The 121,896-nt window shown below is 39.0% G+C and overlaps 1 long non-coding RNA gene across 6 annotated transcripts; it reads right to left on the bottom strand.

Annotated features, from left to right (window-relative positions):
• Positions 1 to 22,346: 22,346 nt before the first annotated feature.
• On the bottom strand, positions 22,347 to 84,693 carry LOC140625341 (uncharacterized). Of its 6 annotated transcripts, none has more exons than XR_012024698.1 (8): positions 84,421 to 84,693; positions 82,543 to 82,686; positions 51,816 to 51,938; positions 49,850 to 49,979; positions 48,878 to 49,064; positions 48,471 to 48,701; positions 25,057 to 25,247; positions 22,347 to 23,902 (listed from the first exon to the last, which is right to left on the bottom strand). It is a non-coding gene; the product is annotated as an uncharacterized lncRNA (long non-coding RNA). The 6 variants fall into 6 exon arrangements; XR_012024697.1 differs by lacking the exons at positions 22,347 to 23,902; positions 25,057 to 25,247 and adding exons at positions 45,578 to 45,617; positions 46,869 to 46,970; XR_012024700.1 differs by lacking the exons at positions 22,347 to 23,902; positions 25,057 to 25,247 and adding an exon at positions 83,370 to 83,478 and having other exon boundaries at positions 48,264 to 48,701.
• Between the last annotated feature and the right edge of the window lie 37,203 nt (positions 84,694 to 121,896).

Below are 121,896 nucleotides of genomic sequence, written 5' to 3'. Positions count from 1 at the left end.
GAAATACTGATAAAATGATGAGGTGCTGCCCACACCCCGCTGAGAATTCAAACACAATATGGTGTTTGCGCTGGATTCTATTCCGAAAGCCTAAAAACTCTATTCTTGGAACATTTCTTTCCCCAATAGTTTTGCATAGGGGATTGTGCGCGTGTATTGTTCCTGTTTAAGACCCAGCTTCTCTCTCTCTCTCTCTCTCTCTCTCTCTCTCTCTCCTCTGTCTATCTCAGCTCTGACTGCCCTACCTAGGCAGCCCCTCTTCCGACGTACCTTCTGTTCTAGGACCCTGTTGACCGGTCCTCATAGAACTTACTATCTGCAATCATCTTACTGCTCTGTGGCTTTAATGACCATTTATGTCCTGACAAGTCCAAAAATTATAGCTCTAGTGACTTCTCCCCTGAACAGATCGTATTTAAGCGACCACCTGACTGTCCCCACGTCTGCCCTGCTCGTCTTGCACACTCTCCCACTACAATGACGGCCTCTGCATCCTTTCGGCTGTTTCGGCCAGATCTTTGGAGCGTCCTGTCTTCTCTCCTGCTCCCACGCTCCACACCTGTGCCCCCAGCAAATCCCACCGGCCCTGCCTTCAAGGCCTGTCTGAGCTCTGCCCACTTCTGCAATCCCTAGTCCCACGTGTCCTCCCGGCCTGTTGCCTGGACTCCTGCCATGGCCTCATGCCTCTCCTTCCATCTACGATCAGTCCATCCTCCCATGGCCCTTGGGTCCTGCCCAGCAGGCTTCCCTCCCAGCCTCCTCCATTCTTGGGCTTTGGCTCCTTCTTCCCGCTGACCTCCCTGCTCTTGCCCCCAGACCTTGGTGCTGTTCTGTCTACAATGCTTTGCCCCAGATCTGCTCCCTGTTGTTTTCGAGCACTCGTTCAAGTGTTCAGACCCTTGGAGGATCTTGCCTGACTGCAAATCTCCTTGGCCCTCACATTCCCAGGCCCCTTGCAGCTTATTCTAACATATTCATAATTCCTAGGTAATTCTGACACTTAGCCCTTTGGAGATAGTCTTTAAGACCCCGTTGGCACACCTTCCAGGATCCACCAGGCCCTGGTTTTCTGCTCAGTGGTACTGATGACCCGCTAGGAAGACCCCCTGGCACCACCACATTCTGGCGCACAGAGGGGGGAGGGGGCTCAGTCTTGCCTGAGAACAGACTCATGGTGCTCTGCTACCATCTCGGCAGGACAGCAAGGTACTGTCACTGAGTGGGGCAGGTGAGCTTCCGAAGGGAGCTGCTCCCGGTCCCTCATGCCCTGCTTAGACATGCCCTGAGGGAGCCTTGTGTCACATCTCACACCAGTGTGCCTCTGGCATTTGAGCCGCTGCTGAGGACTGAGAGTTTGTGGGACATTGTGCAGCACTCCTGCAGGTACCAGCTTCCTTGGCTTCCTTGGCTGGCCCGGAGGCTGCGAGCTGCAGGGGGGCAGGTGGGGAATGCTCACATGCTGCAGAGCCCCCCCGCCCCACCCTCACCCCCCCACCCCCGGCTTCTGTCTTGGGTCTTTCTTTTCTAGTGGCCACCTGGAGGGGCTGGAATGCACAACCTGTAAGAGGTTCGATGGTTCATGAGCCAAACTCCATGTAATATGTCACAAGATCCCGTGGTTAAATTTTTCTCCCTTCCTGTCCTGGTTATCTATTGCTGAGTAATATGCAATCTTAATGGTTCAAAATAATAACAGTCATTTATTTTTCCCTTGAATTCGTAATTTGGCCAGAGATTGTTGGGAACGACCTGTCTCTGCTCCCCTGGGCCTTGAGGATCCGCTGTTAGGATTGGTTGCTCACATGGCTGGCCAGGTGGTGCCGGCTCTCGGCTGGGAGGCCCAGTTCCTCTCCACGTGGGACTCTCCACGGGATGGCCTGAGGTTCCGCAGCCCAGCCAGGCGTCCAGGAGCAAGCATTCCAAGAGCCAGGAGGTGGAAGTTGCCCATCACTTAAGCGCTGGGCCTAGAAACTTGTTCTTGTAACTTCTGCTACGTTCTCTTGGTCAAAGAGTCCCAGACCCATCCGGATTCATGAGAAGGGATGTAGATTCCAGCTCACAGTGGAGGAATGTCAGAGAAGTTGTGGCTATTTTTGGTCTGCCATAGTTTTTTCTTTGATGAATCGTTCCGAGGCAGTAAATCATAAGGCTTTGCATGAGACCAATGAATGGGCGGTGCTTTTTGTGAAGCTACAGCCAGCTGGTGAAGCATCCCCTTGAATCTCATCTCCTTCTCTGCCTGCCTCATCTTCTCTCCTTCCCCCTGAGGTGTGTCTCACTCTCAGGGACAGTGTCAGTCATAAGCTTTTGCTTCGGGTTCTGTTCCGAGTTGGATGGGACCCAGTATAAGTCACGTACTTTATACTTTACTTTTTAACCCTATTTCTTGTTTATCTCCCTTGCTAGCGTATAAGCTGCTTCGAGCAGAGTGTGTGTGCATGTATGTTCTTGTCGGGTTGTATTCTTAGAATGTTGGGCAGTGTCTGGCTCATTGAAGATACTCAATAAATAGTAGTTGAACAAATGAATGTTTATCTAAATGTTCTCTGTCTCTCCCACCAGCACGTAATCTGCACAAGGGCGAGGACACTGCCATCTGTCTCAACGCTGTTTCCCCAGCTCCAAAAAGAGGCAATGGCACATATTAACTTTCAATAAATATTTTTAAATGAATACATGAACAAAGCCAGGAGAAAGCACTACCTAGACTGTTCTTGAGGGAAGCATAGTCATAAACCAGGGCATGTATGCAGAAATCACCAGAAAAGCCCAGGATACTTCAGAAGGATCCTTCCTGGATCATCACACTTGGAAGAGGATGGTTCCTTTGGAACTTTCATGGGATCTCTGGGATGTTATTACACAAACATTTCAAAACCGGATTTTAATGGTCTTTAGAAAAGAAGAGCAAAGATCTAGCCCCTGTGGTCCATGACCCCATGACCCCTCAAGTGCAGTGGCCTATTGGGGCTGGACATCTCTCCCCCATGTCCTGGGCATGCCTGTATATCTTCCTGGAACGTGTATTCCTAAGAGTATTACCTTGATCTTACCCACCCTGTTTTAGTTGTTTTGAGTTGCCCCTTGGTGAGTTTTGTATGAAGGTTTGTTTCTTTCCTTTTCCATCCACTTTAATCAAAGTCAACTTTTTCTTTAAAAGGGAGGGCTTATATGTCAGATAGAGTTAAGTCTTTGTGATATGTATCAGTCAGGGCATGGGTAGAAAACGGGGATCCTCCAACTGAGATCCTTCAAAGAGAGTTTAGATACCAGGGGGGGTTTACAGAATTTCCGTACGCGGGGAGCTTCGCAAGCCCAACAGCTGGAGCTGGTGGTCTGTTCTCCCCTGTCAACTGAGGTGCCTTAGGCAAAAGTGCCGATAAAGGCCCGCGTGTCACAGATCACAATATTTCAGTTATAACTCAAGAGAACATGCGGTTGGGTAAAATCTGCTCTGTCTTCCTACCTCAATGAATAGGGTACTCAGGTAATGCCTCAGAAGGCGGAGTCTGCCTGTAGAGTTCTTGTCCTCTTCTGAGTCACCGACCATAGTGCCAGAACATGCGGTGAGGGACAGCCAGCCAGGGCCTCCTCCCCCCCTTTGGCCTTCCTCCAGCTCTGTGCCCGCAGCAAACACCTTTGCCAGCTCACGTACACCCCCGCCCCACCCCCCCAGCCCATGCACAGGGGCTCTGTTCACAGTTGCACAGACTCAGAGCCCCCCCACCCACCCCGAGACACAGGTGAGGCTACGACCCGCACAGACCCAGGAAGCTGACTCGGCTTTCTGGGGGTGGGGGATTCCAGGGTCTGAGTGTAAGCACATTCTACAAGTGGGACCTCAGTGCATCAGGGCCTCCGGTGCCTGAGTCCACCAGTAACGGCAGAGCTGCACCAACTCTGGGTGTGGAGGGAGGAGGAGGCTCTGTAGACTGTGCTGCCCTTGAGCAGAAATGACCTTTCTGGAGACACAGGCCAATGCAGATAACCGTGCAGGAAGGGAGCAGAGGGACCTCTCCTCCTGCTGATGACAGAGGTCCACTGGCTACCCCCCAGCTAGACTGTGGAGGGCTTGGGAGTCACGGTGATGGAGTTTCCCCAGGCCAGGGAGCAGCCTGGGAAGTGCACAGAGTCAGTCTGGAGGGGGAGACACAGGTGCCAGGCACAGGTTGCACTGGCCAACAACGCAGACCAAGATCTCTGACCTTGGAAGAAGGAAGAAGGTCGCAGTGCCCATGGCCTGACACTGACTGGGCCTCAGGGAAAGTCCCGAGGGGAGTCTGGGATCTGTTTTACCCTTTGATCTTCATGCTTTTCAAGAGTTGAGCCCTTTGAAGCCCCAGGGAGGTGGGGAGAGGAACCCAGGGGGTTAGCTACCGCATCAGAGGACCACGCATCAGGCATCAGAGGACGTGCTCTCTTGGTTCAGCCTTTGAAACAGTCGCTTGTAAGGTATTGGCCACATCACTTCATTTTATTTGTAAGAACACGTGTGGCTGCTTAGCACAGGTAATCATTCCTCCCACCTGATGCTTCTGTGCAACTGCTCCATGCGAGGGGCTGCGCCAAGTGCAGTCACAGCCTGTGCCCCGTGTGTGTGTGTGTGGAGGAGGGGGGGGCAGGTGGTCTCCAAGTGGGAGACTCAGCCTGCAGGCTCAGGGCTCTGAGCTTTCATCTCTTGGCATCTCTCCCCTTTCCCTCTTTCCTCCCCCCTCCATCTTCTCACTTCCTGGGGCAGTAAGCAAAAGTCAGATGGACTCAGAAGGAAGGGGAACTGCTCTGTGTGAGAGGCAGCAGGGAGAGAATGGAAGGGAGATGGGAAAACGGGGGGGGGGGGGGGGGTAGGGGGGCATGTGAGGCCCTTGGCAATGTTGTACCCAGTGGAGCGGATGGAGCTCCAGGGGAAGGGGAGGCGACAGACCGGGAAGCAGGGAGCAGAGAGCAAGTAGAGAGGTAAACAAAGGACTGGCTCATCTCCTCCTCAGCATTCGGGTTTTGAGTACCTTTTCCTTGTCCATTCAGGCCCCGTTTAAATGACTGAGCTCCTGCTCTGTGTGTTGAGGTCTCTGATGGGCACTGATGCTTGCAGTGCCTCCCCCCCCCCAAGTATTCCTGGGGTCTCTGCAGGATAATTTTCTGTAGGCTGCTTCAAACAAGCCTTCTTTCTTCAGGCCTAAGGCGAGGAGAGGGAGGCACTTACCCTGGGCACCAAAACACTCAGTAACCAAGACAAATAATATCTTTAATGTGGTAATCTTAAAAAAAAAAAAAAATCAAAATTGATGCCCCCGAATCCACGATGAGTAAAACCTTAAGAATTCAAACAAAGGGGAAAAAAAATCAATGTCCAACGGTTGCAACAAAAGAACAGCTCTGTTCCCCTCCATAATGAAGCTCCTCTGGTTCCTGATAATTAGAGACCCAGGAAGAGGGGTGGGGAGAGGCTGCCAGGGCAGCTGCAACTTCGGGAGGTGCAGGCCTTACAGAGCAGCTGGGCTGAGCCCGGGATGCGCTCCGGTGGACTCTGGGGCAGGGTCGTGCTGCCATCTCGTGGCCGCATGTGATAGACGCCGCCCTGCGCTGAGCATCTCTTGGGTGTGGATCATCGTTCAACCTGGAAAGGGCAAAAAGATAGACGAATATCAAAGATCATTGACAAATGTCAAAACCTCTCCGGATCAACAAGCCTCTGGAGTTGTATTTAAGTTCAACCTATTGTGTGGCGTCTGTTTTTTTTCCCCCTTTTGTTAAATTAAAAATTGAACTCCTAAGTTTAAGAAGGGTGCAGGGTGCTGGGTGTGGATGATGGAGCAGCAGAGCAGAGGACTGGTCCCCGGAGAGAGCTCTTCTGGAGTCTGAGTAGGAGAGGATTCGTCTACTGTCCCATTTTATTAAAAACAAACGCAAACAACAGAGAAGTCTGGGGAGAGTTGTAGAGAGTGAGCCATTTGCCGAAAGTAACCTGACTGGTTGGCAGGAGAGTTGGACCTAGAATTCATTTGGGTGCACTTCCCGTGGGATGCTGGTTCCCGTGCACCTTAGAGAAAACTTGTCCCTACACTGCCGAGACAGACATCATAAAGCTCTTCCTCTAAGGTCTTTGTGGGAGGACTCATTGGAGCATATTTCAAAAATGGGTGAGGGAAGGGAGTCAGCTGCATTTCTGCCAGTAGTTAACTTCAGCTTGACTTAAATCAGTCGGTTCTGCTAAGAAACATACCCCAAGGGTACCCCAAAGTTAAGATGATCTAAAATTTATGATTCGTGTTTGCGATTTATTTAACCAACCTTTGAAAAAGAGAAGCGATAACTTACCCCCTGTCCTTGAGCCAATGGCTGTGTCATTTCCCCCCCAACTCCCCCACCCTGCCCTTTTTTTTTTTTTTTTTTTGGTAACTGAGCTGCTCCCCATTTCAAGCCTCAAACAGACCTTGGCTTCAGGGAATTACCACTAGTCCCTCCTCCTCCTAATCTCTTGAAAATGACTTCATTTTTCTGGATGTAGGGCATTAAGTGTTCCCCAACAGCACTTCTTTTTTAGTGGTTCTTGTTTAAGATAAAATGATAAACTCTGATAAAGCAAAAGAAAAAAAAAAGGCTGATTAAGGATTTAGTTGCATACACATTTAATATGTAACATATTCAATTTTTATCATGAAGATTTTCAAACATGCACAAATATAGAGCCTGTAGTGAACCCCAAATATCTATCAGCCAGTTTACCAACGTTAGCATCACTCACTTAGCAAGATCCTGCTGTGTTTACTTCCTCTTCCTTCTTCCAATTTTATTTTTGAGGGATTTAAACAGATCTCAGACATTCCACTCTTAATACGTTATTAGGAATTCCTCAAAAATATGAACTTTTTCGTACCACAGTGCCATTGCAACACCTAAGACAATTAACAATAATTCCTGAGTAGCATCCAAAATTCAGTCCATAGTTGAATTTCCTCAAAGGACTCAGAAGTATGTTTTCTGTTGCTTTGTTCAAGTCTTGATTCAAACAAGGCCCAATCATTACAATCGATTGTTATGTGTCTTTCTAAAAGAAGATTTATTTGAGAAAGAGCGAGAATGAGCGGGGGAGGGGCAGAGGGACAAGCAGACTCCTTACGGAGTGGGGAGCCTGCCACAGGGCTCTATCCTAGGACCCTGATCGTGACCTGAGCTGAAATCAGAGACTTAACTGACTGAGCCACCCAGGCATCCCACCATTGTTATGTGTTTTAAGTCTTTTTTAGTATGGACAGTCCTCTCCCCTACCCCCTGCCATGAGCTATGAAAACCAAGTCAGGTGTCCTGAAGAATGTTCTCCACTCCGCATTTCTGTTTGGCCCCTTGTGGCACCATACGGCTCCTTCCATTCTGCATCATAATTCCTGTGAATGCGTGTTAGCTCTAGAGGATTGATTATATTCAGGTTCTATTTTTTCCCCTTTCCCTCCATTTTTGCAAGAATACCATAGGTGGGCTGTGTCCATCACGCAGCAGACATCAGGAGGCTCAGAATGTCTGGGTATTTCAGTGATGGTGTGCATAGGCATTTTCCCAAAATTGTACTTAAAGAAATATTTCAAACAGAATTCTGAAAGAATAATACAACCCAGACACTTTTCATCTGGTTTCATACGTGGTGACATCAGCTGTTAAATTGTTGCCTTATTTGCTTTATCTCTTCTCTCTTCTTCCCTGAGTGACTTCATCATCTCCAACAAATCTAACAGTGATGCAGCAATATTATCCTGTATATAGTCTACTTTACAGTTTCTCCAATTATTTCCATGGTATTTTTTGTAGCTTTTTTTCTAATTTAGCATCCAGTCAAGGCTCATGTTTGCATTTAGCTCTCTTGTGTCCTCAGTCTCCTTCACCAAGTCCCTTGCCTTTTGTTTTCAGAGCGTTGCCATTTTTGAGGTGCCCAGGCCAATAAGGTTCTATCATCTTATAGAATTCCATTTGATGAAACTCAGGTTTTGCAAGAACAATCGCATGGGTGACGTTGCATCCTTCCCGTTGCCTCAGATCTGAAGGCACAAAGTGTCTGCGCTATTACTAATGAGGCCAAGGTTAACCTCCTAATTAGGTTTGTTAGCCAGCGTTGTCTAGAGAAACAGAACCAATGGCAGGCATATACATATATATGTATAATATATATCATACAAATATGTATGAATATTTCACATTTATAAGTTCATATATAATTTTATGTGTTTATATAAATAAACACACAAAAAGGAATAGGCTCAAGCAGTTGTAATAGGCTCAAGCAGGAGACCCAGGACTGCCAGTGGTATAGTTCCAGTGCAAGTTCGAAGGCCCGAGCCAGGAGAGTTGACGATAGAGGTTACAATCCAAAAACCAGCAGGAATGAGACCCAAGATGAGACCATTTTTCAGTTCTGATCTGAATTGCGGGAATAGCCCAGTGTCCCAGCTCAACAGTCAGGTTGACAGAGCTCCTCCCTACTTGAGGGAAGGTCGTCAGCCTTTTCTGTTCTGGGCAGGCCTTCGTTGGAAGAGGACAATTTGCTTTGGTTAGTCTACCAATTCAGATATTAATCTCATCCAAAAACACTTTTGTAGACACACCCAAAATAATGTTTGACCAAGTATCCGGGCACCCTGTAGCCCAGTCAAGTTAACATAAAGCTAACCACCACAAGGTGTTTACCCTGTACAGATGCCTTTCCCTCGTGGGAATGGATGAGGATTCCATGTGGTGATACTCTGTGACTGAATATCCTTCCCACAAGGTTTCACCTAATGGATTTCGAGACTGCTAAAAGGTGGTGTAGAGTGCTTGGGATGATTGAAGAGATTGAGGTAACTTCCTTGAATGTCAAGAATTTCCTGCACAATTTGGTTTAAGGTTAAGGTTCAGATTAGAACATAAGGGTCAGAGATGTATGTGAATCCGAGAGGAAGCAACAGTGTAAGGCCAGGCGAGGGCAGGCACAGGGCAGTCCTGACCGGCCACGGGCACTCATGTAAACCTAGTCAGGAAAAATCGGGGGGGAATTTCCCAGTTTACCCACTGGACTCTCCCCAAAGGCAAGGAACCTTGGTGAAGAAGGTAGGACGGGGTGGTAACCCTGTCAGAAAGAATCTGGGGTGGTGTATGCAGCTCTTCTTACCTTAGGGAACTTTGGGAGCATTCCAGGAGAAAAGACTATCTCACTCTGTTGCATGATGACATCTTATAAGGCCTGCTTCTGGACTTCCCATATCGGACATCCCATGCATGGAGCTGGTGGACAGGGCAGATACTAGGGCAGGGAGGTAGGGCCAGGAACCACCCCCTGACCTTGTTGTAATCACTCATTGGCACTTTTATGGAGCACCAACCCTGCAACCGTGCCTGGGGGGTAGGAAGCACCAGCCGTGTGACCTTGCAGCAGGAGTCTCTTCTTTTACAAAAGAACCTTCCTTCCATGATTCCTCTTCTCATCTGAAGCTTTGTTGTTTTACTGTTGTTATAAGTCACTGTGTAGGATGTTTATCCCACCAATGTCACTTAGCACATCACTTTAGGGCCTTCCAAATGCTTATTTTATCTTTGGAGTTTTATTTATCCTTTTCCCCCCTTACTTACCCCAACTCCATCACTATGGCTTCTAAAATACCTTATGCTTTCCAGCATTTTATACATTTAAAAAGGAATTTCCTTCTTCTTTTATCTTATCCTCATAATAACAAGGAGATAATGTTGCCAATTTATTTTCTGTAAACAGAGGCAAAGGTAAGTAACTCCTTAAAAATTCCAGGGCAAGGACCCACGTTTCCAAAGCATTGGCCTAAGTGGGAGGGACTCTGGGACAGACAACCAAGGCCACAGCTGTGTGGAGGGAACATACACACAGGAAACCAACTTTCCTATGTCATCTATTTATCATGCTAAAAAGTCTTGATTTAGGAAGTTTTGGAAATAGAATCAATGGGAATGTGAATCCCAGGCTAATTTGCTCATAAACTCTGATGTACAAGAAGGTCACGCTAATTTACATAAGACTTTACCTTGAAGAAAGGAATTAAATTTATCAAAATAAGCTATAATTAATATCATGCAAGAAGAAATTGCAACTCTATCTTTGTTTTCGAATGAACAAAAAATGGATAGATTCTTCTCCATCAGAAAGCCCATCAGAGGGCTCTTGTAGTGTGGAAGGGTATACAAAGTCACTTTGTGTAGTAATTTAAAAATTTTACCTACGCAAACATCAAACTACTAGCATCATAAAAAGTAAACAATTATATAAAATGTTCACCTACTACTTAGAAAATACATTTTAAAAATAAAATGTCCTCAACAATTGATTAATAATGGTATGCTTAATCTAAACAGATAATTAAAATCACAACTTTAACAGATCAGATTATTTTTAAAAGATTGATAACCATTAAAAATAGACCAGATCCAAAGGAGGTTAAGCACTAACCATTCACATGATTGAACCAACCATTGTCCTGACATGGTTCCCTGACCTAGATTCATTAGAAGTGGCTCTTTATTAGTATTTTATGATAATCTGTGGATTATCTAAAGGAGCTGAGGAGGTCATTCTGCTTCCTGAGCCCTCCTCTTTGGACCATTGTTCTCTTTTATCACCTTGGGGCGGTGCTTCTGTTGGTAAATTGTGTGACTGTCAGAGGTGGTTAAGAGTGGGTCTCCAGTACGCTGATCAGCACTTCCTGTTTTGAGTCGAGTGTCTTTTATTTCTGTTTTAGCTCATTCCTAGTTATTTTTTCCATTCTTCTTTCCTACTCATCCAGAACATACATTCTATGTTACGCACACACAAACACACACATGAGCACACATATATTTATAAACTAATGGAAGAGCAAACAGCATGCTTGTATATATACAAGTGTATACACCTGTGTACAATGATATACATGGAGGAATATATGCACATACACATTGCACACTTCATGAAATTAATAAATCCTGTTTTTATCCTTTTGTATTACAACTTCCTTTTTGCACTTAAAGATTTTTCTTATCTGATCATTTGATCAAATAAGACCTTATTATTTGATCTATTTGATCAAATAGTTCTTATTTGAGAATTTGATAAAATATTTCTTGTTTGGATGTTTCTTGTGATGATTTTGAATTTTGTAGATCAAATCATGATAATCATAATATCATTAGCAATTTTTATAGATCAAATCAGTATAATCATAATACCTAGAGCAATTTTTATTGTTTAATTCTAATTTAGTATTATAATTATTTCATATTTGAATTACTACAAGTTTCCACTGAGTACCTCTTAAGTGGGATCTTTTTATCTTTGATCCCTGTCCCTATTATTTATGGCATTATCCTTGTTTTCTGATACCCACAGGACGATCCTGACACATTCTTTGTGTTTCCCTTTAGTCTATCAACTGACTTTTTTTCCTTCCTTCTTTTTTTTTTCTCCCTTCCTTCCTTTATCCGTCTCAGCCACCTACTGTGGTCATACATTGGCTCCCCCCCCCCCCCATTACCCCTGTCACCTTAGACACTCCCACTTTGCTGGCTGTCCGTCCAGCACCCTCCACAGCAGAAAGTGAATAGCTTTGTCTGCAATTCATGCAATTCATGTGGATCTCCATGGTGGGCTTCCACCGACTCCATGAAGACTTGCATCTTTTGCATAACTTGCATTTCCCTTTGCAATCAATTTGCAGTATTTTAGCACTGTATTGTTTACCATTTATAAAAGCAGACTATGTAGGGAAAAACTCATGGATAAAGACTTGACCTTATATGCTGGATAGACACAGCCAGGAGGGCTGTTGGAATGAGGACTTTTTTTTTTTTTTAAGATTTATTTATTTATTCATGAGAGACACGGAAAGAGAGAGACAGAGACATAGGCAGAGGGAGAAGCAGGCTCCTCACAGGGAGCCTGATGTGGGACTTGATCCCAGATCCTGGGATCATGCCCTTAGCTGAAGGCAGACGCTCACCCACTGAGCCACCCAGGTATCACAGAATGAGGACATTCTTATTTGTGGTCAGATTATTAATGAATATTTAATGTTTTGATGACTTTTGCTTTTCTAAGCAATATGGCAACTTCAGGAAATCACATAATTAATGCTTGGTTAACAAAGATCTATTATGTTAAATAAATTTGGTAGACTACCTTCCAAGATGTCCAACCTCACCTACTATTCAAAATATAAAATTAATAATCAACCTGCTTAGCCATCTGGAAGTGTTGAGCAGCATCCTGTGGTCTCTCTCCAACCCTGGAGATTGCCCACATTGTGAGCTTGGGTGGCCCACAAACTTCTTTGGCTTCTCTGTCCAGACCTTGGCTCTTCCTGTTTGTGCTCACTCTTTATTGAGAAGCTAACTTTCTACCTCTCCATGTCTTGAAGATGTGGCCCACTGAGTAAAATGACAGCAATAGGGGCTATGGGATTCTTTTTGCATCCTGGTATTGGGACAGAATTGATGACAGTCATTACACAGAGAATCTTAGTTATTTGCCTCCAAAAGGCAAGTTCCCATGAGAATAGGTGTTGGCTACAGGTCACATTAGTTAACAAAAAGGCCAGTAGACAGGCATTTTTTGCTTTCACCTTCAGAAGTTCTGGTGGCTCTTAGTGTAAGGATGCCTCCCTTGGTAGTACACTTTAGACTTTGATAATTTGAAGAATTCGGGGCCACATCCCAGTTCTGGAGTTCCTAGAGAGAGAACACATTCCCTCCTCGGAAAGTACGTGTTTTTCTTTAACTCACAGTAAAGTGGTCCCTGGGGATTTCCTTGCCAACCATCTCCAAACTCTGTATCCCATTGGTTTAGTCCTAATTGTTACTTATTTAAGATATAGGAAAATATAATCCTTATGTACCATATTCCATAAATTTAACTAATAAAAATGTTGTTTCATAAGACCCTTTTGAAGTCCAAGAAAACTTTGGAATAATTTTTATGAGACTTTAAAAATCTTTCTTCTTAGAGACAGGAAGTTCCATTTTGCCAAGAATAAATGAACTCAAATAGCAAAGGGATTGGCTTGATGTGAGATGCCAAACCCACAGTGTTTCAGTGGCTCCCTCCCGGGGCCGAGTGGAGTTTCCAGGCCTGAGAGTTCCGCACTGGTGTCTAAAGTTTCAGGCGAACATGTTAGTACTTATAAGTCATTATTTTAGTATGCCAGTTGTTCTTAATGTAAAAAGTTTGGTTTCTTTTTTGAACCAATTTGATTCCACAGGCAAGAGAGAGATTATTGATTTTACAAATCATCCCTTTATTAGAGTTCATTAAAGTTACGTAGAAAAATGTTGAATTGAATTTCCTTTTTGGTATTTTCTTGAATATTCTTACTTTCTTCCTTTATATTAATTTAAGATAATTTAATTTTTTTCAAAACCGGATTCCGAAACATGTTCTAGGAGTGTGTCTTAAAAGAAAAATTATAATAAACAATGTAATTTATGTTGACAACCATAAAAAAAAAAACATGGAAACTTCAAAGAAAACATCATATTATATCATCTTAGGGTTCATCATCATTTCCAAAGGAGTCTTTCTCTCTTTCTTTCTTTCTTTCTTTCTTTCTTTCTTTCTTTCTTTCTTTCTTTCTTTCTTTCTCTCTCTCTCTCTCTCTCTCTCTCTCTCTCTCTTTCTTTCTTTCTTTCTTTCTTTCTTTCTTTCTTTCTTTCTTTTTTAAGATTTTATTTATTTATTTGAGAGAGAGAGAGAGCACAGGATAGACAGGGCAGGAGAGCGGGAGCCAGGGGAGGGGCAGAGGGAGAGGGAGAAGCTCAGCAGGGAGCCCAGAGCAGGACACCAGATCATGACCTGAGCCCAAGGCAGATGCTTAGCCCACTGAGCTGTCCAGGCACCCCCCCAAAGTAGTTTTTCTAAGATGAATATAAAAATCAATAGCAAATTCTTTTACCATTTTAAAATGAGTTACTGGTTAGGAAAAAGCACACTCCTTTTCTCCACTTGTTGTCACTTCATTTCCTATCAGCACAAATTTCTCCAGGTCTATTTGCTTCTTCTGTCTTTGCCTGCTAGTCTTGAGCTGCCGGCGTTCATTCTGCCTCAGTCTTGCTCATTATTATTCTGCTGCTGTCGTTATTAACCTCATGCTCATCATCCTCTTCTCATCAACCTTCTCACTTCATTCATACTGCCCTGCCCTCTTGTACCTTGTCCACATTTCTGCATTCCTCATCTCTTTTCAGCCCGACGCACTCCATGGGGCCCTTGTCCCAGCCAGCCAGTCACCAGATCACTAGCTCCAGGCTTCCTGACTTCCCCGCAAAGGCAGATTCAAAAATCTTTCCTTTGGCTCCAGCCAGAGGAGTACAGAAACCTTCCTCATCCCCAAAACGTCTCGCCCTAGGTCAGTAAGTCAGGGCAGCAGCTTGGGCTCGCATCCCAGGCATTAAGTCCACTTCTAAGTGGTGGTTGCTCAGGGAGGGCACACCGTGAGCCAGGCAGGGAGGCCAGGTGCTTTGGAGGCAGGTGAGTAAAAATGGGGCTGATTGCTATAGTAAGGGGCCGTCATGAATGCCACTGCAAAGGGTTTGGAGTGAGGGCCTCCCCGAGGGAGCACGTTGCACTGGTGGACAAGAGATGCGGAGCAGACAAGGGGAGAAGACCACCCCAAGAAGGAGCCCTGTACATGAACGTGTGGAGTGGACGACAACAGGATGTGGTTGAGGAAATACAAGTGGTCCTGTGCCCAAAGAATGCCAGTGGCGAAGGGCAAAGGGGAGGCCCATGACGGCCACCTGCGGGTCGGAAGCAGCAGCGATGTGACTGATGCTGTTCCTCTGCAGAGGGGGTGTTTGGATTGGCAGGGAGGCTGCAGAGAGAGGGGGACGGGAACCAGGCTGCCAGGGAGACGGAACGTCAGGCAAGGGGCTTGGAGACTAAAGAGGAAGAGTGAAGAGAGAGAGGACGGGCAAGTTTGCGTGTAATGACAGGTGAAGGAGCCACATTAACTTTGTAGCTGGCAGTGAGGAGCGGGAGTGCAAGTGCCGCTGAATCAGATGATCCCAGGCCACAGTTTTATCCAGGCCCGGAGATGGATACTACCCCTTATTTCTTGTCTAACTCCTACCTCCTTGGGACAGTAGGTCTTGTCGCCTTGCCAAGGGCATTTTAGGGCTGGTTCTCTCAGAATTACGTGCATAAGAACATATGCACATATATAGAGCATATACTATATATAACACATATATGTGTATATATGAAAACACTGCATACCTCCATGCAAGTGTATGTGTAAAATACATATGCCTGTGCGTATTAGTTAGGGTTTTCCAGGGAAACAGAATCAATAGGATGTGTAAATATGTGTAAAAGAGATTTGTTTTAATGAATTGGCTTATGTGATTATGGAGCCCAACAAGTCCAAAACCTGCAAGGTGGGCTGGCAGGCTGGAGTTCCAAGAGAGCCAGTGTTACAGTTCGAGGCTGAAGATTGTTTGCTGCAGAATTCACATAATTCATTTGCTGGAGGAGGCCTGTCTTTCCGTTCTTTTCAGGCCTTCAACTGATTAGATGTGGCCCATACACATTTTGGAAGCTAATCTGCTTGACTCAAAGTCTAGTGATTTAAATGTAAATCACGTCTAAAGAATATCTTCACAGCAACATCTAGTCTGGTCTTTGACCAAAGACCTGGACACCAGAGCCTAGCCAACTTGACACATGAAAGTCACCGTTATAGACTACCTGCTGCACTTTTTTCTGTGTTCCCCATAAAAGGGGGAGTTCTAGTGCTTCATATAATTGCAAGATTTTACATATCTGTGTTTGGCTCCTATTATTGTCCTAAAACTTGTCAAATGAAGGTATTTTTTTAGTGCCGCACAGTTCAAAATTTGCTTTCATGCATATTGTTTGATCTTCTCTACCATCTTGAGGGACAGAGATTTAGCCCACTTTACAGGGGAGGAATCCGGGGTTCAGAGCCATGTTTCAACTTGCCTCAGGGGTTAGGGACACAGCACACTTAGCCAGGACTTTGGGTTCTCCTGCTAGGACCCTCTCGACACCACCACCTCCACCCCACCCCGATGATTTATCTAGACCCTAAGACACAGTTCCTGGCCTCAGGGAACTTGTGGTCCTGCTCAAACATACATGTGCGCAAATATAATCAGACTCTAATTTTAATAAGGGCAAGAACAAAGTTTTCTGAGACTCCAAAGATGGAGAAATTCTTTCCATCAATGGGGAAGGCTCTCTGAGTGATGCAGAGTTGAAGAATTCAACTCTTTTGGGTTTCAGGGCTCCTTAGGGCACCTCCAATTCTCTGCATTGCTCATTTGCATTATTACTTGTTTATCCAGATGGTGAAAAATCTAATGATTAAAATACTCAGCCAAAACTCCTATCTGGGCGGAAGGGATGGAGGAAAGAAAGGGAGGGAAGATGGAGGGAAACAGTTATTCAATGAAATCTTTACACGTTTCTTTTAATCATTGAAAAGACAATTTTAAAAAATAATGGAGGCATACTGTGAAGATACGATCTATATTACAGTATTTGACTTACAAGGAGTAGGGAGCCTTTTGTGTGTGTGCCTGTGTGTGTGCATGGATGTGTGTATGTGCCTGTGTGTGCCTGTATGTGTGTGTGCACATGGCTACGTGTGCCTGTGTGTGCATGGATGTATGTGCGTGTGTGCCTGTATGTGTGTGTGCGCATGGCTACGTGTGCCTGTGTGTGCATGGCCTGTGTGCCTCGGTGTGCAGGGATCTGTGTGCCTGTGTGTGCATGGATGTGTGTGCCTGGGTGTGCTTGGATGCGTGTGCATGGCTGTGTGCCTGTGTGTGTGCGTGCCTCACGAGGGTGAAGAAGTGACCTAGGGCTGTTTGTGCTGGTGAGTTGTTCTCCAGAATCGGGACCAGAACTTCCTACGTCTGTCTCGATAATTTTGCGCTCGCCTCTGACCTCAGACTTCCTCTCAAGGCCTGCAAAACTATAGCCGTGTTCCCGAGAATGAGGACATTAGCGCAGTTGCTTCCAGGCCTGTATTAAATATCTCAACTGCACGGATTAATCCATCGTGTCTTCTTACTTGTACCCTTTCTTATTTGCTGTATCGTTAGCAACTCTTAATTTGTTCTCCCCATTTCGCTGGCAAGGATACTGAGGTTCAGAGAAACGACCAGATCTGACCAAGGTCCCCGGCTCGTGTGGCAGTTTGATCAAAACTCTTGTTTCTGTTTGTATATCAGATGGTCTCACGCAGCCTCATAGCTGCTGTTGCTGGTATCAGCTTCAAATTGCTTCTCTTTGTTCTCAACGGTTGCCGGTGTCTTTTAGGACTTACAGGGTATTTGCATCTTCCAGAAGCTTCTGAAATAGCCCTTGTTAGTTTGCCCGTCCTCTTGCCTTTGGAGTTAAGTTTCACTTGGGGAATTTAATGATGCCTATAGGAGGACGAAGCTCATGCCCTAGATGAACATGGTTCCATGTCTGAGTACAGTGTCAATATAAATTGGGTGGTTAGATTTTGATGTGTGCTGTTTGATTTTAGTAATGAGAAATAAGGATAGGCTCATATGGTATGTAATATAGGTGCCAATTCATATTTTATGGTATCTACACAAAACAAGGAACTAACCAAGGTGGATGCCCATTAGATTTGAATTGGGGAAATTAACTTTAATGTGCAACGTGACCTTTTGTACCGTAATCACCAACAGATTAAACCAGCCTGCATGAGGTCATGTTTTGGCAATTTGCTTGTATTTATTCATCTTTTTGATGGGGATGGTAACCGCGACATTAACAATTGGCATCTTAAACAAAACTGTACAGATATAGTCATTACAGATAACATGCCTTATGGCTTAAATCGCGAAAATATTTTGTGTAATATTTCTCAGGGAAAGCTGAGTAAAAGTAATCATTTTTAGAGGGTTCTTGGAGAAACAAAATCGGAGTTAGAGGTCACATTTTGAAGGATCAACAAAGCGGTATGCATGCCTGCTGACTACAAAAGCAGGCCAAAAACCCTTGGTCTCTAATAACCTACAGTGGAGACAGCTCGGATACGCAGAGAGTCACACGGCTACAGAAAGGTTTATCTAAAACTTGAAATTTCATAACCGTCTGTTGTAGCCGCTCAGTATTTTCATGACTGATAACAACTCATGTGGCAAAGGGGAGCTTGATTTCTGTTGGCTGTTCTCTGGCAATTTTTGGTGATTGGGAGAGATGCTGGGGGTGGTGGGGGGGGGGCTTGCTCAGGTTCCAGGAGCAAACCTGTCCCAAGTGAACACGAGAGGGCGCCAGGCCTCTACGCCAGGCACGCAGCAGCTGATGGAGATTTAATGGACGAAATAAACTCTGGCACTTAAAAATGAAGCCATGTTTATTTTATTCTGGGTAATATATTATGCACCTGCTTGTTTTATTTTTTAGACTGATTCGTGTCAAATGACTTTCCAGAAATATGACACATGTGCCGGATCCAGGCAAACTAATCTTTCAACGCGCAAGTAGTAGTAGTATTTTGTACAAATCATATTCTGTGTTATAATGAAGTTTTACTTTATTGTACTCACTCTAGAGCAAATTAAGAGAATGTAACAAGTTGTCACATACTTTTTTCAAACATTTTTTTCTTTCTCTGTAACTCATTAAGAAATAGTTTTTGGCCATGGGCTATTTACTACACACACACACACACACACACACACACACACACACATTCAGTTTCCTTTGTTAGAGGCAAAGAGTAGTATTCATCTTGGTCTGAGGGATTCGGGGGCTAATTTAGGGCTGAGATTTCTGGAAGGAAGAGGACACGGAATGGAACCTGAAAGAACTGGAGTTTGTTATGGGCGTGGAAGAGAACGAAAGCATTTTTGCCAGGGAGATGTTTGGCTTGTGTTATAATCTAGCCAGGGGCTGCCACACCAAAATGCCACAGACTGGGCAGTCTAAACAACAAAAATGTATTATCTCATCGTTTTGGAGGCCAGAAGTCCTAGGTCAAGCTGTGGGCATGGTGGGTTTCCCCTGGGGCCTCCGGCCTTGGCTTGCAGGTGTGCCCTTCTCTCTGTGTCCCCACATGGCCTTTCCTTGTGTGCACACAACCCTGGGGTCCCCTTGTGTGTCCACATTTCCTCTTCTAAGGAGGATGTCAGTCTGACTGGCTTCAAGGCCACCTAACGGCCTCGTTTTAACCTCACCACCTCTTTAAAGACCCTGTCTCCCAAGACAGTCACATCCTGATGTCCTGGGGGCGAGGGCTTCAACCTATACATTTGGGGAGGACACAGTTCAGCCCATAACGACTTGGTTTCTTATTTGTGTTAGTTTAATATGGAGAAGAGGGTAATGGTCTTCTTCTGTTGGGGTGTCCACTGACCGGCTTTAGGAGAGACCACCGTGGAGCCCTATACACACGAGATGCCTAATACACATTTGTTGAATGAGTGAATTTCTGCCTTGAAAGGCTACACATTTTACTCTGCTCAGACTTGTCTGAAATCTTCAACTGCCTGACAGGTAGCAATTAACTGCTGAAAGAAAGGCATAAATACTTCCTTTTAAACATTGACATTATGTCCATCTGGTGAAAGAAAAGGATGGAGGCAAATAAAGAGAGTTCAGGAAATGCTAAAATTTCTTTGAAATAATTTCATGGAAAATTAACAAGCTGATTATTGTGAAAACAGATTCCAATTTACACATAATGGCCAATCATCTAGCTTTCCTGGCCTTTGATGAAACCCTTCCTACCCAGTGCGATCTGCTTTTTACCCTTCCATAATGCTCACGGAGGGCCTCTTAGGTTAATTTGCCTTTCAGACTTTGCGGGCTTAAAGATAATACACTTAACTCAATTATACCCAGGCGTCTGGTGCACGGTGCAGTTGCTTCTGCCCCGGCAGTGCCCCCCGACATTCCTGCTGCTGTGCCCACCCCTACCTTCAGGTGCAATAACTCAGTTCTTTGCAACTGGGCAACTTGCACGGGCTGCCCAAAACTCAGGCAGGGGCAGAAATCAGGGACTGTCTTTCCAGGAGGTGCTTTGCTATTCTGATTCAAATTCGAATTTCTAGCCCCAGGGACCCAGACAGAAGGAGGGCTCCTGGGTGAACCAGTGTGGCTTGGGAGGCTGGCCTCCCAGGGCAACTTCTGGGGACTCTCCAGATGGGGGCCTTTTCTCTAGGATCCCCGTGCAGCAGGCAGGTTGGGTTCGTGCAGGCTGATGGGGCCGCCTGGGGCACAAAGGTCACCACTTGCAATAACATTCCCTTCCTCGCAGCTCATTTCTGTTTCTCCAAACAGTTGATGGATTGTCTGTCAATTTTCCTAAATCTCACGTTCTTTGAGCAGAGGCTGTGGGCTCGAACCAGAAGGTGTGTAGCTGCCTTTGGGTTTGCAACCAACACCTCATCCTTCCAAGGCCCTTTCGCGTTGCACTAACCTTTAAGACGAGATTGCTTCTTGCACTCGTCTCTTGAACTTCCCCTTTCCAGGCTACTGGGATGAAGCTCTCGATACTTTTCTTTTACAAAAGCCTTTAAAAGAATCCTTTATGCTGGCAGGGAATTAACTCATGAATAAATGGATAATAATAGAGGCTGACATTTTTGGAGCGCTGTTTGGCAGGCGCTGAGCCGAGGGGTTTGCTCGAGCTCTCCTCCTCGGCGAGGATTGGGAAGTGCCAGTGTTGCCCTCAGAGCCGGCGAGGGAAGCGCTTGGAGGGAGGGTCGGTGGAAACCACGGGGCCAGTGTTTGTTACTTTCACTGGACAGAGCTGTGTTGGCACCCGAGGGTGCGGGGAGGGCCGCAGCGGGCCCCCGGGGGTGCGGGACCCACTTCAGGGGCTCCCACGGCCTGGGACACACGGGAAGCACCTGCGGATCAGGGACACGCACTAATGCCTGTGGGACCCCAGTGGGTTGTGCAAGTGGCTAGCCAGCACGCAGCCGGACGTCCCCCCCAGGTGACCCCCTGGTGACCCCCCAGGTGACTCCCAGGTGACTTCCCAGGTGACTCCCCAGGTGACCCCCAGTGGCTCCCCAGGTGACTCCCCAGGTGACCCCCAGTGGCTCCCCAGGTGGCTCCCCAGGTGACCCCTCAGGTGGCTCCCCAGGTGACCATAATGCGCAACCCAAGTCCTGGATTGTTTGGGGAGCAGAGCTGGCCCACGTTGGCTGTGGAGCAGGAGGCCCTCCAGGACGTGTCCCGGCTGAGCGCTGGCACCCACGGGATCTTGCATTACTCCTTGGCCATTGAAGTCACATTTGTCCCTTGCATCTTGGTCTGGATTCCCAGAGCCTCCTGAACACGTGGTGCCCGGGGGCCTTTTCTCCCAGCACAGGGTTGCATAGAGCCTCAGCCTGGGTTTCCAAGGGGGGGGTGCCTTCCCTCCCCTCCCTGTGCTCCCTCCTCCCAGGCACCCACCCCGCTTCCCCGGGTGAGCTCCTGTTCTCCACTCCCACTTGCTTCTTTTTGCCCACTTAGATTTTCTCATCATTTACTACTTCTCATCTGTCGCTCATCTATCTCCCTGATTAAAATTTGACAAGCTCAGTACTTAAAAAAAAAAAAAAAAACCAAAAAAATAAAAACATTTTTTTTTTTTTTCTGTGTAAGAAAAGCTCAAGTGTCTTTTGTGTAACTCATTTGGTTGGGAAATTTGCATGTGCTCTGGCCTCCTGTCCCTGAAACAGCCTTGCATTCACTTGTGCCATTTCCTGGGCTCCTCTGCCCAGCCGGGCACCCACTGATTTGTCAGCCAGTGTCTGTCTGCTGAGCCCCGAGTCCGAAGCCCTGCCATTCCTCTCTCCGGGGTAGTTTTTAAAATCATTATGAGGATACAGAATTTTCCTTGCCTGTTACCATTACTCCATTTGGTGTTTAGCTCTACTGAACATATTGAAAGGTTGAAAGAGACATTGCTATTTTGGCTATTTATCTATTGCCGAATGTACATGCAAAGATGTAGCTTTGCTTCCAACGTTCATCAACAGCAGCTAGCATTTTGTGGCTATGGAGATTTTTAAAGCAATTAGAGCTGTTCACGTACGTTTTACCGATTGTTAAATTTTACTAATTCGGACGGCGTTGGGAAAAGTACAACAGCGGTTGAAATGAGGAGCCGTGAAAAGATTGTGAGGAATAAAGCAACACTAGAAAAGGAGAGTGAGAATTAAAACACGAAATGAATTTCACATAAATGTCACCTACAGTCCCGGGGAGATCAAATAAAACCGATTGGCAAAGACACAGAGAGAGCTATGTACAGAGAAGCAGTTCTGAGGATAAAGTGAGGAGTTAGGCCTAGGTGAAGGTAAAATATCAGAAATCAAAGATAAGGGGAAAGTGGGAAAAGGGAATGAAAATAATTCGGCTGCTAGAGACAATCAAAGTGTTTTCTACTGGCCCAGGTGTATTTATTACACAATCAAAAGGAAAGACAGGTCTTAAGTCGTCCCGGTACTTGTTACAGAGGCACAGCAGTAACTTACCGATGTAAAATCGTGTGTAAAACACGTACATACATAATCACTAAAAATAGGTAACAAGAGAAACAAAAATCTGCAATACATATAACTAAAAGTAATCTCCTCCATTTACTATGATCTCTTAGGAGGTCAATAAACATTTCTCAAGTGAGCAAATGATAAGAGGAAATAATTCATTAAATGAATACAACAACCCACTTCGAGCAGCGTTTGGCTGCGTAGGAAAACCTAGCTGAAGATGATCCATTATCCGAATAACCAACTTTCAACAGTTTGCCCTAAGTAGAGCACAGGAATCACTGTATTTGCGGGGCCAGGAGATGGCACTATTGTCAACGTTTGCAGGGAAAAGAGCCGCCTAGGTCTGGGGAACGGATCAGGAACAAAATGTGTCAGGCTGGTTTCTGTATGGTTCTGCCGGCAGCATGTACTTCGGGGAAGATTATGTGTAGGTTTTTGTTCTCCGGCTTTTCTGTAAAGGACAACAAAATATTCCAACGTAATTTGAAACGAGGAAGGTGCAACAGGGTAGATGTTGGAGATCAATATGCGCACCACTGCCCTTATTCTCTCTTGGTTAGGTTTTAGTTCATTTTCTCCAAAAAGGGCAAAATCTATTTCTAGCTGATTAAGATGACAGATGAATTGTATTACATTTTTAGGTATCAAGTATAGAAATGCTTGCGTTGCCTTTGTTGTAGGATGTAAACACCCCTCCGCTCTGGTTGTATATGACCACGTCTTCCATCTGCGGTGGCTTCCCTGACTCCGGTGGGGTAGATCATCATCGTGCTGGGAACAAAAAAGCTGTGCGAGAACAGACACTTTGATCTCATTTAGAGTAAATCTGAAACGAAGCCTGCCTCACTGTTGAATTTCCCTCGCATTAACACGTTTCTTGGTTTTGTTCTTTCCAAAATTGAGAAAAATTACGTAAGTATCAAGCGAGTTAGAATTGAGGAGTAATTGCAGTGCCTCGGAGGGCAAAGAGAGTGGAACTCTCACACTCAGCCTTTCCTTTCACTTAAGTGTGTGTGTGTGTGTGTGTGTGCGCGTGTGTTGGGAACATAGTGAGGAGGAAAAATGGGGTGAGGTTAAGGTCAGGAGACTAGGGAGTAGAAAGATGTTCTGGCTTTGGCTATTTGAATTTCACATGCCAAAGACTGAATTTAAGCACATTCTATATGGCACTTTGAAGCCACACTCTTAGAAGTCACGTAACACTTGAAAAAGAACGTATTGGAAAGTAACTTTAAAAATTAACCAATAATTAAAGAATGAGGATAGATCCTGCCATGGAATGGCCTTTTTTTTTTTTTTTTTTTTTTATAAACTGCATTTGGTATCCTACTAAATAATCAATCCAGGTAAACTTCATACATTTATTCACACAGGTGGGTACATTTCATTGCAATCCATATGACTCCGACTTCTACAAAATAAAAACATGACATTTTGGTTAATAATTATTTCAGCAACATTTCCCAAGCATCTTTTATATCATAAACAACGTGGATCCTGATTCAGCTCTTCTGGATTCCATAATAACAGATGGATTGCGAGACTGTTTACTGCTGCTTCCCACAAACTTCCTCTTTGTAAACTACTATATTATTTATGAATCAGAAAAGTTTCAGAGAAGCCTCCTATCTGATTACTGCTTACTGATGAACTTGCATCAGAGAAACTTTTAGTCCAATTATACCAGTTTGTTATAAAGAACTGTTATTATTACAAAGTCTGAATTTGTTAACTGGTTACTATGCCTGTTTCTCTGTGCCATTGACTCATAAAGACCTTGTCAGACAGATTGTTTTAACTCTATCCGCAGGAAACAGGGAATAGTGAACATTCGGCCCTGAAAAATTAAACTAATAATAAAAACTATTTCTAAGTAGCATACTACCCCAGACACCGAGATAGATTTACCAGGTACTGTAGAAAAGACTGCAAATAATTTTGGCTTTGAATCGGTTTATCTTCCTCTGCATGGAAAACCGTATCTAGTTTTCTGCAATGACCCAGGAACAGACATTTTATAGCCGGTTAAGGATATTTCTGGTCACCGGCCTTGACACTTAGAATTGTTGGTTTGCGTGTCAGGCAGGAGTAAGTGTGCAAAAGAATGAAACTGAAATGGACTTCTTTAAAGTTTATCTGAGCCATCCTGGTTTTACAATTTACTTTATCAACGGAAGCAATCTTCCGTGTGCATGTGAAGTGGGCAGAAAGACATCCACACTCACAGGATTTTAATTAGGTGTAAGAGAGAACAAGACAAAACCAAACCAAACCAAAGCAAGAATCCCCGTTAAAATCAAGCCCCGTAAATAACCCTAATCTTGCCTTAAAATTTCCACCCTCTGTGCTACCTAACGAAATGCAACATGATTATGATTAATTCATCATGACCTTGATAAGAAACATATTTACAGGGAAGTGTTGTCAGTTACGATGGTTCTCAGGCTGAACCTGAGCTAGTTTGTGTGACGAGTGTGTGTATGCGTGTGACAGGGCCAGTTATGTCATCATCCTATCAGAAATATAATTGTCAATATGCCGATTGTGATCCGAGCGGGTTCTCACCCTGCCCCTCGACGCTGTCCTCACTGGGGACTTTCTTTGCCTTCCTGGGAACCTAATGCTGAGACAGAGCAGCTGCACGATCCCTAGATGCCAAACTCAACCAGGAAGGAGCCTGTGACAGATGCTTCTGCATTTTATGCAAATAGCAACTTCATGGATCGGTTTTCCCTTCCTCTGTGGAATATAAGCATCTGGAAAATAGAATTCCAAGAGCCTTAGCACATTAACAAATGAACAGAAATGACCAAACAAAACAGGTAACAGGACTGAACGGGAATGTGAAAGAGGAGTTTGCTCATTAAAGCCCTAAGTTTTATTGTAGTATTTCAATACTACAAAAAACATATACCTCTGTCACTTCCTATTACTTTTCTTTCCATAAATCTGTTGTTAGTGAAAAGTATATATTTTGTGTGTATCTGTCTCCCCGCCACTGTACTGCAGTTTTAAAGTATCACACAGGTCTGTAGCCACAGTGAAGAAATCCACACGTTGGCTGAAGATGTGTTTAAAACAAATCTAAACAAAGGCAAAAACAAAACCAGAACATTCTTTCCCAGAAAAAAAGTTTTTTTTCCCCCCTAAGTAGAAATAAGTTTCAAAGCCTAAGGGTTTAGAAATATTTGCAGTTAAATAAGTACTATTTCTTTTTTATATTACTGTGCCACTTAAAAATATCCTTATAAAAATATCAGCTTTATGATTAAGGATGTAACAAAATTCATGTCTATTCTGACATTCAGCTTTAGCTTTCAAATAGAGATTACTACTATTCTAGAACATAAATAATTTTGTAGTATCATACACTTGCTTTAATAAAGCTTTCACATTATACCTAATTTTATGTAAATGTTATTCAGATTTCAATCCAAGAGTTTTGTAGGGGAGGTTAAAGGGTGTTTATCTTGATTTGTTAAAACGCACCATTAAAATTAAGCAGTGACAAATATTATGACTTCTTAAATTGTCCTAAATGGTTGTATTTGTTTATTAGACTTGTGTTTATACAAAATATTTTAACTCTTTAAATATAACCTACTTTGACGAATTGTTCATACAGGACCTGTAATCAGGAAATGGGTTTGGTAATCTTATAAATTCAACGATCAGTTTGATTTCTTAGTAAACCCTTCTTTATGAGTATTGTTTAATGTGATAAAATGGTATATATCACGTTTAGAAAAAAATAATGAAAATGGAAATAAATAAAAAAGAAAGCTTAGATTATTTTATTTTCTAAACACTAGCCTTTTTTTAGGGTTATAAAGATTAGTGCTTAGCATGTATCTCTTGAATATACAGTTTTAACGTTTGGGGAACATATTTATTCAGAATAATTATAATAAAAATAACTGCAAATTGGTAGAGAATATTAGTTCATTTAAGAGTACTTCTGAAAATGATAAGGAAGAAAAGAAAGTGATCAGAATTATCTCTCCATAAGAATACGACTATTATACTCCTACATGTTACTTATTAAAAGTAATCAGCAAGGATAGTAGCTAGATAAGACATGGTTCTGAATGTAACCTTAACCAAAAATTCAAATAGCATTTCAGAATCAGGAATTAATAGAATAAACTTAATTTTAGTTTCTCATAAATGCAGCTGCATTTTCCTATTTAATTACAGGTTTTCAACAGTAGTAATTTTTCCTTGACCTGCTCAATCTCAAAAGTCAGAAAATTGCTTCTTTTTAAAAACTGACAATGGCACGGTATGTTTCCAAAGAAAAAAGACCAATTACAGAAAACCATTAGTTTAAACATGTTTAAATAGTCAGGAAGAAGTTCTAATAGAAAACTTGTTTGAATAGAAGGGAAAGTTAGGAATTACTTTTGTCGCATGGCATAATGTGAATGTGAAGATACTATATTATTTTCTTTTTTCTAAAAGTAAAATAAAAATGTGCTGTATATTTATAAAAAACCCAAGGCATTCAAGATGAGTTGTTTCTTGCTCTTTGGTAAATAGAATTCTTTACCATTGTAAATTCATGGATTTTTTTTTTTTCATCTGCAGCCTGGGTAGTAGACAACAGAAAAGGTATTTTAAAAGGGAAAAGTTTAGCTTGGTAAGAGTCATGGAATAGGATAGCGAGAAAAATAAAGAGCAGAGCCTTAGCTTTTGAAAAGATAATAAGATCGAAGCTCAGAATTTGCTGGCAAATACAGATGGAAAACATATTTTCTTACCCAAATTGTTAAATTGTAGTGCAGAGTGTAAATATTCAGTTTTTCTCTAGATGAGAAATATTCATGATTTAATAAACTAGACTTCTCAAATAAGGAGATGGAATTTTTTGTTTATTCGATACAGAGACTTCATTTAATATGTTTTATCATACTATTGAGGCTTCTTTTGTGGCCAGGGAAGAATTTGTGGGTGAAGGCTCCGGGTCTGACAGATTACAGAAAGAAACATTTAATAGTCAGTGGATAATTATTCACTGTTCAAATTTCTTACTTTTATCATGTTCATAATTTTTTTTTGTATGTATGCATGGAGATTTCCTTTGACTCTTTAAATGGAATTAAGAGCAAATTACATACAAATTAGTTAAATCTGTTAAAAAGAATATTTTCTCTAAAGCTTAGTTATTAATTTTCTTTTCATCACTGGTGGTGCCAATGCAAATTATGTCTCCACAGCCAAGACATGGTTTCAATGCACAGGTTAATTAAAAGGGCCAGGTTATAGAATCTGAACCATTGGTGCCACCAGGATCCGTTGAGAATAGTACATCTAGTCAGAGAGTTAAGGGAAGCTTTTAATAAAAAAAAATCAGGGCTGTCAAGACATTCTGTGCTTTTAGATCTGCTAATTTTGATAGAGTTGATATGAGTAGAATGACCCAAGACCCCCTTCCAAGTGCATTTCTGCCAAAATCCCAGGTTGCCTGTGAACTCAGAGGCTCATGTTACTGTAAACTTTATGTGGCAATACCATTGACATTTAGTTTTATTTTTTCCCCTAGAGTTTCAGATGGATGTGTTATATTTTTTAATTTACTTAGTAAAATATTTTTTTACAATCTACCATTGCTTATGAGCAAGGTCCAATAAGGAATGGCACTCAAATGCTCAACAGATTCTTCAGAGGCTGTGAATTAACCAAAGCTTATAGCTCAAAAAAAAGAGGCTGCTTCACACTGGAGAAGAATTGAGATTTAGTTAGATGGGTCAATGGTGAAAGGTAATCACAACATTCATTCCTGGGATAAAAACTCATGTAAAAAGAAGTCTTTGGAAAGAAGAAACAATGAAAATCTAAATAGCAGAATAAATAAACATTTACACCCAAATTCTTGTAAATTATCATCCAAAAGAGGCTGATGTGTGGGTGACTATAAATATTCTTACCGGTGGATGACAATATATCGTATTGTCCTCATGAACAGTTGGGCCATAAAACAAATGCATAATAATTTCAGATGCTTTTTCTTTTTGGTGTCAGGAATTTCATAAGGAAGTCCTCACAAAGTGTAGTCAGCACAGATGCAATGTGGTAAATATTTACTTTGTAATTTATTAAGAAGAGATATAATAAAGTTACAGGTGAAAATAAGCCATGGGTCTAATAGAGTAATGGAACCTATTTTCAGAGTCCTATGAGTTAGTTCTAGGTCTGACCAAGCTCTCTATGTCTTAGCTTCCTCAGATATAGAATGAAGATTTGGGGTTAGGTGATTTCTTGGGTCTGAACAGGCTTTATAATTTTATAACTTTTGAAATTATAATGAAAATACCATTTGATTGTTCTTTTTATTTAAAAAATGCTGCTCATATTTTTTGGTTGATTGATACTATACTACCTTATTTTGTTATATGCCCAGCTTTGTAAAATAAGTTAGAAAATGTATTTGACATGCACAAATGAAAGAATCGATTAAAGGTCATGCAGAGAGTAAAGAATAAAATGAATAGTAAAATGGCTGCTGGGAGCAATGGAATTGCTGGAAGGAAATGTGTAAGTATTACCACAGAAGCAGATAAATGCTGAGAAGCCTTCTCTCACTGAACAACAGAGGTTCTAAAGTAGGTAAAATATTTTTCTCTTCCCTACTACCAAAAGAGGACCAAAGCACAAGAAGAAAAGAGAGAAAAGTGAGAGAGTGGGGAACATGAACTATCTATCTTTCCATGGAAGATTTACTGCAGGTATCCTATCTAGGATCAAGGGAGTTTTCATCGCTTGAATACTGTATTTTGTATCCACTAAAAATATATATGTACATTATTAAATTGGTGAGGCAATGAGTTTGAAAATAACTTTTTTCCATGAAAAAATTTAAATGGCTCAAAATGAGTTTGAAAAAATGTGCACACCACTTGTTAGGTCAGGGAAATGGCAGATACATGGAGTGGCTAAGTGAAAATGTAAGAAGGAAGTTACGTGGTAAGGAAAGTAAAAGGTGAGCAGGGCAAAGGGCTGTGTGATAGAAATTACTTGATGAACCACTTTCACTCTTAGCAGTAACTTTAACCCTCTTTGCCATTAGTCTTTTTTAACATTAAAAAAAAAAAAATCAGCCACAGCCACTAAATGAAAGGTTTTTCAATCTCATAGTTGTGATCCTGTCTCGGAGTCACCAGCTCCTTAGGAAAATCCCAATTGACTTCTATACCCAGCACTTTAGACTCTTAAGACCCGTGGTATTACCTCATTGGCCACCAGTGTCTGGCCGGCAGCTAGACATGAATAGAACCTTACCACTAGCGTGTGTTACTATCTTCATTTGCCAGAAAACTTTGGTTGTCAACCAAGCATTGAGGTAGTTTATTTTACCTAAAATCTAGCTGTGATAGAATTGGCTTAAACCTTTTCCACAGGGGAGGATTTCTTACAAGGCAGTGAGCTTGTACTAAAATCCTCAGTGTCCAGTGTTTGCTGACTCACCATTGAAAGATTCTCCATTGAATCAATTCTTGATTCAGATGTCTGATAAAGATGCCATGCATGGGTGATACCCAAAAATTGAATCAGGAAGGCAGGAAGGACCTAACCAGTAAGGAAGATGGCCTTGTACTGTGCACATGTCTGGGTTCCTGGACTGTGCAATGGGCTTCAACAGCATGGGCTAGTAGTCATTGTCAATATACATTCCTACTAGAATGCTAACTTGAAAATTAAATATAGGACCTGGAAAAATCCTTTATTTTTAGGTGGAAATACTATATTGTTATAGTATTACTATTATTATTTAGGTTAGTGTTTCTTCTTGATGTATTAGACTCACAGATAGTTGTTATGAGTGTTTAAAAACAAAATTCAACTGAGTACATTTTAAAGACCTTATTGGCTTTGTTCAGCAATTCATGAATCGAGCAGCAACCAATCTGGCAGATAGAAAGGACCTCTGAAGAGCTTTACAAGGCAAGAGATTTTATAGGCAGAAGCCGGAAGCTGGAACAAGAGTGTTGTATTAGGCAAAAAAGCTCCGGGTTATTGCAAGTTGCAAGGTGACTTTCTTTAGAGGGGATGGCAAGGGGTTTATCAGGCAGGTGACCTAAATAATGCTAATCAGGCGATTCTTGTCTGATTTGATAAGAGTGCATTTCCAGGAGAGCCGAAACTGTGTGGTGATGTGGGGCTTAGCATAAGTGACTCCACTTTGGGCCTGTTGTCTTGTCTTTAATATAAGAAAAGATAAGAATTTGGAGTTAATTTCTGAGTCATGTAGAAATATTTCAAAATGTAGTTCTTATGTCGTTTTTTGTATTTGCTTGAACTTTATGATGGTTACAAAAAATTAGGAGCAGTGCCTTTGTTTCCCTCTCTCTTTTTCTGCAGCTCTTCTAGTCCCTTCCTGGTTCCCAAGTCACTGGCTCATTACCATCCATGTGTAATGGGTTTGCTGATTGGCTGTATGCATCTGGGAGGTTGGTGTTCAATTTTTTTCACTTTTACAGGTTAATTCTCTCTCCTTAGTTGTCTAAACTTTCTTTAGTTTCAGGTTCAGACTATATTTTATTCTATTGAATATTTTAAAAGGAGTCACAGCAATTAGATTAACTTTATGAAAGGCAAGAAAAAAATATTATTTGGGGGTGCTAAAAGTTTTGCAAATGAGATCGTAATTTTCCACATGTTTAAATTACAATTTAAAAGAGTCTTTAGATGCATTTCAAATAATTTTTTTCAGGTTGAAAAGTGTCTGAATATTAAGCTTTTGTTTTTTTCTCTCGCTCTACATCCCTACTCCTCGATTAATGACCCATAAACTAAACCAACACTTAAATCCAAAAGCACAGAACCCTTGTCTCATACAGTGGTTCCTTGGAACCAAATAGTTTAGTTTTTACCATAGGAAATTTTATAAAATTTAATACTTTAACCTCATGACATAGTAGCTTTATTCAGTTTTTGACACATTTTGTATTAATTTTTTTTTGTTAAAGGCTCCTTATGAGAAGAATAATTTTGTTCTTTTACATTATCCAAATGCTTATATAATCATAATTTGGATGTGAAAAAATGTAGTTTTTTTTTTCTTTGAAACTTTGTAATGATTTATAGTGGGTTCAAAAACTAACCTATTCTCATATGTCAAATTAACTATAGAAATGTGGCTTTTGGAATTGGATACTGTGAATCCTTTTCAACTAGTAAATTTGTCATTACAAGAATAATAAAATGGTTTTAATAACATGAGCTAGTTCCTGTTTTCTTTACTTGGTAAAGCTTCTGCTTTGGATTCAGGTTGCTTTGCTTATGACCGAGATGATCTTTAATGTCACTGAGCTGAACTTTTAACAAATCCATAAAACCTTGTTAAAAATAGCAACAAACTTTGCAAAATTCAATGGGCATCCTGTGGTATTCATGTACATTTTTCTACATTTAAAAGTAGGACATAGTCACTATTGCTGGTTTTATTCCTGTTTATCATATAATTTCCTTTCATAGATAGAAAAAGCATGGGGAAATTTAGAATAGGACTTTGGGGAGGAGGCAGTAGAGTCTGTAGAACTGGGTTTTGGATATAGGATTATGTGAAGATTGGTATTCTCATTTTAGTATTTCTTCATGGATTTAACTTTTTATTAAATTTCACACATCCATTATTTTCTGTGGCAGTAAACACTGGTAGGCAAGGGAAAAAATGGTCCTGGAAATAAAATCCTAAGTGCAGTTGCCTTGTACCTAAGTGATAAACTAATCTAGAAAAAGAAAAGTGGCCCAGAGACCTCTTTGTGTGAAGTATCTCAACATATTGCTGTCTGTTATATTGTACCGAACACATGCACTTCTGTTTAGTAATATTTTGGGGAGCTGAGATTTAGGGCAGAAAAGGCTGGAGCATGTTAGCAACTAATTCTAAAATTTTATGGGGTTATTTATTTATTGATAGTGTGATGAACATGCATTATTTGTAATAACATTTTTAGTTTAACATTCCTTTTTTTATTTAACTCTGATTTTTAGACCTTCGAGTTTTTCTTTGCTTTAGCTTGGGAAAACCAAATAAGTGCAAGTTTCCTCCAAGACACCTCATGAAAACATTTTTTTTTTTTTTAAATAAAATCAAGAGTGAAACGAGTCTATATTTATTTGGAAGATCATCTGACTACTGCTAAATGGAGTATCTCAATCTGAAAGTGAAATCTGTTTCACTGCTAAAAATTGCCAAGAGTTTTTTGACTGAGATTTGGGAATCTGCAGAAAATGTAAAAGTTTTTTTTTCTACAATAATCTGTTCAGTGAACAAGCTGTGAAAAATAGTTCTGTATTTTGTCCATGTGATGCAGCAGACGGTAAATTTCCATTTTAAAGAACGATATGAGTAGCTTCTGGCACGCATCTCTATTGCCTTACTCGAAGCCACTTACACTGAGTTACAACAATGCAGTTTATTACTTCTTTAAAGCAAAAAATCAGAGGGGATCTTATATTCTCTTCTTTTTCTTTCTTTCTTTTTCATTTTCTTTTTTTAACCCACAGCTCAGCTCTATTCCTTTCTCTGAGATCAGTGATGTGAGGGCATGTGGAGGCCTTATCAAATGTGCCTTAAATATCACAATTGTATCAAGAAGATACAGTTTCCCTGCATTTAAAGCTTTGCATTTGAAGAGCTTTAGAATTAATTTACTGTTTTTTTTCTACACATACTCTTTTGAGGTAGTTGGTCCCATAATTAGTATTTATTGTGAACCATTAAGGGATCTATTTTTTAAAAATGTATCATTGTGATTTTCATATAAGCACACAATGAACATGTGTGTTTAAAGATTTTATTTATTCTTTAATTAATGAGAGTAGCAGTAAGATGCTATAACCTGCTCAAAGGAGAATTCAGATTTGCATTCACACACATGTTAGGCAGATAAAGAACACTGATACAAATTGACAAACATGCAAAACTGGTCAGCATTTACAGGGCAATAATCAATTGCATTCTAGAGGTCTTACCATTTCTATTTCTGTGGGCCAGAATAATTTGCATTATTCTTAATGTTCTACAACTTACAGAGATGAAAAGTAGCTCAAAAACAATGAAAGGAAGAGAACCTGGAACTATATGCTAAACAGGACATTTACAGATCTTTTGATTTATTTCAAAACCTTACCCAATTTTTACTTACAGTTTCCATTAAAAAGTACTTTGGACATTTTCCACTCAAATTAATTAATATTGTTTCCTGGGTCACGTCTACTTTTAGATACAATACTTACCTAGAACAGTGTTGGTGACACATAGTAGGTGTTTCATTCATATTTGTTGAATGGATAAAATTTTACTTGCCTTTTCCATTGAACATTTTTCAAATAATTCACTAGTATAAGTGAGTATGGTCTTTTGTTCTCAAATCTCAAGGATGTCGGAAGGATTCTGAAAGTTGGGGTAGCCTTCAAGGCTTTGGTACATACCTTTCTTTTGCCTTTGATCACTTTACAGTCAATGATGTATCTTCTGAGAGAGCATGAGGTAGATCAAAGGAAACCAGGATTCAACTGATACTGGATTCTCAGTCCCCCATGCCAGGGATGTGAGCTCCAGGGGATAAAATCAACATCCAACTGACTGTAGGATGAGTGGCCTCAGAGGGCAAAGAAAGCCTACCTTTCTGAGGAACCTAGTGTATCATGCTGGCTTCTGATTATTGCAGATCGGATGATCATCACTAATTGGATTTTGACAATAATAGGTTGTCCTTCGAATTTACTTTCGTTATGCCTCAATTTATTTCAACCAGGTGATAACCAGGGGAGTTTAACTTCAGATTTCTCAGGTGATCTTCAATGTCATACAATCTTTTTCTTCCTCACTTGTCTGATGCCTGAAGTTCTGCCATTGTTGCTCCATGCCTTGAACATAGAAGTTGCAGTGATTTCACTGATGTGCGCATCTGTTTTCTTGGGAGAGATAAAGTCCTTAACATTTTTAGTATTTCACACTTCACTGGGAAGGAAAAATTAGTGATTGGGTTGTGTTTTCTGTCCTATTATGATTTTGATGGGGGAAATGAGAGAGTAAGACAGCAGACACCCAACATGGGTGACTCGTCAGAGTGAGGCAAAGTCAGGAATAAGCGCAGAACAAGGTAGCGCTCAATGTCTTCAACAAATCCACATACCAATCCTCTTCCCGCTGATGTCTCCAGTATATGGTTTGCAAAAATATTCTAGCGTCTGCAGGAGCATTACGGAAGTGGAGGGCATTCACTTCGCCATGGAAAGCGGTTAGCAAAGCTGAACGTTTTTCCCAACAGTGGCTATTTTCAATCTTTTTTGAGCCACTGGATTTATTTGCTACCTATTAAAAAATGTGTGATCTAGCCCTTCACATATCGTACTGTACTTATCCCCAGTCTACCACACATCTGAATACTCTTACAGTTTACAAAGCAGTTTCATATGTTATCTTTTTTGACCTTTCCAATAATCTGGTGGCCCTTGGTTTTGAAAGATGATCTTTAACTCAAAAAATGTTTTTCCTCCACTCAAGGCAGGGTTTTCTGTGTGAAAGAGATGACCCCAATGTAATCATCTGTAGGAGAGCTGGAAGTTGATGGCCGCTAATGGCTTTTGTTGTGGTAGTCTATATCCTGCGTGAAGATAACAAGACAGAAGACTCTGGAGCCACAGCCTGATTCATCTGCCATTTATAGGTGTGGTTTAGTCTTTCCTTCCCCCCCACCTAGGCCTTGCTGTCACCGCTGAGAAAATTAGTTCTATAAACACTTCCAGGCTTGACTCACTGTCACTTTGCACTTTGTCATCCAGTATTTTCAGATACTATAAAATTTGAATGAGGAAATCCTGGAACCTAGGTTATCCATTATTTTCATCTAGCTCTTTATTAAAGTGAGAGGAACATTGGAATGAGAATTAGACTTTGAAAAATAAGCATGGATGATCTGGTAATTCCCACTGTGAATAGCTGGTATTACTTCAGACAAGTGACTTAATTATCTGGAATGAAAAGAATTTTCTGTTTAGGATACAGGGGTAGGTGAGTATTAGGGACAGTGAAATATCCTTAGTTAAAATAAAAGATGTTATTTAAATGCAAGGCATTAAAAAAACAAATGCAAGGCATTATGACTATGACCAAGAATATAGGGCATAAGTTATATTACCATTAAATTTGCTTTTAAACTCTTGACCCTGAAAAACAGAAACAAAAACTCTTGAGCCTGAAGGGCCAAAGAAGTCTGCCCTGATATATGCCATTCTGCATGTGACAGACAGATGTCCACCTCAAAAATAACTCTGGAGGAATTTTCATTAAATGAATGAATAAATTTCCTTCAGTGATACTTAACTGGCTTTATTCTTTCTAGATCAGTAGTCAGTTTTTAAAAGTTTGGGTGGTTCAGGCTGTGGAAAGAAATATTCAGGTGTATCCTTATATAGCAGTTGAATTCAAATTCTTTTTTTTTTTTTAATTTTTTTTTTTTAATTTATTTATGATAGTCACAGAGAGAGAGAGAGAGAGAGAGGCAGAGACACAGGCAGAGGGAGAAGCAGGCTCCATGCACCGGGAGCCTGATGTGGGATTCGATCCCAGGTCTCCAGGATCGCGCCCTGGGCCAAAGGCAGGCGCCAAACCGCTGCGCCACCCAGGGATCCCTGAATTCAAATTCTTAAACATTGATCAAAATTTGGGAAATCCTTAACCTTAATGTATTTCAAAACATCTTTGATTTTGCCTTCTTTCCTTACAATAAACACAGTGCTTGTCTTATCTATATTGATTCTAACATTTGCCAATTTTTGGCTCCCCAGAATCTTTATTATTTCTTTAAGCACTTTCCCCTCCTTACACTAGGAGAATAGTATAAGTAGTCCTGAGGTGACGTTGAGTTTTCATCCAAGGGACTGAATTCTGTTTTTCCTCCTTCCTAGTTCTGCCAGGGGGTGAATGACTGTCAATTTTGGCTAATTAGACACCCACTTTGGGAACATCAAGTCTTGAGGAAATGACAAGGTCTGGGGCATGATTAGAGACCTTCATACCAGCAGCAGAGGCAAACAAGGCTGCTGGAATGGTGGTGGTATTCTGACCAGCAATTCCAGACCTGAGCTGGGTGCTGTGATTTCGGCTTGCTTTTTCTTGGTCCTTTGGAGGATCCTCGGATCCTGCCCTATAGCCAACCTTCCAGTTTCTTGTTCATTTTGTGAGGTCCACAACATCTTGCTGTAGATTGTTTTTTGCTGAAATAGTTACATTTGGTTTCTGTTGCTTGCATCCAAAAATCCAGATTGAAAGAGTACATTTGTGCTTCTGAGAAATAGCAAGTTGATATAGGAAAAATACTTCATCTCTACTTGGTTCCAAGTAACCATTTAAATATTGGCCACTTTTATCATTACTTTTCTGGCACTGCTGTATGATATAGTAACTATTTGTTTAGTTTATCAGTCTCAAAGATTGGAATGCAAGCACTTTGTCCTAGTTGATTTTGCATCTATCTTAGTAATTGGTGTATAGTTGGTATTCAATAAACAGTTATTGATTGAACTGAAAAAATGAGCTAAAATTTTCTTAAACACATAACAGACAATTATTATGTTTGATTAAATTCATTGTTCATTTGATTCATTGAACCCTACTATGTCTAAGTTACTGTGAGAAATATGAAGATGACTAAGTCATGCCCTTTGCCCTGTTACCTTTAATAAGTTTGTAATTTTACAATGAAGAAAGGGTTGATAAGAAACATATTTAGATCCATTCACTTTTTTTTTTTCATGGCTTCGATGTTATACTCTTGCACAATAAATTTGAATCCTGCCTTTAAGACTGGCCTCTCTCAACTGTGGGTGTAATTTAATGCTAAATATGCTAAAATTGATTACAAAGTCAAAATGTACATATTCTGTGATGTTGTCTGGTGGTTTGGATTAGAGTTGACCTATTACCTCCATAACCAGGGATAATTGAAGTTTTACTATATTTAATTAACATGCTGATTTTAATTGATTCCATTGAAAGTAGAAACTGTTTTGTGTTTTGTACTAGAAGCTTATTTTATCCAATAAATAACTATGCACAGTATGGTCATTCATAAAATATTGATAAATAAATAAATCTGGAAATTGAGCTGAGTGCCAGAAAAAATTATTTAAGCCTACACGTACAGAGGCCATATCAGAACACCCAGGAGGAATTGTAGCCGTGGTTCTACACTCTAGTATATTATAGGAATCAACAATTAGGATGAGGGTGGACAACATCCTATGGATCTCTATTCTGAAGGGTCTGACTTTATAGTGACTTACCAGAGGGAGGGGATTGGAACTCTAACCCTCATCTCAGTATTCTTAGAGCTGGGTTTTTTCCAAGTATCACTCCTCAGAGTGTGGAATGTGCATGAGTGAGTGTTCTGGTCTGTCAACTGTTGTCTGCCTAAGACAAGAAGCTTGCTCCAGAATGTAAATTGTCTTTACCAAATACACTGGTAAGTTCAATGAACATCTTGGAATTTTTGGTAGCAAGATTTTATTGATGAAGAAAACTGTTCATCCATTTATGGTCTGACCTGAGTTACTCATTTCATTGTAGACTGAAAACAAACACTTTATATTTTAACCACTTTGAGTAGTACTGGTTGATATGGTATCACTTGGCTTGCTTGTGAAGATGTGGTTTTGGTACCGCACAGAACATCTATTGAAGGAGGCATTTGAGAGGGAGAGTCACTAGGAAACTTCATTTTTAAAAAGCTCTGAAAGTCATCCTTCTGCACATTTAAATAAATAAATAGCAAAGTCTTGTTCAGAGCATTGTCAAGACATGGGGCAAAGTCTATTTGTTAAAAATTTTCCAAAAAGGTGAAATTATATTATTTTGCACATTTTCATGAAAATAAGATATGTGGCCAGTCTCTCCAAAGTAAACACATCTTCATTAATCCAAACAAAACTCTTACTAATTAACCTAGGGAAAAAAAGTGTAAAAGTCTAAAGAAGATTCTTATAAAATCTTATTTGAGTTGGATGAGGAACTTTCTATAACCTTGACATAATCAGGGATAAGCTTTTAATAGAAAAAATGAAACCAAATCTCAATGTATTCTTTCTGATATTTGAACTGTCTTGGCTCCTGAGGATGGATAAATATCTGATTAATGTTGGGTCACGTGAATTTTGAAGGTCCTCATGTTTTGGGATAGTGTGAAGACAGATCTGTGATTTGAGAGTCTTGGGTAAAGCTCCTCAGAGCCTTGGAAGGTAGCTAGACTATCTAAATTGATACTCCATTTTTGGCCATGTGCAGTCAAAGGAGGAGATAAAGCCTTTCCGACATGAAAACAGGTAACTTTTCTTTTGTCATGAAGGATATCGAGTGCAGATCAAAAGGGAAGATGTTGAATAGATTGGGCTGAAGCAGGGTTTCTTGAGACAATTGATATAGGAAGTTGGAACTATTATTATTATTTTTTTTAAAGATTTATTTATTTATTTGAGAGAGAGCTTGAGAGAGAGGGGGGAGAGAGAGACAGACAGACAGAGAGAGACCAGTAGTGGGAAGGGCAAAGGAAGAGGGACAGACTCTTAAGCAGACTCCACACTGAGCGTGGAGCGCCGTATGGGGCTCCATCTCATGACGCTGAGATTACAACCTGAGTCTGACGCTTTACTGTACCACCCAGGCACCCCAGTTATTGTTTTAATAATTCAAGCTATTTCTTCAATAGAGACTGATTTAATGATTTTCATCAATATTCCTAGTGTTCATCAACGTCTGATTCTCCTCTCCTCCCTGGCATGTGGAAAACTACAAGTCCTAGGCTCCTTGCAATCAGGGGTGACCTGTGACTAGTTCTGGCCAATGGGCTATGAGTGTAAGTGATGTCACCTCCAGGCTGAGGCCTGGAAGTGTAGGTATGAAGTCTCCAGCGAAATTCTTCGCCTTAGCAATTCCTAGAACCTCCTAATGAGAAGACAGAGCCACAAAATTGAAGTAGCCCAGATTCCCCAAGTAACTGCCTTCCATGCTGCCTGAACTCAGAACAGACTTTGCATAAACGCGTAATACGCCTTGGTAGTGCTGAGCCCCTGAGATTGTGGGGCTATTTGTTACCATAGTATAGCCTAACTTAGCCTTCTAGTAAAAGAATTGAATACTGCCTTGGATAGCTCAATCTTTAGGTTCCAGAATTATGAAGAGTATGAAAGGTCTGGTTCAGTCAGAAGAGAGAAACTTTTCCTTCGTATTCTTTTATTAGTTTGTTCAACTGCTTGACAAAATATCAGTGTAGATTGTATGTCAAGCCCTGAGCTGTGCTGAAGGAAGCGTAAGATTGTGATTCATAGCATGTGCTCTAGAAGCACTGCCTGAGTTTGAATCCTGGTTCTGCTGTGTTGTGATTATTGTCAAGTCTTTATTGTCAAGTCTTCCCATGGTTAAGTTTTTTATCTCTTCACTTATAAAATAGCAATTATAATAGCATCTAAGTAATGAGTTTTGTGAAGATAAAAGGAGGTAACACATGTAAAGCACTTGGCATTGTGCCCCGCTGAGTAAATGATCAAAAACATTAGCTATTAGTCGGTAGCGTCCCTATCTTCCAGCAGCTCTTACTCCAACTGAGAATATCACAACCTAGTAGTAAAAACCATTTACATTAATAATTTCTGTATTATCTTCTTCTCAGTGCCATAACAGATTACCACGTGCTTAGCTCTTAAAAGTACGCAAATTGATTATCTCGCAGTTCTCTGGGGCAGCAGTCTGGGTTGACGTGTGGCTGGTCTATCTGCTCACAGCTTCACAAGGCTGAAAACAAGATGTTGACCAGCTAGCTGACTCTTATTGGAAGCTCTGGGAAGAATCTGCTTCCAAGCTCATTCAGGTGTTGGCTGATCCAGTTCCTTGCGGTTTTAAGACTCAAGCTCTCACTTCCTTGCTGGCTGTCCCCTGGGGTCTTCCTTCTGCTCCTAGGGAGCTTTCTCTTCCTCTGCAGTGTGGGCCCCACTTCCCAGAGCCACTAACAGTGAGTCAAATGGTTCTCCTGCTTGGAATCTCGTGGACTTCTACCCTTCTATCTCATCGTTCTTCTGCTTCCAGCTGGAAAAACTTTTCTGCTTTTAAGGGCTCATGTGATTAGATTGGGTTCCCTTAGGGAAGGTAGGATAATTCCCCTACTTTAAGGTTTTTAACCATCTATATCTGCAAAGTCCCCTTTGCTGGGGAATGTAATGTTCACAGGTTCCAGGGATTAGAGCGTGGACATCTCTGGGAGATCATTATTAGAGGCCTCCCTCAGGCCCCCTCATCCACAATCTACTCTTTATTGAATCTTAATCATTATTCTACTACATATTGAGTGATTTCTGTGTGTGAGATTAAAACTCTAAAACTTTCAGGCAGCCCAGGTGGCTCAGCAGTTTAGCACCGCCTTCCGCCCAGGGTGTGATCCTGGAGACCTGGGATCGAGTCCCAGGTTGGGCTCCCTGAGTAGGGCCTGCTTCTTCCTCTGTCTGTATCTCTGCCTCTCTCTCTCTCTCTTTCTTATGAATAAATAAAATCTAAAAAAAAAAAAAGGAAAACAAAAAAATACCTCTAAAACTTTCTAATTCCCCACAACCCTGCAAGCAAGTTATTAATAATAATAATTATTATTATTTCCACTTTAATGGTAAGGGACCGTTGCTTTGAAAGATTACCAAACCTTGGTAATCAAAGGCACTTGAAGGTGCCCAAGTTACAGATTTATATAGTACCTATGTGGTAGAGGAGGGATTCCAAGTCAGATTTGTCTGACTGCTCCCCTTAGAACGTCTACAGCCCTACACACTCATCCTGGCCACCGGGGCCCTCTTCTCATCCCTGCTTAGTCCATTATGCAAAACCAAAGAGTTCTTGGACTGGCAGTGGTCCAATAACTAAAATTATACTCCACCCTCTAAAGCTATCTAAATGTTCCTATGTGTTCATAGTCACAAACTTATCTTGCCAGTCTCTGGTACTTTGGGTCAACGTCAGGAAGAAAGATGGGATGGTGCCAGTGGTCAGGGGATAGACACTGTTCATATTACAATAATGATAATAATGGCTGATACTTCCAGAGAACCAATTATGTACTGGGCATTGCGCCAAGCATATCACAGGGAGCCTTAGCACTCATTTAATTCTCAAAACAAGTTTACGAGGTCGGTGCTATCATCATCTCCATTTTACAAAGCATGAAACTGAAGTCCAGAAGCACACAGAGAGTTTATGTAACTTACTTAAGGTCACACAGCTAGAAAGTGGCAAAGTTAGGATTTGAACCCAAGGCCTAGAGCTCTCTTACACTTGAATATTGGCCTAGAAAGAGGGGTAGGCTTCAGGTTCCTATGCTTTAGGTTGTCCCATAGCTATCTATGATTCCTTCTCCCCCTTCTGCCCTCCAGTGAAATTGATAATAAGAGGGTCTGTAGGCAGGACTGGGGCTGAGGCTGTGGGCCAAGGTCAGGAAGATGATGAACTGGAGCAGATGTGGTGGCCTTGCTGCTGAATTAGAGTATGACCCTTGACCTGCCAGCTTCCCTCCCCAGCATGGGAGTGCATGAGTCCCTGTAATGGGACAGCTTGGGCTGCTATTAATATACCAGAGAATCAAGAAGAGAGGCCCTCTCCTGTACTACTCTGACACCACATTCAGCAACCATTTCAGATAGTTACCCTTCTCCAACCCCAGAACTCTTCATCTGTGTGGATGGTTTTTATGTCATTATAAACAACACTTCTCTTCCTTGCCAGATTGTTGTGCCGAGCAGCTGCTTTTCCTGACCTTTATTCCTTTCCCTTTCAAAAGTGGTAACATGGGAAAGCATATTCCCAAGACTCTGCACTTTTATTTATTTTTTTGGTTCTGATTTAGGCTCCTTTCACGATATCTTGAAAACATAGTCTTACATATGTGACTGTTTTAAAATGCTTTTGAGGAAAGTTGTTAAAAAGTGATAAAGAGGGGTGTGTGTGTGTGTCTGTATGGTTGCAACGTGAAAAGCTCTCAGCCATGAATTTAAAGAACAAAAAAGGAAATTAAGTGTGTTTTCGAAATTATTATACTCTAGAGAAAAAGGATGTATAGGTATTTTAGAAAGACTTTCATATCTTCTTGAGCTTTTTCAAATGTGTTACAAACGACATTCCACGACTTAGAAGGATATGTTATGAAGACAATGACAAATTTGGTCACAATGACAGAAAAGACTTGCTTTCTTTGTACCATAGACAAAATCTGTAGTGGCGATATTTGAGCTGAACCGAGAATTTCTTGTGATTTTGTGCAGTAATACATGAAGAACTCAGGAGAAGTGCAGACAACTTTACATCCTTTTGTGGTCTAACATTCCCTTTAAAATATGTTTTAACTTAGTTAACATTGAAAAACAATGATAATGAATTGTATTTAATTGACAACGAATTGTATTCTTAGTTATTGGGCTAGAAATACACACATGCTGTAATTATCTTCACTTGCTTTTTTGTTAAGAGCTACAGGTATTGGGATCCCTGGGTGGCGCAGCGATTTAGTGCCTGTCTTTGGCCCAGGGCGCGATCCTGGAGACCCGGGATCGAATCCCACATCGGGCTCCTGGTGCATGGAGCCTGCTTCTCCCTCTGCCTGTGTCTCTGCCTCTCTCTCTCTCTCTCTCTCTCTCTGACTATCATAAATAAATAAAAATTAAAAAAAAAAGAGCTACAGGTATCTTGCAAGATACATTTTATAAGACTCAGTTTTGCTACCTTTAATCCAAACTGCAGTAATTTTATTCTAAAAGTTTGCCGTGGCTAGATCTAAGATATTACTTAATTTAACATCATATAGAAAAATACGAACTTCAAATTGATAGAAGATGATCTCCAAGGTTTTATTCATTTTCGTTAATGTAAAAGGAAATTCTGTGATCTAAGAACGTTTCCTGAGCTCCTGCCAATTAAAAAGCACCGAGAAAAGTCATCTGAAATATAAATTGAAACTTAACACTCAACATCTCAAGGCTGCAATTTGGAAAACTTTGAGGACCCTGTTGTGAGGTGAAGTCGATTCCACCTCTTGACAGCAAGGGAAATGTGTCACACAGGTTTTCAAGTTGTAAGATATGTTCTGGTTCCATTCTAAAATTAAAAAGCTGTCAACTTATTTTGGAAACTGACTCATATCTAGTTTCAAATTCTCCTTTGTTTAATAATTTTAAACTGTGATGCAGATGCTACTTTTTCTTCTCTGACTTTTATGAGGGATTATTAAGATCAACAAGGGCTGGCCTAATAATTGTACAAAATTGTAAATTCCTTGAAAGAAGCCAATTTGGGATTCTTTAATAGACTTTTGGGTTTTGATAAGTATTTGTTCAGTCTTGTTGAGTTCTTTGTGAAATGGAAAGTTTCAGTTAGCTGTTTATACGACTGCAGGCTGAAAATGCTGTTGTAGTTTTCAGCAAGGATAACATTGTTCTTGAACCTAGCAACCTTACCGTTTGGACTTGAAAGAGATTCCAAAACTATTTAGAAACTATTTTGAGGCAAAATCCTTCCATTTCAATTGCTTTGTATTTTTAGATCTCTAGTTTAAATACAGCACTAGGTGCTTAATAGTTATGGACTTAATATTTCCTTAAAGACCAAGGGTTGATAGAAATACTGTAACAGAAAACAAGATCTTTCACTCATCCTCTCAATAAATAATTCTCCTGTAAAACATTGCCTGAGTCCTGGAGATGCAGCAATGAGCAGAACTGTCTTTGCTGTCCTGGGGTTTATGGGCAATGAAAATAAACCTCCTTCCTTTGAGGGGAACACGTTTCATTGAATCTAATGGCTCTAATTTTGAAAATAAAATCTTTGTGTAAGATAAACTCTATCTGATTTCAAGCCATGGTATATTATTAAGATGCCAAATACTGACTGGTAATAGACACGTACTAGTATTTATTTTATTCACTTTAATGGAGTTTTTTTTTTTAAATTAACAGATGATTATAAAACATTATGCATGTGCTTACTGGCATGTCATATCTGAGATTAGCTCTCTTCTGCTGCAATCTTTTTAGCCTAAGATTTCCCTGAATAACAAACAAAATCGAAGCCATAGGTATTACCTTTAGGAGGTGGTGAGATATTCTTAAATTCTTCCTCTTGGGTTTCTCCTAGTGTTTTTTACTTGGTTATGTAAACTCTATGTGGGAAGGACTCCTGCTCTGATGAATCTTGGTAGTTATTAGCATAATCCTTAGTACGCCAGATAAAATTATATAACAATAAGTTGCATTTGTATTACTGGGTGCTTTGCATTGTGTTAAGCATTTTACATGCAGTGTTGCATTTAATTATTACAACCCTGAGGTAGTTACTCTCACATTTTACAGATAAGAAAACTGAGCTCACAGAGGTATCTTCACCAAGATCACAAAGTTAGAAAAAATGGGAGAAAGACTTGTCCTACAGAGATGATTCTCACCCAAATATTTGTTGGGGAGAAAACCTTATTTTTTAGCTCTGGAACTTCTGAGATGCAAGATTACCAATAGGGCACATAAAATAAATAAATAAATGTCTCTAAGATGAAAAAAAAAATACAGCTGTGGCCTTCTTTCTTGTTAAAGGAGCAAGACTTAGGAAAGGCTCATCTTATTCACCTGTAGAACCTACTAATGTCAGCATTTCTAAAAAGGCATCTTAGGGTTGTTGTCTTTCTCTCCCCTTATGACAGCTCCAACAGATCAAGCAAGGTTAAAATGCAACTCTCTAGACTGTGAAATCAGCAATTTCTTTACTAGGAAACAAATACAATAATAATAGCTAACTTTGTATAAATTTATTTTATTAGGCTAACCAACATAGTCACCTAGAATAGTCATAACAACAAAGGGAGTGCCAGCATTTTTTTCTTGACTCCTCTCTACCTCTCTAAGCTTTTAAGTAACGTGAGAGAGTGGGTAGTTCTGTGTGTAAAACACGAGCATTTAGGTCCTTGTGCTGTAAAAGCAGAGAGTTGGCTAGGATTTCTCCATAAGAATTTTACAATAGTATGAGAATATAACGAACCTTGAAAAGAGTGTCTCCTCCTGATTTCAATAAGCTGTATTTGTGAGAAGCATAATAATGTCTTCATTTGCTGGAAAGATATGTTCAAATATAATGCCATAATGAGTTGCGAATTTGGTTATGAAGATAGAAAAGTTTATTATAGCGGTGTCATGCCTTGATAATATGGCTCTGTCTCTAGACACTTTTATTACCTGCATCTGTGACCAAACTATTGGACAAAAGGAAATTATTAGAAGTTTCAGTGTGATGTGTGAGTTAGTGTCTCCTCATGGATTTGTGGGGTTGTGTGTGTGTAAGGCAGTAAAGGAGCCCCAGGTCCTTAAAGATGGCTTTTTTACAGCTCTGCTGTCCTAACCAAGTCCCTTGAGAAGGAGCAAAGCAAAGAGGATGCTGATCTGATCTAAAGACCAGTTTGACGGCTAACAGAAAAACCTACTAACTCATGTTGAAAGTGCCAAGGGCTGTGATTTTAAAATGCAGTTAGACATGGGGATTTAAGAAGCTCTGTGACCAAAGAGCTTTACAAATGCCAGGTATGGGTGCTGGTCAATACTCTCAAAATGTCAGTGTGCTTTTCTTAATAGAGACTGGAGTTGCATTTGATGAAGAATCAGTCTGGAGGCAGGAGAGAGGAGGCAGCATTTTGATCAGGAGCACTTTTCATATAGAAGCAGAGAGAACTGAGATGAAATAATTATTAATACCGCCCCAAACCGAGGGGGTCAGATTATTTTTGCACACAAGCCCAGGATGCCTCCCATGCCCCACACTGACATTCTCAGGCTGGTGGTGCCATTCACTCCCTTGGAGTGAAGCCTGAGCTTTGAGGACAGAACAGAACTGCAGCTTCTTTTCTTGCTTGAGACCTAACTTCAGGACATATTAATATCAGAGGCTGTTTAAACAGAGCAATAAAACGGCAATGCACGGCTTTAACTAAGCCCAGCTTGCAGGCTAATTTTAAGGCAGCCCGGTTGGAGGAAGCCCATGCATTAATTTACCCTAATAGCAAAAGGCGGGGAGGAGAGGGGGAAAGAGGTTGAAAGGAATTGTTTAAAAAAAAAAAAAAAGAAACCAAAGAACTCATGCTCAATTTCTTTCTATCTTTTTTTAAAGGTGTTTAACACTTGTACAATTTGGTCAAATTATGGGCAGGACAGCAAGAGAAGCTAGTCAGCTTTAAAAGACAGAGAGCCTGTGAGACAGGACATGATTACTTTGCTGAATCCCCACTTTTTTTCTTTTCCAAGAGAGACAAAGGGAAATACTTAAGAACCAATAGTGACAGCAACGAAGCCATCATTGAGTTGCAGGATACCTTTGTCTCTCGGGGGCACGCAGCAATTTTTACACGTCTACCACTGAGTGTCAAACCTTTCCTTTTCTTCTTCTTTCCATTCTGGATGGCCAAACTGATTATCTAAAATAGAAAATTAGCACACAATGGGTTTACTCTGCGATACCCCTTATGCAACTAATGGCAAAGCTTGTTAATTGGTTGTAAATGCCAGCAGGTTGCCAGGATAATACTTCAGAAATAAGCGGGTATTCTGATAATTACAGCAATCTTCATCTATAAAAGCTTAAGTAGATGAAGTAGTGGCTGGCTTAAAACCAAGATTTATCCCGCTGCACTCACATTAAAAGAAAAAATAAGATGAAAACAATAATGTAACAAAACAATTATATAGCAGGAAGCTTTGTAGGTTTTAGAGATTGTCAAAACTCAGAAAGTAAAACAGTGCTGTAATAACCAGTTATGGAAAAATAGGCCATTTACATTTGTGTATAATTAAATAGTAGGCTATGCAATTTCACTTTTTAAAGTAAACTGCCTTTTCCTTTTTTTATAGGGCAACGTAGCCATAATTGCTGCATTAAAGCTTTAATGAAAGAAAAAAGCAGCAGATCAAGATGACATGTAACGTCTACATTTGTACCGTGGCGTTCAGCTTGTTTAGTAATGGGAAGCTACTGAGGAGATTAAAATTGCAGAATTCTTCATAGTTTGTTCTAAAATTGCTATAGGAAGATCATTCAGGTTCTAAAATACACACAATTTATTTTTTCTACCTTCAATCTGCAAGAATTTAATGGCTTTCGGAACTAGGAGGTAGTCGGAGATAGGCTTTATATTAGGGAGAGAACTCCTTCGGATCATAAAAATTATCAGAAGTGAGTGGATCAGAATTTAAACCTTACGCGCCTTCCTTAGTGCATTATTGTCCCAAATATTATGTCATAGTTGGGGTTTAACTTAGTAGAATATAAGGAGCTTTCTTGTTCAAAATAGCAACAGGTTGGCTTATAATATTATTCCTTGATATTTCGCAGTTTCTTTATCCCCCCACCCCCAACACCAAGACCTGGTGCAAAAGGCAGCTAACTCATGTAAGGAGGTAATGTTCTGGGAAACCATTAATTGGCATGTGGGGCCATATAGTTAAAAAAAATAGCAATAACTTTCAGCTCCTCTCTCATATTTTGAAATATTCCTCGGATGTTGTGCTCCCTATAGGTTGGCTTTGTTTTCTGTAAATTATCCCTGGCAAATAACATAGGCAGACACTAAAAACATTCATTATATGTTATAGCACCAAGAAGGCTGAAGACGTGCTAAGGACACATGGGACAGGAGCGCTAGGAGAAAAATACCAGGGACGTTGGTGCCAATGGCTACAGCAACAAAAAGTGGCCTTCAGAGGTTGTCCTTTTTTTTAATTTGTATAAGATCGACATGACTTTATTTTTCCTTCTGTAAAAGAAGAATGCAGAAGCAACTCTTTGTTAAAGAGAACCCAAGGAATGGATACTATAAAGGCCTAGAATTTTGGCATTTTGGGTTCTCACTCGAAGAAAGGGATTCTTCAAGTGAGAATCCAGAATCCTCCAGAGTTTTGTTTTGGTGTTTGTTTCTTACTGGGTTGATGAAATGCATCTTCATCTATCTGCAGTTCTTCTGGGATGGACAGTTTTAGAAACAGAGCCTTCTGGAGTGGCTGACTTCCACACGGAGGTCGGAATGTGGTCTCGGCATGGGGGCCGCGGCCGCCGGTTGCACAGCTCTGCAGGGCCAGAGGCGCCAGGCGGGATAGGCCTGATGCCAGCCCAGAGGGGGCACCTCTGCAGCAGCTCTCTGGGCCAGGGCTACCTGAAGCGAGAGGGGAATAAGGGGCAAGGAACAAGAAGGGCTTTTGAATGTGTGTGGAAAGTGATACAGGGGCCCAGTTGGCCAGCAGGTGCCCTACTTAGAGGTTCATATGTTCCCCACCCGCAGCCACCCTCTACCTACTGCCCTCAGAGGAGGTGGCCCCAAGGGGCTCGTACCATATCAGTACTGTTTCAGGTCTCCAGGAGGCGGCCTGTTGTCACAGCCCTTGGGATGGGGCCAAGAAGGCATTGGTTTTAGGTGACTGGCTTCAGGTGTTTTTTAATCGACCTCTTCCAGTGCGATGTGAAGGAGCAGAGATAACATCGGAGGGAGGCCTTCCTTCCAACGAGCTGGAAACTACATCTTTAGTGTGGGTAGGTAGGGGTCAAAAGGGAGGCTTTTAGGGAAGAGAAACTAAACAACACACACACACTATTCAGTATAAGAAATATGGGAGTGGGGTGTAATCTAGGATTGTTTTCCTTTGACTCTCAGAAACCTTACACACAGCTTTCCTCATTGTGTACCACAAACCTTGAGAGTGTGCAAAGGACATCGCAAAATGAATCATGTCCGGAGCGAGAAAAACTTCCTGAAAAGTAACAAAAAAAAAAAAAAAAAAAAAAAAAAAAAACCAAACAAAAACAAATGAAAGTTAAGGCCAAGGGTACACGCCGTTTTTGCCAACGTGTGACTTGGAGAAATCTCTCATCTAACATAGTTTTGCTTTTTCCGAAAGAAGACACTAGTTCTAAGTCTGTTTCGTGCTTGGCTTAAATTCTTTATTATTCTTAATGCTATGACATAATTTTCCATATGTTAGTGAAATACTCACAGTGACTTTCCTGAAGGACAGATAAAAATGAACAAGTCAAGGAATTTGGCATTTTGTAGATCTGTCTTTCGCATTTAGGATGAATATTATCTTTTTCTCTGATGCTTGAACTCTTTAACTCGTCCTTGGAGGTCCTGCCTTTAAAATCCTTGTGACTTGTTCAGTTTATTGTGTAGTGCACATAATCTGATCACTTTACATTTTAAGTCCTGCGTGCCACCAGCTTATTTTTTCCTTGTCACTTATGCTTTAGTGAAGTATACACTGTACAGAGTGAGCATTTAAGAAATATTTGTGAATGAATTATTTTTACCTGGAGAGTAGGTTGTTTATCCTTTTAATGATGAACACACTACATCGATGAGCATTCTTGAAGAAGTATCTCCAAGTAAGTTTGAGGGCGCAGTACTTACAGGGCAAAGTTCTTTGATGAGAATTTTCTCCTAGGAGAGGAACATACTTTCTGTACATACAAAGAGCATAGTATGCCATCCTGATGGCACTCCTGCATGAATCGTGTGTTCGTCCTAACAGTGAACATTTTCACTGTTTGTGTGTCAGTTGTCACTAATCAGTTATGCATCTGATGTGCAGATCCATCAGGGAATAGAATTTAAGTCATTTTGGCTTTAGCGCATATGATATGCTTGTACAGGAGTTTACCCAAGCCCCTCCTGATACATTTTCAGAAGGGGACGTGCATATGTTACGGTACCTCTACAGCAGCAGGGACTGAACTAGCTGACAAGTGACAGGAGGTTTTTTCCCCTCTTTGGTATTTCATGAAAGTGTGCACAAATCATAACAAGTTGCCTCTCTTTCATAAGACAGGGAACATTTCCCTTAAAGCGCACATGGCTATATGGTGTGTTTGTGTACATGAAAATTCATGCTGCTATCAATTTTAATTTTGCCATTTTTGTTGTTTTTTAAATTACAGGTTTGAGGTTTTTGAAGAGGCATAAATAATTGCTTTCAATTTCACGTCGACTGATTTTTTTTTTTTTACTCTACCAAATTCTTAGTGAGAAAGTAAAGTTCTTTACCGTTGTGAGAAACTACAATGTACAGGTGACCCATTTCCTGGGGGCTATTGTTTTCTGTATTTGTCAAGAACACTTGATAAATAGTAAACACTTACTGTATGCTGGGAAGTCTTATGCTAGATGATGAGTAGCAGGTCATGGTTCACAACATCTGTCTACATTCTGACCCATGCTTTGAAGCAAGATTAACAGTGACAACAACACTAGACATGTGAGCCCTGGCTGCACAATTTCTTAACTGGGTACTAAGCTCTGGGTGGTGTAAGGAATCCTGTGATGACTGTTACAGGTGTGTCCTCAACCAAATACAGTTAAGAGGTGGGGGGAGGGGGGGTTGGTGGAGTGGTGAGGGAGACTGCTTCAGCGTCAGCAAGGTCTGGGTTCAGCTCCAGCCTTCAGCACTTATAAACTGGCTTTCCCTAGGTCTCAGGATCCTCATCTCTCAAACAGAGGTGCTATGGTGGGGGATCAATGTGAAAATCATTTACCCTTCACTTGACACACAATGGATGCTTAACACATTTTGCTCCTTTGAAGTCCCCTTTTCCTTGTGATCTCAGAATAGTGACAGACCCGATATAATTTTTTCTAGGTAAGCTCCAATCTAGCTGTGCTTGTTGTTTTGTTTTATTTCAAGGTAAACTAAGATCCTTAGTGAATAGGTTCCTGGACCCACAGAAACGGACTGTCTGGCTGTGACATCTATGATAAGTGCCAGTAAAATGATCTATTCCAAATTGCTAGTACATGTATACATATATATGTGGTTTTCTTTTTTCTTTTCTTTTTTTTTTCTTTTGATCAGTGAATGTATTCTTTTAAATTACTCAATCTTTCTATAATTATCTGAGACAGTGAGATGAACCCAAAGCACTTGAATGGTGGCTTTCAACTGCCGCGGATGTTCCCTTAAATGGAGAGACACTCATTTAATCCCAGGGAATTCAAGGGACAGAAAGAGGGGAGGCCCTGAGCCCATTAATGATCCACTAATAATCTCAGGGCTCTGAGGTTAGAGGTTGTGTTATTCTTCCTAAAGAAAACCCTATTTGTACCTGTGTCCTAACCACATAGTATGTTATGATTTTCTGTCGTGAAGACAATGACAGCAGCGTTACCAACCCACCAAAGGTACTTGTTTAGACTTTACTGTCTGTGCTGTCAAATCTCCCGTGGGGACTGACCCCTGTCACTGTTTCCTCTTTTCCCCTTCATACCTGCTCTGTTGCTCACCTCACTCTTCTCGGGGAGGATGAGGAGTGTGAATCCGAGCTTTTGAGATCTTGAGGAAGCATCTTCCTTTTTCTTTACATATGAAGTGGCTTCTTTTTCTGTTTATATCTTCATGTGAACATTCTGGATGGTAAGAATGACAGATTATTGGCTCAGTCACAATTTGCCTTACACATACCCTCACTGCCAATTTTATTAAAAAAAAAAAAAAGATGTCTTCCTTTATGGAAGAAATAAGCTTATCTTGGTTGTGGTTTAAAAAAAATCACCCAAAAAAACTGTTCCATGAACCAAAATCTTCCATAAAAAGCAAATACACCTGATTTCTATTGTAAGCCCCGGACACCAGGGCCTTAGTTAACCTGTTTCCTGCCCTCCCCTCTCATGTTGTAATCGTGATTTCAGGATGGTCTCTAACCTAATGAGAGAGCGCTCTTTTGTGGCAAAATAATGATACTGATGATGGTAATAATAATAATATCATCTTACAAGGGTGCTTTCCTTCCATCTTCCAGCCTGAGCAGCGAGCCCGTAACAATGTTAGACAGGGAGATGATACCGCACACTCAGTGTGGCCAGGCATTATTTCATCCTCAACAGGCTTAATTAACATAAACTTGTCCAACCTTCTTTTTGCAATGACTCTGAATGAGGACGATGAATAATTTGCCAAGACCCCAGAGGAGAAGACAGTGGGAAAATGAAGAATTTTAATTCAGGTGGTTTGGTCTCATTCTTGTGCTGATTTAATGAAACTCTATTGGGAAGCTTCTTTAAACCACAAAATACAATTGAAAAAAAGAAGAGATGTTAATTAAATTTCTATATTATTTAAGCAGTTTTATGGAGAACACCAAATAACTAGCTTATTCATGATTAGGAGTAATGGGGGATGGGGTGAATAATAATCAGTTATTTCGTGGTGTGTCTGTCTTCTTCAGAGGTTAACCTGATTCAGATAGAAAGATGATGTTAACATTCTGTAGAAGATTTTAGATTCCCGGGGGTGGCTTTTACTTTATGACCCTAATGTGCACCTAATGTGACTTTTATCATTGCATCAGTGTGTTGTCCCTTAACAGACGGCGGTGTTTAAGTTAACAGCCGTGATTCTGCTCGACGGTATGACTTAGGGTCTTATTCTAGTTCTCTTGAATCTAAGCAGAACTTTGATCTAAAATTTTCATTCTCAAAGTTTTAAAGACATCTTTATTTTCTAAAGAGACAATCATCTTATAAATGATGATGAAGAGGAGAAGAGATTTAAAAAATATCATTTGGTTTGTATTGCATTAAGGGAAGCACATTTGAGATACAGTGTTTGTAGAGTTTGTTTTCATACAGCTTTAGGCCTCACTTCGTTAGGTACTTTAGGAACAGAGTAAGAGGATATGTACGATGAGAGAGGCGTTGAGCTTTAGATGGCAGTTGTTGTACATACATTGTAGATTACTGTACTCTTCATCCTGGATATGCCCTGAGAAGTTAATATACTGCTATCACTCATACAAATAATGTTAGAACTATTATACCACTGGATATTTATATGGCTGACTTATAAAATGAGATGGGATATTTTGGAGTACGCACTATGCGATATTATCGTGGGCTGACTGATGCATTAGAAGGATAGACAAAAGATCTGTAAAAACATACTTTTCCGCTCAAGGCTATAAAGCATGCTAAGTGTGGAGTAGTTGGGTCTAGCTAGTGGTGTGTTTCTTTAAGGCCCTAAATCCTTTAAGAGGTTTGAGAGTGATGATGTCATTAATTAATAACTGACTGCATGCTAATCAATAAAATAGGTACACACTGTAATGGCTTATAAGCATGATGGCTTTTTAATGGCTTATGTATAAATGTTAATTGATTTAAAACAGAGGGAAATTTCTGTCTATTGGGTCAATAGTTTATGGATTCTGACTACCTTTTAGTTTGAGATTGCTAATGAATGTTCCTTCCGCACCCCTCCTCCCCTACCCACCTAGTTCTTCTATGTTTTTTAATCAGGAATGCCTGTAAACAAGATACATCAGACCAATTATTGGGACTGAATACAATAATGCTTGTAAAGCCCCAAAGGCTTCTATAAGATGCCTCACTAGGGCTTCACAATATATATCCTACAACATGGAATATATGTGACTCTGTGGAGAGTGCTGTGTTCACTTCTTTCCTAATATATTTTACATAAAACATGTATGTCATATAAATATGAAACCCTTGATATACGGTCAAGGATTTTGTATTTGAATTTTTCGATATTCAGTGTAAGTGTTGAGAGAAATATCGTAAGTGACCTAAAAGATAGGGCTGTGGTATTTATTCTAATATCTAAATTAAGAATCAAATAGGATGGATTTAACATCAGAAACAAGAATTGGCAGATAGAATTTTACCTAGGAGACTCCCATTGGCAAGCACGGTAGTTGCTCAACACAAACAGATGAAGACCTAGGAATTGGTTGTCGTAATACAGCTTTGTGCTTAATAGGCAAGGGTGTGTGTGGTTAATTCTTTATCATTCCAGACAGCAGTTATCGCTTTGTCTCCCCCTTCAAGTGCCGTGTGAGCACTTTTCCCCCAGTTTTATTGCTTCATTCTTGGAGGTCTGTTTGGAATAGTGCCAGTTATCTTTTTTTCATTTAGGTAAAGTTTACATCAAAATGCTGATTTTATATACGGGGAAAACTGGTGGCTTTTGAATAGTATCCCTGTCACCTTTTACATGAATGTGTACAAAGTTTAAAAAGGCAAATGGTATTAGAATGAGTATTGTGAGAGACAGCAGTCCTCTGTCCCATAAATTCTGGCTTCCTATGGTTCTCACTCCTCAGAGGATCACTGTCAACTCTTCTAGCTGACTTTTCTTTTTTCCTGGAGTTTATTTCCATATTTAACACAACTTCTATTACAGAATTTTTATTTTTCAGTTTTGAATATTATCTACTAATTTCTTTGCATAGAAGATAGAAATTTGGCACCTTTATACCCTCCCCTCCCTAACAATACTCTTGTTGCAACCTTCTTGGACAGTTTCTGTGTTTACATTTTTCTCTGTATTATTAATCTATATCCAAATTTTCATAAGTAAAAATCTCCTCTTACTATGTTCAAACACCTCAGATAATCTGCCCTAAAACAGTAGGGAGAATGAGACAAGGAGTCCCTTTTCATAGGTGGCTCTGTGTGTGTATGTGTGTGTGTGTGTGTGTGTGTGTGTGTGTAGTTGGGATAGGGCACTAAACAGAAGAAGAGGGCTAGTAAAGGGGATTAAGGAGGAATGGTCAAAGATGTGGGAGGAAAACCTGGAGAAAATGGAAGACAAAGGAAAGAATGTCAAGGAGGAGTGGGTAAACAAAAGTCAAAAGCCACAGAGAAATAACCACAGGAAGACAAAAAGGCATTTAGTGGTTGTTGCCAGAGTCTAGGGATCCAAAGCCTCAATGCAATGGGTAATAACTTTGTATTATTGTCTTGAGGAGCTTGATTCTGAAGAAAAGGAGAAAGAAGGCAGTTAAAAATAGCTAGATGTGGATAAAAAATTAGTTTTTTTTTTGTTTATTTGCTTTTTAAATATTTTATTCATTGATTCATGAGAGACACAGAGGCATAGGCAGAGGAAGAAGTAGGCTCCCTGTGAGGAGCCTGATGTAGGGCTCAATCTCAGAACCCCAGGATCACAACCTGAGCCAAAGGCAGAGGCTCAACCACTGACTCATCCAGGTGCCCTTGTTTGTTTTTGAGATGGGAAAGACTTTAGCATGTTTTCAGGTGACAGTGTAAATTGAAAATCTGTAGGTGACCAGGAATCTCTTCCAATCATCTCTTCAATTGTATTATAATTCAGTGGTAACATTTTCCTATATATTGTACTTCATAATGTTTAATGAGCTGTTCAAAGAGTTATCTGACTTTATCTATACATAAACATTGGAAACTGGCAGTTTACAAGAGGAAATGTCCACTTTATAGATTGGAGCCCAGACCTAAACATGCCCCCTACTCCTAGCCCAGAGCCCTGGCCACCATTTTGCAGATGCCCTTTGAATTTTCCTTTGCCTCTTGGTTGATCTTTGTCATGAAGAATCTCCTCTATTCTTGCTTTTTTTTTTTTTTTTTTTTTTTGGCCAGGCGTATGTGTCCATCTGCCTGCTGCTATCATTTCCTTCAAATCCACAGCTCTATCATGTGTTGACTAACTTCATCACACCATGAAGCTGCTGTTACTATTCAAATCGTACACAGATCCAGACATTTTGCAATGAAAAGAGATTCCCTCCAGTCTAGTAACCTATTTTGAGGACATATTTTTGTATGACTGTCACTAGAAACACCATTATCTTAAACAACATGTGGACTTAGAGCCATACATCAGGATTGATAGCAAAACCATTGTATGTAATTGGAGTTTAACTTGGATACTTATGGTCTTTTGGTGCCAAACTCAACCTGCAGATCTCACCAGGAATATATGTGCTTCTCATTTGACTTGTTTTTATGACTTTGGTCAACCAGAGTTCCAAAGGCTGGTTGATTAAATGGGCAGCAAAAGCATGTGATGATTTTCAGTTCTGCATTATCATTGAAAATATTTGGCGATGAATAGGTTTTCTGGGTGCAGGAACCTCAATAATTCACTTATTCAGTCAATCTATAAAAATTTCTTCAGAGTCTACTATTTTCCAAGAACTATGCCAGACCTATCCTTGCTTTTAAGGGGGAGGGTGGTCTCGGTTTTATAAGAGAGACAGAGAAATCAGCATCATATGAGACTATCATATGCTAAGGGAAAGATGTCTCACTGTGAATGTTGGGTTACAGGATTGCTTTGGAATTCATTTTGGTGGAGTATCAGTTAAAAAAATGCTTTCTGGAGACAGTGGCATGAGTGAGAAGAATGAGCTTAGAGGATGAGTAGGAAGAGTGAGAGTGACAGAGAAGGAAAAGAAGACTGCCAAGCAGGGGAAAAATATGTATGTGCAAGGACTTAGAGGCATGAGCAAGCAATAGAAGGCCTGGCACGTTATAGGAAGAGCAAGCCTGTCATATGTCTGGAGTTCAGGGTGCACATGGATAGGCTTGTGAGTGGTAATGCTGGGGAGGTAAAAGCATGATCCAGATTCTTGAAGGCCTTGGTTCTAAGGAAGTTGGATTTTTAGGAGAATTTTGGAAATTCACAGAGGAGTTCTGAGCAGAAGAGTCATGTAATGCAATCACTCTTTTAGTTATACCAACGTTGAATCAGAAGAAGTGTGACTGGGGTCATGAGACCAGAAAGCCAGGTGACACATTCTGTCCTGAGCTAAGATTATGAATGTAGATAAATAGGAGGGAAGATGAGAGAGACAATAAGATAGAATTACTTGAGCTTCATCACCAGTTTGGTGTAACATGAAGGAGAAGCCTTGTGAATGGTCATGCTGCCTTCTCAGTGATTCCTATTGTGAATTCCTAGAGCTGATGGGGCTAGGATGTGCTTTGTGGTGTCCTGAATAGTTGATTTATACATATGGAAGAATTCAAGAATTTCTGAAGACAGTGCCCAGCTAAAATTTTTAAAATACAGTTTATAAAAAATACCCACATACAAGTGTTAATTTATGGCACCTTTAGTACTGCTGAGTACCTAGATTAAAAAATCCTAGGCCTCCATTTATATTTTATGACTCATGATTAACCATATACAAATGCCACTGCAATTCTGAAATGAAAATACTCTGGATTCTCAAGGACACTTCTCCTCATGTTACAGAAAAGTGGGTACAGTTAATATTAACTGTCAGGCATTCCCTTTCTTTTTTCCAGGTATTATATTTGATCGTAGAAATTTGAAAGTTTTCATAAGTTATGAAATGTGAATACTTCAAACTCAACCAGAAAGCCAAGGAACTTTACTTTTTTTGACACTAGCCTATTGACTCTGGCATCCAGAGAACTGAACTAAACAGTTATATTTGTCTTTGCATCTTTGAGAGTAGAATGGCTTTTACATTTTTTAAAGGGAAAATGTTTACCTTTGTGTTTGCAAACTTCATAAACGTTCACTGCAAACATTAGAGAATCAAAAGAGAAAAAATAAAAAAATAAAAAGTGCCATATGGTCTACCATAATTTCATCCCTAAAAACAATGGTCAAAGTTTATGGTGTATCCTCCAGAAATACATGCACATATTTTTTGATGCTATCATATTACAGTTTTTGTAATCTACCTTTCTCAGTCACCGATATCGTGAGAATATGTTTCCATGTAAATATGTAAGTAGCTCTCCTTTGTATTGTTTTATAGATGCATAATTTCATTTTCTTAGTTTTTTTCCCTAAATTTTCATCTAACTGTGTTGCTACGAATATCCCAATACATATTTATTAGTTTTTCCATTCTTTCATTTGAATAAATTCCTGAAGTAGAACTATTGTGTCAAAGGTTACCTATATTTTAAATTTTGGTAAATATTTTCAAGTTAACACTTCAAGGCGATTGAGTACTTTTCTCCACATACTGTTACCCACCTTGATGTAATTAACTTTTGATTTTTTTTTTCTTTAGGAAGTAGGAAAACAAAACTTACAACTGCTTGAACTCAGATATCTTTTCTCATTAATGGTGTGGCTTATCTGATGTTAATCATTCTTTTACATATTCCCTTTTACAAATTACTTGCTAAAGTTCTTTGCTAAATTTTCTCTCATGTTCCCATTTGTTTATTGACTATGAAAAGCTCTTCATATGTTTAAGTCAAACTTTCTCTTACAACTTATGATTTGGAGATTTGCTAAGAGAGGCTCCCCTTCCCTCAAGATTATAAGTAGAAGAATAAGTTTTATTAAAACCAAAAAAAACTAGGGATAAAAGATCAAGTGAAAAATTAAAAAATAATTATTGAGTTTATTAACAGAAAACATAGGCTATTGGAAAAGACTGTGGCATGGTCTCTAATAAAAGGAGAAATTTGTTTAATTTTACAATAAAATGGAAATAAAGACTAGGATACAGATCATATGAGGGTGGGACAATCTATCTTGTTCACTGCTGTGTCCTCCCAGTAGCAACAACTGGAACACAGAAATTGCTTAATCATATTTTTGGAAATAATGAAAGAATGCATGCATCGAAGCTTGCATGAATGAATATATGAGAACTTGAATTAGGAAATACCTAAACATCAGTATTATTTCTACAAGCATCATTACAACGTCAACTTCCACTATCACTGGGAAACTGGTAATTTAAGTTTGAAAATCCATTTGTTTATTGAGACATTTTTTTCTTCACCTAAGATCCCAGATTTTACTAATGTTTGTTAGGACATTAAATTTGTGTCCTTTATAAACTATAGTGTTAGTTTTTGAGTAATATAACAGTAAGGAGGATAAGAGGATTAAAAAAGAATCAACACCACATTACAGAATCAAGTTAAAGCTGGGCTGACATAAGAACATTCATTATTTTGTGCTTTCCCCTTTAATGAATGACAAAAGAAATTTTGGAATCTTTTTCCTTTGGGATTCTTGAGCAAATCCCAAGGTCTGACAAAAATGTAAAGTATACTGGGAAAAGTATTAAGCAGTAATCTAAAGAATTAACCTCCATTAAAAAAAAAAGGCAAGAGAATGACACTGTTTTCATTATAACCAATTGTTTGATCATTTTAAGGTTGGGTTGGTATATATATACTAATGCCTAAATTCTGAGTTCCAGTTTATGGAATAATACAATAACCTTCCCTCTTTTGTAATTGAGATACTTTCTTGGATGATTAAAAATAGATTCTTATAAGTTGTGTTCTCTAGCATTTTTTTCCCTGAAAGAATAATTCTTTTTTATTAGTGTAATAGCTAATTTTAATTCTATGTCACACAAACCCCTTTAACTTTATATGGTATTTTATATAGTAATGTTTATTTCCTATACAAACTCTCTAGAATGTTTTATCTGTTTTATATCCCATTGAATTCTCCCTGAAACTGCACTAGTTTACAATAATTTTATTACTTTATTAATTAAACGTTTTCCAACAAGCTAGCTATGGCATTTCTTATCATCAAGGGTTCCATTAGTTTTTAATGGTGTGAGACAAAATTACCATTTACCCACATGCAATTTAAGAAGCATCATTAACACAGGAAAAGCACCAGGTGGGATTTCTAATAGTTACTGTTTCTCATTTTTGTTTTTATTTAAAAGGAATAACTGGTTTTGAGATTTTTTTTTTTTTTTTTTTTTTGCTGCTATATTGCCAAATCTTCACTTGGATTTTATGATCGAGATAATTTAAAATAATGTTCTTCTATCTCCTTAGGCACTATTCAACAGTATTTCACTTATGTGCACACAGCTCCAGTCTAGCACTATTCCTAAACAGTCGGGTGACTGTTGTCGGTGCAGACAACAGAACAAAGAAAGTCCTGCATGGACTCAGGCAGAGGGTGCAGCTGAGGAGGGTGTGGGCAGTGCCAGAGGAGTGGCCACAGAACTGCCTCTGCTATCAGGGGAGCAGGAGCATTGGGACTGAAAAGATCCAGGGGTCCAGAAAACCAGAAGAAATCCTAGGACTCTTGTAAGGTGGACGCTCATTATCTTTCCTGAACTCTTGAGAAGAGGTTACATGTCATTTGATAGATAATGCTTGCCCTCTTGGAGGTGGAAAGTACCCATTGCTATAAAATAAATGTAAGAGAACCAATCAGGATTACTCAGGCAATGAAGTTTGTAGCAACATAGATAGTCTCAGAAGACTGAGAAAATACAGCTATCCTGCAATTCAGTGTATTATAAAACATACAGAACATGTTACAGAACCCCTATTACCTATAAACCCTAACCAGAAGTATACATTTATTGGAGTCTTTGGCAAAATACTTGTCAGCTATAGACAAAAGGAAAAACAAAAACCAGATATACCAAAAGAGGTGTTATGAAGCCAGTTTGGGCAATCATTTCAGATTTTGCTTTGATCGGATGGTTACTGTTCTAGGATATAAAGGAATTAGAATAGGAGAGGAAAATCACAGTTTCACAAAGTCAGGGGTTCAGGCAAGATCTAAACTCTTTGACACAAAATAAACAAAATTCAGTGAAATTGACCAGTATTCCAAGATATTTTTCATCAAAGAGTGGGATGTATTCAGGAATAATGTACTTGTTTGACCCAGGAAAGACAAATTAAAACATCTTTAATCATCTCCTAAAAAATGTTTTATAAATCTTAACTGAATATTCTGTTGATAAATGAGAAGTGTTGTCTCACTCCCTAGTCTGTATGTCCTCTCTTTTGAGTGTTTTGAAAATGAATAGATGCACGTTAGTACGTTATAGGGGTGTGCAGTCTATTTATAGAGCAGTTGGCTCCAGGGGATTTTTATATGAAAGTATTAAATGTAATTCAATTTGATAAATATTTATTAATTGCTTATTATAGTTTTATCATCTGACATATACTGTGTCTTGGTGAGCACACTACATTACAGGACAAATTTTTGTTTCATTGCAAAGAGAATTGCTGTAATAGAGGCGTATTAAGAAAAAAATGTAGCGAGGAAAAAATATGAATGAAGTCTTCTAAATGTGGAAGTTTTGACACCTAAGAAGAAATAGTTTACTTCCTAAGATTAACATATTTTATGTCAAGCCAATTCTATACTTCCTGCTTCTATCAATCGGCATTTTTAATTAATTGCCCAGTAAATACATATCTGGATACAGAAAATACTTAGGCTCATTTATAGCAGTATTGTATGGGTGGCTATTTTTTTTTTCCTTTGTCTGCACAATGATTATGTGCTAGATGGATCTCCTGTTAGTATATATCAATTCAATATTTGTGTTGCCTACAAAAGAGAAAAATCAACAAAGTTATTGATGAGCTTCTGTGTTGCATTTACTCGTCTAGAGTAGTATTCCTGTATTTTGAACCTGACCGAAATCAGTTATTAAATTTTAAGCAAGTCACTCTATCACTTTGAATGAGAGATGCCATTTGGATGGATTGCTTTTAGCATTGGTACATAGGAAGACTCCAAAAATTCTTCTCTGGAACAATTAAATTATCACATAATTTACTGGGTAGGTTGTATTTTATTTGAGATGACACTCACTAACACTAGATTTCTAGGGATCTAGTAAAACATTTTTTGGTGCTGCTGGATTCCTATCATTTGCTCTATTTTCCTTCAGTGTGCTTTTATTGTGCTTGAAGCTGACAGAAAATTGCTATAGCCAATCACCAAAAAGTGCTTATTTTTTTATGATGTTTTATTTTCATTGCTCAACATTAACATAATGAAACTTTAGATTTTTCTATTAAAACAATGCAGTACATGTGAAGTGTCATGATGAATGACAATTTCTTGTGATATACATTTTGGCGCTTGTAAAATAAAGATTGACATTAGAGCTTCCTGGATTGGATACTCTCCAATTTTATTTAGAGGCTATATAAAAAGCAAACACATATCTCTCTCACACACACACACACACACACCCACACACACACGCGCGCAATATTCCTAACCAGAAGAAAAGTAATAGAAATTATTTATTGGAGCATTGCTATTTCTATAAATATTATTATTCAGCATCTACTAATGTGACAGAGAATTTTGTTGAAAGTAGTGAGCCACTGAGAAAATTTCTTAATTTTCTTTCATCTGAATAGCATAAAATTAGTGAACTTAAAAAAGAAACAAAACATTTCTTGAGTGTACCTTTAATGAGCTTTGACTGCTTTTGTTTTGAATCATTTTTAGTAAAATGGCACAGAAATTAAGATACATACAATGGCAACAGTAGACATGTAATGAAAGTCTGGAATTAAAATTCAGCGTGTGTGGAACACATACTGCAACCAATCAGTGGTATATACCAAAGGTCCAATTCTCAGGGAATTGGGCGAGGAGAGTTGGGTCAGAGGGGTGCTTCAACTTTGTTGTTGTGTATTGTGCACTCTCTAAAGCTGGGCACATTCTAGAGGAGAAAAATGACAGAAGTGGTTTAGCCACAGAGGGTTTTGGCATCAGACACCTTCAATTTCATGTCTTGTCTCCAAGTGATCTTGGGGAAGTCACTTCATCTCTCTCAGACCTGGTAACGTTTTCTCAACTGAAAAAAGGAAAACAGGGTTGGATGGTTTTAAGATGCAGATAGGATGAAGCAGTAAAAGCTCCGACCACAATGCTTGGCACCCAGGGCTAATCAATAAATAGTTACCATCCTACCTATCATATTTGTATTGCTTCTACTTGTAGCAAAGCCACAGTGACCCATTAGGTGGCTAGATTTGTGACACATATTTCTTTATTGAATTTAATTGAATAGCCAGGATTTTGGTAATGAAAAGTACTATTCTTAGGAATAATAGCTGACATTTATGAGCTTTTACTATGTGCCTAGCATAGTGCTAAGCATGTATGTCTTGTATGTGTGTGCATGTGCACACATACAGATACCCACACCGAGTCTCATTTCATTCTCTCCAAATATCTACAACTTTATCACCATGTTAAAGAGGAGGAAATGGAGGCCAGGGAACATCAGTCTCTAGTCCAGCATCTCTCCCTTATTAAGTGATGGCAGTGGGCGGTACACTTAGGTAGTCCTAGGGCTCACATCTTTAACAGTAGGAAGAAAGCGATAGACTGAGTCTTAAATGAACACGAATAATTCCCTTCAATGATGAGTCACAAGAAATGTAGAATACTGAGAGAGAGGAAATGACAACAGAAAACAAAACAGAGAAATTGGTGCTTTAGAAAGTAAAATCCTTTTTAGAGGTGAATGAACCGGAGATATTCTCACCATTTAAAAAATACATTTGCAAAGGATGTGATTTAGATTTGTTGAAATTCTTCTCTTTGGGGTTCAGTTATCTCAGTTGGAAGTGAGCTTATTAAAACAAATGAACTCTAAGGTTCTTTCTCTGGTTCTAACTTACATTTTTTTCTTCGTGAGTTCTAATCAGCTATGAATAACATTTCCTGCTTCTCCATGTGTCACTCAGAGGGGGTCCCATCTAATGTCTGGTCACCTCTCATTACATTTCAGAGCTGTAAGTTGACAACCGACTCCACTGCCTGTCACTTTGCTCTCATGTCACGGGGGCTTTGCTGGGGGTACAGAGGGAAAGAAACTGGGCAGTATGATGGCCAAGGGGCTCCCTTATTAGCAGTGGAAGCAAGTATCGACAATGTCGGCATAACTCTCTCATACACAAACACTTCCGTGACTATCCCACAGAGAAATCCATGTATGAAAACAGAATTTAGTCACATTTAATATTTTAGCCAGCAACCTGACTTTTGTCCTTAAAATTTTGTGTTTTGTGCTGCCAGGGAATGAAGGGTGGGTGGGCTAAAACAGGGCCTTTTAGCCTTATCTGAATGGTTAAATAAAGTGTCTGTCCAGAAGAAGTATGGTCATCAAAATCTTGTCCATTGAAGCAGTCTATTATTTCAGCCTTAACAGCGTTCTCAAAAAAAGAGACCTTCTGGTGTGCCTATCCTAGTGGTGCAATGTGGGATGGAGACATAGCAACGGACTGTGTGCATGGAGCTTGAAGAGAGGAGCAAGAGGTACTGGTGAGGTGAATGAGTCATCTGACAGGTAGGCAATGTGGCCGGGTCGACCAAGGATCAGACAACTGGGGTTCTTAGGCTGACTGCAGCCCTCAGTAGCTTTGTACCACACGGTAGCCCAATTCGGTCACAAAGAGTGAGATGATGTCATGGAAGCACTTTGGAAGCAATAAATCACAGATGTGAAGTAGTTCGGTGACTGACTTCATTGTGAGAGGGCTTGGTTGAAGGCTGTCTTCCACAATGACAGCAGCATTGCCATAATAAAATCTGCAAAAAAGCAGGATAAGTATTCCCAGAGCCCCATGGACATAAATAAGAAAGTACGTTGGCAGTGTGTGCTGGAATTTAAGTGCTGGAGAGGTTATATGGTATTAAAGAGGAAAGTTAGCAATGGAGTCAGCCATGGTCGATTTCTGTCATCTACTCAGTTATCTTAACATTTTCATAGTTTGGAACTGTGAAGAATGGACTGGTTAATATAACTTTGGAAAATTAGAAACTTAGAAGACACAATTCACCAGGAAGTGTTGGACATTTTAAATACCTGAAATTTTAGACACATGCTTAAAACCGTGTACTTATCCAAGTTGCCATAAATATTGCTTTATGGTAGAAATAACCCCAGGAAATTCTGGTGTCTTCTTTGTTTCTTGAATGACAGTCTTAAGTAATCAAAGTCAGGCACATATATTAGCTCATCTTAGTGGTGAACATTACTGGCCAAGTACCTTAAGATATAATTAATCAAAGTGCCAGAGTAACTTGATAGCAGGGTTTTTCATCCTCACCACTGTCAATATTTTGGGACCCATAATTCTTTGTTGTGGGTCACTGTCCTGTACCTTGGGGGGTGTTTGTTAAGCATCCTTGGCCTCTACTCACTACCTGCCGGTAGCACCTTTCAGTTGTGATGACCAAAATGTCCCTTGATGTTGCCAAATACCCCTGGGGAACAAAACTGTCTTCATTTGAGAGCCACTGCTCTGCAGTGACTTGAGAGCCTTCAGCTTTCATGACTCAGAATTCCCAAAATTCCAGGATTGTAAAAGTAGTTAGATATATATTATAGAGAATAAGTCCATATATATTTAAATGTTGTGTTTCTAACATATCCCTCATGCTAACTCTCTCTTTTGGCTTTGTTATAAAGATGCATAGTTCTCTTCATGGCCAGACAGTGTGCTTGTGAGGGCAGGGACCGGATTGTATTTCTAAGGATCTGTATCTGTTTCTCTTCTAGCTCTGCAGTCTCTTGAATTTTCATCCACCTTCTGTGTTTCATTATTACACCTCCTCAGGTGACTCTCAAAGTAGATGGAAATATAGGTGTACTTGCTTGTTCCTCCAGGCCTTTGAAATGGATATTATTTCCATTTAGTTCATCTGTGCCTCCCGTGTCTTACAAAAAAATTTTTTTTCATACTAACTCATTGTCTTCTAGGTACCCACGCACATCTTTGGGTTAACTTTATCATCGTTCCCTCTTTGCTTCCTCTGACAATCAATTAAAACAGGTTGTATTACTTCTAAATCTACAGTCTTCCAATTCTTCTTTTCAACCAACAATCTCTCTAAAGTACCCCCTAGCTTTTAGCTGGACAATTGTCGCTATCTTCTAACTGCCCTTCTTGCCTTTAGGCTTTCTTCCACATGTATATTTTACAGAGTTAGACTGGTATCTCTGAAACACACCCCTTCCAACAAATCCTTTAGCCCTCTAACGACTAGCGACTGACCCTGATTTACTTCTTCAACCCTATTTCTTATAACTGGAGCTAAAGATAATCTCTCCTTAACCTATACTTCTTTAGCACTTTATCTATTAATTTTTTTAATTCTGTCATTGTCTCTAAACCATTTTTTCTTTTGTATTTTGGATAATTTTGATTTATATTTGAGGAAGAAACATAAACCCCCTTTAAAGTCTGAATATATATTTGGGAATTGGAGAATCTACTTCTACTTAAGTACTTTAAAGTTACTTTAAAGATTATTTTAGAGAACTACAATATGCAGATGGTTATAAAATACTCTATATAGAATTCATGCATCCCTGATGTTGATACTGTTTATTTTTCTTCTTGGAATTTAGCACAGAGCAGGCCTTCTTTACCTCCTCATCTTATGGTGGGACATGAATATGCAAATATAGTTTCTATATTAAAAAATTGTACATGAAACTTAATCTGCATTTCACTTCAATGGGTATTAAAAATACTTGCTTAGGAGAGGCTGACTCTACAAAGTTCAAATATGGAGGTAACATAGATAATTAGAGAGAGCCATGATTGTCTAGTGGCACTTACTGCCTGACCGCCATTGGTCTATTTATTGGAGGGGCGTGAACACATATTGAACTTGCTGTTTGTCATCAAGAATGCTAACGCAGTTACGTGGGAGAAGGCCTTGGCTTGAGCCCAGGTTGGTAGTAAATATAGGCCATTACTAGTTGATGTCTGTTTGATGGTCTGTGTGAAATGAGTCAGTGGTCTCAGTCCAGTTATTTGAAGACAGGTGTCTACATCTCAAAACATCATGACAATTGGCACTAATTAGCACCCCTATTAGGAGTCTCAGCAGAGAACAGAGGAATAAGTCAGGGGAGAGGAGAGATTATTGTTTGTTCTGCTCTTCAAGAGTTTCCTTTCCAACAACAAATGATGAGAAATCCCCCCACTTCAGATAAAGAAGTCTTTGGAGATATAAGCAGAAAATAATGCTACTAGAAGAAGAATATTTTCAGAAGAGCTAGACATTTCCAATATTGAAAGAAAGGTTAATTATTTGTCCATCATCATTCTCTTACCTTCCTTTCTACTCTCAAATCCCTTTGTGTTTTAGAACTGGACTTTTGGTCTCTTTTCTCTTCTGTATCCCGGGGAACCTGTTCTGAGATGAAAGAACATCTGGTTGGGTATCTACTCTATTCTTTCATCAGCTCATCTGCAGACCTCTTTGTGCTCCTGGTTTCCTCACTGGATTTACGATAACTTCGTTCTCATGTGCATAAAATTGCTGGGCGTATGGGTTCAATGGCTACCCGTTGATGTATTTTCCCCTATCACATACTTAACTCCGTTGTATTGGAATACAAGTCTCTTACACTCTGCTGTTCTGTCTTCCCCACTGTTCTGAGCTCCTTGAGATCTGGGCCCTTGCTTGATTCCTTTTAGCATCCTTGCACTTGGTACCCTGCGGGGCACATATTAGGTACTCAGGAAGGAAATACAAGAAAGAAACAATGAGCGAATGAATGAATGCATTCTCAGCCTGTTGGAGACATATATTGACATGTAGGAGTGAAGTGAGTAGTAGTATGAAAGAAACAGATTTTAAGAGACAGAGTGGTAGGAATTTGTAATTCTATTCTATTTGGTGCCTTTGAAATTCTCACACTCGCATTTTGAATGGTTGCTTAGTGTTCCAATCCATGCAAACCATCTTACACAATTGCTTTGTAATCGGTATAATTTAGCTTTGTAACTGAGAGCCTGCTCCAGTGTGTGTTTATAGAGGGAAATTTCTGTGTTCTCTGTTAGAGTTTATAGTCTCACCACTGCTAAATCCAGTGTTCTTCATTTCATGTGAATTAATAATTTAATGCCTATGATTTTTGACTATCCTAACCATTGAAATTGCATACGACAAAAGGGAGAATTTCATAAATATGAAAAATCATGACTATATTTTGGTACCCCAAATAAATATATTAGAACTGTTTTACTCAGATATATTAGAATTGAGTAAATGTTCCCAAGCGTTTTGCTTTTTTCAAAATATAATCATCACAAAAAAATGTTTAAAGTACTATTTTTAAATCATAAACCTAAAAATAACTGTCAAAATGTCTAAAAAAGAGAGCTTAATTTGATTCTTATTTTGATTATTCACTTGAATAAATTACTGATGTTTTAAATAGGACTATTAAATGTAGCAAATGGTGAATATAAATTAGTATATGTTGACAAAAATATGTGATAAAGTACATAGACTGAATAAAATTTTAAAATTCTAGAATTATTTGTTAAGATTTTTGACTAGTAAAATGCTTTCTCCTCTGCATGTAAATTTTGACTAGGGTAGTTTCTTTCAGAATTTTATGAGAAAAAATGTCTGTCACCTGAATGTTGATTAGAAACAACTTCAGAAATATGACAATTTTCATATTGTCATTTGCAGCGATGTTATTTTCCTTAGTTCAACATTATACTTGTTTATCTTGAACATTAGACTATCGAGTACACAGATAGCAAGTCTACAAATCCTCTGAGTCTCAGAACCAGATAAGTCTTGTATTAGTTGTCAGGACTACACCAGAGCAGAGTATTTATCAAAGGAAAGGGGAAATCCAGATATACAGGTTTGTGACATAGGACCATATACATTTGAAACCAGGGCAAATCAGTTCAGATGTTGCAATCTTTAATAGCAGAACAAGAAACACAGATGGACCATTGCCCTCATTCATTCTTTAATTTTACAGGTACTTTAGAATATCTTCGATTACAAGCCAAATGGTATATCTTGTAAGGCAAAATTCTACCAAGATTATAGCTTGTGCAGAGTTCATGTGCATATTAGTGCTGCATTAGATAATTCAGATTAGTTTCAAGCAGCAGAAGTTTCTGCTAAGCACTTAGTAACATAATATTGTCAGTAAAGCATACGGTAGTGCAGATCCACATAGAATTTCTATTCACAATAATCAATTTGTCAGCTGATCAATAGGATTCATGATCTAAAGTATCCCAATATGTTATGCTTTCGTGCCTTTGCTATCATCAGTAAAAATCTCATTGGATTTGTTTCCTTGATGCTCGTTGCAACAGTCTCTAGAAAGCAGAGCTCACAGAATGGTTTTAAATTCCATCCCTTAATTCAGTTTATGGGGCCTCACCTTCAAAGTTTTTGCATCCCCTTAAGACATATTTGTGCTCGCCTTTCTTTTTGATGAAGTTGTAATTAGTCCTGGGGAGCAGTTGCTTCTAATTAACTAGGAGGAAGAAATCACAACTGAAGTTTTATAACAAATCATTAGATATTCTGATATCAGACCAATATATGATGAATTCTGTGATATGAATCTGTTATGTATTTTAAAAATAATCCTGCTGATTCTTGTTTGTGATCATTATACTTTTGTTTTTAGTGGCAATTTTTGAGAAGACAAATATCTTGATTTTGAGTTGCCCAGGGCGATAGAATTTCTACCATGCACATACATAGCATTTTGCTGTAACTCATTTATTTCATGCAAACAATAAGATGCAAAATACCCATTCTAACACTAGTTTGCATTTAATAGTCACATTAATTTATTTTTAGCTAAGGTACTTTTAAAATGAAGGACACCAAAGTACTCTTTTAAAAAGATGAGGAAGGTGGCTGTTTTAATGAAACAAGTATCTGATTTCATCTCACAGCTGATGACCTCATCCTATACTTTTGAAGAGTAATGGTGTCTGCCCCTGTCACTTAACTTAAACAAAAGTATTATAGTTACAAAAGTTTGGGATCCCAACACTTAGAATTAAAATATTTATTTATTTTTGCATATGATTCTCTTCCTGTAGGACTACTAGTTCATTGTAGATACAGTAAATATGCCACATAGTAAAAATAGGCTATAATTTATCTTTGATAATCATAAACTTTATGGGAAGAAGAAAAATGAAACCTGTCTCTTAGTATGAAATAGCTTTTTATAAGATACTACAAGATATATGGAAATGGTCTCTGTAGGTTAGTAGTCTTCTTTCATGGTTAAAATACACACATATACAAACAGATGTAAACTATATTTTTGATATACAGCTCATGTTTGGGTCTAAAAGGTGGCCCCCTCAGGGTGTGATTTAATCAGAATCCTAAAAAAAAATCTGCTAAAGTTAGGGAGGGAAGCTAATGTTTCCTTGACCTTGGACTTCATTTCTGACTTTTACAGTACAAAAAGTTAGCATTATGTAATGAAATCATATTAGTAAATTGCATCAATAGGTACGTATTTCTCATGTTCAGGCTCCAAGTACAACTTGAACAATCTTTGGGTGAGGAGAATGGATGATCGCTGTACCATTTATAGAACACTGTAAGCTAGGTTAAACATCTTCTTTGCTATATGGGAACCAGATTAAAAAGTTTTTTGAGGGCCTTTATTAAGCGTGTGTTTTGTGTCTGGGGAAGGGGATGAACTGGAGTAGAGGGAGTTGTTAGTCAACTATTTCTGCAACATGCTTATATGATAAAAAATGTATGTGGAAGATTACCCTGTTTTTTTTTTTTTTTTTTTTTTTTGGTCAGATAGAGTCTCCCTTCACACGCAGCAAAAAAGTTTGCTTGGTGTCTAATCAAGCAACACTGCTTCTTCAGATTTGAAGGAGAACTCAGAAAGTTAGTGTTTTTTTTTTTATTCTTCTTCATTTAAGTATTATTTTTTAATTGCAGCGTATTAAACATAAAATCTGGTACAATCTTTAAAAATAAATAGGACCTAACTATAAATGGGCCCTGTTGTGTTTTTATCTTTGACAAGCAAGTAATTGCTTCTCAAATTTATCAGTTTGTTTATGCAAAAACCATTTACCAAGCCTAGCTCAAAAGCATCAATTTCATCATTATCATCTTATTAATTTAGCCAAGCTATAACACAGCTGATTATTCCTGAGTAATATCCTCTGCAGCACATCATGTGTGGCAAAACCATCTGTACAGTACCTATTTAATAAATAAACCCTCGGCTAAATGTCTCTGTTTATTGAGAACTAATGTTTATAGAAAATATAATGGAACTCAATAAATAACTCAGCTTCATCAACCTGCATATGAATCAGTGCGAAGAACGCTGACATCATCACCTTTCAAGTACCAGAGAAAGCAAAATTACCCAAAAGAGCTATAGAGTCAATATTAAGGCATTAAAACTGCAATGAAGGCATATTAATGCTTAAAACTTCATTGTTGGCAGTGGAATTGGCACAATGGACATATTTTATAACTCTAGGAATACTTAGGCTTTATGGCTGCTTCTTTGTTGACTGCCTTGCACTTAATGTAGTTTTCCACTTTAAATAAAAAAAACCCTCAAGATCTTTAAAAAAAAAAAACAAGAAAATTGCTGATTCTAAGCATTCATTTTTAAAATAATGCAAACTGCTGATTCCAATTGTTCAGATTTAAGGAAAAAAAAAAAGCTAACTCCTTTAACTCCATGCTTCCTGATTTCATATTAGTAGCAACTAGATATTTTGAGGCAAAGGTTTTTTTAAAAAGTCACCATTTTTTTTAAAGAGATTATTCTGAGCGATAGCATTAGTACTGACGATGTGAGGAGGATTAGATCATTTTGCAAAGAAAAGCCAAGTTTGGATGTTTTGGGCCATTGTTATTAATGATATAAATAATAATAATATGAATATGCATGCCACAAATTTAAGGGAGTACAATTGTTTAACATATTCATATTGACTTTCATCACTGGGATATTAACAATATTTAGGTTAATAAGTTGAAGTTTTATGCTAGTACAAATCTCATGGAGCAAAGTGGATTGCTTTAAAATAGATCAGGAAAATGGGTTCATTTCTTATAACTTGTTTTAAAAGTCTGTCCGTACTTTGCTTTCCAGAAATAAAGTTTCATTGCAAAGAGAAAACAAAAGAAGGTTGTCTTTATTCACATACAAGGAATGACCTTTGCTGATCTTTGAATGCAACTCTACTTTTGAGCATCCATAATGTCTACTTTCATGTTGAAGCCTCCTTGTCATTTAGCTTAAAAGCCCACAGGACTTCAGGTTTTCACCAAGGCTCAACCCTGATGTAATTTAAAAGTGAGGGAGGGATGCCTGGGTGGCTCAGTGGTTAAGCATCTGCCTTCAGCTCAGGGTGTGATCCTTAAGTCCTGGGATCGAATCCCACGTCCTGCTCCCTGCATGGAGCCTGCTTCTCTCTCTGCCTGTGTCTCTGCCTCTCATTCTCTCTCTCTCTCTCTCTCTCTCTCTGTGTGTGTGTCTCATGAATCAATAAATAAATATTTTAAAAAATTTAAAATTGAGGCACCGACCTGTTGCCGGGGGCGTGTTGGCTCATTCTGCGGGCCTCCGTTCTACTTGTGCTCATGCAGCCCTGAGATCCACCCGCATACCCTTTTCCAGGGGAAGACCTGTGAGTTCGCACTTTGCAGAGGTTTCCTCAAGGTTATGAGATCTTTAGAAGTTCCAATGGTAAGGGGCGCAGAGTTGCTGATATATTTTTCAACTGCCAATGTAAAAGCAGAGTGTTTTTTTGCTTTGTTTTGCTGTTGTTGTTCAAAACAGTTATTGATGAGTCTCACCAGAGAAGGAGGCCAAAGTGCGCTACCTCAGGAAGGGGTAAGATCCCTTCTATAATCTGCAGACGTCAGTTTTCCTTCCTAGATGCGGGTTCTATTATTCTAGATGTACAATTTTCTCTCTCTCTTAGTGTTTCAGTTTATGCAGCGGGCTCTGTGGTTTGCACAGAGACTACCCATTCCCCAGACCTAGGAGGGTTTGGGGGGTAATCCTAACAGAATCACGGTACCTCCTAAATTAGGCAAATGCCTCAAACAAAATGAATACCACATCAAAAGGACAGAAAGATAGTGAAATGGTGCCAGTAATTGCCTTGTGGGGCAACTCGGCTTAAACAACTTAAAGCTTGCAAACACTGCACCCACACTACCCAGAAGAATACTTTTGTTCCAGGGTTTAAATTGCAAGCTAGGGAGCCAACAAATCTAAAACCCTTCTGTCTGGGTGCCAGAGCACGCAGTGTGCCTCTGACATATGCCTATAAGTAAACCTGCATCTGGCACATCAGCAGTTTTGAATGGCATGGGTTAGTGACCAAAGTCAACTTCCCACGTAGTCCGTCACGACCAGGCCCAGATCAGCAAAAAGGCTGTTGGATCGACTAATTATATCTACTTTAAGATGACCTGTGGTTTAAAGCAGCAAAAATAGAGGCATGCTAGCAAATAAGCTGCATACCATCAAATGGTGATCACCCAGAGGGCTCCTGAGATCAAGCAAAGTAAATTTTTATCTATTTGTTCTGAGTTTGCTTCAGTGTCTAGCCCTCCATTGTGTAATCCATAAAGTCGCTTTCATTCCATTTTAAGAAATCAATTTTAGATATTTCTGATGAGTGGTGATGTCAGGCCTTACCATTTTGAGGCAAGAAATCAAAATACCAATTCCAGTCATCCACCACCCAGTGGGTAACAATGAGGCCGTGCATAAGAGAGAGGGAGAGTGGGCCTCCCATCAACGTGAGAAGTTTGGATATTTTTGCATGCCGTGATATTTTGAATGCCGTGGCCTGACACAGCTCTTAACCAAATAGTCTTGATCTAGTCCTTAGGACTCATTTTTTAAAAAGGAGCAGTGATTTAGCTTCTATCTGCTAAGAACCAATATCAAGGACCACTGAGCATGACAGACCACAATTCAAGGTTATAATGCCCAAGCCACAGATGCAAGGACAAACCTTTCCCATAGGCAAGGCGTACTCTCAGAGAAATCCAGAAATCGGTCAATCTGATGCATATCCTGTGAAAATTCTTGGCTTGGCAGGGAAGAACAATTAGGAAAGAGGTAGCACGTTTTTAGCTTTCTTTCATCTTTACAAGGAATAGAAGGATTTACAGTTCCAAAGACAATATCGCAATAAATACCGATAAGGAGATGGTAGTTTCAGTTGGATTATTTTGCCGCAGTAAAATATATTTATTTGTTTGTTCAGCCAGTCATGCAGTAGGATTTATCAGGTGCCTATTTTGTGCGAGGCATTGGGATATGTTAGCATAAGTTTCATAGAACACACAGTCTCGTGGAGAATTGAAAGGTTATAGAAATAAATGCAAAATTCAACCATGAGAAGGACTAGATAGGACAGATGTAAAATGGAGGTGGGGGCAACATTTCAAACAAAAGAAATAACCCCCTAAAATACTGCAGTGGTAAAGGAATCCATGGTGCTTGCAGAGAACTGAGAGAGTAGTGTGGGAAGACAGTAGCGAGCAAGGGACATCTGGTGAAAGATGAACCCAGAGAACTTGGTAAGATCTGGTCTTTAGGGCAATGTTATGGTCCATCCATATCATCCATGATTCATTGTTTGGAGGATTCATTACAGAGCCCCACGACAGAAAATATTTGCCATCAATTGCTGTTATTATTCATTCCTTCAACTGAGATTTCATTAAAGAAATCTTGCCACGCAAGGAATAGGCCCGGGAAGCCTCGTGGTGATCCACATGAATGTGGTCTCTGCACTCATGGAACTTGCAGCCTATCAGGAAGGACGAATGATAAATAAATACAGGTGCACCAAATGTTATAAAAGAGGAAGCACAAGGTTTATGACCAGGGAGCCTTTTCTGGAGGACGCTTCCCTGAGAAATGATTTAAGTTGATGTAATGAGGAAAACTGGAGTTAAGAATCCTAAGTATCCACTAGAGACCATGAGGAAGAAAGTGGCAGGGGGTGAGGTTAAAGGCAAAGGGGATGTGGGGCTTGAAGCCTCAGCGACTTTGTAGCTGACAGTGACAACCGGTATGTTTTTGCTCGACCCCTAACAAGGTGGTCACCTTTTTACATTTTTCCTCTGTAGGAATACATGTGTTTTGTGGAATGAGGACTTCTTTGTGAAATAGCTCATCTTAACACATGCAGCATAGCCTGGGTCATCTCCCACCCCATGCCCAGCTGCTGTGCAAGGGCCACAGTTGCCTTTCACCACAGTTCTGTGATGGATAAGGACCCAAAGACCCTTGACGGGCCATCTTTTGTCCTTGGACCCCAATTGAAGCAGTGGGATTCTGCATCTGGGGTCAAGGTTAGTTAAGCTGTGGTATAATAGGGCCAATGACCTACCTCTTTTTTTTTCTCCTTTGTTCTTATATTTTCTCTTTTTGGGAAACTCACATGGAAATATGTAAACCCTCTTTTTCCCATTAAACTCCTAGGGAAGGAAGGAGAGGAGGGGATTGGAAATCCTGGGCTGAAGCAGACAGATGGTGGAGTGAGCTGAAGTGGGGCTCACTGTAGTTTATAGACTTCCTAAAGTTTCCAGTTCTCTGCATCATTCTGACAAAGACTAAATTGCTCAGCAGCACTCTGTAATCTCTCCCTTTCCTGGATTGCAGCTCTGTTTCATACTGGGGATCAGACCAAAACAATAGCTATAGGACAAGGTATTGGAATGAGTGAGAATCAATCCAACCCTACAGAATCTTGCACACTTTATGTATGACATGGCTTAGACACCACTGGATACAATATAGAAGTTTGCCTTATATTCCACATCATCCTTCTAAAGGAAATGATTCTGTATTTCACACGTGGACATGTTTATGGCCTAAATGTCAGACTGTCCTAGACCTATGTCTTAATATGTTACATCTATTGTTTCAGCTTGTACTGGTTATATAGAAAGAATCATTATATTAAAGCATAAATTAAATTAATTGGGCCCAGGAAATAAAAACTCTCGAAACAATAGTGTTAAGAAAAAAAAAAACACAGTTTGTACAACTTCTTCTACGTTCAGTGAAACTTTCCTAAAAGCTACTTACTATTTTTAAAAGTTTTTAGTTTCACACGACTGTTCATACTGCTGAGCTAAGCAAAACTGATGTCACTTTTTCTTGCAGAAAGGATAAAATAAGATTTATAAAATATATTCATAAAATTTACAACATAGTTTAGTCAAAAGAGTCATTTCTTACTTAATGCATTTTAAATTATTTGTGTTTATTTTAACCTCTTTCCTATAAATCTGTAGTTACTCTGGCAAGCCAAATTATAAGCATCCTGGTGGCTACTGCTCATTAGGTGGGGAGACAGGTTTGATTAGAGGGGGTGGCTTGGGTGAGCAGGGCCATTCCTTATACAGTGATGGTCTTCACACAGCGTGGTGATGAAAAGCTTGTTGGAACCCTACGAGTCCATCACTTAATTGACACCGTTTGGCATCATTTTTTCCTCTTCATTTGCTGGTAGAGTTTTTCCTGATGCTAAAGGTTGATTTCTCCTGCTGTACTCGAATTTGCAGACAAAGAGCTCTATCAGGTACACTTCATCACCAATCTGAGTTAGAATAGGATAATTGTTTAAAGATTTTACACAGTCATGACAATCCATATGAAGAAGGTAAAATTCACTTAGTGTCCCTGTGACTTAGCAGTCAGATGAAGGAAAGAGAGCTCCTGAAGTCTTGGATTGTTACTGTTTTTTAATAGCTTTGGAGTAATTTTTATTTCTTTGTCTTTCAAGTATAATAAAAGATCAAGGATGTATCTATTTGTAGGATAAATTTCACTTTTTAAACAAAGTTTTTGTTTCCTTTGGAATGGGGCTAAGGCTAGATGATATGGCTACAGTACCAGGACAGTTCGATTTTTTAAAAAAAGTCGTTTAGAGTAAGATAATCCCCTCGTTGGTCAGAATGTCCTCAGTGTGATAGAGTAGATGCTAACCATAGCCAACTAATATAAGTGATGTAACTTTAAATCTTTTGGTCATCTGCTGTCATATAGAATAGTATTTAACTACAGACCAACCATGCGTGTATCTGAAAATTATGTGAAAACTCTTACTGACTAAAGGGAAGTTTACAGTAGAATCAGAAAGCCATTGATGAAATTATAAAGCTTATTTCATTAAGTCATTCATTTTTATTCAGCGAATGCTTTGAAGTATTACTATGCTTATGTTAAGAGAATCTTCAGGTTAATGTTAAAATGTTCACCAGGTCACTGATTTTTAACCCTATGCCCTTTTTTGATAATATGTATTTTGTGATGGTTAATTTAATCATCAAGTGGAGATCACAGATAATACCTACCTATACACATCATTTACAAAAATCTGCAATGCCATAATTATAATACTTATGAAATAAAAAATATGTAATAAAATAATATGTAAATGTAAAAGTCCGTAAATGAAAAACATGTAATAAAATAATATGTCAATGTAAAAGTCCGTAGATGTTCTGATACCACTATGCTCATTAACAAAAACACCCATCAAAATGTCTAAATTGCCCTCTCGGTATTGAGGTCATCCCTCCTGATATCCACTCCAGGAATCACGGAGTTCCCAGATATCTGGGAATATACCTGTTTTATTTTTCGCTCTGTGTCCAGTTCTAGACATGGTATTTGGCATGGACTTAGTGCTCAATATTCATACAGTGGATGTTGAATGAGCAAAAGAAGAAAACAAAACAAAACAAATCCAGACCTCTTCCTTCAGGAATTTCTCATCTAGTTGGGATGGCAGTTCACTTCAGTAATACATAACGCAAAGCACTGGCTCCGCACGCATTCCAAGAACTGGGTTCATGGTGTGTGCTGCAGGAATTTAAGAAAGAGGGGACCCATCCTTTGCAGGCAGAAGCTAAGGACTACTGTGGCTCTCAGACATTAGGGCAGTGGTGCAGTTTTATGCATTTAAACCAGTGTCTGCTCAGTGTAGGTGCTGGGCCAGGTGAAGAGGGAGGACGGGTTAGTAAGGCCCTGTGCTCCCAGAGCTTCCTTTCTAGAGCATTTTCAACTTCTGTGTCAGAAGCCCTGGAGGAATGGTTAAATGCATATTTCCAGGCCCAACCTCGGGTACTCCAATCTGCATTTAACCAAGTGTTAGAGATTAATTCTAACGTAATTCATGAGTCTCACTTTAAGGAACAACAGTTACGGGTGGACAAAGAACCCAATGTGTTCCTCCTGAGGATTTTCAGCATATGAAAAAGGAATGGCAACCCTTGGGGGAATTTTGAGAATCATCTTGAAAGGGAACTTCCCATAGTCATTTCATAAATAAATGAATGTAAAAGATGAGGAGTATATTTTTATGACGTCATTATAAGATTGATGCTGTTTATAAAATACCATCGTTTTAACATTCTTGTGATAGTAAAAATAGTCTTGATTAGAGGTGTTGCACTTACATGTTTTCTTTTGCTGGTATAAGAAATGGAAATGTATTGAGGACGGAAATATATTGAAGAGAAAAATAATTGTTCTGTTTCGCAAGATAATTTTTTTTTTTTTGAGGGAGAGACCTTTAAATATTTAAAATCAGGTTTTGTTTTTTGTTTCCTGCTCCTTGCCATCATTATAAAGGCTATTTTGACTTAAATGGTGAAACGAAGTATTATGTAATAAAGCAAGTTAGTTATTTCTTTCATTAGCAACTTTAAAAGTTGTCTTCTTAACACCATGATATACTAAAATTATTTCTAGGAATCTTTTTTTATTGTCTTAAATTTCTTTTTAAGAAACACTTTAAGGATTAACCAAAAGTGTTTACAATTTTTCTCATTAGGTTAATACTTTATTTTCATTACCTTGAAGTTTTTAACTGTAATTAAAATCATAATGCGTCTCATGACACATGCCCTTCTAATAGTATACAGCTGATAAAATTTTAAATATGGAGTAGCTGCCCTGTTTACAAACAGAAAAGCTTAATTCTTAAGATAGCAAAGACTTAACATAGGTTTTTTTGACTTTATATATTTGAATCCAGTTTTTAAAAAGATAATGGGTGGAAGCAGAATAAAAGAGTTTTCAAGTTTTATTATAATATACCATGGAGTTCCAAATAGAGGGGAAACAGTGACTCTGATAAATAAAGACCTGCAGTTGTAGATAATTCATTGCCTGTTCCTTTAGGCACTAGACCCCCACCCTGACAGAAGCTCCCTGCCTAAACTTCATCCTCCTGAAAATGAAATCAGTCCACCACACACAATCCTAATTTTGAATTAGAGATCATCTGCCTTTTTTTTTAAATAATTGATATTTTATGTAATTGATATTATATTTAAATCAATCACAAATTCACACATTAGAGAAAGCAATCAACTGATAGCTCCATCAATAGTTCTGTGTGACACGTAAACAATTGAGCTTATTAATTTTCTGAACTGAATTTTTTCTTTTTCAGCTGGTTTTGGTGAAATGAACACTCAACTTATTTTTTTTTTTTTATGAGAGAACTTATAGGGCCCTGAGGATTATAGCTTTCCTTCTTTGAAAACTAGTGATTCTCTTAGCACATTGAAAGTAAGCAGGATGAAAAAACACAATGTTCAGTTTATTGTTTTAAGCTTACAAATGATAGGAAGGTTGCCTTTGTATGTTTTGCGATAGTCCCATGAGGTATGAAATTAAATAAATTGCATTAATTAAGATCAACTTACAATGGAGGACTAGGTGCATCATTTTTTTTTCCAAAAACTTTTCCAAAGGTAATCTGTATGGGGAGAATTCTTTTACTGAGATGTATTTATTTTGTAGGTATAAATTCAATTGGGTAAAGAATATTCTGAACAATTTGTAATTTTCAGTTGGATTTCCTTATTTTATTTGTGAGTGCTGAAAATCCATAGAACAAAATTTGATTCAATTTCCATTTAGACCCTTCCAAGGAGATTCAGTTATGGAAGTGAGCAAAAAAATCGCATCGTGAGAGGGCCTTCCTCTTTCCCATGTACTCTCAGAGTGTGGACATTTCAAAAAATGACCCAGCACGTGTTCCATTCAAATAGAGAAATGATTTTTAACATCAACACATGTAGATTTCCATAGGCTTTTTAATGCTCACATGATGAGTAAATATTCAAGAAGTTAGGTACAATTACACACAGATAGGCACACGCACAGGACTGAACCAGAGCAGTTGACAGTGGTGTATGGGACTGACCCAAACTGAACTGATAATCAAGTGGAAATGTGTGAAGAGTATGCATTCGTGAGATCAACCACAGTTACACGAGATATGATAATATGACACAGGCAGAAGTCCTCCTGCCTTGTGTTGCACTGAAAGTCCAAGAAAGTTTGGCAAGTAGAGCCTCAAGTCCTGTCCAGAGAATCCAAAATCATCACCCATGGAGCTTAATTCTGAATTTCCGGCCCAGACAAAACTCCGATTAAATTCAATGAGTGTTTCTCATTTTAGAAAGCTGTGCATGTGCATGCCATGTTCTTTTCTTAGATAAAAACATACCCACAGCTCCTTCCATACAAAATGAAACCAAACACATTTAGAACACATGTAAGCCATTTCTCTATGGGAAAGGCCATTTGTGGTTAACACAGAAAGTATTTATGGTTTCACTGTTAATTGTGGTTTCTTTGTATTAGCCAAAAAAGGTAGCATTTTTCATGGTAGGAATAGTATGAAAGCAATAGCCTTTCTAAAAAATGTTCGAATTTTCTGGGGCATGAGGAAGTGACTGAATTTATGATATCTTCTAAATACCAAGCGTGTATATACAACCTACAGTTATGTTTTCAATCTGAATAAAAGTTTATTTAAAATGGTCTTAATTGCTCTTTGGTACATTTCCACAAGTTGAATCTGTATAATCAACATTATATAATATTTAAGGCTCGGGTACATTTTAGTTTCTTATTTATAATTGTTATCCAGGGACATTAAAATTTCATTCTGGATCAGTGCTATTTCTGGAGATTGTTAATTTCAATTTCTTTTGGAAATTGTTAATTTTACAAATGTTATTTTGTAAATGTTAATTTATTTAATCAGTCAGTGGGATTTATTCCTTCTTTCCTTCCTTCTTTCTTTTTACCCCTCCTTTTTTTTTTAATTAAAAACTGAAGAATCATTGCAGTGTTGAAATATTTTAATTATTTCATATTGCAAATATATCATTTTAGTTTTAAACTGCATTTTGGCAAGGATTCTATATGTGGATGAATGGATTCAAAAGAATAATTAAATACGAAAGCAGATTAATTTGAATGTACATTTGTGGGGCTACATACTGAAATTTTTTAGCAAGCACTTCCACAAGTGTTTTAACATCTGAATGCATCACATATATATTATTATAGGGTGGAAAGAGACAATTGTGATCGTTAGGTCAGTCACCAGAGTACTTAGGTAGATTTACATATCAAGCAGTTTTTCTTTAGGTATTGGAAGCTTTTATTACATATACAAAATAATATATTTTATAAATTTCATCATTATATAATTTTATTGATAATTTTAGAGGAAGCAAAGATATATGGATATTAGATTGAATTTTATTAAATTCCTAAGAAAAAACAAGTATTGCCTCTTTCTGAGAGTGAGAAACATTCTTTATGAAAACGCTTAAAGTATAATTTATCAATTTAATTACATACACTTATGTATATCTCATGAATATATGTGAAACTGAGTCTAAATGAACATTTTACGATGTTAAATGCAGTTTTCCAAAGATCTGTATTTATTCAAAGATCATGTAAATGGCCATTAACTTCAATAAATATTGCTGTGTCCTTTGCTAAGCATTTGTATAATTCTGGGGTTTAATTTAATAGTTACAAACATCAAATTCACTGGTACACTTAGACTGCACCTACGTTAGTATTCGAAACATTTCCATTAAAAAATTTCAGAGGTTTTTGGTATATATTTTGTCTTTCCTTTTTCTTATAAATGGAAATTTAAACTGGAATATATTATTCTATATGAAATTTATTAACCTTGATTTGTTGATGTACCATAAAACTTTATGCACCTCAAATAATATTTTAATATATTTTATACAGTGTATAATAATTGAATATTAGTGTAACATATTTGACATGAGTTTTTAAAATTTGTACAGCATTTTAAAACATATTGATAACCATGAGATATGTCTTTCATGTCTCCTTGTGATTTTTATTTTGAAAATCACTCACATTCGAAGACCGACTGTACAGAGAATAAACACTTTTCTGTGACATCTTTACGAAAAGGAATAAACCTCAGACCAGAACTTCCTTTTCACAAATGTTCCATCTTCTTCTTATGCTACTGACATCAAATGATTTCTGATCCCAGATACAACTGTCTTTTGCACAGCAAAACGTAATGTTTCTTTTCACTATTATTTTCATGTATATTCAAATACTGATGTAAAAGAACCAGAGAATAATAAATCAGTCTTTACGAAGAGGTTACATTTTCTCTAGGTGTAGGCAATAGGTAGTGACAGTCGGATTCATGCAAAAGTTTTTCATTCCTTGCTGTTCACAAATATGTAAAAATAGGCATTCCTAGTGTCCGCGTATTCCTTAGGCTTTAAAGTCACATTTTGTCAGCCGAGCTTTCTTACCTTCCCTCACTGACGCCTGAGAATCCGCAGACTCTGCGGCTCTGCTCCTGCCTTGTCATCTGCTGGCGTGGCGCATGTCAGTCTGTAGGGGGCACTCCTCAGCTACCGCAGACTTGATCTTGTGCTCAGTCCTTTTTTGTGGCTCTGAGACATATTTAATATTCATTATTTTATCAAGGCATTTAGGCTAAAAAGACTTCATAGCTCATCCTTAAAGCACGTATATCCATAATTGAGTAAAAAAAGAAATCTCACAGAGGTATCAAGGTGGGCATTTGGGTTCCTGGGGATGTGAATAAAATTTTAGAAGGCTGCCTCGTAGCTGGGTAAATAAGTACTTTTCAGAGCTCTCCTCTTGTTATTCTTTTCTTCTTGGAGCTCAGGGTAGATTTTTATAATACCCAGATTTTTATGACTATACCTCAAGTCTCGTCTCTTTGCCTTAAGGACTCCCAGGGAGCAGGGTGTGGAATGATCATGATTTATGTTTGGGAAGAGGAACCACAGAGTTTTTACATAGAATTATGTGCCCTACACTGAAGCTTATAAACAGCTTATCTTTAATGGGAGTGAAATATTGAATTGAAGATTGTGTGTGGCCTCTTCTCCACTGCCTTCCCTCCACTTTCACTTCCCTGACTTGCCTGGCGTCCCAAGCACACTACTTGTGTGGCAATCCTAAGATCCCTTTCCGTACATAATGACATGGGCCTCTCATGTGCCTCTACCTTCCTGGTTCACTGCAGCAGCTGGTGCAGCTGCTTTGTTTTTTTTTTAATTTTTTAATTTTTTTTTTATTTTTATTTTTTATGGCTTTCCATACTCACCTCTCCACGGGACCAGTAGCATTTACTAGTCTGGTGTGTTGGGGACTTCCTTTCCGTCCACATCCAAGCTCTGTCTTGCCTCTGGGCCTCTGCTGCCCTCCCTGGCTCCCTGCTAGGGGGAATGCAGCTCCCTTGAGGACCCCACTCTCCTGGCTGCTGTCTGGGACCGGCCCCTTCCCTTGGGACGGAGACCCCCTCACTTCACCAGGCTCTGGCTGCTATCCCAGCAGTGGCCTCCTCTCCCTCCTTGTCATCAGACTCTTCTTCTCTGTGTTGTAATTTCTCCTACTTTGAAAAGAATCCCTCTCTTCACCCCCACTTTTCCAATCTGCGGTCTCTCCTTTCTCAGTTTTCTTTTAGAGCAGAACCCCTCGGAGAGTTGTCCTTGTTGGATATCCCTGGCTCCTGCCCTCCTGTTGTCCCTTCCCCCTACTTGCTCCACTGACTCTCTCTTCTGCAGTCACCTCCGAGTTGCTACACCCAATGATCAGTCCTTGAGGCAACATTTTCCCCCCACCAGGGATCACTCCCAACTCCCTAAAATATTTCTTTCATGGAGCTTCTAGAAGCTAGACTGTCTCTTGTCCTCTGAACCCCCCAGTAGCTCCTTTCCTATTCCTCTGATAGCCGTGTGTTATCTCCTTGAACTCTGAGGGGCTGTCCTCAGGCCCCTCTTCTTTATTTATATTCTCTCTCTCTCTCTCTCTCTCTGCTTATTGCATCTTCTCTCAGGAATGTCATCTATACTCTGAAAAATCTTACATTTACTTTTAGTCAGGACCACTCCCCTGAACTCTGACATGTATATTCAACTGGTTTCTCTCCCGCGTGTTGCTACTTGGATGTCTAGTAGACTTCTGAAACTGATCTCCATTCTACCCATCCCCACCCCAAACCAACCAAACAACCAACCAACCAACCAACCAACCAACCCACTTCATCACAGTCTTCCCGTCTTAGAAAAGAGAGTTTTCTCAGTATAAAACCCCAGGCTATATGACAGTCCAAGCCATTGTCATCATTCCCTGCCTCTGTCCTCTCCAGTACACACCTGCATCAATCAATATAGCTGTAGTTCAATGTCAGCTCATTTCAGTCCTTTCTTCAGAACCAACTGGTGGCTCCCCATCTCAAACTAAAAGCCACAGACCTCTGGATGGCCCAGCAGTTACTGGGTCTGGCCCCTGAGACACCTCCTGGCCTCATCCTCTCCTCTCCTCCCGAGCTCGCTTCATGTCAGCCACACACACAGCCTTGCAGTTGCTTAATCCTTCTATGTCTTCAGAGGCTCTTCAGTTGTGATTTTCTCTGTCTGGAGTGCTCTTCTCCCAGGGGGCTTTATGACTCACTCCTTTATGACCCTAAGATCTTTCCCCTAACATCACTTTCACAGTGAGGAGGACTTCCCTGCCCACCTTATTTAAAATAGGCCACCGTCCCTACCCTACTGGACACCGCATTCTCTATTCCTACTTTCTGCCTTTATTATTTGTTTCTATAGCACTCCTCTTTTAATCATTTGCCTACCAGAGATTCGCTTACTGGTCATTGTTTTCTCCCGTCGGTATGTGCCTTCCAGGGGCAGGTGTTTTCTTTTTTCTTTCTTTTCTTTTTTTAAAGATTTTTTTTATTTACTCATGAGAGACACACAGAGAGAGGCAGAGACAAAGACAGAGGGAGAAGCAGGCTCCCTGTGGGGGCCCAATGTGGGACTCGATCCCAGGACCCCAGGATCATGCCCTGAGCCAAAGGCAGACGCCCAACCGCTGAGCCACCCAGGTGCCCTCAAGGGCAGGTGTTTTCAAAGTATATCTTCTGTGGCATCCCACTGCCTAGAAAGATATTTGATACGTGATAGACTCTCAGGAAAATGTGCTGAATGAATGAACCCATTTTAGTATATACCACCTGTGGAAGGATCAACATCCAAATTTGGGATCCAACCAGGATTTGAATTATAGTCTGTCTCTTCTGTTTTAAAACTTGCTTTCTGATTCAAAAGAACTTTTCAAAGTGATGTCACTTTATTTTGCGTTGGTATCTTTGGTTATTCTCTTCAATTAACTTTGAACATCTTTTCATTTTTACCTTTAAGAAATATCTGATGCAATAATGCATTAGACTTTAGGACTTTTTTTTGTCCTTTGGAAGAGGCTTTTTTTAGGGGGCTTTGTAATTGGGCTTAGGAAAGTCATATCCATGAAGATGGACTTTCCTGCTGTTAGTAACATGAAAAAGCACTCCTGATTTGGACAAAGTTTATTGAGCAGAAATATTTATGCAAAAGGCTTCTTTTTTCTACAGAATTTTGGGGAATTTGGTGAAGTAATTGATTACAAGCCCTTATCTTTCCTTTCCTGTTCTCCTTGCCTGCCCTTCATACCCCAATGACCTCAAGATTATGGTGACCACATGGGATCACATTTCTCCTACAAGAGGTGACATGTTTAATTCTGTGCATCAAATTATATGACCACATGGTGCAACTTTACCTGCATAAGTGCAGAAGGAGCTATGCAGAAGGAAATCAGCATTCATTTAGGTCAGAGATTATGCTAGACCTTTTTCATATTTCAGTTTATGTAATCCTTAACACAACCCATTATACAGATTGAAACTTGGAAAGATTGGATAACTTGCCCAAAACCTCAGATCTAGGATATTAGGGTCCTGGGATTCAGAGATTTGTCTGTTCCTCAACCTTATATTCCTTTCAGTGTATTATGCTGCCCTCTGTATTATCAGCTTGATATAATTTACTATAAACTCTGAAATGCTTTTTAGGCAGTTTTCAGAAAGTATTACGTGTGTGTATTAAATTTTGACACTCAACAAGTGGACATAGCTATGCAAGATAATAATAACTGCCATTTATTGCACCAGGTCTTTTTTTTTTAAGATTATTTATTTGAGAGGGAGAGAAAGAAAGTGTATGTGGAAGAAAGAGTGGAGGAGGAGCAGAAGGCTAGAATCTAAAGCAGAAAGCAGCCTCCCTGCTGAAGATGGAGCCTGTTGCAGGACAATGTTATGACCCCGAGGTGATGATCTGAGCCGAAATCAAGAGTCTGACCCTTAACTGAGTTTCCCCAGGTGTCCCCACACCAGGTCTTTTTCTTTTTCTTTTTCTTTTTTTAATTTTTATTTATTTATGATAGTCACACACAGAGAGAGAGAGAGAGAGAGAGAGAGAGGCAGAGACATAGGCAGAGGGAGAAGCAGGCTCCATGCACTGGGAGCCCGATGTGGGATTCGATCCCGAGTCTCCAGGATCACGCCCTGGGCCAAAGGCAGGCGCTAAACTGCTGCGCCACCCAGGGATCCCACCAGGTCTTTTTCTAATCTTTTGTTAAACATTATTTTTAATGTTTACAACAATCTAATAAAAACATTCTTCTTCACCAGAAAAAAAAATTCTCTAGCAACCATGTTGAGAAAAAGTGGCATAAATAGGGGACCCTTGGCTGGGGGGTGGGTGGAACATGGCACTCTTGATCTCAGGGTTTGTGAGTTCCAGCCCCACGCTGCATAGAGAGATTACTTAAAAATTTTAAAAGAATCTTTAAAAAGTGGCATAAATAAAATGAGTTTGGTAAGATGTAAAGTAAAACATACTTGAGACATAGTGTATCCAAAATACAGTTGTTTCAACATGTAATCAATATTCAATAAATATTGGGATGTGTGACATTCTTCAAAAAATGTTTACAAAATCTGAAAATGATGTATTGTCATCATCATCATTTTACAGAGAAGGAAACTGAGGCTCATCGAAGTAATTTTCCTGATTTTCAAGATGCTGATGCCTGCTTGGGCTGTTACCTAGAACAACACTGGATCCGATTTTTAAATTTTTTATTCCTTTACCTTATTCAAGTATCTACTCAAATATCACCTTATCAGGAAGGCCCTCTCTAAGTTACCTAGACAGTGTTACCTCTATATAATGTCCCCTGGCCTGCTTAATTTTCTTATAACATGTATTATCACCTATGTATTATATATTTCCTGATTTGTTGTCTGCCCTTCCCAGCCAAAATACAAGCTCTGTGAGTTGAGGAACGTCATTTCTGTATCCACCATCATTCTGTTAAATATCACTCCCACTGATATGAATAAGTGTGGAGCTGAAAGTGTAGGTGAAATTTTGATTAATATGAGTGAATTGAATAAAGAGGATAAAGGAAACTTTGAATACAAGAGAATACAAGAGAGAGGACTAGAACAGAATAGGATGGTCAGATTAGGAGCATTGAAGAAATGTGAGGGTTTTAGATTCTCCTGAAAATGGACCTTGTGAACACAGAAAGGAAGATTGCCCTTTCACGTAAGGTGACTATGGGACTTATAGAAGAAAGTACTGTATGTTTGTGTCAGAGAAGATTATTAAAATTCTCAGCATCTGTTGTTTGGAGCAATAAGGTTTCAAAGTCGATGGGAATTCAGAATCTGAGACATAACTTTGAAATAAAGAGAAAGAGACTATTTTGGGGATAACTACAGGAAGAAGTTTTTGGTTGGAGAGTTCATCTGAAGATATGCAAGTTACTAAGTAATTGAAGGTACCTATAATAATTCATACACAAAGGAAAAGAAAATGAGAAAAAAAGAAAATCTGCAGAGGAAATTAGGGCACAGAGACACAAAGAAACTTGCTTAGGGTCACAGGGCTTCTGAGTGGCAACTGAGTCAGAGTAAGAAACTCTGGCTGGTGGTTGCTCAGGACCCACACTCATGCCCATTAGGGTACCTGATCTTTTCTGACAACATTCTCTTGACACTGAGCTTTTAACTTTTCTTTTTTTTTTTTTTGCCTACTGTGGCTTGCCACTAACATTGCTCAGCTACGGTGAAGCAACCGTTAAGTGACTGGCAGCACAAAGGAGCTTTCCTGACTTGGCTCTCTAGGAAAGAGAGTCATCAAGAATTCTTTGAATGATTAAGTGATCACTATTGCTTGATAACTTGGCAGTGGAAAATCAGAGACCTTGGCAGGGACAACTTCCGAGAAAAAAAAAAGAGAGTTTTAATCCTTATTAATGAGATTTAAAAAGAGCTGAGAGAAAGGAAATGTATGTAGCGTGGGGAAGTTTTAAATCCGGATCTTCTTTTGATAGGGGAAGGTGCAGTGGGGGCTCTGTGTGTCATCTCGAGTCGCTGAGGATCCTGAATGCACTGAATATGTTAGGGATAAGTGAAAGAAATATAGCATTGGAAAATTATTGCAAGAGAAGAAAATAATTAAGAAATGAAGTTTCCCAAAAGATGTAGAGACTATATTTCAGATGACAGAGGAATAAAAGTTAAGGGGAAGATGTATAATTAATCATGGTTAATCACCCATCCATCCATCCAGCCATCCATCCATCCAGCCATCCAGCCATCTAATCACATCCTACACATCTGAGAATTAAACAGTGATGGCAAAGGAAACAATAAATTGATCAGGAATGGCACATAGGCATCCTGTGAATCATTGATTTTAACAGAATCAAAAAGACATTTTATTGGAAATAAACTTTTCAATGTTATTTATAATTAAATATAAATGGTTGCTATCCAGATCTGAACACTTTCTTTATTGAGAATTATGCTATCAAACATGTGGCCCTTTCTATTTCTCGTGCTCTGTATTAACAACATACACTGGCTGTGAGAACTGACACACACACGGATATGTGTGATTTTTAGGGGGGGAATCGATGACCCAGTGATTAGAAATACCTGCTTATTTATGACTGATGATAATGCAGCCACTGCTCCTTGCATTTATAAGTTGTATATATGGTAGGGACGATGTTGGAAACTTGTCCATAAACAGGTAGCTCTCTTTCCATGAGCCCTCCCTAGTTGTGGAGAATCATTTAGAAACATGTAAAGTCAACTGTGAAATTAGCACACTGTGAAACGCATGTAATAGTGATGCTAAAATCAAAGTTACCTCTGCCTGGCGCCACGAGCAACTGTATCGGCAGAGCTTTGTACGTCTTACAGAGCCAGCATGTGGTATTAAGTATTTGTTGAAAGCTGGACTCAGAAAATGAAGAGCTCTTTTCCCATCTAAGAACAAGTGTTCATGCATTCTGTGCCTTTCAGATTCATTTAGGAAAATATACTTTATGTGCCTTTATGTTACTATTCTCGGCTCTGCCTTTCTGCCTTATTATACCATTTCCTTTTGCCCATATATACCATTCTTTGCCTGCTACATGACAGATGTGCTTTTTGGCTCCTCCTCCTTCATGACACTGTAGAATTATGCCACATTTCTTAGGTTGAGCTTGAATTTATCTTTAGAGAGTTGTTTCTTCTTGCCCTGACTGCAGTTTTTTCAGTAGAGCATGTATGGCTTGGCAAGTGTTGGGGAGTGTCCAAGAAGTGGCTCCCTGCACTGTAGCGAGCATCCATCGTGTTCGAAGGGGCACACCAGAGCCCTGGGCTTCTGTCTTCTTGATCTTCATTCTAGTTCCATTAATTGTTTTATGAAGGGAGAGTATTTTCTGCTCCTCCCCACTCTAGCTACCAAGGGCTGCAGACTGTTTTTGTTTTCTGGGTTTTAGAGAACAATTATAAAAGTATGCGATATGTGACTTATGGTATATTCTGACTCCAACATGATAGTTTTTTTGTTTTGTTTTGCTGCCATTTAGGAAACGTGTTAACTCCTTTCTGCTTGCTCTTCCTTTGAAGCCCCATTATGTGAAAGATCTCCAATGTGAAATGAATCTGGGTTTTGTTGGATGTCAGGCCCATAAGAGATGAGAAGAAAATCTCATGAAGTAGATAGCTTATCTCTTTTGATCATTACATTGGGATTTACATGGGAGAAGGAGGCAGATACAAAAGAATGCCCAGAGTAATATGGGTCAGGAAAGAGAGGAAAGAAGTTGTCCTCCGTAGGAGACAGGTAAGCATTTGCTGTATACCATGGGTCCAACCTGGACCTTTGGCACTTTTCCAAAAAGGAATAGCAGTGGTTATTAAGGCCAGTGGCTGGCTTCAGAAAGGGCATCTCATCTGGTCTCCATCTAGGAACACTGCAATGAATGAGATTCGAAGGCTCCCAGCTATGCACATTTTGGGAGGTTGGAGAAGCAACTTTAGAAATGCAGAGCACTCTGGAAATAAAACTACCATTCATCCCAAACACGGAGAGGTGCTAGTCTGACAGAGCCTGTATCTTCCAGTGATATCCAGACTGTGTGCTGAGGACGGGTTTGCCATGGTTAAAATCAGTATTCCAAGACTTGTTTGTTTAAAATGGAAAAAAGACTGGTGGTTGGAAACCTCATTTTTCTTTGTTACTGTTTTTGAAACATCAGGACATCAGCTTGTCTCTTGGGACTGTGCCCAGGAGGTCTAATTTTGCTGAAGGATCCAGTCAAGCCTTTGGAGTTAGTTTAGTATTCTAAATTAGTTATATTTTGATTTTACTTGGATTTGTGGAAAAACTAAAAAAGTCAACATCTAAGAGAGGCAATTCCAGGTTCTTCCTACCTCCCATGAAATTGTATTTTGGTTGTTATGTTGAACACACAAAAGTAAAAAATATCCCTCTGAAAATGTTCATGCAGCACGAGCAGTTCCTCTCTGAGAACTCATATTCCCTTGGATGAATGGCATAATTTCATTCCTAAAAGCATAATAGGGATTCCCTTTTCCCGTTCAGTGATTATAATGTTGGAATAAATCCTTGCCCCTGTTGATTCCCTAAGGTGTGCCTACCTGGAATGAATACACTATGGGTGATTTTACATCACCAGCGGAATGAAAGGGAATGGGAGTGGGGGAGGGGGAAGCAGAATTAGAAATTCAAACTACAACCCAAATCAGTGAAAGCCGAAAATGTTGAATCAGAGGGTGAAGAGATTGTCTGGACCTGGGAAATAGTCAGAGCCAAAGTAGAGAAGTGGGTCAAAATCAAAATGGCCTTGTACATGAACTGGAAGCGCAAATGGAGTGTTTAAAAAGGGCAGTGAACATAAGTATATATTTACCAGATAGATGACCATGGAACTTTGCCTTACCTTCTCATCTGTCTGACTAAGGGCCTTAGTCTGTAAGACTAAGGGCCAATGACTTCTGGCTATGAAGGGAGGACACTGGGGGCTCAAGGCCATGCAGCCGATAGATAGACACTCTGTTTTCCAAGAGGTGGGAAAGAGGGGCTTCTGGAATGCCCTAGAGGTTTGATTTTGTAAAAGATGCCTGTGCTGTGAATCCTTGTACTTTCTGTAAATTACATCAGCATTCCTTGGTCCACACCATTCGGAAACATGTATTGCAAATTTAATTTGGTTAATTCACAAGTCTATTTTTTACCTGTTCAATTTAATACCGTTCAAATTTGCCAATAAATGATATGCCAGTTTCCTGCCAGACTACTCAAGGCAAAATGTGAATCATCAGTGGCTAAATGGCTTTTCTTGACATTGAATAAATGACCAACTTCCTATTTAATAATGATGCATGTATATAACTGACCTTAATAGGAAAATAAGATCTTTCTACACTTTATCTAACTCAAGTCTTCACATAATTCTGCTTCATTGTGGATTTTTGTGTGTGTTAGTATAGCTGACTTTATAAGTAAATAATATGTATAACTTGACATACACAGCTAGATTCGCATGTAAATAGCCAAGGCTCTACAGAATGACACAAAATTTTTTTTTTGACACAAAATTTTTGACTTGCTATTTTATTTCATGTTCATTGACTCTCTGTATCCAAAATTAAGAATTTTCAAGCATATTTTGTCTGAGCTTCCTATCAGCTTTTAGAGGTAGGTACTATTATTCCCATTTTCCAGTAGAAGAAACAGATTCTAAGAGGTTAAAACACTTCCTGTAAAACTCGGATTCACACTAAGTCTGTTTACTCCAAAGCCCATATTCATTTCTATTGTCTCATATTGTTATTTTCGTTACTGTGTTATTCTCCTCGATCACCAACATAGATCACTTTGTTTTACTATGATAGCTTGTAGATCTTGAATGTAGGTATGAAATTTATTGCCATAATACACTCATTATAATTGCTGCCCTCTATTGCTAATACCAGGGACGGAATCCAGTGGGGAACCTTTGAATGTAAAATTTACATGCCAGATTCATTATCTTCCAGGGAAATTTTCAGTATGTATGGGTATGTGTTGCATATTAGGAATATACGCCTTAGAATACCTAAACTTCTGAATTCTTTGATAACCACATCAAAGGTAATTCTTGAGGTTGAGAAAGACAAAAATATTCTTTAGAAAAACAAAAGGAAATTAGCAAAAATTAGTCCAAACACAAATACCGCAAGAAAAACTGTATAACTGTATGCCCATAAGTATATGTTAATAAATTTAGCAACAAAAATATACAGTGCTCCATGATGTGACTCATTAAAAATGAATTTAACTAGATGGTGGCGGAGTATGAACAGCATGCACAATGGTTACAGTGAATGTGCAAGTGTAGCCTTTCTTTTAGACCAAGTATTAGGGAAGAAAATTGCATACTTGATGTCTGGCGGTTTCTAGAATGCTGTTTTTGTTTACGGGTTGGGCAAATGCCCGTGGTTTCAACAAAATAAGAATAGAAATCATACATTATTGTGAAGTTATTTTAAAACAACAGATGCAAGGCAGGTCATGGAATGTTTCTGTGACTATTGGGCAGGGAAAGGGAACCAGATCCTAGGAAATTCTTGAAGGATCGAGGATGTAATTTTTGTTTGGATATTCCCAGAATTAATATGGTGAATGCCTCCCCTGATTCATGTGATGCAGAAATATCAGAGTATTGGAATGTTTGACCTGAATGGGTAGTGGCAAACTGAGTAAGTTTTTCCCAGGTGTAAGCAGAGGGTGTTTGTATTTTATACATATTTGGAATGATGCTGAAATCTATACATCTCTTTTTTATCTTTTCAACTTTTTGTCCTCCGTGCTACCTCATCGAATCTCTGTATGGCATTGTAATTTTAAAGAAGTAGCTCCTTAACTCATGTTAACTTTGCCTGTTTAAGACCTTCTGAGTATCTGGTACTGTGGCACAGTTCATCATCATAGGTGCGGGCCTAAAGTAGTCGTGGCCTGTGGAAAGAGATGAGTCACAAAAAATCCTTTCCCAAAGCATGTTCCTTTGATTCCCACCCCATCGTATACATTTGAAAGGACTACTTTATGGGAGAATTTATGGGACTTAGATAGATAAGAGTGGTTCACAAAGTGAAGGCCTCGGCCTTCCAGGAGTAGTGTTAGGTTAGCTCATCTTTATTTTATGGGCCAAACAAGGGGTTACTGACCTGGATGTTTTCTTCAGAAGCTATTGCCTAAGTGTTGAAATCATTTCTTCAATAATCCATCTACTGTAATTGTTGCCTTCCAGGGGAGATGCTCGATGGTTAAAATATAACATGAAATTTTTATCTTTTGAAAGAATTTCCAAATACCTGTGGTTATTGCAGTCTCCTTTCCTTTATGACCCAATTTCTGAACCATTGTTTTATCTTTCTCAACCCCACCCCAAAATCCAACATTTAAAATTTTTATTGGTTTGACCGCTCACTGAGACCCCTTAACTGTTCTCTGCATTTCCTGGCTGGGTCATCCAACATTTTTCCCTCCCTCTCATACCTGTTTGTGTTATCTGTGGTCAAGATACAAAGAGCAGTATTGTGCTACACCCTGGTTCAGGCCAAGCTAGGGTGTTCATGCCTTAATCATTTCAGTCCATTTTCTTTTTTCTTTAAAAAAATATTTTATTTACCTATTTGAGAGAGAGAGAGAGAGAGAGAGAACATGCTTGAGCATGAGTAGGGAGAAGGGCAGAGGGAGAAGAAGCAGGCTCCCTCCTGAGCAGGGAGCCCAATTCAGGGGCTCCATCACAGGACCCCAGGATCATGACCTGAGCCAAAGGCAGATGCTTAACTGATTGAGCCACCCAGGTGCTCCCATTCAAGTCGTTTTTCAAAGCTGCCAGCATGATTGTGCTAAAACATTAATGTGATTAAACCGCTACTGTTATTGAAGTTCTTTAGGATAGTCTCACAATGAAAACTTGAGATATGGTCTATTGCTCTGGGCTTATCTCAAGTGGTATGAAGAATTTTTCTTGACCATGCTGAGTTACCACTGCCACCAAAGCTACCTTCCCTGTGCCACAGGGATCTGGGTTGGCTTAAGCAATCTCCATCATGGTTAGCAGAGAACTCTTGTTCATGTGGGGTTACCCTCAGTGACAGGTGCCCACAAGGGGCTTGACTGGGTCCTGATATACTCCTAAATGTATGGAGTTCTTTACTTGATGACAGAATTGTTTCCTTTCCAAGGTCACCTATCAAATTTGCTGCATCTGGATGGGTTCTAGTACCAGCCATAGTGGGCCTGCGGTCATTCTTCCCCTCTAACAGTGACACTTGTTGGTAGGATCTAGTCACCCTTCCAGACATTTGCCCGTGTGATACATTCTTTCTCAAGGACAGTATTATCCCTGCTCAGTATTTTTGCTTCCCTTCAGGTTGTCAGATAAGTATAAACCCCCTGCTGTAAATGTGGTTCAACTTGTTTTACATACTCAGAATATCCCCAGCCACCATGGAAATTAGTGAATGCCAAACAGGATACTTGGGAAAAAGTGGCACCTCTCATATCGCACAATATGTTATGTTAAAATTACCTATTGTCCATGAAATTATTGTGAAAGCCAATGTCATGAAGCTTTTCTTTCCTTTTTGTCTAGGAATTTTACAGTGTCAGGCCTCATGTTCAAGTCTAATCCTCTTTGAGTTGACTTCCGTGTGTGTGTGTGTGTGTGTGTGTGTGTATGGTGTAAGATAAGGGTCCGGTTTCATCATTTTGCATGTGGATACCCAGTTTCTCCAACTCCATTTCCTGAAGAGACTATCCTTTATCTACTATATATTTTTGGTGCCCTTGTTGGAGATTAGCTGAGTGAATTTATGTGCGGATTTATTTCTGGGCTCTCTATTTTGTCCCAGCGATCTATACATTTATCTTTATGCCATTACTAAACCATTTTAATTACTGTAACTTTGTAATATGTTTTGAAATCAGGAAGTGTGATGTCTCCAGATATACCAAAAACATGGGTAACAAAAGCAAAAATAGACAGATGTGACTACGTCAAGCAGGTAACTTATGCACAGCAAGGAAACAATCAAGTAGGTCAAAAGGCAGCCTACAGAATGGGAGAAAGTATTTGCAATTATATTTCATAAGGGGTTAATTTCTAAATATACAAGGAACCCTTATAACTCAATAGCAAAAATAACTCAGTGGAAAAAATTGGGCTAAGGACTCAAATATACATTTCTCCAAAGAACACATATAAATGGTCAAGAGGTATATAAAAATATTATCAATGTCACCAATCATCAAAGAAATGCAAATCAAAACTATAAGGAGCTATCACTTCATACTTTTTAGGACAGCTATTATTAAAAATTAAAAAGAAAGTAAGTGTTGGTGAGGATGTGGGGGAATTAAAACCCATGTACACTGTTTGAAATGAAAAATAGAGGGGTACCTGGGTGGCTTAGTCAGTTGAGCACCCAGCTCTTGATTTTAGCTCTGGTCATGATCTCAGGTTGTGAGATTAAGCCCCGTATCAGACTTTGCACTCAGCGGAGAGTCTGCTTGAGATTCTCTATCACCCTCACCACCTCCTTAAATAAATAAATAAATCTTAAAAAAAAAAAAAAAGAAATGTAAAATGGTGTAGCTCCTAAGGTAAATAGTATGAAGGCTCCTTAAAAAATTAAAAGTAGAAATACAATATGATTCAATAATCCAACTTTTGGGTATTCATAAAAAAAAATTGAAATCAGAAGAAATACTAGCACTTTCATGTTTATTATGCACTATTCATGAAAGCCAAGATGTGAAAACAACCCAAATGTCCATAAAAAGATGAATGGATAAAGGAAATATGGTATATACATTCAATGGTATACTAGCTAAACACACACACACACACAAACAAACAAAAGGGAACCTTGCAATACGTGACAACATGGATGAATCCTGAGGACCTTATGCTAAGTATAGATAAGTCAGTCACAGAAAGACAAATACTGTATGATTTTACTTACCTAAAACAGTCAAACCAATAGAAGCAGAGTAGAATGCTGGTTGCCAGGGCCTGGTGGAAAGGGAAACAATGATTAATATCAGAGGGTACACAATTTTAGTTGTGCAAGATGGTAAGTTCTATAGATCTGCTGTACAACATTGTGCCTATAGTTAATAATGTTGTATTGTACACCTAAATTGTTCTTAAGAAGGGAGATCTCATGTTAAGTGTTCTTACTACAACCAAGTAGGAAAAAAATGTCCATTGTTTTTCTTCTTCACAAAGCTATAAGCTCTTTGAGGGCAGGAATTGTGTCAAGCTCTCAAAGGGTAGGAATCAGGGTAGAGGAGAGTTCTTTGTGGCTCTGGGAATGATTCTTTTTTTTTTTTTTTTAAGATTTTATTTATTTATTCATGAGACACACACACACACACACACACACACACACACACACACATTGACAGAGAGAGACACAGGCAGAGGGAGAAGCAGGCTCCATGCAGGGAGCCCAATGTGGGACTCGATCCCGGGTCTCCAGGATCATGCTCTGGTCTGAAGGCGGCTCTTAACTGCAGAGCTACCCGGGTCGCCCCCTGGGAATGATTCTTGAAGTGCTAGATTGTTTTTCAGGACAAAGTGAAGAAATAACTTCATTGCACAGACTCATTCTCAGGGGTCAGAGTATACCTAAAAGTTTAGTATTTTTGTTCCCACTTTTTGTACTGGACCTGTTCAGAGGCAAGAAACATTATAGTCTTGGTAACAGTGTTTGTCTAAGTAACAGCTATCTATCAGTCTTCATTGTCTTGGCCATATTATGATAAGAAAATGGGCATGACTGACTTTACCTAATCTCCATCAGCTGACAGATCTATGTTTATGTGTATTTGATCATGAGAGGTTCTGGCAGTGAATGTAGAGTAATCATATTTTTTAAAAAGTATTAGTTATGTTAGAGATGAGTAAATGGGAAACAACACATATGTACCCTAGGTCTTTTGTCTTCATGTAAGAATTCATTTATCAATACTCTTGGCAAAAATAAAGGTACAGAACACTAAAAGTCAGTTGACAGAACTATAAATAATGCCATAGTTACAAATAAATGCTAAAACAAGTTTACATTTTTAAACATGTAGGTCAGGTTACATATGGAAAAGAATAAACAAATAGATTTCATTGCTTCATTGGCTGTAATTATTTCCAGTCAATTAGCTTATAAATTCCAGATTCTTTGCTTGTTTCACAGCATAATATGATGTGAATAAATACCTGTTTTTCAGAAAGAAAACAGTGCACTGTGGGTATTGGCCTAAAGATATAAGAATCTCTCTATAATTTGTCTGTGTGCTGTTTTTTTGCTAGCCATATAATTTTGCCTTGATAAATAACACATGATACAGTTGGCCTTGCTGGCTGACCACCTCCAAAGAAAATGCTTCAAAGACTCTCTATAATATTTGCATATGAGTTGGGTCAGTGACCACAGGACAATGGCCACTCCAAAGCAAATAAACAAGCAGAAGGTCAGTGATGGTCATAGTCAATAGACAACAGATAAGTCAATCTACAGATGAAAGAAAGTAGAGATGAGGCCCATTAAGCTCTAAAATAAATGCTTCAGAAGGGACAGTGTTTCACCTATGGAGCCTTCCTTTTTTTTATCACCAGAAATAATTTTCTTTTATTTAAGATTTAAAGATACATTTAAAAGCATCATATAAAAATAAAGAACAAAGAATTAGCTCTACAGTCAAATCCTTGTTTTCCCAATCTTCCAAATTCTCTTTGGTTTTGACACTATCCTCTCTGTGCCTCAGTTTCCTCATCTTCAGAAATGGGATAATACCTAAAGATAAAATCAGATCATGTAGGTGAAAGTACCTAGCACTATGGCTGGCATGTCTGCTAATGTTAGTTTTCTTGCTTCCATCCACTCATTCACGAATCTATCCATAAAACATATCCTCACTGCATGACAATTTGTGCCAGGTCTTGCCTTTGGTCCTGAGATTCCAAACCACATGACTCCATGGGAAGACAGTTTCTATCAGATCTCCTAATTCTTATTGTTGTAAACAAGCTAATGTGTGCGGCATCCCAAACATGATCACAAACTCCTGCCTCCTAGATCCTTGCATATGGCAACTGTTCCATTTCCATGGTCCTCCTCATTCTTTGACTTCTACTAACTTATTGAAAACTCTTTCCTAAGTTCTCTTCTTCTATGGGGATGTTTTAGGCTTATTCCACCTATTTTAACCACTGTGGTCATTTTGATAACTTCCTAGAACTTTTTACATAGTTGTTGTAACTCTAATTAGCAATGCATGTCCATGGGGAATCCCTGGGTGGTGCAGCAGTTTAGTGCCTGCCTTCGGCCCAGGATGTGATCCAGGAGTCCCTGGATCGAGTCCCACATCAGGCTCCCTGCGTGGAGCCTGCTTCTCCCTCTGCCTGTGTCTCTGCCTCTCTCTCTCTCTCTGTGTCTCTCATGAATAAATAAATAAAATCTTTAAAAAAAAAAAAAAGCAATGCATGTCCAATATGTTTCTGTCCACTGGAAGTATTTTTGATATTACATGGTATGCGCTGATAGAGAATAGATCTCCTTCAGATTCCCATATCCTAATAGATGCTTTCAAACAAATGGGTATTTGAAAGTGCTGGCTGGTCATTTATTTCTCTTTTATACTTGATCTTTATTTTCGTCATAATAGGGAATGGATCCTTTTTCATAGTATTTATTTATTTTAATTTTTTAAAAAAAGATTTATTTAGTTGAGAGAGGGAGAGCAGAGGGAGGGGCAAGGAGAGGGAGTCTCAACAGACTCCCCACTAAGCAAGGAGCCAAATATAGCCAGGTGTGGGCCCAATCTCATGACCACAAGATCATGACCTGAGCTGAAATCAAAAGTAGGACGCTTAACTGACTGAGTCATCCAGGCACCCTTCCTTTTCACACTCTTAATTTGGAGTAGTTTTTGTGCTTTTACCTTACTGCTTGGAATATCCACCTCTATTCATTAACATACATTGCCTAGTGCTATCCAATTTTTATCTGAAACTGCTGACTTGAATTTAGCTTTCATTGCTGAGTCTTCAGCAGCCTTTGGTATTATTGATAGTTGTGATATGATAAATGGCCTGAAAGCAGTAGCTAATTTTTTCCCATCTGAAATGTTTAATGATAAATTTTAATTTAAAATGAAGGCACAGAATGGTCTATTTATGAAGAAAATGTCAACCTCTCAACCTGTAGTTTCATATGCTGAGAATGTGTGGCATGAGATACAACTTGTAGTAGCCAATCAAAAGGTCTAGAAGAAAAATAATAATTTAAGAAAATAAAATCTATACACCATGACATTTTAAGATTTATTACTTAAAAGCAGTAAGCATTCTTTTGCATTATCTATGTTAAAGTATATGGTCAGGGTAGTTTTTTTGTTTTTTTTTTAGATTTTTATTTGTTTATTCATGAGAGACACAGAGAAAGAGGCAGAAACATAGGCAGAGGGATAAGCAGGATCCCTGTAGGGATCCTGATGTGGGACTCTATCCGAGGACCTCAGGATCATGACCTGAGCTGAAGGCAGATGCTTAACCACTGAGCCACCCAGGCATCCCTGGTCTGGGTAGTTTATTAAATAAGAAAAAAGCCCTCACATAATTATACTATCACATTCAATAATCTACTAGAGAACTTATTTACAAGCTGACACTTCCTATATAATCTCCAAGATATTTAAAGGAAGATCCAATGATCAACCATGAGTGCTAAAAGTTTGCTGTTTTAAACATGTGATATGATGGAAACCACTAAAAATCTGATGGCTTCAACAGAAGAAATGTGGGTTTCCTAAAGCTTAAGGGCTCATAAAAGGGAGCTGAAGGAGGAAAAATAAGGAGAGCTTATGTAAATTCATGGAGTTGGTCAACAGAAGCACAAAGTGGCCATAAATACAGTGATGTAGCAAACATAAGGCTAGACTGTCTTTGGAAACACACACACAGCCATTAAAAGGCAGAATTTGCCTTTTAAGCAAATGTGACAAGAGGCAAAACAAACAAGGAACTGGGAACCCATTGAATAGAGCTTTCTGAAACATTCAGTTACTTGAATTATTCTCTAAGGAAACCCATGAAAAATTTGGAGGCAGAAACTTGGGAGTAGGAAGGAAGGAAAGGGAATCAACTTATTTTTAGCAGTAAATGAGTAGTTAACATGTCACCTAAATCTTTGCTTTTGGTATTTATACATATCTAGGTGATTGATCTAAGGAAATACCAGATTTAATCTAATATTATACCAATGGAACATCATACTATCTGGCAATATCATTTTAAAAACACATATAGTGAATTACATCAGGCTACATTCCGTATCATCTGAAACTCTGTTCCATAAAATTAATTTGATTTTTTTCACACTAGTCAGAATTCATAGCAACAACAATATGTGTTTTCCTTTTATTATTATGAACTTTTTGGTAGGAGGCTTCACATTTGTTTGACTTTGAAAGGATGCATAAGCAAGATACTTAATAGCCAGACTTTGTTTTGTTCCCTTAAGTTTCTTATGTCTTGAGAATTGGTTGATTTAAGACCTGATGTTGGTCCATGAGAGTGAATGCTGCCTTGTTAATAGCTGGGGCATGATTTACCTTCTGACCCTTTGTCTCCCCTAGAGCCCAACAAGCCTCAGCTTCCTAGATTTTTGTGATTCAAACCAGACTCCTTGGGTATGAACATTTTGACTCAGAAAATTACTTAATTAACACAAAAGTGCTGGTCAAATTGACCAATGCTGCCTCCCTAAATATTTTTAACATATTGAATTCATCTTATTCTTGTTTGTAGCAGTTTGAGATTGGGGTAAATACAGTTATCCATTCTTCATTTCCATGCTATTGCTTAAGCAAAACCCTTTGGCACCATCTTTCATTTCTTCTTCTTAACCTTCTGAAGGTTAAGGTCATGTGTAAGGTTCCCTTGGCGAGGGTTTCTTGTATTCTCTCCTCCTGGTTACTTTTTCTGTTATTAAGGGCTGAACTTTACCCATATAGCTTCTCTATGATTCCTCTCTTCCTGATTTCTTCTTCTATGACTTCATTACCCTTCTGTCTTTCCCACTGCTGCTTGATTGGCAAGCTCACTCCTTTTGATCAATTCACTCTTCTATATATCTGCATTTCACCAAGATTAGGTGGTACCATGGTGAAAAAGATGCACCTGATGCTCTCAAGGAGTTTATAATCTTACAAGGAAGAATGAAAAATAGGTAGAGAATTGTATATGTGCACAGTGTCACAGTTGTAAATAGGGGTAGGAACATATATGTGTGGATGCAAGAATAAGCACAAAGCATTGCTGGGTATGAGAAAATGGACAGAGTTAATCAGATTTCTCCCCTCAGGAGTGCAAACCAAGTATACTGAATTAGCCATTTAGCAGTACGCACTTAATCACGAAGATCATGAAGAAAGATAAGAATTCAGGATAGTCATGAGGTAGCAGAGAATATAAGAAAACAAAGGACACCAGTCAGTACATGGAGAAAATTAGAACAGGCACCACAGACCTTGAATTAGAGCTCCACAGGAGACCATGCTGCTCCTTCTGAGAGATGTAATTGCTGGAAGGGCTGTGGAGACATTCCATGAATGGGAAAGGAGACACTTAGTAGTCATGCATCTTGGAATTGTGATTTTTCAAAGTATATTGATTCAGTGTTTCAGAGAGTGAGGTAGGAGATAATAGAGCACAGCAGTTGCCAGCATCGTGTTGAGAGCGACAGGGCTATGTTGTATGACCTTTGGCAAACTGACCATTCTGATATTCATGTTCTCTTCCATAACCTGGAGGAATTAGTAATAATTAACTTTGTGGTTATTTTAAGATTAGATGAGATAATCCATGTAGAGTACTTAGCATAGTTCCTTATGCATCATAAATTCTGAGGAATTTTATCTATTACTATTTTACTCTGCCCCAGTATACAAAAATGCATCTAAATTGGTATTTTTCAAACCATGGGTTGCTGTCATAAGTGCATAATATAATAAAGGAATAATATAGTAAATTTAGTGAAGAGCAACCAGTAAATTGAAGAAAGAAATGAAATAGAGTATATACAAAGCATTTTCTATAGTAAAGGTATTATTTGCAAAAACTTTTTTCAGCTACCCCCCCACACACATATGTTTGTACAGGCTCATGCTCATAAAGATTTGGAGACCACTGCACTGTATGAATGCCAGATGGATAATAGATTAGATCATGGTATATACAATTAACTGGTTTGCCAACTCTAACTCTGAAAAGGGGACACCAATCTATTCATTAGTGAAATCAAGGCCATGTGCAGGGTTGCTGCAGATTTTGGTGTTTGCATGTGTCTATGAATGTAAATAAAAATTGCTCTTAGCTTTGCAGCTCCCAGGGTAAGGGTTTTGGGGTCTCAAAAGTTGTACCTCTTCCAGTCTTAGAGAATTTCAATATTTCTGCTGGGATTTCTACTGTTCTGACTCTCTTCAATATCCTTTGGATAAAGAATGGTAAATGTATTGCAAAGCATCTAGTTTTGCTCATTGCATAATCTGTGCTGTAACAATACAGAGGACCTTAGTACTGCAGCCCTAACCTTCTAAACCATGCACGGTACCACTGATTCTTTAGGGTGAAATATAAGTAAGTAATTCAGACAAAAGATGATCTGAGTACTCATCACGGAAAAATAGTTGAGAAAAACGCTCTAGTTGGACAACATATAAATAAAACTGAGACCCTGAGGACAGATGAGAGGAAATGTGTGAACAGAATATATGCTTTAACTTAGAGAGTACCTAAGAATGTAGATCACGAAGAATGTATCGTGAAGGATAGGTGACATTTCTTGGGTAAATATGATAATGCTACAAGCTTAATTATGGTCGGGAATCATCCTCACAAAACAGTAGGAAAACCTGGGAGTGAAGGGGTCAATAAAAGTGCTGTCAATATCTCATGGTGTTGAGTTGGAGATGTAGGGGAGCATCCTGATTGTTGGAAGAAAGGTGACGGGCATTAAGGAGGGCACACAGTGTGATTAGCCCTGGGGGTTATATGCAACTAATAAATCATCGAACATTACATCTGAAACTAAGCATGTACTTTATGTTGGCTAATTGAATTTAAATTAAAAAAAAAAAACACCTTTGCTGGAGAGAGAAAGTTGGTTGTCATTAGCATGTTGATGGTAATTGAAGCAATGTAAGCGGCTCTACTTTCCCAGGTAGAGCACCCCTAGTCTTCTGTTTTCTCCTTACTCCTCACTAGCAGTTCTTTGGATCTCTTTTGTTCTCTCTTTTTTTTTCTCTTTTGTTCTCTAACTATATTCATGGTCTAGATTTCACCTTATCTCATCACATTGGAAAACATGTAGCTAATGAAAACTGGAATTTATGTATACAGCTTTGACCAGATTCTTAGCACTCCCTTCCCCAATCTACGCCACCCACAGACTTCCCTAACACAATTTCTAGTAACTATCATTCTGGTTGCTCAAGCCAAAAATCTTGGAGTCATTCTGGGATGTCTTCAATTACAACCCATCTGCAATTGAATGTAAACCTAGATGATCCATCTTCCCAATTTGTACAAAATCCAAGCACTTGTCATTGATCCATACACTCCTATTACTTCTATAAACTAACTGGCTCCTGTTTTGTGTCCTTTCCCTTATTCTAACGCAGAGTAATCTGACCCCCTCATCTTATTGAAAAATAATTAATATACATCACTGTGTAAGTTTATACAGCATGATGGTTTGATTTACATATATTGTCAAATGATTACCACAATAGGTTCAGCTAACATTCATCTTCTCAAATATATATATATATATGAAATATATATCTTCTCAAATATATATATATGAAATAGAAAAGGAAAAAAAAGAAAAAGTATCTCCTTGCCATGAGAACTTTTTGCATTTACTCTCTTCACGACTTTCCTATATATCATACAGCAATGTTAGCCATAGTCATCATGTTGTACATTATATTCCTAAAGTACTTATTTATCTTATCATTGAGAGTTTGTACCTTTGACCACTTTTGTCCAATTTCCCCTCCACCCCTCTTCACCATCTTTGGTAAATACAAGGCTGATCTCTTTTTCTATGAGTTTGGTTTTTCTTTTTATATATATATATATTTTAGATATAAGTGAGATCAGATCATAGAGTATTTGCCTTTCTCTGCCTGAATTATTTCATTTAGCATAATGCCTCTAAGTTTTATCCATGGTGTTATAAATGGTAGGATTTCATAATTTTTTGTGGCTGAATAATGTTCCATTTTATATATGTACACTTACAACTTCTTATCCATTCATCCATTGATGAATGCTTAGGTTGTTTTCATGTCTAGGCTATTATAAATAATGTTGCTATGAACATGGGTGTACAGATATATCTTTTTGAGTTAGTATTTTTGTTTCCTTTGGATATATTCCCAGATATAGAATTGCTGGATAATTTGCTGGTTCTATTTTTAATTTTTTGAGGATCTTCCATATTGTTTTCCATAGTAGCTGCATCAATTTACAATACCACCAAAAATGCACAAGAGTTCTCCTTTTTCCACATCCATGACAGCATTTGTTAGCTCTTGTTGTTTTCTAATAGCCATTCTAATAGGCCTGAGGTAATATATCATTCTGGTCATTGTGGTTTTAATTTGCATTTCCCTAATGACTAGTGGTGCTGAGTATCTTTACAAATATCTTTGGGGAAATCTATTCTGGTCCTTTGCCCATTTTTAAATTGAGTTATTATTATTATTATTACTATTATTATTTTGCTATTGAGTTGTAGGAGTTCTTTGTATATTTTGGATATTAACACTTTATAAGATATATGGTTTGAATTTTTTCCCCCATCTAGTAGGTTTTCTTTTCACTTATTGATGGTCTCTTTTACTCTGCAGAAGCTTTTTAGTTTGAGGTAGTCCCACTTGTTAATTTTTTATTGTGTTGCCTGTGCTTTCTGCCTGGTGTCATATCCGAGAAATTATTACCATGGGTCATGCCAAGGAGATTTATTCTTATGTTTTCTTTTAGGAGTTTCATAGTTTCAGGTCTTTTTTTTTATTTTTTTTTATTTTTTTATTTTTTTAGTTTCAGGTCTTACATTTAAAGTTTTCAATCCATTTTGAGTTGATTTTTGTGAGTGGTATAGATATGGGTCCGGTTTCATTCCTTTACATGATAATATCCAATTATCCCAGCACCATTTGTTGAAGAGGCTGTCTTCTCCATTGAGTATTCTTGGCTCCTTTGTCAAATATTAGTTGACCATATATGCATATATGGTTTATTTCTGGCCTCTTGATTCTATTTTATTGGTTTATGTGTCTGTTTTTTTATGCCAGTGTGATACTGTTTTGATGACTGTAGCTTTATAGTATAGCTTGAAATCAGGAAGAATAATCCTTTTAAAATTTAATTTAGATTATTTAACTTCACATGAAACCCTCCAATGGTATTCATAGCAACAAGAGAAGAAGTTAAATTTTTTACAGTGGCTATGCCACCCTATATACTATGTGCCTTTTAACCTATTGAAATGTATCTCCTATCACTCTGTCCTTGCTCCCCAAAGCCACCCTTTCTGGAAATATCTTCCTGCAGATATTTTGATGTCTTTGAATATTCCTTCATCTCCTTCAGGTCTTTTCACAAATGTCACCCTCTTGGTGTTTGACTTTGACAACATAACTTAAAATTCCATCTTCCTCTTTTGCGTCATTTTTCTTTATCAGAGTTATTACTACATATCCTACTATGCCTTTTGATTTTTTTTTTTTTTTGGTTTGTGTTCTCCCACTAGAATGTAAGCACCAGGGATTTTTTAAAAAGAGATTTTTAATTTGTTCATTTGAGAGACAGCAAGTGAGAGCATGAGCAGGTGGGAGGGTCAGAGGCAGAGGGAGAAGCAAACTCCTCGCTGAGCCGGATGCCCCACGTAGGGCTCAATCCCAGGACCCCAGGATCATGACCTAAGCCAAAGGCAGATACTTAACTGTCTGAGCCACCCAGGTACTCCAACTCTGAGGATTTTTTGTTGGTGGTGGTTTTATTCCTTACTGGATCCTTAGTGTTTAGAATAAAGCAGTGCCTGACATTTAGAAGGGACTTACTAAATAATTTTCTTTTTTCATAAACTATTTTATTTATTTATTTAAGAGAGTACAGAGCAAATTAGAGAGAGAGGGAGAGAGCACAAGCATGGGGCAAGGGCAGAAGGGGAGGGAGAGGCAGGGTTCCCCCTGAGTGGGGAGCCTGCTGTGGGGCTCCATCCCAGGACCCTGGGATCATTCCTTCAGCTGAAAGCATCTGCATAACTGACTGAACCACTCAGGCGCCCTTGGCGATGTCTTTTAAAAATAAAAATATACATACATAACCTCCAGATAATCATTCCCACTTTTGAAAATTTATTCCAAAAAAAAAAAAAAAAAAGAAAATTTATTCCATAGGAGTAAAGGACCCAATATGTAAGGATATATGTACAAGGATAATTAGTTTATAGCATTGTTTGAGGCCTCAGGAAAAAAATAACTGCCTCTTATCCCTCTACTGGAAATAAAATCCATGCCTGTCACTACAAAGGTTTACAATAAGATATTTTTTACAATATTTTTACAATAAGATATTATATAGTCATTAAAAAGAATCAATGTGTGTGGATGCCTAGGTGGTACAGTCAGTTAAGCATCTGACTCTTGGTTTCATCTCAGGGTTGTGAGATCAAGCCCCATATTGGACTCTGCGCTCAGCATGAAGTCTGCTTGAGTCTCTCTCTCTTACTCTCCCTTTGCCCCTCTGTCCTTCTAAAATAAATAAATAATTCTTTAAAAAAAAAAGAATGTGATGTATGTCATTTAAGTTGGAGAAATCTTCACCATCTACTGTTATGTGGAGGTAAAAAGATTTAAAACACCTAATATATACACATATCTTTGCAAGCAATGAAATGAACAGCAAGACTTGTAAGAAGGGTTTGGACTGGGTTAGTATTAACTCCCACGGTGGGGTGTGCTGTCATTTTGGAGGGGTGGGAGAGAAAAGAAAAACTTTAAACTACATTTAGACAAGGTGTTCACAATGGAATATGATGCCATGTATGTAAAGTTATAGTCATGACTGGGCTCAGATATATGAATTGAAGCTTGAAATGGGGTTTTCCAAAATGTTAATGGTGACCAACTCACTAATGAGGTGAAGTTTCAGATTTTTACCTTGTTACACTTTTGTTTGCTTTTTAAAAATAATTTTGTATTTTATAGAATCAAAAGTTGTTTTATCAATGTAAAATTAAAAAATAGAGAATAGGAAGTAAAGTAGTTGAGACAAATTGTGTAGATGATGATGATAAGGATTGAGATGGTTGGCTATAAAAAGAAACAGAAGCCACGTGGATGCTGGAGGTGAATACAGGCAAGTGAAAGCTTGGTTACAATGCTAGTTACCAGTGTGAACTTGAATGTGGACGGGATCCAGAACAAATGCTGAGGCTCTGGACTTCAGCAAGAGGAAAGTCACATCATCAATTATAAGAGGCCTGGAGGGATACTGAGAGAGGGGGAGGAAGACAAGACGGCAAATTGAAAATGCAGGAAGATTTGGGGTTGGAAAGATGGGAAATTCCCAGCTGAGGGCTTCTATTTTCTCATGAAGTTTGAGGAGTCTGGAACTTGTTGGTTTTGGCCTAAAATGAAATTTGATGGGAGAGCATAAATAGTCATAGGGGAGAGATGGAGAGTGAGCTTACTGGAGAAATACAGAATTGACTGGTAAAGCAGGCCCCTGTGTACTGTATGTGTCCTCTGTTTCCTGGTCAGCTGCCTTTATGTTCTGGAACAAAAGGTATCAGGATCTGCTCCAAGTGGTGGGCAGAGTGAATCTATGTTGGATCTGAGCTAAAACAAGAATTCCTCTGTTGTGCAGAAATGTGGATGCCACAGCACTTTCTATAGAATACTGTTTAGCACCAACCCGCCATTATATGTGCTGCTGCAGAAGTGCCCAGAACATAGAAGCAAAACATGGCGGCGGTGGCTGCTGCTGCTGCTGCTTCTTCTTCTTCTTTCTTCTTCTTCTTCCTTTTTGCTTATCAAAAATCACATGAGACAATTAGACAAAGAAGGTGGTGTGTGAGCCTGATTTCAGACTGGAACCTCAGGCTGTGCAATCATGGGGAAGTTGTTCAGAGTTTTGGAATTCTCCTTTGTTTTCTCTTAAGGCAGTTAAATTGTATCAGAGTTTCCCCTTCTAACTTTGACATTCTACTAGCTGTGAACACTGTACTTGATGGATTTTCCATGGCTGACGGCTTCTCTAAGGTGTTAGCTTAAATGTCACCTCATCAGTAACTGCCCTGGTTGAGTCAATGTCCCACCACCCCCAAGTATTCTCTGTCTTTGACTCCTATTCATTTCCCCCATAGCGTTTATTATGATATGTGATTCGTATTTGTGTCTTGATTTTTGGCCATTTATCAAAAGGCAGAGACTATATCTTTTAATTTACCAGTATGTGCCAGTGACCAGCACAGTGCTTGACACAATAAATGGCTTAATAGTTGGATATAGATGCAACAGACAGCCAGAGAAGCAAGAGGCCTGTGGAGTAGTCATAAAAGGATTCATGAGCTTGTTTTGAAGGGTGAGTGGGATGAGGTGAAAGAGAAGACAGAAGGTATTTCACGTGCAGGAGAACATTGGCTGTGATGCAAAGGATACGGACATTGTGTGGGGGACGATGAGGAGGTCTGCTAGAAAGAACTGTGAGCTTTTGACAGAGCAGTAGGCTTTAAGATTGACTTTAAGTGAAAGGAACTTGGGCACTGTTATTTTCTTAAGGTGAAAGTAGCAGGGCTCAAGAGCACAGGCCAGACAGCCTGCTGTGGTAAAGTAAGTCTTGTACATAAAGACAGGGATGGGATGAAACTAGATTGGGTTTGCAATGCTGAGGATCCCTGGAACATAAACTTAATCTGGAGTTTTTCCCCAGAAATTTCAAATCTACCTCTTAGAATTCTAAAAAAACACGACATCTTCACCTTTAAGCAGTCTTAAAACCTCGGATAGGTTGTCTGTGCTAATTGGTTATCTGACTGGTATCACGTTTTTCAGGTTGTGAGCATCTTACGATTGTTCCCCACCATCCCATGGACTCCAGTGAGCAACTCCCTGTAGCACGGTTCTGACTGTGGGAGTCTGGAGCCTTTTAGTCTTGTCTTTACCTAGGAGTCTCTTCTTCCCCGTCCTCTTATTTAAGAGCAGATATTTAAACATTGTTATCAATCAGTGTGTAATTTTGAGGCTTTCGCAGGTGTTGCTGTGATTATTCAGAAGATGGGTTTTATGTGGCCTGGAATAGAAGGCAGAGGCTGCTTCCCTGCCCTGTGAATGTTCCTTTGGTCCTGCTGGCTATTCCCAACACCTGACTCGGTATCTTTGTTTATACAGACTTCTAATCCAAACCAGGGCACTTGCAGGAGATAAAGGGGCTACTGTTAATAAATAAGCCGGGAGAGTAGGTGTTAACTGACACTTCCCTGGGAAATCTGGGGCATATAGTCACCTTCATGGTATTGTACCTTTTCCACCTATTATATTGGAATCCTACCCATTGTATTGGTTCCTTATTGCTGCCATCATACATTGCCACAAATTCAGTGGCTTAAAATAACACAGATTTATTCTGTTCAGGAGGTCAGAAATTTGAAATAAGTCTTACAGGGCTAAATTCAAGATGGCAGCAGAGTTTGCTTTTTCCGGAGACTCTGGGGGAGAATCTGTTTCCTTGCTTTTTTCATCTTTCAGATGCTACCTGTGTTCTATGGTTCATGGTATTGCATCATAGTGCCTTTACCTCCCCCTTCCTCTACTATCACTTTTGCCTTGTTTCTCCTTTGACCTTCTTGCCTCCCTCTTACGATGACCTATGTGATTACATTTAGGATCAATCTAGGATAAGCTGTCTATCTCATGAGCCTTAATTTAATCACACTTGCAGAATCCCTTTTCCCATATAAGATAACATTCACAGGTTTTATAGATTTGGAGGCCAGTATCTAGACTTCTATTCTCATTCCTTTAAGGAAACTAAGATGGATTCCATTTTGCAAATGACCTTTCCCAAAGCTGATTTCCAGTAGCATCGACCCATTTTCTTTTTAGGGAACTATGGCTTGTTTTGCTGCATTATGGTTAATTTTGGCTCTGCTTTATTCCCCCAGGAAGCACAATGTAAAATACAGGGGTGAATTTGATATGGATCCCATCCTCCGGAGTTTTATGTCAGATGCAGAGAATTGCTAGAGGTTTACCAAATATTTATGTCCTGTAATCTCTCTCAGGGAAGAGAAGCTAAATTTTCAGCTGGCCATCTTTTATGGCTTTCCATTGTTGTCAGAATAAAGTCCAAAGTCTTTATGTTGACCTACAGGATCCTGCATGATCTGATTTCACACGTCTCTGGTCTCACTTTGTACCACTTCCTATCTTCTATACTCAATGCTTAAGTACTGAGGATTTTTTGTATCTTCACAGATGGTTTCAAGAATAAGTTCTCTTTCTGTCCCCTGCTTCCTTATGGACATGTGTGTAAGTGCATGTATGAAAACACATACTCTCTCTCTCTTGCCACCTGAATATCTCTTCTTCAATCTTGAGGCCTTATTCGAAGGCATTCACTAATAGAAACCTTTCCTGACCCTCCAATTAGTTTGGCACACTTGTTATACACTGCCACTGCAGCTTACACACTTGCTTAACGTCTGTTTGAATAATTGCAATTATTTAATTTGTCATCACTTATTTGTCCATCTTCCCTCACTTCCCCACTGAACTGAACACTTATCTAGGGGACTTTTCTGGTTCATTCACCATGAACCCTAGCACAATGCTCAACATATGAAAGAGTATACTCAGTGTTTACTCATGGATGTTGTATGAAGGGGATCCTCATTTTGGTGATATTTATCTCAATATCTGCTTACTCACTTGACTTCAAGAGAAATTTGTATTTTTTTAAAGATCCTAGAAAAATCCTGTATTTTCAAGACACTGGGAAGCTTTTGCTATGCATGTTGACAAAGAACCTAATGCATCTGATATTCTTTTTTGTTAACCTCTGATTCTAAGGAGGAGGTAGTACTGATACAGGTCCAGGGCAGGAGCAGTTTAAAGAAAAACTATGGTCTAGGCTCATGGTAGGAGATAAGAGAATCAGACTTTGCATCTTTGTTGTATGTCCTTTGATGATTCTCAACCACATAAATTTAGAAAGACTTAGATATGAATTCATGAAGGGATGTAATTAGTCTCTTTGAACCTTCTGGGAAGGGCTGTTCACACGGGTGAACAGGGTGAACGGTGTTCACAGGGTGTGTAACAGGCTCATCCTTTTCCTCTAATATGTAGATTTCCAAGGGACACCAGGTTTTTTCTTCCCCATAATTATTTACCTTGTTCTGCTACTACCAGTTTTTCTTTTGTCTCTTCACACAGTACCATACTCAAAGTGTTTCCTGTTTTATTACACAAATTTTATTCTCTTTCAGTGTTAAATATGTGTGCTTTTGCTATAGTTGCCAAAACCAGGAGTGTGCTAGTATCATATCTCTCTTTCTAGTAGATAGTTCTTTAAATGTAGGAAACTATTCATTTTCAGCTTCTCAGAGACTCTAACAAGGGTCTATTCTGCTTTCTGAACCTTTCTGGGTTGTAACAATGTGTGCCATATGGCCTCAACAAACACTTCTTTGCAATGCCTAATTTTTTTGCAGCCAGCTTTCCCTCTTGAATGTATGTACTCGATGTGATTTTGCATATGCTTCTTTTATATAATGATCCAGATTCTTTGCTCTTCTGTTACATTCTTTCACCATTGCTTCAAGGTCTTTAGCTTAAGCAAAAGATGACAGTGTCATCTACATATTTGAGGTGTCTCTGGTCCTTGAGTTCTTTTCTTTATCTGTAGAAACCTTGAAAGTTTTCTCAAGGCAGGAGGTGAAGAGCCTTAGTGAGACACCACCTATTAATTCTACACTACAAGCTGACCTTTACACCCAATTTTCGAGTTAAATGTGACTCTACTGTTCGTGAGGATCTGTTTGGGCCACTTACCATGTGGGTCTTCTATTGCTTCCCTTGCAGGGCTTCCAACAAAGCATCAGTTTCCATTAAGTCAAAATTCTTTTCAAGTCCCACAAAAGCCATACAAAATGACTTGTTTATTGCCTATTGTTGAGCCCACTCTGCAGTTTGAAAGCAAATAAAAAATAATGCCCACTCTAACTACCCATACATACATGCTGGGTTACATCAGCTGTTACACGGTGTTGATTGTCTATAAAAAAGGTGTAGCTCTGATTGAACTTCTGGGCCACAGATAATATTAATCAAATGATCAATTAAGCAGCAGTTGTGAATGAATAAATGTCGACTAAGGAAATGGCCACACTTTCAAATTGATTGGGCCAACGCTGTCACCCGATGCAATGTGCAAGCATGACAAAACAGAAAATAATAGATATGTAAACAACAAGAACACTGTACATACCTACAAAACTTAGATGCCACTCATATCCAGACAGGCTGCATACACAACCTCATACGTCTAAGTTCGGAGCTTCTATTGGGGCCAGAGGATATGCTCAGAGTTGCCTTTGCCATTACTTTCATTCCCCGTCTCTCCCTCCCTTCTTACCTATCTCTCTCTTTTCCTTCTTCTCAGTGCTTTCCTGTCGTCTTGGTAAGGGTCATTTATGAAAGAGGATTCTATGATGAAAATCTCTGTGGGGGTGGTTCAAAGTGTAATATTGTAGGAAGAGGCTCAAGTTCTGTGGAAGGGTGTCTTAATTGTTCTTTATGGCTAAGAAACAAATAATTCTATAATAGCAGCTTAACACAGCCAATATTTATTATCTCAGTTTCTGTGTCGTGATGTGGTAGCTGGTTTCCCCCATTGCAAGTGCCTCGGGACAGCGTGAGAGAGAGAATGCAAAATGGAAACCATAGTCTTTATAACCTCATATCACATGTGACACCCTTTCAGTTCTGCTGTAATGAGTCATTCAGCCCTTACTATATTCAAGGATAGAGCTGCACAAGGTCACAAATATCAGGAAGTGGGGGTTATTTGGGTCATTTTAGAGGTTACTGACCACAAGGATCAAACATTTCTTTTGCCTCCCCACTCCTCCTTTCCCTTAAAATGGAATCTAAAGAAAAAATTGAATAAACAAAAAACAGAATCAGACCCATAAATGCAGAGAACAAACTGAGGGTTGCCAAAGGGAAGGGAGTGGAGGGCAGGCGAAATGGGCAAAGGGGAGAGGGAAATACTGGCTTACAGTTCTGGAATGAGTAAGTCACGGGAACAAAAGGCACAGCATAAGGAATACAGTCAATGATATTATAATAGCAATGTATTAGGACAGATGGTAGCTACCTTGGTAAGCACAGCACAATGTATAAGCTTGTTGAACCACTGTGCTGTACGCCTGAAACTAATATTGTGTGTCAACTCTACTAAAAAAATAAATAAAATGGAATTTAAATAATAATTCATATATTTTCTGCAGTTAAATGTGGAGGCTTCAATTCTTTCAATTTTAGTGCGTTTGCAAATACAGTGATTTTCGCAGGGGAATGACTTTTTATTCCTAATTCCTACCCTGCTTCATCTCTTTTTATTGAAATCCTACTCATCCACCAAGTTGGCCTATCTGATATATTTCTGTTATTTATTTGCCAACATATTCCTGGTGTCTAGCATAGTGCCTTGTGATCAACTGATAGTAAATATTTGCTCAATGGGTGAAATATGCCACCTCCATCAAGAACCATCACCAGTGACCTCTTCCAGTCATGAGTTCTCCTTCTCATCAACGTCCTTGCATTTTGAGAAGGAGTATATGGTTAAACACACAGGCTCTGGAGAATAGAATTCCTATATCACATCCTAATTCTGCACCTTACAGTCCTTGGGGGAGGTTATTGAACCTCTCTGTGCCTTAGTTTCCTTACCTGAAAATGGTGAAAGCATTGCTGTCAGAGTTCAATTGGATAACCCATGTGAAACTTAGAAGAGTATTTTCACATAGCTGACACACTGATGATTTACTTGGTTATTTCTCATTACTTAATTATTCTCATTATACCTCTCATGGGAAGTCTTGTGTTATTGCTGTTCACATACTTATTTTTATTCCAACAAGTAGAATATGTCAGAACAACTACAGTGAGATCACTCACCCATCTCCTTATTCTACACTATGATTTCCTTAAAACTGAGACCTTGTTTGATTTGTCTTGGCATTTCTGGGTAGGACTGACATACAATTACTTTTTAACATGTATTTCTTGGACTTCAGACCAAATAGGAGCAAGAATAGTCATTTATCTTTGTGTGTATATGTGTATGTGTGTGTATGTGTGTGTGTGTGTGTGTGAGAGAGAGAGAGAGAGAGAGTGAGAGACAAAGTGACACAGAGAGAGAAATTATTAAGACTCTACTAGTACAGTGCCTTTTGTAAAGATGCTCAAAAAAACATTTTAAGTGATTTGAATTAAGGAGCAAGTTGTCCCTAACCTCCTTACCTTTTCTTCCTGTAGTCATAGTGGTGTAACAGAGCAAATCCAGACCTTTTGCCATATAAAGCTTTTTAGGCCGAGGTGGGACATGCCTAAGTAAATGAAAGTGACTCATCCTGTATATCTTTGGTTTCAATTCCTTATTTGTCTTGTGGCATTACCTATTTCCTTTAATCTCAGGGCATTCCTTATTTCCCTTAACCTCAGAGACATATCGATAATGATTATTTTTTTTTTACTTTTTTTTGTTGACCCCAAAGATATAAAATTCTTTTTAAGGGTAGATGATAATGGCTGAATATTAGTGAACATGGTAATAAACCATGGAGATCCTGCTCCCAGCAGATACAAAGGTGACAATGTACCATATATTAATATTTTCTGTGACCTTTTTTCTCCTAATCCATTTTTTTCAAGCAAAAATTATGCCACACTTCCACTTGGAGAATGAGAGCCTCAAGGGGCTAGTACATGACGTTGAGCTTGATTATGCATAAGTTAAAAATTTAGGGAATTCAAAGATATAACTAAGAGAAAAGCAAAAAATATCCAATTATTTATTTTCAGTGTTTTAAAGTAAAAAGGGAAAATGGCAGCTAAATAATTAAGCTCTTCATTTTACTGTAGGTATACAAGCCAAGGAACCAGGTTAGATGTTGTTTAGAAATTGTTAAAAGGTTAAATTCATTAAAACATTACATAGGCTGGTATTCTTTTAGCAAGGAGTTCCAATGAAAATTCAAACAAGGGATGCACCTAGGTGTACAAGGAAACATGGGACCAAGTTTTAAAATAACTTATTTTTACTAAAATGTAAAGTATAAATTTCTCATTTGGAGTCGATCTCTACCAGCTGTCTTTTGAGTATTTGCGATTATAGCATAAAGAAAGCTAAAAATGAATAAAGTAGCATGATTCATTTTCTATAAGTTATTGCAAAGATTATAGGCTTCCATTTGAGGTTTGTGTTAGGAACACATTTTACTTTTACCATTGTGAACATGTGCGGACCTACAATGAAAATTTTGAAAAATGCTGGTGATAAGTGAAGGTGGAAAGTAATGGCCCAATGACGCCTTACATTTTAGCAACAGGAAAACCATGTTCTCCTCTGTCCTAATTTGTACGAAAAGCACACCCAAGTTCTCTCACGAGTGTCATTCCAAGGCTATGTCAGGTCAGTGTCCTCAGGATCATTGTAGAGTGTCCGGATACCGGACACTATACCTTGAACCTATTGACATGAGTTTGAATTCCAAAGAAACTGAAGAAAGAAGGATGCTGAAAGCACTATAAAGAAATATGGGTGTAAAAGATTAATGCTCAGTGACACAAAAAAAGTAATGGAACGTTAAGAGAAAGAAAAGAAAAAAATAAATGAAGCATCTGGAGTCTGGTCCTAAGCTACCACGTCAAATGAAGAAAGTGTGTTTACAACCTTCAACTCATCCGTTCAAAGAAAAGCTCCTCCTTCCTTCAGCCTAAGGTTTCATTGTGGTACCACAATATGCCTTTCCTTTCAGAATGGTCTCACAGGGAGCCAGGCAGTGTCAGGTGAGAAATTATGGAAAGGGATCCATTTATTCCACAATATGAGCACTTCAGGGAAATTACAATATTTGTCCTTTGAAGGGTTGTTTTAGAAATGATGTTTAGAGGGGAGATTTTTGCCTATGACAAGATTGAGGAAGGCCTTTCTTTACCTTTCTGGAAATTGAGCCTGGGCAACGGAAGACTTCCCTGTTCCAAAGCTCTGTTGAGAAATAATACAGTATTGGGTTTCAGAATAATGAAATATTTTGCATTCTTAAAAGGTAATAAGGTAATTCTAAGGAGGTTTCTAATTGTTGTTTCAGTGAAGTAGAACATTAGACGCAAGAATAAAACACTTCCTTTTTATCGGTAGTCATTGATTTTAAATAGTTTAATTGAATCACTATTGATATACTCCAGTGTTATTTATTGGACTATTCTAAATGGAATAACGCATTAAATATAACCGAAATTGTATTTAAAAATATAATATGGACTCTTGCTTCACTGTGTATCCTTTTTTAACCTCAGTTTAATATTTGAATATAATAAACCAGCATTTAGATTGTACTAAGTACACACAATCAGAAAGGACCATTTTTTTCTTTGTTTAGAGAGAGCATATGTGTGAGTGGGTAGGGGGTGGGGTGGGTGGAGCCTGACTGGGAGCTGGATCCCATGACCTTGAGATCATAACCTGACCCAAAATGATTAACTGACTGAGTCATCCAGGATCCCTGAGAAAGGATCACATTTTTTAAGAGAAATCGTTTTTATTTAAATTCTTAGACCTATACTGGAAATGTTAAGAAACATAAAAGATGTCATGAGTTGCTAATTGGCAGTCTAATTAATAGGGACTTTCTTGTAGGCTGATGGTAAATTCTGAGCACTGGTGTTTTTGTTTGCTTATATTTGGCTTTTGGTGAAAATCTGGAACCAAGATGATGCAGAAACATCAGTTCTTTTTCAGAGCCCTCATTTAACATTGTGGAGATGGCAGATTTTCCTTGAATGTTCTTTGGGTTTATAGAATTTCATGTATCAGATATGGATCAAATGATGTGAGAAGGAGCAATTTGCACTAAGACTTCATCCCAACCAGCCCAGAGGGGTTGATGATGTGCTGCGTTGCCCACGAGGAGGCTGGTAAGATGAACACCTGACGCTGCGCTCTCAGAAGTCTGGGGCTGCCCACAGCTGTTCCTTTTAGTCTTTCCTGGCTCCTAGGTGCCATCGCAATGAGGGGCTCTGATTATGTTTTGATCTGAATCTCCATTTGGCCTTCAAGATACAGGAAGTTCCAAGTTATTGGTTGAAGTTGGGCATCACAAGGTCTTCTGTCGCAATGGGGAGGATAGTGAGGAGCTGAGAAACAGCATGAATCTTGAAGCCATCGGTTTGGATCATTAGCTATAAATTGCTTAAACGCTTTGAGCCTGAGTGTTTTCACCTATAAAGTGGGAAATTGGGATAATATGCATCTCATAAATCTGCACAGGGGAGTAAATAAGGTGACGGATGAAAAAATACCTAGTCCAGGGCCTAGTTGATTGTAGGAACTCAATATCATTTATTCTCCTTCTCCTCTGTTGTGACCTGAGAGCCAGTTTAACTTACTGTGGGCCCTTAGTTGATCTCATGAGCCTTTATGCTTTTCTCCCCAGGGAGCAGTGGAGCAAGTGTTCTAAATGCTTCGTAAATTGGGATTAACTAACACTAATCCCAAGACAAAATCTGGGAGCTACTCATAGGATTAATTTCAGTTAGTTTGAAGGCTTGAGAACCAGGAGCTCTGGGAGCTAGGAAAGATTGATGTTTTAGTTCAACAGTCAGGCAGAGAGAAAGTTAGAGATAGAGATAGATGATAGATAGATAGATAGATAGATAGATAGATAGATAGATAGATAGATGATAGAAAATTAGTGCAAACTTCCCAGGTCTTTTTGTTCTATTCAGGCCCTCGATGGACTGGATGAAGTCCACACAGCCTGGGGAGGACCATCTACTATACTCAGTTCACCAATTCAAATGTTACTCTCTTCTGGAAACATCCTCCTGACACACACCCACAATTAATGTTGAGTCACTTATCTGGGCATCCCATGGCCCAAGTAAGTTGAATAAAATTAATCATCATAGCCTCCAAGGGAAAATGTTGTATCAACTTAACATTATCATCAGCAGAGTATGAGAGTGTCTAGTTTCCTAAAATTCTCACTGACACAGGATATTCTAAATTAAAAAAAATGTGGTGACAAGTGAGGCCGATGTAATTTTATTAGGCAAAAAAATGACAACACGTCACCAAGGCTATTATGTATGAAAGATAATGGTTTCTCTGTTTTCTGAATTCACTATTAGTTTGGAGAAGTTGTTTAATTTTGCTATTATATTTGATATTTTGCATTCTATTATAGATCTAGATTTCTAGGAGAAATTTGATATTTTTTCCTCTAGATATTTTCTCTCCCTTGACTTTCCTTGCTAAAAGCAAATATTAATATTTTCTTGTGATTAGTGTGTCTATTTAACCCCGAGTGCCTAGCCATGATCTAGTTCCTCAGGGGTCCTGTACAGTTGGGTTCTTATGAAATGAAGTTTTTACTTTTCATATTTCAGCTTCATTCTCTGAATATTCAAATACATTTGTCAACTGCTTTCAGAGAAGAGGCTGTGAAAGGATGATGATAAATCTGGAAATATAATTCTGATTTTCTTAAATATAAAATTGTGATACAAAGAGCAATGGTCCAGTGGTTCCAAATCTAGACTGTGTCAGAGTCACCAAGGAGATGAAAAAATACTCAAGCCTTGGTGCCGCGCCAGATCAGCTGAGAATGTAGAGTAGGTCTGAGATGTTATTTCTGCAAAACTCAGGTGATCTGATGGGCAACCAGGATTGAAAAACAAGCTAAGGTAACCCATGAGGGTTTAAATCCCACCCCTGCCCCAGCTCAGCTGTGGTATCTCAGTCAAATCACCTAAAATGCCTGGGCCTTCAGAGGAGTGAGATCAGGGTACAGGGCTCCTGAGATCTGAGCTCTGCACTGGTTCTGGAGTCAGCCAAGCCTTCCAGGATGTACGACTGTCCACAGCCCAAGGGTATCAGGAAGAAATGTTAACATCGCAGGTACATGTCAATGTATTTGATAGAGCATATTTGTGTGGTTTATATACAGAGTATATCATTTGAAATTAAAATAGAGGAAGTTTTAAGTGATTTCACTTCAGGGTCCTTGCTAAAGGCCGGGTAACGCTGCCAGTTCTTCTGTGAGAATTACAGATTAGCAAAGTGAGAATTGTAGCAGTTTGGCTGTAAAGATATTAAAAAGTCTAGTAAGTTTAAGTTATTTTCACTCCAGGAAAACTATAATCATTTGAAAGATCGAAGAACAAGAGTGAGATTTAAAAAAAGATTACATGTTCACAAATCACTGTGTTGCTGGTAAGGAAGGCATTGATGACTGTGTACCTGCATTTCATTGTTCGAACGGGCTAATACCTTTCTTTATGTTTAGCACAAATGCAGCATCTACTGAGAATGCTTTAAACCTGCAAGGTTTTAAACATTTTGCTTGATATTTTTGGTGGTGGTGGTGGTGGTGTAAGGAAATCATCTCATTTCATACCAAGAATGATTTTCTTTATTGAGATGTCAACAGAGTGACATAAATGTTAAGGGGTCACTGCGTACCTTCTCCATCAAGTTCTCAAGATGTGAGCTAATACAATGTGCTTGATTAATCCTTTGCATAGAAATTCTAGAACTGGGAGTTTGCTGACCAAACAACTCCAAAGAAACACATTCTAGCATTCAAAGTGGAGCTTAAAAAAGGGAAAAACTAGCCGACGGCGAAAGTGTTTGTGGATCTGAATTTGTAAGTGTTGATGTGAGTTGATGTAAATTTCCATGGCCTTATTACTTAATTTTATACATGTGCGTCATTATTAACTTTTTATGCCACAACTGTTCCTGTGTTGAGCGTAGACCAAGGCAAGAGGTGGGGATCCCAGAAGTGGCAGGCGCACGTTTCTTGGTCCAACCCTTCAAGGGACACTAGTGAGGAAGGTAGCATAAAAGATGGAAGAACCCAGGTTTCTCATGAAATTTAAATTGTATAAATTCATAAACGAAAGTTACTGCTTTTCTCTCCTCTGTTCTACCGGTATATTTTCTAAACTAGGGCAAGTAAGCTAAAATTCATAATTTATAAACAATCTGTGGAAAAATTAGTGAATTATTCACAACACTTTTGAAAAATGTGTTTGTATCTTATACAAGAATTAGTTACTCTGTTAATCACAGTGGTGCCACAAATATGCTGGAAATTAGGACTTGCAAAAGTGAGTTTGGAAAAAAAAAAAAAAAAGAGTCCTGTAACTCAATCTGAAATTGGAAAACCAAACTGATCCTGAATGGTCTATTTAAACAAGTGCCAATTATTGAATAATTCTCAGACCCAAACAGAAAGTTATTGCATATGGAAAGATTTTTTTTCCCTTGGAGTGCTTTATTCCAGATGCCCTTTTAAATTGTTTTTAATTCTCTGTGGGCAGTAGATAACTAAACCTACAAAATGGAGTAATGGCAAGGAGGAAGCAATCACGTTGGCCACTTCTAGTTAAGAGTCATGGAAAAGGCATCTGTTATATATGAATTGCAGACTATAAGGACTTTGACAGTCCATAGAGCAGACCTAATTTATTAAACTAAGTTTCTAATATAAACAGTAATTTGTTTCAGGCACTGACACTGCAGGTCTGGATTATGTGAACCAAATATAAAGAACTATATTTCTCTTTTGGAAAGCGTGTGCCTTTCGAGCACTGAAAGAAAATAATCTAATATGTCATAATAGTAAATATGATGAACATGGCCCACCTTCCTGAGCATGGGCTGATTCACACTCTCTCCTTTTTAAATTTTCCAGAAGTTATTTTAAAAGTACTGAGGTATGGTTTATAAACTTCAAAGCACACCTGTGAGTTCTATTCCAAATAGACGAGAACGTGGTGAGATTCCTTAAGCGAGTTTCAATCTTTTGTGCATTTTAATCCTGAGGTATGGTTTAAATTGGTGAAAACGTTCTCACCTACAAAATCAACTGATTAGAAAAATAGGAAGGTTCTCTTTACACTGTTGTTATTTTGCAGACAATGTTTGATAGAAAAGAGATTCTGAAATTTACATATTAAATAGCCTGGACATTTGGGGGGAAAAAAAAAAACTATGGACAAAGCAGAGCTTTATTTTCA

The sequence above is a fragment of the Canis lupus genome, chromosome 36 (assembly GCF_048164855.1).
Source record: "Canis lupus baileyi chromosome 36, mCanLup2.hap1, whole genome shotgun sequence".
NCBI lineage: Eukaryota > Metazoa > Chordata > Mammalia > Carnivora > Canidae > Canis > Canis lupus.
Note: the sequence above shows the minus strand (reverse complement) of the source record. Positions and strands in the feature narration are given on the sequence as shown.